This window comes from Eublepharis macularius, chromosome 1 (assembly GCF_028583425.1).
Source record: "Eublepharis macularius isolate TG4126 chromosome 1, MPM_Emac_v1.0, whole genome shotgun sequence".
NCBI lineage: Eukaryota > Metazoa > Chordata > Lepidosauria > Squamata > Eublepharidae > Eublepharis > Eublepharis macularius.
In genome coordinates this window covers 44159345-44303523 of record NC_072790.1, presented here as the reverse complement: position 1 = coordinate 44303523, position 144179 = coordinate 44159345, and the positions used below count along the sequence as shown (strand labels likewise).

The following is a 144179-nucleotide window of genomic DNA, read 5'->3' as shown; positions in this document are numbered from 1 at the left end:
TGCCCGTGTGACGACGGCCCATGAGAAGGAAGTGGGAGATCTGCAGTGGGTGAGAGGAATTAGCCAAAACCACTTTTATTTATTTTGTTTAAAATATTTTTACATCTCACTTTTCTCCTGTTCAAGGGGACTCACCCCCGCCTTTCCATTTGTAGAAATCCACTGTGGGATCCAACCCCTTGTATGTGTATGTAAATGTGTGTACGTCGAAAGATAGCAAATAGAAATTCTCTAGTATTGTCAATGTATGTGTCTGCAATGTGAGAGCTTATGTAACTAGTGGACAGTAGCACTGTAACCATGAGAAAAAAATCCTGGCTAGTGCCCAGAGACCCAAACTGTTTAAGAGCGCTAAACAACCATTTTGCTTTAAAAGATGTCCAATCCTAGGTTGAAATTTCCACATCTTAGCAGCTCTCTGATCTGTTAACATCTACAGAGTTAAGCACAGATGTCAAACTTGATGTTTTTCGCACCAAGTGCAAGAGACGGTCAGGAAATTAATTTCCCCAATGTGCATAATGACAAAATAAAGTTCTTCTGATCTCTCATGTTCCTGTTCAGCATTTCCACAGCAACTATCCCAGCAGAAGAGGAAAAGCAAGGCAAATAACAATTACATACCTTACTAGGCTTCTATTTCTGCCAGTCCTTCTGGGGGGTCAGTGCTGTCAAAGTTGGGGTTAAAATACGTTGTGTTCATTTGCCTCTGGAAACATTGCTATTGAATATTTGTAAATATACATAGAATGTTCTCCAACTGGCCTCTATTTGACATCTGATAATATTGCATTGTTTTATATCTGACTTCAATTTTTGATCTTTGACACGAGTTGATAGTTGACCAGTAACCACTTTCATTATTTGACATGCCTTCTCTCAATATCCTTGCAATAGTCTGCAGCCAAACTAAACTGGAATATGCTGTTCTATATAGAAAGGGCTGGCTTTTTGTGCTCCTTCACTCCTTCGGAACCAAAATAATTACATTTCAAATGCTGAGCTCAGAAATAAAAAGCAGAATTTCAAATTAGAGCAAATTTCTTTTAAAAAAATACTTTCAATTCTATATGATCAAAACCTTAGCTAAAAAGATAAGCGTGCACATTAGATTAATTATTATCTGCCCTGGAGCATGCCAATGGAAAGAACAAATGAACAAACTAACAGTGTAATCCTAAGTAGAGTTACTCCTGTCTAAGCCCATTGAAATCAATAGGCCTAGACTGGTGTAACTCTGCTCAGGATAGTACTGTATGCAATGTTACTTGTCAAACCATTTTCTTCTTCCCAAGGTCTGCTGAAAATTCTTTCAGAGACCTCCAGTCCTCAGGACTAGAGTTCTCAGGGTTCCCTGTGGAGACGAAATAATTACTTTACATGTGACTGCAGGGTTTCCAACTCGGGTGTGGGAAGTTCCTGGAAATATAGGGGTGGGGGGCTTGGGGAAGTAGAGGTTGGGGGGAGGAGGAAGCGCAGTCCTCCAGAGCTGCCCAGGGGAAGTGATCTCTGTAGCCTGGAGATCACTTGTGATTCTGAGAGAACTTCAGACCCCAGCTGGAGAACGGCCAGTGTTGTATCACACTGAACCAAGACCTGGGATACTGGGATTCAAATACTGTGCCAGGGGAATCTGAGGCAGATCCCCTCTCTCAGCATAACCTAGTTCATAGGTTTCTTGTGAGGATAAAATGTGGGTGGCCAAAATGCCTGCCTGCTGCATCCTTGGAGGAAGGGAGGGGTAAAAATAGATACGCCCTAGATCTTGGAGGCAAGATTGCCTGCCCAGTGTTGGCAACTGGTGGATGGTTTACACTTCTGGCGTAAACCTGGAAGTGACATCATCGTGTTAGAGCACAGCAATATTCTTGGATGTTCCCAGAACCCTAGAGCATCACATTGATGTGATGACATCATTTCCAGGTTTGTGCTGGACGTGGCATCATGCCATGAGCTATTTCACACACCCCAGTACTCTTCTCTCTGACAGAAGACAACTGGGGAAGGAGGTTTCCTGTTATAGTGGGGGACCTGGACACCCTGCTTGTATTACTTCTAGATGCCGGTTGACCATGTCTGGCTGAGGGCTTCAGCTTTTAAAGTCTTAAACTCCACCCTCCTCACAAAAACTAACTACTGACCCAACCCTTAACAAGCACCCTTGTCTCAAGAAATGCCAGTGACTTACAAAGCAACGTTGTCCTCTTATTAGAAAGCACAGCCTTAATTCTGGTAGAATAATCCAGCAGATCACCGGATACACAACACAATAGATGTAGCTAGGATCATTGGGAGACTGAGGGCCAAGCTACAAGTGACAAATGACACTTGAACGGCAAGTGTATTTCTCCCTGTTCACTTGCCCTCCACTCAATCCACTTGCCATTCAAGTGTCATTCGTCACTTGTAGCTTGGCCCTGAGAGCCAAGCTACAAGTGATGAATGACACTTGCCTGGCAAGTGAACAGACTCACGTGTATTCCTCCCTGTTCACTTGCTCTCCGCTTGATCAAGTGGAGAGCAAGTGAATGGCAAGTGAACAGGGAGGAATACACGTGAGTCTGTTCACTTGCCAGGCAAGTGTCATTCGTCACTTGTAGCTTGGCTCTGAGGGAAGCATCAGTTAGATTTTTATGCCTCGCAAAGAGGCATAGCTTTCTTTTCAGTGCCTTTTCCTAAAAGCATTTTGTTACAAGAATTCATTTTGGATGAGGCATTTACATTCATTATGTGCAATACTTCTGATACAGCTGTCATAACAAACTCTTTCCTGTTTATTTTGCTGGTAGCAGGCCCTAGGGAAAGTTTTAATCTTATATTAGTTTTATAAGATTTTATCCCACTCTTTCGCCAAGAAGCTCAGGAGGACAGGGTTCGTTCTCACCATTTGATCCTCACAATAACTCTGAGATTAGTTAGGCTGAGATAAATGATTGGCCCGAGGTCACGTCTGCTGACCTTTGAGGTGGAGTGGAGATTTCAACCAGGGGCTCACCAGTTCCATTGTATCTTAATCATTACACCAAATTATCTCTCAGATCTCACCAAAGATGATCCTTTTTGAGGCAGAAGATCAGAATGGCATTTAAATATCAAACTAAACGAGTACCATTCAACAAAACCTTCATGATTTTGAGATGTTCAACAGCTACGAACCATACTGAATGAAGGGAGCCTCTCTACATAAAGACAGCAGGCCTCTGAACACCTGTGCTGGGAGATAGCAGCAGCGGAAGGCCTTGGCCTATTTGTTTGACCCTCTAAGGCTACTGGGTGAGAAAGGATGCTGGACTAGTTTACAGAATTTTTCAGACATTACACCTACATGAACTGGGAGCCTTATAACCACACTAAGATCTAGGGTTGCCAGCCTCCAGGTAGCGGCTGGAGATCTCCCAGAATTACAACTGGTCTCCAGGCCACAGAGATCAGTTCCCCTGGAGAAAATGGCTACTTTGGGGGGTGGACTCGATGGAATTATGCCATGCCAAGGTCCTTTCCCTGCCCCAAACTCCACTTTCTCCAGGTTTCACCCCCCAGATCTCCAGGAATTTCCCAACTTGGAGCTGGCAAACCTACTAAGATCCCTCCAATATGTGGACTCCCCATGTCCTCCGAATAGGGACAATGGCCATGTTTTGCATGTGCACACAGCTTCCGCATGCATGAACTGACCGATGGATATTTCAAGGTTCTGGTTTGCATGTACCGAAGCACTATGCATGTGCAAAATAGGTGTGTTGCCCCTATTCAGACAACATGCCAACCATGCCTACGGGGAGCATCACAAGAACATACTCCCAATATGAAGGGTGATGAGACAAAGCCCTGAGGCGGTAACAATATTGCTCCATCTGAGACTATAGGTGGTTGATTCCAGCTCTGAATGTTCCTTTAAAAAACCCCTCCATGTAGATAGAACTAGCACCCCTTGGTCCTTCACTTGTAGGGTGTTTTGAGTACAAAGTAGCATTTTAAAATGTGACCCTGCGTGCTCCTCCACCTGTAGTCTCAAGCAGTGCAGTCTGTTTTACCGTAACCTATCTCTGCTACCTCATCCACCTGCCTGTTTGAACCAGGTCTTAAAACCGGAATGTTGGTTCAGCAGATGTATTTTAAGATTCCTTCCTAAAAAGAAGACATATGAATGAAGGATATTTCTAAATGAGAGAAGTGAGTGACATGCAGGCTCCATTGCATCCAACAGGAAGCAAAGCAACATAGAGTTTTGGAGTCCTTTGGAAGTTACTCATTGTAGTAGCTGTAGGTAAGCCAGTGGTTAGAGTAGTGCAGTGGTTAGAGTATCACAATAGGACTTGGGAGGTCTGGGTTCAAATCCCCACTCAGCCTTGGCCTAGTCACTACCGACCTCACAGGTTGTTGTGAGGCTAAAGTAGGAGAAGGGAGAACCATATACATCACCCAGAGTTCCTCACAGGAAAGGATAACAATGCACTAGATATTGTCTCTTGTCTGTTCTTCAAAACTTGCTAAACCCTCTGCCTCAGTGAGGATAGTTTTAGGTGGATAGCTGTGTCGGCCTGCAGTAGAACAGCAGGATTTGTGGCACCTTAGAGACCAACAAGATTTTCAGAGTGTAAGCTTTTGAGAGTCAGAGCTCCCTTCTTCAGACACGAGTAGGGATGGAGATCCCTGAATGAACGAACAAGATACGTGATGCAGCTTGCCTGAGTATGATACAACTCCTTGATCTGTCACATCATTCCTGGGTTCACTGATCTCTGTCCCAATTCCACTATTTTAAATAAGGATAATATACTAAGGAAGAACTGTCTTTTTTAAAAAATTTTTTTTATTGGAATTAGAAATATTTTGTCATTTATAACAATCAAATTACTTTAATATTCCAGTTCTAACCCCCTCCCTTCCCCCCCCCCCCGTTTGTTGACTTCCAACAGTTTTCCAACCCTTTGTCTATTCTTCCCCTACTCATTTCAACTTATTTTGTCAATTAAACATATACTTTCACACTCTTCTAAGCTAGTCTATTATAACACAGTGCTAAGTCAATTTCCCTTCACTTATCAACTAACTAATACATTCCTGGCATGTTATTCAATAGTAATAATACTGGTAATATTCTCAATATCCTGTACTCTAACTTATTCATTCTAATGTCATCAATATGGGACAAACAATTTATCCCTCCCTATACATAACTTGAGTACTCATAAGTGATGAATACATTTATAAGTCAACCAATTTAACTTATACTCTATATGTTACTCTTTACTTCCTCTTATATCTCTTATATCTCTTATCTTTATAACATACAGTCAATCAATTTGACTCATATTCTACACATTTCTAAATATACCTATAAACACAATATACATTCGACATAAGTCAATCAATTTGACCCATGTTCTGCACATTTCTAAATATCGCTATAACCAAAAATACCTTCAGCATAAGTCAATCAATTTAACCTATATTCTATATGCTACTTCTCATTCCCCCCCTTCTTGTATTCATGAATTTTAATTCTGTTAATTCTCAATTACACCCCTATCTGCCAGCAACATAATTAATTAATTAATTTCTATTCTTATATATCACATAATAACTATTACTTAATACTGTATAGAATAATCAAATAGAATAATTGCTTAGTAATTCTTCTTTAACTCTCCTCCCCCCGGTATAGTCACTTCTCTCTTCTTTTGTTTTTCTTCAATAATTTTCAAACTGCCACAGTTCTCCTCCCACCTCCCATTTTTTCACCAAATATTGTTTCAGCTTCTCCCAATCTGTGTTAAACTGTCCTGGATCAAGGTCTCTTAGTTTTCTTGTCAGTTTATCCATCTCCGCCATGTACAGCAATTTGTGAATCCAGTCCTCGATAGTTGGCACTTCTTGTACTTTCCACTTTTGCGCATACAAAAGTCTAGCCGCTGCTGTCATGTAAAAAAGCAATGTCCTATGTTGTGCTGGAATATCTTCCATTCCCAAGTTCAGTAGCAGGAGTTCTGGGTTCTTATTAACTTGAAACTGTAAAATCTCACTTATTACTCTTATTATTTCCCCCCAGTACTGCCTGACTACCTCACAAGTCCACCACATATGGTACAAAGATCCTTCATGCTTTTTACATTTCCAGAATTTATTAGACGTGTTCACATTCCCTAGCGCAATTTTCTTTGGTGTCAGGTACCAACGATAGATCATTTTATAGACATTCTCTTTAATGTTAGTGCATGTCGTAATCTTCAAAGTATTTTTCCACAAATATTCCCACACCTCCATTGTTATTTCTTTATTAAAATTTATAGCCCACTTCACCATTTGCACCTTAACTACCTCTTCCTCAGTATACCATTTTAACAACACTTTATAGACCTTTGAAATTTCCTTTTTGTCTTCTTGTAAAATTACTTCCTCCAAGTCCGAGTTCTCCATTCTTATCCCTCCCTTGGCACAATCCGATTTATAAAGGTCTCTGAGCTGTCTATATTGAAACCAGTCATAGTTTGGAGACAACTCTTCTTGCGTCTTTATTCTTAATTTAGAAAATTCTATTCGTGTTATCTCCTTATACGTTAAACACTGTTGGAAGGAAGAACTGTCAATGGATGTTAAGATGAAGAGGACCAAGGGCTTCGAACACATTGTTAAAGCTACTATTAGTACAGTGGTAGCAGTGGGTAAATCCACTGCCGGCGCCAGGGTCTCTGGCACCTGCGGTAACCCCCCTGCGCATGCTGTGCGTGCGCGCGCCACGGACTGCACGATGACGTCATCGCGCGATGACATCGCGCAGCGCAAGCCGGGGCATTCGCCGGCAGATGTCTGGGGTGGCAGGCGGAGGCTGCTCCACACTCCACACGTTGCCCCGGCAGTGGCTTGTGGCTGCTGTGCCTGGCTGGGGGCGTGTGGTGGCGGCAGGGGCACGGGGCTGGCTGGCTGCAGCAGCTGTGGGCCAGCCACGCCAGCTCCGTGGCACGCGCCTCCGCCCCCGACACCCCCTCCGGTGCCTCTCCAGGGCCCTCGCGCCTGAGGCCACCGCCTACCTGGCCTCTATGGGCGCGCCGGCCCTGGGTAAATCCTAAGAGGAGAGAGGGAATTGCTTGATAAAGCTAGAGATATAGACTCCTCATTGTGGTCTGGCAGCTTCAGACCAAGGCCAAATGAGGAAATCCCTCATTCTCAGTAGTAAAAACCAAGGCATAAGGCCATGTTTTACCACAGACCTATCCTCCATTAATCTGTCTAATCCATTTTTAAAACCATCTATGCTAAAAGCCATCTCTAGTTTATATTATTTGTGTTATTTATAGCCTGCCTTTCCTACTGAGACTCAAGACAGTGAATTCCAGAATTTAATTACTCATTGTCTGATGAACTCCCATGCTAACACAAATTACAACTTATATCCATGGCAATTTTTCCACCTAAGAACCGAATGCAACCATCATGTCTGATTAGGGTTGCCTGTTTTGGATTGGGATATTCCTGGAGATTTTGGGGGTGCAGCCTGGAGAAGGCAGGATTTGGGAAGAGGAGGGGCCTCAGCTGGGTATAATGTCGTAGAGTTCACCATGCAAACAGCCATTTTCTCCAGTGGAACTGATTGCTGTAGCCTAGAGATCCGTTGTAATTCTGGGAGATTTCTGACTCCAGCCACCACTTGCAGGCTGGCAACCCTATATCTGAGTGAATGTGGATGTGTTCTTACAATTTCTGCTACTGCCTTTAGGGAGCAATCCTAAGCAAGTCTAGTCAGAAGTAAATCTTCTTTTATTCAATAGAGTTTACTCCCAGGAAAGTGTTCTTAGAACTGCATTCTAAATCTGCAAATAAGAGAACAGCTCCCAAATAAGGAGATGGCAGAGGTCCACATGCACATCTAAGGCCGATGCATTCCATATAGCTTGGTGAAGGTTTGAAAATTCCTCATTGACACATTACAACATGCGATAGAAGACACACTTATATAGCTACATTTCTTCACTTCTAGTAATATGTGAAACATCTCTTCAGGTAGGCTAAATCCTAATCTGTATTCAGCATGTCAATTCTGCAAAGTCTTACATAGGATGGTTGTTGTGGGTTTTCCGGGCTGTATTGCCGTGGTCTTGGCATTGTAGTTCCTGACGTTTCGCCAGCAGCTGTGGCTGGCATCTTCAGAGGTGTAGCACCAAAAGACAAAGATCTCTCAGTGTCACAGTGTGGAAAAGAGAAGAGATGTAGGTAATTTGTATCTACTCAGGAGGGGTGGGGTTGAGCTGAGTCATCCTGTAAGAGTTTTCCAGGGTGTGGAATGCTAATGGCGGGAGGCCTTCACTGTATCCTGAGGAGGTTCTTTTGCATATGGATTGGTACTTGATGTGCTAATCTTCTCTGCAGGGCTATTGTCAGGGATAGAATGTTTTGTTTGCCTGGTGTTTTTCAGAACTGGCAACCATGCTCGGTTCATTCTTAAGGTTTCTTCTTTCCTGTTGAAGTTTTGCTTATGCTTGTGAATTTCAATGGCTTCCCTGTGCAGTCTGACAAAGTAGTTGGAAGTGTTGTCCAGTATTTTGGTGTCCTGGAATAAGATACTGTGCCCTGTTTGAGTTAGGCTATGTTCAGCCACTGCTGATTTTTCAGGTTGTCCAAGTCTGCAGTGTCTTTCATGTTCTTTTATTCTTGTCTGGATGCTACGCTTTGTGGTCCCGATGTAAACTTGTCCACAGCTGCAGGGTATACGGTATACTCCTGCAGAGGTTAGAGGGTCTCTACTGTCTTTTGCTGATCGTAGCATCTGTTGTATTTTTCGGGTGGGTCTGAATACTGCTTGAAGGTTATGCTTTTTCATAAGCTTTCCCATCTGATCAGTAATTCCTTTGATATATGGCAAAAACACTTTTCCTGTGGGAGACTGTTTTTCTTTGGTTGTTTGATTCATCCTGGGTTTGATTGCTCTTCGGATTTCATTTCTGGAGTAGCCATTTGCCTGAAGTGCGTGGTTTAGATGATTCATTTCCTCATTGAGAAAGTGCGGCTCACATATCCGTCTTGCACGATCCACTAATGTTTTCATTATGCCTCTTTTCTGTCGGGGATGGTGATTGGAGTTTTTGTGTAGGTACCGATCAGTGTGAGTTGGTTTCCTGTAGACCTTGTGACCTAACTGAAAGTTTGCTTTGCGGATGACCAAGGTATCCAGATGTATCCAGAGATGTATTACCTACATCTCTTCTCTTTTCCACACTGTGACACTGAGAGATCTTTGTCTTTTGGTGCTACACCTCTGAAGATGCCAGCCACAGCTGCTGGCGAAACGTCAGGAACTACAATGCCAAGACCACGGCAATACAGCCCGGAAAACCCACAACAACCATCGTTCTCCGGCCGTGAAAGCCTTCGACAATACATCTTACATAGGAATTCAGTTGTCTCTGGGTGGTTTTGGAAGTCAGTGACAGCATCCAAGAAACCTGCATGAGTTGCATTTGACAGACCCAAGAAACTGAAAATCAGCTGCAGTCTGTTGAAAGAAAACCATGAATTTGGTAGAATCTGAAATTGGCAGCAATCTGAGGTGGTATTATCTGTTTACAGAGACATACGAAACTCACGAATGTCATTGTGAAATCTTGTATCCTACGTTAATTGATCTGGAAAGATTTAACACCAGTGATTCCATATTCATGTTTATGTAGATTTAGAATCCCCATTAGGATCATATAGATGTCACTACACTGAGATTCCTTCTGAATCAGTCCCAGTATGGTGAAGTTGATATCATCAGGAGATCCTTGGAAAGCTAAAAATCTTCAGGATATGACTAGTATGAGATCACACGATGTAGGAGTATTTCAGAACAAAATGCTTAACGTGTAAGTAGAATCGAAGGAAGTCACACACACCTATGTTGGCTTTTCCATGTCAAGCATGAATGCAAGGCTCAGGGCCAAGCTACAAGTGACAAATGACACTTGAACAGCAAGTGTATTTCTCCCTGTTCACTTGCCCTCCGCTCAATCCACTTGCCATTCAAGTGTCATTTGTCACTTGTAGCTTGGCTCTCAGTCTTTAGAATGCGAGGCCTAATAACATTCAGAAGCAAAATCTGAAACAGTGCGCATCCTACTTCTAATTGAAGTACAATAAAGACTTACTGAACTGTCCATAGAAAGATTTACTGGATATTCATTTAAAATCTAAAACTGAAATCACCAAGGAAGGCTTTCTAAATATTCATTATGGTTCTCTGGATCACAGTCACTCCATCAAGGTTATGCAGCATTAAATATTCATAAAATGAAGTCCTAAGGAAAAAAAATCTAATTGCAAATAAGAGCTACTGAGGTAGATTGCATTATTTATAATGCCATTTGTTAAACTAAGATGATGGGGCGATGAAAGACATTAAGTGGACTAATATTAAGGCAATCTGAGCACAAAATTATGATTTGGGGGGCCTTTTTTAAAAACAGAGTTTATTAAATGGTGAAAAAAGCAGAGTGTGTTTTGTTATGGAAGCTCATTTGATTTAGTTTTCATTCTCTGTTAAAGCATGTGTGTCTACATAACAACATAGACTGAAAAACAGGAGATAATTCACATGTAATAATATGGTAATGGCTATGCAGAGGCCATCTGGAACAACACTTAAAGGCAACTGATGAGAACATAAAAGGGAACACGTATAACAGAAAAACACTTCAATAGGTCACTGACAGTGTAATCCTAAACACAGGAATATCCGTTGAAGCCAGTGGTCTTAGAAGAGCATAACACTGTTTAGGATTACAAAGTAAATTGATCCTGAAATAATCCAGTGTTTTGGTAGGGGTGATAACAGCAATCCTGAAGATGGTTTTGTTTTGTCTATTTTATTTATTTTACTTCATTTATACTCTACCTTTCTCCCCAGCGGGGACCCAAAGCTTACATCTTTCTCCTCTCCTCTATTTTTGCCTCATAACAAATCCTGCAAGATAGATTAGGCTGAGTGTGTATGACTGGCCCAAGGTCAGCCAGTGAGCTTCCAAAGAGCAAGGAATCAAACCTGGGTCACCCAGATCCTCGTCCATTACTCTACCCACCACTACAACACACCGTCTCTATGAACGCAGGTTGGGTTTAGTAACCAGGTAACTGCTTAAAAACTATCTACGTTGCCCAATAATCATACAGAGATATGACCATACAGATTAATAGATCAGAAGTACCACCTCTCCACTGCTCAATAAACTCGGGAGACATAGTAACACAATATTTCATAACATGGATAGTTACGGAGTACTCATTACCTATAATGCTTTGTGTATCCATAATTCACACCATAAAATGTTCCACAGGGATATTTAGAAGGGAACAACTACTTAGAATGACACTGTTAATGTTGTTTGTCTAAACAATAGTTCGTGATGCCTCTCGGACCCATAGATGTTCACCAAATTTTACTTCAGTGGGTGTGTAAGACACCAGTGATAAGTAGCTGGGCACCATGTGTTAGCCACATCAGTCTTTGTATCAGGGCTTTTTTTCTGGGAAAAGAGGTGGTGGAACTCAGTGGGTTGCCCTAGGAGAAAATGGTCACATGGCTGGTGGCCCTGCCCCCTGATCTCCAGACAGAGGGGAGTTTAGATTGCCCTCTGCGCTGCAGCATAACACATGGCCACCAGCCATGTGACCATTTTCAAAAGGTTCCGGAACTCTGTTCCACCACGTTCCAGCTGGAAAAAAGCCCTGCTTTGTATCCAAAACTACAATAACAGACTGAAAATGGGTAACTTGTCTAGACTATAAGCCTCTGTCTCTCTTCCAAGCCTGCAGGAGTCAGTTTCTTCGTGGATGAGTTCTGGAATTTTGTACAGGCTCGTAGGGCATACTCATGCTTGCCTATGAATCATTCTCCAAAAACTATGCAATCACATGCTTTAGCAAGTAGGTGATTAGTTCACTGGATGGGAGGATGTTATTAACATTCACCTCCTCTGTCCACTAGCATATTGTAATCAGGGGTCCTGGCCAGAAAGTGCATTTCAGACTCCAGTAACCTATATAACCTTCATAAAACACCCCCTTTAGCAATCAAAGCATCATTTTCTCAGTGAGGATTGCAGTGCCATATTTCTCCAGTATTCCTTTCTTCTAGCCTCTCCTTCTTTTTAACTGAATAAGCGGGGGGGGGGGGGGGAGATTATGGGTACAATCCAGCCAATGTTTTAAAAACATTTTAAGATCCAATTAATTTCAGTGGGAAAGACTTATGTACATGGTTAAATCTTGTTGAAATCCAAATGATTAAAAAGTAATTATCTTTGACAAGATCATAACCAGAATATACACTCTAAGGGAAACAACTGATCCAATTCTGGGGCGCAGATTCAAAGGAAGTCTTAGAAGAATTTCTGAAAGGACCATAATATGATAAAAAAATTTAAGGTTCCTTTCAAAACTGCATGAGATATTTTAACTTGGGATCTGCAGGACTTTTAACAATGTGCGATCAGACTCAAAATGTGCTGCTCCGGAAATCAATGCACAGTTCCCAAAGAGCACATTTTTTCAGTTCCTGGGTTTGAGTGAGGCAAAAGTTGTGTTAGTAAATCTAAAACATTCATGACTCGTAATAGTCATGCTTTATTTAGTTCAGTTCATGTCTTGCTTTCCAGTTGCAAGCAGCAAACTGACCATTCAGCAAGCCGTCCAGAGTATCAAGAGGGATATGTGTGCATTGATGGGGAGGGCAATGGTAGCAGGAAACGCTGAGAACTGCCATGGAAGTGATCGGATGAAGAACTTGCCTACATGTAATTAAAGGAGCTGAGAAAGGTACATTGACCCGGCAATCATGTTACTTATTGAAATTTGCAGCTTGCCTACTAACAATATGGAAAGCAAAGCGAATACAGGCTCCTCTAGGACCACAGGCCATAACCACCAGGGCTACATTGGCACTGTTCCCCAGCTTTTGGAAAATAAAGGGAACCATTCTAGGATGCAGGAGTTCCTTTCCTGGCAGGTCTTGTGAAGTTTTCAAGGTTATGAAAGGTCAGTGAAGCGCATAGAAATAAAATGCACACGTATGTTTTAGTGGTATGTGCCATGCACATGAATTGCAATAGTATACTATTGTGCATATCCAGTGCATAGTTTTAAGAAACAGCCTACTTCCTTTGAGGTAAACACTTAGATCCTTGCCGTGTTTAGTGCCCTCCTCCCAGGGCCTATGCTGTAATGGCCCAACCTGCAGTAGTGGCTATGGGAACTCCCTCCTTTCCAAACAACAGTTGTTTAACAACTTGAACGATGGTTGCACAAAATGACCGCATACTCTCATGTGAAAGGCATTCCCAGTCTTGGACAGAGAGCCTTAAAAGGTATCTCTTACCCTTCCAACTGGTTGATGGAAGCAGTCTCTTGCTGTCCTCCATGACCATATCTTAAAACTATGCATCAGCTACAGATTAATGGCCCTGCATGCGTAGATTTCCAGAATTATCAACATAGGAAAAAACCCAAGATGTTTAAAGCAACCCCCAGCTCTTTGAAATGGTTTTTGAGAATAGCTGGATTCAATATGACAACAAGCACATTTGTTAATCTAGATGAGCTAGCTCCAAGATGAGAGCTGCAACGCCAACTTACCATGTCTGTGTTTTGCAGTGCCTACACGTTTTCCGTTATCTACATTCCTATATACCATCCATATCCTCATCAGATAGCTCTGGCTGCACTTCTCAAAATACTTGTGTCAACCAATGACAATTTAATGTCTTGCACAAGTATTGAAATTCTGGAGTATTTGAATGAATGAAGGGTAGGTAAAGGTAGGCCCCTGTGCAAGCACCAAGTCATTACTGACCCATGGGGGGACATCACATCACGACATTTTCTTGGCAGACTTTTTACGGGGTGGTTTGCCATTGCCTTCCCCAGTCATCTACACTTTACCCCCAGGAAACTGGGTACTCATTTTACCAACCTCGGAAGGGTGGAAGGCTGAGTCAACCTTGAGCTGGCTACTTGAACCTGGCTTCCGCCAGGATCAAACTCATGTCATGAGCAGAGCTTGAACTGCAGTACTGCAGCTTACCACTCTGCGCCACGGGGCTCTTGTGAAGGGTATTTGAATGAAGGGTATTTGAATGAAAAGTTGAATGAAAAGTTGTGTGAATGAAAGTTCAAAATGATGTCATTTTCTGGTATGACAGAGGAGCTGCAGGTCATGCTGAAGATAGAGTAATTAAAAATCACCTCCAAGCTAGTGATTTTTAATGAATTTGCCTTCAGCGTGACCCATAGCTCCTGCAGCATGACAGGGGAGTGTGTACTTGTTTCTCTCTCTGCCATGCCTCTCCCCTCCCAGGGGAGCCAGGTGAGCAGGGCTAGGGGGCAGCAAGTGGCGATAGGAGTGGGAGCCTGATTTAGAGGAGGGCACGATCCCAAAAAAATTACTGATCAAGTTGATCGGGGATCAGTGCCAGCGACAACCCCAAATCACCGGTCCACACCGGTCATCTCCTGTTTCTGATCCGTGGATCGGGGATCAGGGAGGCCAAAGCGGAGGGGCGCCCCGCTGTTCCCAGCTATGTGGGAAGGTGGGTGGTGGCAGCGGCCGCCAGGTCCGGCGGGCATGGGGAGGCGGCGATGAGCTGCCTCCCCTCAGGGAGGGGACATTCTCTCACACACACACACTAAGAGCAGGGGGGGGAGTTTTTAACCCAGCGATGAGCCGCCTCCCCTCAGGGAGGGGACGTTCACACACACACACACACACACACACACACACACACACACACACACACACACACACACACACACACACACACACACACACACACACACACACACTTAGAACAGAAGGGGGGGAGTTTTTAACCCATCCCTGCCTCTCCAAATAGAGAGAGAGAGACATCCCGTCAACATGTTTCAGCCAGCTTTTAAAAAAAAGCAGGGACAGAATCCTCCATTCCTCCCCACCCAATTTTAAAAGCAAACAGCCAGTCTTCCAAAAGCATATTTTAAACACACACACAGAGCCATGAATGAGGTTTCCCCACAAAATACAGTGTTTTAAAAGCAGGTAAGAACAGAGAGTGACAGACAGAAAAACAGCCATTCCTCCTACAAAGCCCCGTTTTTTTAAAAAGCAAAAAACGTTTGAAGTGCCCATGGCTACAGAACACCCCCTTCCCCCTCCCTCCCCTGGCTGTCTTCCAACTGGTGAGTGCGTTGCTGCTCCGTGGTTGAACGGAAGCCCTGCTGATCAAGGCAAGCTGGGCTTCCATTTGAGTTTCCAGGGTGACAGAAGGAGGGCAAACTCAGCTCAGGCATTCACCTGGCTCTGTTGCCAGGGGAATAGATTACTGGTGCTGGAGTGACTGGATCTCCGATCAGATACTGATCGCTCCGATCAAGCCCCGATGAAGCCCCCCCCTCCGGAATGCTGGATCGGTCGCCGTGGACGGCACCGATCTGCCGGATCCCGATCGCGCGAACACCATTATCGTGGGTATTTTTCTATCGTAATGCCGATCGTGCCCATCTCTAGCCTGATTTGGCCACCTGGAGTTATATCAAGACTAGACTACTGTAATGCACTGTATACTACTGTAATGCACTCTCAGAATCAACTCAGAGACTCCAGCTGGTGCAGAACACAGGTAACAAGACAGGACAGTAACAAAACAGTTCTGAATGTTACTTGGGTAAAGGGTTAGGAGCTGTGGTTTATACTACTGCATACATCTTGTACCACCACCTGTTGCTGTAAGTAGGATCCTACTATGTGATTTTTACAACTTTTAATATTTCATGTTAATACTTATGCTTTGCTTCAGTTCTGTTTCAGATTTCTGTTTATTCCTGATTTCTATAATCCAAATCTATTGTACTGTTTATTGGCTGTCCCATCATGTTGATTGTATAGCTTACTTTGTGTAATCCATTTTGAGTCCCAGTAAGAAAGGCAGGCTATAAATAATATGAATAAATAAAATAAAATACACAGGAATTATCTAATGCTGTAGAGATTGTATTACGTGAAAGCCCCCGCTTTTGAGTGGGTGAAACCTCATCTTAAAAAGTATTTGACTCATTTCAAAAGAGAAAATATGTCATAGCAAGTTCTTTTTTCAAAGCTCCCTACGCTTTCCGATTTTTCCACTAGGAAAATGGAGGCGGGGGGGAAAGCCTCACCGATTTTTTTTCTTAAAAAGTCACACACACTCCTGCAATTTTTCACACATCTCAGGGCCAAACTAAATGTGAGTCTATATGTGGGTCTGGGACCGGTTTCTGGACCTGATGCACTTTTGCTCCAGCCTTTTGCCTTTATTCAGGAATACACCTGTGACCTGTCTCCAACCCATATTCAGAGAGATGGTCTCATAACATACAAAGAGTCTCATCAGTCAGGAGGGGAAACATCTCATTTTATAAGGCATAAACATGGGTTTCAGCTTGGAGCCCCCTGGACTACTTGACGTCCATCTTCTCTCCCTTCTTGGGCCCTGAAAACAGTAGGGAGTTTTGAAGGGAACAGGTTTGAAGCTCTGGCTATGAGATTTGAGGTGGCCTAATTTAAGGTCATCTGGGTTTCATGCAAAGCTCCGGCGCAAGCTTCATTAGCACCACAGCTGGCTATAATGTTTTGCTGTGTTTATTTTGTTTTTTTCCCCAAGTGTGCTTCATAGTACTTATTTTATATACAGTTCTATAAATAGTCTGCAAAGCTAGAAGATATTTTGAGGTCACTGAGGAAAGGCTGTTTTCAAAACATTTTTCCAACATGTCAACTTTGCAGATGAAATATGGAAATTCCAGTATAATTTTCTACGTGTGTCGGATGATGTTGTTCTCCAGTGTTTCTGTTGAGAATACAGGCGCTTTTAAAAACAATTGAAAGCAACATTTATTTCCGATTTGGAGTCTTATGTAGCCCCAAGCTCAAACAAATGCTGTGTTTTTTATCCCAGATATTCCCCTCTGCTGTGACAGTTGGTGAAAAACTATTTTTTAAAAAATTAATAGCTGGTATTTGGGGTTATGGGAGAATTCTGAGTTTTTCATAAGGACCCCATAAAGACCATGATATGTAGGGACTGTTTTTTGTGAAAGAGTATTCAAAGTCATCACGTCTTTGAAGAATGTGCGTCCCATGACCTACCTGTTCGCGAACGCTGAACCGGGCCGGTATGTGTCAAATTTTGGTCCATTTTTCAGTCCATGCCCACCTCTAGGCATAAGAGACTGGTGGTCCTTCAGGTATGTTGGTCTCAAATCATATAGGACTTTAAAAGTTAACATCAGCACCTTGAATTGTGCCAAGAAACATATTGGGAGCCAGCGTAGATAGGCCAAGACTAGAGTGATACGATTCCTCATTGAACCATTCCTGACAAAACAGCCTTGGCGTGAATGTTGGAGTTCCCCAGGGACAACCAGCCTAGGGGGCCACAATACCACCCCTGAGACCCCCTATGTCAGTTCATATAGGGACACTATTAGGCAGTGGGGTGGGCAGTATATCAACAGAATCCCAATCCTATCTCTCATAGTCTTAACATTAGATACACAACCTCGAAACTGGAAGTGCCCTGGGCGAAGTACCATGCTTAGGGGATACTGATAGACTACAGCAGCTCCTGAGAGGATTGTGGGAGTCTGCTTCTGTTATTATTAACATTATTTTATTTAGTATATTCTTTTGAAGCTTTCTTTACTAACTTGTTTGAGGGACCAAGAAGTTCTGAGAAATAATGCATTAGCACAATCCCACAGTCTTTAAACAAATGGGCAAGTGGAAAAATCCTCTCCAATCATCTTTCCTCAGCCTTTCTTCTTGCATTTCTGCTGAGAATGCAGTTAAAAAACCCTTCTTATGCAATTTCAAGGCTTTTCTTCACCTTGTCATCCTTAGTTTCCATGAGCAGGAACATGTTGTATGAGCAGGATATCCCAACACAAGGGGGTCTCAAATATATAATTTTTATAAAATTATACAACATTTTTTTAGAACTGAGATTGTGTATTTTATTGATGTTTTTTGCTAGTCCTGATGAAATTACAATACATGATTTCTGTTTTGGGAATTTTGGGGGGGGACAACACAATGTTACACATTCCATCTATGGAAACAGATTTGATCCCCATAAGACTATTCTAAATTTAAATGAAATCCCAAGAGTGTTTTGAATTTAAATTTAAAAGAAATCCCCCCCCAAAGATTTTGGCTACCTATATTAGAGACATTTGAAACAATGATAAAGTTTGGAAATATAAAAAGGTTGTTTTCCACCTTTATTTTAGAAATACGTTAAAATAAAGTATACGTATTCAAATACACAAATACTTTTTTCTAAAGAAAATTATGAGCATGAGTCCTAGATCTGGGGGGGGGGGGTCACTTGGAGAACAGGTTGCGGCAGGGGCTGATTTGGTAAAAACCAGCCCCCACTCTAGCATTGGGGGCCAATTTTTACCCAATCGGATTTTCCTACAACCCCACACTTCTGCGCCACGAATGATGTCATTCCCGGTGCAATGCAGAAGCGATCCAAAGTGTGCTCTGAGGGGGTTTCAATCTGTTCCCATGCCTTTCTCCCTGCTGGCCAGGTGAGTAGTGGCAGAGGGTGGAGGCTGGGAGCGGGGGATCCCCCACCTCTATTGAGGGAATGGGATTCCTACCACTGCTGCATATGACGGTGGCTCCCTCCACTCAATTAATGATACTGTGTGGGGAGCTGGGCAAGCCTCCACCATAGTAGTGGCAAAGCTTGGGTTGGGTAGGGTTAACAGCTGCTACTGCTGCAAAGCTTAGTGGTGGGCTGGGAGGGGTAGCTGCCACCATATGAAGCTAGAAGGGGGCAAAGCTGAGAGATGGGGGGGGGGGAGGCCACTGTAGCAAAGCTAGAGTACACGTGGAAAACTGCAGCAGGGAAGAGCTGTTTCCACTGCCAAGGCGGCAGCAGCAGAATGGCAGGGCTACCAGACACCTGGTAGAGTAGCTGCCACTGTTGAGGGTGGTATCTGTTCTGGGCTCAATGCTGCCTCCATGCTGCCTCCAGCGATGACGGGGGAGGCAGGGAGCCAAGCATGGCTCCCTGTAATCCTCCTCATGATTCTTTCAGGTCCCCCTCTTGTTATCGTTGCCATCATCAACATCATTAATCATCATCATCATCAGTAATTGTAACACTTTAGTTTTAAAAGGGCCAGATTTTTGGTCATGAATTGTGGGTATCTCATTCAAAACCTGGTGCAATGAGGAGACCACCAATGCAGAGTCAAAGCAGAGAAGAAAAAAATGATGGGGCACTGGGGATTTTTAAATTATTATTATGTTTCACTCAAAGGTCTTTGCACCATCATTTTTTCTTCTCTACTTTGTCGATTCAAATCCTGAATAGTACTTAAGCAAACAGCTTTTATTGAAAAGTGGAAAAACAATGAATTTGCAATGAAAGGTTTAAGCAAAACAGTGTGAATAATAAAATATCCTGAGCAGTCCCAAAGCCAGGGTTAAAAATGTGAGAAGTCTCTTTGCTTTATGGGTGCTGACTCACAAACTAGGTCTTCTTCAACTCTTGGTGAAGTATTGCTTCTTCACAAACTCTGAGAGAACCACAAGTGACAAAAGGCACAGATTGGACACTTGTCTGCTTCCCTCAAGTTTTGATGGGAAATGTAGGCAGCTTGGCGGAATGTTGGACAAGTGACAGTTGAAAAGTCCATTGGACAGCAGTTAGAGAGCCAAGCTGCGAGACTAGGATGCCTACATTTCCCATCAAAACTTGAGGGAAGCAGACAAGTGTCCAATCTGTGCCTTTTGTCACTTGTGGTTCTGCTCTGAGAAGCCGCTTTTCCTCACAGTCACAGCAGGAGAAGTCCTAAAAACTCTCAGGATCAAATACCCACAACAGAAGATGTACACTCTTCTGCCAACAGTCTTTCTTCATCTCCACATGCTTTTTTCCTCAAGGAACTTCTTTATTAGAAATAGGATTTCCATCTTCCTGTTGGAAATACAAAGTCTTGTGTACAGAGAAGGCAGAAGACACAGAAAACCTGCAAGGGGCAGGTAGATAGATGGCAGTTAGACAGATGGCAGAGTGGGATCCTTCTTTCCTCCTCTCTTCTATCTTTCTTGCATGTCTCCAGATTGGTATTCTTAGGCTGCTTCCTGCTTCTTCCCTGAAGTCCCTCCTCCTTTTTTACTGAGGTAGTTAATATCTATTCTGTCTCTCTGTCAAAGTTGTAGTTCCTGAACAAACTTTCTTCATTCACTCCTTAATCAGACTCAAGATCATTCCTAAGATATACCAGAGCCTCCACTTCAAACTGGGAGTAGGACATCTCCCACCCTCAGCTCATGTGGCCCAACACTGTTCAGCTGGATGATGCCTGGCAAGATGAGAGGGAGAGGCACAATCAGCATCCACAGAGCAATGACATTGTTTCCAGCATGAGCTGGAAGTGATACCATCATGTAGGGCAACACTCTAGCATTCACCCCAAACTCTATGGCTAAAGCATAATGTTTTAAGCAAATGTTAAAGCGCCACCCTGGCACAATGATGATGGTTGCCCCTCCCTCACAATCCAGAAGTCTTCACCTCCCGCATCTCCTGCTTTCCCCCTTTCTTGCTCTTGAAGTCCACCTCCCCTCCTTCTGCTCTGTTGCTAGACAACCACTCACCCCACATCGCTGAAGAAATCATCTCCCTCTAGAGGGCAGTGCTTCCAGGGCCGATAAAAATGCATCACATAAACATGAAAACACGTCACAAACCTTTTAATAATAAATGTCTTGCAAGGTTACATAATAATAATATTTTAAAAACCCAACAACAATAATAAAAGAGTAGATCTATGAACAATGCTCTTGGTGGATGTATCTCACAGGTATGAAGGATTACTAAAAATGTGATCTGTGTGAATTAGATCCTTAATTTTCAACCATTCCATGGATGGTAGAATTTCACGACTATTTATTGCTCTCAAGAAAGAAGGATATCAAAATATAAAAATAGAACAAAATCAGACATACATGAACAATTTTCCAAAGTGCTTGAGAACATTTAGGTTTTTGCACTCAGGGCTGACTGAGCGCTCCCATCTTTCTTTCAGAAAGGAGAACTGAGCATTGTATTTATTTAATGGAAGTCTAATGAACCGATGCTACTCGAGTCGCAGATGCCTCAGTTTTGAAATATGACAGGATATTATCCTTGACTTTATTTTTTAAAAAAGAAATCCTTTGAAGGAAACATGAGAAACCCACATATTGCACTATGACTTCATTGGTGGTTAGTTAGCTCTCTTTTCTTTTCATTCCTTGATCCCTTAACACTGTTATTTAGGGATCTTTGGGAAAAAAAGAATGTTAAATATTTCCAGATTCATGTATTTTGATTTAAGTGGACTGTTCATTGGGCTAGATCTCTATTATTTGCTGGAAAATCTATTAGTGCTTTCCCATGTATACCATCATTTGTGGCGTATCAGCGGCCATTTGCATGGACCAAAATGGGAAAGGCCTCTCTGGATTGTGTCTTAAAAATAATTGCCAGGAGGGCCAATGAAACGTTTATTTAATCTTGACCCATACTTCCTATTATGCCCATACACTGGGGGAAGGCTCTGTCAATTTCATCTCCCCTTCTGGGAGGCGAAGATGAAATTAACAAACCCTCAGAGAAGGGATCTCTGCCAACGTTGTCTTTTTAAACTACGCTTCCCAGCTAACATTGTGTCTCCCTACACTTGAGCATCCCCATGTAAGATGCCTCGTATAGAGAGACTCTGAGAGAGTGAGAAAGTCAACACAGTTGGACACCTTTATGTGTTTGTCTTTCTGAGTAAGGAAGGGTCCATTTATTTATAAAGTGGTTCTTCCATGTGAGGGTGCACATATGACTGCCAAAATCAGTACAGTTGTGGCATATCGAACAAGTGGTGCCACTTTCTTGCACATCACAACATCCATGTTCTCTGCTCACAAATGGAGGCTCCAGTTTTGTGCAAAATCCTAGCCCGGTCATGAACACACTGGTAGTTCTAAAAGTATGGGTCTCATGGGCTGTATGAACTGGCCATCAATCGTATGAACCACCTTATCCCAATCAAGTGAAACAGACTGCTGTTTCTTTGCCAAGCCTCATTCCCCATTGGCTTCCCCAATGATGGATGATGGTCATTGCCTCTGGAATCAAAACTTGATGGGCTACTATGGACACTTGGATGTTCCCATTTGGGACTTGTAGTATCTGTGTGCCCCTTCATACTGATTCCTTACAGCACTCAGGACAAGGACTACCATAGTACAGGATGTGTGTTTCTACTACGTTTAGTCAGTGTTCTCTTAACTTGTTAAAGGCATTGCAATTGCTCAAAGTATCTAACATCCAGGAGCCCTTGACTTATCCCCTATCACAATTTCTTTCCCCACAAAAACTTGTTTCTTCTTATCTTCCTTAGTGCTATTCATGCACATTCATATTGGATTAAAGTTAACAACAACAACATCATTCATGTAACCATGCTGCTGCTAGGCTGCCCGTTGGGACTTACGGTGGTGTCATACTGAAATTAGTGGTAATCACAGTAGTACTTCCACAAACCACCAGCAGTTGTACTGTATGGTTTTTGTGTAACATGTGCAGTTGAAGCTATGTGGCTTGGAATAAATGGACTATTTCTACACACAAAAATAAAACCACGCAGAAATTACCTATGTGCTGAAGGTAAAATGTAGATGACCTATTAGTGCTATATGATTAACTCTCATCTCCAGTTCACATGTGCAATAGTTATCACAAGCAGGCATTCTAGAAGTCTTCCGAGTGGCCATCAAATGTGCATGCTAGCTGAGAATTCTGAGATTTCAACCTGAGATCTCAAGAATGAGCCCCAAAACCCGAGTCGTAGGGTTCAACCCTGATTCCTGGCAGCCCGAGCTGCTGTAGAATCAGCCTAATTATCTTCCTTTTAAATATAATCTTCTCCCTTCTACAAAATCAAATTACAGTAGCAATAGCTGTTGTTGAAACACATTTATCTGCCTTGTACTGATCACCAAGATCAGTATTGTCTAGCCAGTTTGGTGTAGTGGTTAAGAGTGGCAGGACTCTAATCTGGAGAGCCAGGTTTGATTCCCCCTTCCTCCACTTGAAGCCAGCTTGGTGACCTTGGGTCAGTCACAGCCCCCACCAATCTCACAAGGTGATTGTTGTGAGAATAATAACTGTTCTGAGTGGACATTGAGTTGTCCTGAAGGGTGGTATATAAATCAAATATTATGTTATTATCTGAGTGATAGCAGCTCTTCAGGGTCTCAGAGGTCTTTCATATTGCCCTCCTGGCTGATCTTTTTAACGGCAGATACAAGGGATTGAACCTGGGACCTTGTGCATCCAAGGGGGATGTCCTGCCGCTGAGCCATAGTCCTTCCCTTTCCCACTCCATCCAGTGGTTTCATTCTCACCATCTTGCTTGGCATCAATCAATCCAGTTGCTTACTGCAAATTGATTGACTAAGGCCTCCTGAAGCAGACAATGAATTGGTGATCTGAACCATTGAGTCATTATTGTTCACCAGCTGAGGTCAAGTGCTGTGGATATTTGCAAGATAACATCCATCACTTTATCCACCCCCGCTCCATTTTTAGCTGCTGTCATTGCTATCCACTGGGTTGGCTACAACATTTTTACCTTTACTTTACTTAAGGCATTTCCTTTTACGGCCTTAAATGGATTATTAACGGAGCAGAAGTAGATTAATGTTGGGACGTTATTGCCAACTGGAGAGGTCTCCGTAACACAAGAGGCAGTTATCATTTGAGGACATTAATGCCTCTGCAATACGTCCAGCTCTTGGCTTGTGTTCACCAAACCCTTGAATAGTTCTTCCATACAAAGGATCGTTTCATTGCAAATTATTAATGTTAGCTGGCTTTCTAAAATGAATAGTGCTTTAGCAAAGTCAGCTATTTGATGAAATAAATTATCATCTGATGGGAAAAGATGGTGGTGCTTGAAGAGTTCTTTAAAAAAATCTTATGATTGATACATTGTGAATTTATTAATTTATGAACAAGTTGTAAGGGCTTGCAGATTTGGAGTTTAATTTCCCCAGTTGTAGAAGGTTATGGAAAGTCAGATGTCAAAGAAGATGCCAGTATATCTGGTCAAAAGTTAATGAGGCTTGAAATTCAGTAGCTGACAATAAGTACCTCCAACACAAACATCATATTTTTGCTGCAATATATTGCTTTTATTAACATCAGTAGCTGAAGTGGGAAAGCAGTGTTGGTTTTCATTTGGAATGGCTGAAAGATCACTCTACATCATTTGTTTGTCTGTTCAGCACTTTTCTCTTTGTGTGTGTGTTTTAATGTTGTTCTTCAAGGATATCACACAAATACATCAGAATTGCTGGAAAAATAAAGCAAGCAGGGAGCAAATCTATTCTTGAACTGTAAATAAAAGTTGTAAAACAAAGTTCAATTGGATGCTGATTGTTTTTTTACAATACTTATGTAAAAACCAGTGCCGTAGTTTGGGTTCTTTTTGTTTTAAAAGATGCTGGTACATAGCTAACAATGGTTGACTGGCCATTGAACTTACAGGGAAATTTTTTGGTGGGCCATTGGTGGTCAGAAGCAAGCACAGCTAAGTGCCAGCAACTCTGTCAGCACATCAGCACACATCTTTTCTCATAGCTGGCCACCAGAATTGCCTCTGTACTAGATGTAGCATTTTGAGGTACCCGAAATGTCCAGCAAGCTTTGCATCATGGCATTGTTGTAATATTTCTTTTACTTCATAATGAACTTGTCCATCTAACTCCCAACAGACATGTTGGGAGTTAGGAGTTTTTCGTAAAAAGTAAGGCTGTTCCCTCATAGCCTTGCACTATTTTAAAAGGAGAAGCTCCTGTAAAGCTATGTATTGAGTTGTTATATGCATATTCGGCAAAATCAAGAAAATCAAGTCCTTTGTGCGAAACTCGGTACCCCAAAAAATCTAGTTCCTCTTTGTGAAATTCACATTTAGACAATTTTACCGGCAGTTTGTGGTTCTTTAAAGTGGTCAGCACCTTCCTGACCAATTCAACATGAGATTCTTTATCCGGGGAATAAATCAACATGTCATCAAGGTAAACAACCACTCCTTTGAACAGGTATTCATGCAATACTTCATTAATTAAGTTCATGAAGACCCCTGGAGCCCCTTGCAATCCGAATGGCATCACGAGATATTCGAATTGCCCCAGGGGGGTACTGAATACAGTTTTTCATTCATCCCCCTCATTCTCACTCTGAAGTAAGCATCTTTTAAGTCCAGCTTCAAGAAAATTTGTCCTTGCACCACCACACTGAGCAGGTCTTTAATCAAAGGGAGGGGGTACGCATTGGACATAGACAGCATTTATTCCACGATAGTCCATACACAGCCTTAGCCCCCCATCCTTCTTTTTGCGGAACAATACAGGCGCAGCATGGGGGGAGCTGGCAGGGTGGATGAATCCTTGCGCTAAGTTTTAATCAATGAACGCTCGTAGTTCCTCTCTTTCTGCTGGACTCAAAGAGTACAATTTCCCCTTAGGAAAGTTAATCAAGTTTCCCCAGGAAGTTAATCAATAGCACAGTCCGTGGCTCTATGAGGGGGAAGTTCATCCGCTTCTTTTTCATCAAACACTTGTTTTAAATCCCAGTATTCGAGGGGAATGGCTTTTTCCTCCTCGGTGGTTAACAACACAGTTTCTAAAGGGGAAGGTGCTTCCTGGCCCCATCTCTGAGTCCACACACGTCTCACACACTGTTGTCCTTTAAAATACACTTCTCCAGTGGACCATTTGATAAATGGGTCATGGTCCCAAAGCCAACGGCTCCCCATCACTAGGGGGTATTTGGCTACATCACTGACTACATACATTTGATTTTCCCAATGGTTTTCTATGCCCGTCGGGGTGGGTTTAGTTCTATAACCAGCTGGATTCATACTGGAACCGTCCATTTACTCAAACACTATGGGGTCTTTGAGTTCTACCACGTTCAACCCTAATCATGTGACCAGGGCTGGTGATATTAAGTCCCGAGTGCATCCTGAATCTATTAACACTTGCACTCGCACATGGGTCCCCTTTTTCGGGTTAAGTAGAGTTACTGACATAAACAGGAGGGCCCCTTTTTCTCTCAACTCTTGTGGTTTCGACTCTCCTGGGACCTGCCGTGGGGCCTTTTTTACAGCAGGGCGTTCTCGTTTCCCGAAGGCAGGGTGAGGCTCTCCTCTGCTTCTCAGGGTGTGGGTTCTTCGGCATCTCCAGGACCCTTGTTAGCTTCCAAGCCAGTCTCAGACCTCCCACGTTTTGGTGGCAATTTTTGGCCAGGCGGTTTAGTGGGCCCCGATGGCTTTGGCGCACTGTGGCCCCTTCCCACGGGGGCTGGCCGTGCAGGGCATTGAGTGGCAAAATGTCCAACGCCCCCACATTGTCCTTGTCTCCAGCATAAATTTCTCTCAGTTCCTAGTACGGGAATGCTGCGAGTCGGTATGACATTACACAACTTTGTAAATACATAACTATATGTAATTTTTATTTAGAATAAGGGTTCCACATTTAGCCTTGGACACTTCATATTGCAGATTGTTTATATTCTGGCCTTACCACCACAAGGAGCCAGAAAGGATTCTTATTTGTATTAAGTATTTTGATTGTATCTTGTCGCTCAAAGTAATGGTGCCATCACTCTCTATAAGATGAAGTCTAAGTGAACCGTTTGTAATAATCTTTTTGATCTTTTGATTAATTTTGTTCTGTAAACAGTTTAGGAATAAAGTATTTAGGCATAAGGATAAGGTAGCTCAGTACGCACCAGACCCCGAGAACCTCATGTGTCTGAGTTTTGTGTAACAATAAAACTCATATTTCTCTGTATCACTGTGGCTGGTGTCTTGGATTATATTTGGGTAAGTGGTAGAAGGGAAATTTATAATTGGCAGCAGAGTACTATTAAAAAAATCCCCTGTCACATTGGAGGGTAGACTCTATGGCATTATACCCCACTGAGTCCTTCCACTCCCCAAACTCTCCCCTCCAAGGGCTGCAATCCCAATTCTCCAGGAATTTCCCAATCTAGAGTTGGTAACCCCACATAAGTGCCACCAGAATGCGGGAGGAAGCAATGAGCAAGCAATGAGAATGTACATTGGTGGTATTGTTGAGTTTAGTGGTCCTTTCTAGGGATCCCAAGTCCCCCAGTGGAGGTGGGGAATTCCCACACCCACCTTCTGCCCCCTGCTACTTGGCTGGTGTGTGTGTGTGGGGGGGAGGGGTAAAGGCAGGGAATAGGAATCTTGGGTGCGCTCCTGGGGCAATGCGATGACATCACTCCTGTAAGTGATGTCATTGCACTGCCCTGGGAGCGCTCCCAAGCTTCACTGCATGCCAATTTGGGTTGAGGCCCAAATTGGCCTGTGGCGAAGTGCAGGAACACTCCCAGCCCCTGCGCAATGACATCACAAGGCTTTAATATGGGCAAGAAAAATTAAAAAGGAAGCTGTGGTTACTGCAGCTCCACATGAGCTTATTAAACTGCTCCTGTTTAAAACCATACTGCCTCTTCTTCCAGATGCCTAGCATTAAAGACACAACACCATGTAAAAGTTATGTTTGTACAGATACTAGGTGCCTGTAGGATTTTCTACAGAAGGAAGTTATGATCGATGACTCCTTCACTTAAAAGAGGTTCTATATCATAATTTTTCTGTGTTTAGGTAGACAATGAGTAGCACTGATCTGCCCATCTCTCTTCCCAAAATGAGATCTGTGGAAAGTACCTGATAAGCGTGACACCATTTTCCTTTCTATTTTTTACGTTTCACAAGCAGGAACCCACAAGGACTTACAAGAAACATCTCATCCCCCCTCCCCCACTCACTATTTCCTCTTTCTGTCACTGAAAGCCCCCATAGCCTCTCCTCTTTTCTTGATTCCTTCTCTCCTTCCCACTCACCAGCCAACCTGGTATCAAATAACCTGGAAAACTATGGCCCTGTTGAGCAGTGCCAGTTGCCAAGCCTGGACCAGTAGCATATAGGGGAACCTGCAAGGATCTCATTTCCCCTGTATCACTTTCCCCACACCATTTCCTCTTTCCCTCCTCTTGGCAACCCACATATCCTCACCTTTCCCTGCTTCCTTCTCTCCTGCCCACTTACCAGCTAAACTAACTTTATCTGCCCCCTCCCGATTTCAGCTTTCCCTCTTTCCCTCACACTGGCAGCCTCTGCCTGGGAAAACTCTGTGTGGTGCCAGCCACTGGACAGGGCCCAGTTGTGCAGTGGCAGCTGCTGGGCTGGGCCCAGTTGTGTAGTGAGGAACCTGCAAGGACTTGTGGGGGTCACTTCACTTTCTCCTTTATCCACTTCACCACATTGTATCTTCTTTTCCTCATCCGGGCAGCTTCCATTATCTCACCTTTCCTTGCTTCCTTTTCCCCTTCACTCCAGATTTAAGTATCCTGAGATGCGGCTGGATTGAGTATTAGATGTATCGATTGCTTCTGTGACAGAACGGTGTCATTCAGTTTTACTTTGTTCTCTTTTCAGCCTCATACAAAGGTCTTATGAAGCCATTTAGATGGGTGAAAGACTCTAATCTGCAAATCTGGTTTCGGAAAAGAAAAGAAAACCCCGGCATTAACAAACAAACTAGGCGTTTTTTTAGGGTTGCTGAGTTTCCTGCAGCTTGGAGTGATCGATTGCAGTTTTGGTTCCTGCTTGCTTGATGGCTGTGGAATAAATCTGGAAGAAGGCAATTTCTCTTGAATGGTGAAAGCAGTGTTGGATATCCTGGAGTGCCGCATCCTAAACAACTGTATAATTATACAGATTTGTATGTGTGTTTGTTTCTCTCTCTCTGTGTATGGAAGCTTTTGTGTGGACAGAAAAAGGTATATAGACTGCTTTATTTCTTTAAAAAACCTTGATAATTTTTGAACTGAATTAGGATCGCCCCCCAAATCTTTATCTGGTACTGTTAAGGACATGCAAAGAACATTGAGGTGTCTGTTATGCCCAGTGCTGACGGTACACAAGTCATGGGAAGCCAACTTCCAGGTGAAGCTTGGAGATCTCCCAGAATTATGGCCATTTCCACACATCCTTAAAGGGACGGCCCACACACCAAACACGGGCAGCTTTCCCCCTTCGCTCCACACATCTCCACGGGAAAGTGCGTTCTCAGGAAAGGCGTCAAAAAAAAAAAGAAACAAAACAGCCTGCTACCATTTTGAAATTGGAGGCGTGTGGAGTGAAGGGGGAAAGTGCCAGCATTCGGTGAGTGGGCCATCCCTTTAAGGATGTGTGGAGATGGCCCATAAGTGATCTCCAGACTACAGAGAATAATTCTCCTGGAGATAATGGCTGCTTTGGAGGGTGAACTCTATGGAACTGTATCCTCTATCCTTTCCCTCAAAACTTGCCCTCCATAAGCCCCACCACCAAATCTTTAGGAATTTCCCACCCTGGAGATGGCAAACCTACACAAAACTGAATGGGCCCACATGTGATTATAAGTGCATGAAAGTCTGATACACATATAAGAGCACCATCTGGGCTAAGCTGGCACCAGTATGCAGATGACAATCAGCTCTGTTTCTGACAGGTACCAAGGAGACTGTGGAAACTATGTACCAATGCCTGGAGGCAAAGGATGATGGTTAAAAAAGGGAAACTTAATTCTAACATTATGGAGGTGCTACTGGTTCAAAGGTTTATCCCAGGAAATGGGATATCTCCTGTTCTGGATGAGGTTGCACCCCCCCAAAGGAGCACGTTGATAGCTTGGGGGTGCTGCTGAACCTGGGCCTCCTATTAGATAACCAAGTAGAAGAGGTGTCTTGGTATGCCCTTTACCAGCATCTACTGGGGAGCCAGCTGCAGCCTTTCATGTGGGGAGGGGGGTGGGGTCTGGAACATCTTCCTATTGTGGTGCATGCTTTGGTAACATCTAGATTAGACTACTGCAATGCACTCTATGCGGGGCTGCCTTTGAAGACTGCCCAGAAGCTACAGTTGGTATAGAATGATGCAGTCAGAATGCTGACTGGAGTGGGTTGCAGGGTACACATCACTCCAGCCTTGTTCCATCTCCACTGGCTCCCAATTCACTTCCAGGCTCAATTCAAGGTGTTGGTATTGACCTTTAAAGCCCTATACACCCCAAACTATGTCAGGGAACCCCCAGGGAATCACAACTGAGCCAAAGTGCCATTGAGGTAATACATCAGGCTTTTCAACATGTGTAAGATTAGGCTTCCAACCTAATTCAAAGAGCACATGATTTTAACATTAAGATGTGTTTCCTCTCCCTTGGATCAAGTGGATCCTTTTTACAGGGATTATAAATCAGAAATTAACTGAAGGTAACCGATGTATCAACTGTGGTGGCTTTTTGCGGCTGACTGTGCATATATGCTGGTGCTTGTAGTTTTCTTCATGGTATTTTACTGTTTGATTTCATAGGGAGCTGCCTCTAACTTATTGTGGAGAGGTGGGATATACATATTTTAAATAAATAAGATGATCTGTGACTCTCTATTTTCTGGAATCTGCTGTATCTCTATTATTAACTTGTACCTATTATGCCTCTAGGGGTGACTTATAAAATTGTTGATAGTGTGTGTGATGATTCTCATTCTTTAGAAGTTTCATTCTCTGGTGTAGGATGAGTCTTATCTCTAGTGCACAGGTCAGCCTGAACATAAACATTAAGGATCCGTATAGTACATAGTTTGCTGTTTCACATGCTGTAGTTGCTGGTTTTCATTTGCAGCTGTTATTATGGTTTTTAAGCATAAGAACACCCTCTTTGCTTTTAAATCACTGCAGGATGGATCGCTGCAAGGTAAATTAATAAATCATACAATAGGTGAGCAAGAGCATCCAGCAATACAAAAATCAAGTTGGGGATCACACAATCCTGGTGGAAAAGCAAGAGCGTTACACAACACTGTCCTCATTTTAATCTGTATAATGTTTGCAGGGTACACATCCACTAAAAAGTGAGGTAGATTAAAATGTAGCACCAGTCTGGGTGTGATAAATAGCTTTAAGTAATATCAGAAAGATACTTCCACATTGCGTAAAAAGAAATGAGAAAAGTAGACAGGCAACACTGTTAAGTAGTACAGCAATCCTGTTGGACTTTAAAGGGGTCCAGATTCATTCTTTTTAAGTGGAACCTGGTCTGCCATCTTATCACCAATGCAATGTGTTTACATCTAATACATTCTATGCTTTCCTTGTGTTGGTGTTTATTAAGAGAAGTTTAAGCTGAATATCCTGTGACATGTTAGTCTGACGATAAGTCTTATTGATTCCCAACTTCTGTTTAAGCCTGCGGGAATCCATCTCAGATGTTTCGCTAATGAGTTAGGAACCACAGACTTCACCATTATGTTGCCTTACATATTATCTGTTGCTTTTAAGTGTGTACTCCTATCTACTACCTGTGCTTCATGTTGTTTAATGTCAGTCCTATAACTGATTATGTTCTGTTTCAGCAATTCTTCAACCCCGTATTGGATCCTTGCTAATACTATGTCTTTGTAAACTTGTATTCATTTAACCTATGACATTGTTTATGGAAATGTTCTTGACACTGTATGGAAATACCTGCCCTTGTCCTTACCACTAATTGTACTAATCTCACACTATGTAATCCTCCTCGAGTCTCAGTGAGAAAGGCGGACTATAAATGACATAAATGAATAAATAAACAAACAAATAAATCTTGGCAATAATGTTTCATTTCAGGTGGATGAGCTCCCCCCCCCCCCCCCCGCACCCTCAGTTAAGGGAAGAAAAAAAGCTTCTTTCTTGATATTCGCTTGTAAGCGAGGCTGACCAAAGCAAATTTTGAAACTAGTAGCTTGTTTCCAGGAGAAAAAACAAGTGAAATTAAGCCTTTTAGATTTAAAAATATCTCTTTTATGTTGAGTTTCTTTAACCCAAAGCAAATAGATCACTCCGAACTGCTCCACTAGTGGTCGCAATTTGCACTAGAGCAAGGAGCTTTTCCCTGATGCAAGAGACCCTTAAGGACCCACCCTTTCACATTTCCATTTAAACCCAGTTCTTATCCATTGCTGCCCTGACTCCATGTAAAGCGATGTGGGGATGACAGTTTCAAACAGCATTTATGTCTGTTTGTGAACTGTATGTGAATTACTGTGGCCATTTCAAAGAGTGTTGCTTTTTCTGGTGGCACTGCACATTTGTTTTTTAAACCGTTCGAACTTCAGCATCAGTGCACTATATGGTGATATGATACTGTACCATACGGGTGACACCACATTCACTGCTCTAGTGCTATAGTGTTAATAGCAAAAATCACTATCCATTCAAAAAAAGAGTAGGGGGGGACACACACTGGAAATGGGCAGGAAAATTAAAAAGGCGTCACTGGCAGAAGCTCTGCACACTTTTCGAACAGTGAACCGCAGTGAATCAGAAGCACACAGAACACTTAAGAACAGGAGGGAGAGGCTTTCCAAAATTGTCTCACCTCGCATTGCAAACAGGACACAAGCAGCTTTTTGTGAAAAGGTAAAATAAATCGATTAGCAACGGGCAGCCAAACCATTTGAGTCTGAAACACCAAAGGAGTTAGCCGTGTTAGTCTGTAGTAGCAAAATGGCAAAGAGTCCAGTAGCACCTTTAAGACTAACCAACTTTACTATAGCATAAGCTTTCGAGAACCACAGCTCTCTTTGTCAGACACATCTGACAAAGAGAGCTGTGGTTCTCGAAAGCTTATGCTACAGTACAGTTGGTTAGTCTTAAAGGTTCTACTGGACTCCTTGCCATTTTGAAACACTCAAAAAATCCACTAGCAACCAGCAGCCAAAATGGCTGTGTGAAAAGGGCCCAAGAGATAAAGAGCCTCCAGCGTCAGGACTCTCGAGAAGGCACCATGCACTGGAGGGAAGGTCCACTACAATTTATTTATATATATATATATATTTATTTATATATTATCCCAGGGACCCAAAATGGTTTATAACATTCTCCTCTCCTCCATTGTAATCTCATAATGATTATTTCATGCAATTGTTTAGGCTGAGAAAGAGTGTCTGGTCCAAGGTCACTCAGAGCGGGACCACAAGTGACGCCTGACACAGGTTGGACACTTGCCAGCTTCCCTCAAGTTTTGATGGGAAATGTAGGCAGCTTGGCGGAATGTTGGACAAGTGACAGTTGAAAAGTCCATTGGACAGCAGTCAGAGAGTCAAGCTGCAAGACCAGGACGCCTACATTTCCCATCAAAACTTGAGGGAAGCTGACTAGTGTCCAACCTGTGTCAGGCGTCACTTGTGGTCCCGCTCTCAGTGAGCCTCCATAGCAAAGTAAGAATTCGAACCAGGGTCTCCCATATCCTAGTTTAACACCATGCTGGCTTTCTGGGTCTGTGGGTCCTGGTGTATGATAGTTGCTAATCAAACAAGAAAAAATTAAACAGGAATTTTATGTATGCTGTAGCATAGTGGTTAAGTGGTTGGGCTGTAAATCAGCACTCTGCTGGTTTGATTCCCACTGCTGCCGTGAGCTCTACAGGTGGCCTTGGGTCCTCTCAGCACCAGTTCCCCAGCTGTATTGCTGGGATAATAACACTGACTTTGTTCACCTCTCTGAGTGGGCACTAATCTGCTAAGAAAGATGATATATAAAGTACACTGTTGTTGTTGCTATTTTGATGTAAAATAAATTTGCAGAAAAATTCTCCAGTGGATTCTCTCTACTCCATTTTATACCTAACTACAAATTTCAATTTTCTTAATTTAGTTATTTATCTCTATTTTCATATATAGTTGAATTTAGAGGTTTGGGTGGGGGAAAACATGAAAGTAATATAGAATATAGTATTATTGTCCCTGAAGTTAATCACAAAGATTCAGTATTTTTTAAATGTCTCCACATAGATTTTCAAAACAGAAATTTTTCCATTTCCAAAACTCAGCACCTGAATTTCAGATGGCCCCATGGCGCAGAGTGGTATGCTGCAGTACTGCAGCCCAAGCTCTGCTCACAACCAGGTTCAGGTAGCCGGCTCAAGGTTGACTCAGCCTTCCATCCTTCCGAGGTCAGTAAAATGAGTACCCAGTTTCCTGGGGGTAAAGTGTAGATGACTGGGGAAGGCAATGGCAAACCACCCTGTAACAAAAAGTCTGCCAAGAAAATGTTGTGATGCAACGTCCTCCCATGGGTCAGTAATGACTTGGTGCTTGAACACGGGACTACCTTTATCTTTACTTTTCACCACCACCACAGAATTACACATCCATTGTGTTTGCACTTTTTCACCAAACAAAATGCACAGCAGAAGGATTTTAATGCATAAATGTCAGTCCATTCTATTATATCTTAATTGGTTTGTGGATGCTGCTACTTCGTTGTTGTTATTTTGAGCTATTATTCTTCCCTAATATTGATTTAGACAATATTCCTTGAGGTTTGATTTCTTTTGTATGTCAATATCCAGCCTCCAGTAAAAAACTTCTGCCCTTGTGCAATTTACTTGGTGAGCCTCAGCAAATATTCTATCACAGCCGTGAAGAAGTGTGGGTGATCCCAGCCCTAGAACAGAAAGAATATGATGAACTGTGTTGTTAAGAGTGTGACCTTGAGGGTTCTTTCCCTTCCAGTAACCAGCCTGTGTGTGGGAGAAAGAGATAGTCAAGGTGCTGAGATGAATAACGTGCGTCTGTAAGTCAAAGAAAATGAATCAATCAACTTGCCACACAGGATCCACTCCTAGCTAGGAGAAGAAACGTGACAGGGAGGGCAGGGGACAGCCATCAAAAGGCATGGCTCAAAAGGGCAGAAGGGTATTTTTCAGAGGAAGGCATAGCACCCAAGCCCTACACAACATCACATGGCCGAGAAGAGCCCAGGGTGTGATAGGGCAGCTTTAGCCATCTAGGAACATGGAGAGCTTCTCAGTAGCTCCATTGATGAGACTGAAGTCAGGAAAGCTTCCAGGGTGGAAAATTCCTAGAGATTTGGGGCTAGGGATGCCAGACCTCCCAGTATAGCAGGAGGTCTCCTGGCTTCCTGTCTTGGACTCTGGCAGAAAGAAATGTGGGCAAGAGGAAGCAACTGCTTACATAACTTAGGGTTTTGCTATAATAATAACAACAACAATAATAATATTCGATCAGGGTATTCTGTTGATGGCAAGCTGTTAAGTTGTTTTCCTTGCCATATCCATATCTTAATGAAAACAACAACAACAACAACAACAACAACATTCCCTTCAGGACAACTTAATGCCCACTCAGAGCGGTTTACAAAGTATGTTATTATTACCCCACAACAATCACCCTGTGAGGTGGGTGGGGCTGAGAGAACTGTGATTCGCCCAAGGTCACCCAGCTGGCTTTGTTGAGGAGTGGGGAATCAAACCCCGCTCTCCAGATTAGAGTCCCGTGCTCTTAACCACTACACCAAACTGGCTCACTGAAACTGGCAAACTGAAACGACCCAGAGAGGGTTGCCAAATCCCCTTGACCTCCTGGTGGTGGTGGTTAGACATGGGCATGATCCAAAAAATAATCCCGATTTAGCTGATCATGATTCTGCGGCGGCGCCGAACCCAGGTACCCAAACCTCACCGATCAAGTCCCGTTTCTGATACAGAATTGGGAATCGGGAATCGGGAAGGCCGACGCGGGAGGGCGCCCCGCGGTTTCCAGCGCTAAAGGAATGGTGGGTGAGGATGATGGCGGCTGCCGGGCCCAGCAGGCCTGTGGAGGTGGCAGCAAGCCGCCTCCCCTCAGGGGGCGGGTGTGTGTGTGTCTGTCCCCATGGGAGTGTGCTGGTACTGTCACGGGGGGGGGGGACCAGAGGAGATAGCTCCCTATTCCCTAATTCCCTATCCGCTGAAGCCCAAAGCTAAAGCTCCTTCTCTCTCTCTCTTGCGCTTTCTCTCTCCAAAAGCGGCAAGCGAGAGCTCGCCTCTGTCCCACTCCACCCGCAAGCGGAAAGTGAAACTTTGTTGCGCAGCACATGGCTATTTATAAAGCATGGGTCTGCTACGCAGGAGGGCTGTGTTTGGCCATAAGAGCTGCCTCTCAGGCTTTGCAGGGTTGAGATTCGAGTGCCCATGGCTACAGAAGAACACCCCCTTCCCCCACCCTCCCCTCTCTTCTCCCAAATCGACGAGACGGGTGCACGCGTTTCTGGCTGCTCCATGGTTGGAAGGAAGCCCTGCTGATCAAAGAAAGCTGGGCTTCCATTTGCGTTTCCAGGGCAACAGAAGGAGGGCAAACAGCTCCGGCATTCCCCAGGCTCTGTTTCCACGGGGCTCCATTCCCTCGGGAACAGATGGCTGGCGCCAGACTGTCTGCAGACTGCAATCCCGAATGTAAACCGATCGATCCGATCGAGACCCAATAAAGCACCCCACCCGAACGCTGAACCGGGAGCCATGGACGGAACCGATCAGCCCTGTCCCGATGGCGCAAACACCAAAATCGGGGCAATTTTCAGTCCGTAATTCCGATCGTGCCCATGTCTAGTGGTGGTGTGTGTGTGTTGCCTTGGTGGTCATCTTGCATGCATGTGAAGTGTGGGCACGTTCCTGGGAGGTGCAATGACATCACTCATTGCACTCATGGGGAGTGTGCCTGCTGTGTGCCGGCCTGGGAGAACCCATTGTATTTTTTCCCACAATGGGCTTTTTGTCTAGTAGATTATATTCTTCCATGACATGCAAAAAAGTTCAATGGCATCCAGGTTGAATGTGGGGGATTGGAGAGTCTGTGGAGTGTCCTTTGAGGAAGGGCATTTGGTAAAAACGGAGTTCCTACAAAAACGGTCTTGTCATCAAAGTGGCCTGACAGAACAAAGTGTTTGCTCGTTTCAAAGGGCATGAACCAAGACAATGTGTTATTTAAGGCTGGTATGTAAGAGCTGAGAACAGCATAATTTTGGTTCTGCTTCAGTCATTGCAAACGCCTCTAAGGAATTCCTTCTCTTGAAATTACTGGTGGTCTGTGTGTAAATCAATGGTTTACAATTCAAGAAATGGGAAATGGGAAGCATTGATTTAGTTAATAATTTATATATTGAATCAGCAGCAGTGAAACAAAACTCGATGAATGTAAAAGCTCAGATGTAAATATAAGCAGGGCTTTTTTTCAGCAGGAACGCGGTGGAATGGAGTTCCGGAACCTCTTGAAAATGGTCACATGGCTGGTGGCCCTGCCCCCTGATCTCCAGACAGAGGAGAGTTGAGATTGGCCTCCGCACTGCCAAGCGCCAAGCGGTGCGGAGGGCAATCTAAACTCCCCTCTGTCTGGAGATGATCACCTTGCAGATACTCAAACTGCTCCTAGTCCTATACGTTGCTTATTAGATGTATCATCCTACTGGTGGCATTGGATTTAAACTGTGTAATCTGCCTTGAGTGTCAGTGAGAAAGGTGGACTATAAATAACTAGAGATGGGCACGATTCGCATTACGATTGAAAAACCCCCCACGATAATGGCGATCGCGTGATCGTGACCCGGCAGATCGTGATTGTCCACGGCCAACGATCCAGTGATCAGGAGAGGCCTGGATCGGGGATCCAGACACTCAGGCGCCAACAAACTATTCCCCTGGCAATGGAGCCAGGGGAAAGCCTGAGCTCTGTTTGCCCTCCTTCTGTCATCCTGGAAACCTGAATGGAAGCCCAGCTTTCCTTTATCAGCAGGGCTTCCTTCCAACCACGGAGCAGCAAAGCAGTCACAAGTTGGGAGAAGACAGCCAGGGGAGAGAGGGGGAAGGGGGTGTTCTGTAGCCATGGGCACTCCAATCTCATCCCTGCAAACCATGATAGGCAGCTCTGACGGCCAAACACAGACCTCCTGTGTTGCTGAATGGGGCCTGAGGGGAGGTGGCTCATCGCCGCCTCCCCGTGCCCGCCAGGCCCGGCGGCCGCTGCCACCACCCACCTTCCCACATAGCTGGGAATAGCAGCGCAGCCCGCTTTGGCCTCCATGATCCACGATCTACGGATCGGGAACGGGAGATGCTCGGTGTGGATTGTTAATTCGGGATCGTTGCCAACGCTGATCCACGATCAGCTGGATCGTTAATTTTTTTGGATCGTGCCCATCTCTATAAATAACATCAATCAATCAGTAAAATGTTCTCCAAATCTCCATCCTTTCCCCCCTCTTTCTCTGTCTTCAAACATGGTTTGAGAAGGCTTTTCATAGAATGTTATTTTTATGGGAAGCATTTGTGCCAGAGTTTTATGAGCATATAACTATATAAACAATGCTTCATTATTCACATTTATGCTGAGGCTTTTATGGTTAACATTATAAAAGTACATACTTGCATTGTCACACTTTGTCTACGCTAAAGTATGGACCTCTTTAAACAATGCAGTGCCTGGGAATTTTATTTCCTGCAATAATCTGCTCCTGTGCCCCAAATAGCAAAGTTTTTAGCAAGTTAAGTAGAAGAAAAAACATTCTTTCACCAAGAAGCCTCAGAGAATGCATCCTTTCTCCTCTGGCTTCTTTGACTAAGAGAACTGTGATTCTCGAAAGCTTATGCTACAATAAAGTTGGTTAGTCTTAAAGGTGCTACTGGACTCTTTTTGATTTTACTATTTTGCTTGCGTACTTCAGCGCCATTCCATTGATACTGCAAACGTAATGGCATGCCACTGGCTGAACAAGTACGTCTGTAGGGTTTTTCTTTAATCGCGTAATCAGTAGCCGGTCTCAGCACTTCATTACGCGGGGTCTCATGCAGCACCACTTGAAGATGTTCTTTCAGGCTCACTGTAAATTAATGGTCACACGGCTGGTGCAACGGCAATAAAACCAACCAATGCCAAATCATTGCGTTTTAAAGCACCATCAGTCTGAACAATTATATTTTTAAAGGCCACCTGGGTATGAGGGTTATTGAGATAGGTGATATAAAGAAACAGAAGGATGGTCCTTGGAGTTTCTTGGAGGAAATGGATGCAGCTGTGATCTGGAGCCCATTAGTATCACACGTCAATACAATGACGCTCATAAAACAGAACGGGAGCGTTGCTGTGAAGGTGTTGCAAGACTATCAACAATGAATATTACGCAGATAACAATTTTAGGGCAGAGGTCTGCAGGCATTTATAATCAGAGCCAAATTACATCAAAATTCAGAGCAAGTGATTGACAGAGTCCCAGTAAGGAAGCCGCATTGTATAACAGAAATTACACAGTTTAACATTACTGTTGATTGACATAAGGTTTCTGCAGCCCAAACACTGGTTGTTGAGAATCCTTTATTAGGAAATAGCACACACAAGGTCTCGGAATAAGTAATAATGTTACCCAGGGCCACCCTGTGCAGTTATTTTGGGGCAATGGCATAAATTAGCACATGATTCGTTCTCAGATTACTGGCATCTGTTCACCTCTAGCATTTCAGGGCAAGGTCCCTTCAAAACGACCTTAAGATAAAAAGGTCATTTTCTTTTTCAAAGAGCCATATTTGGTTTCACACTGAGCCATATTTTGGTTCTAGATCCATAGGCAGCAGACTCCTCTTTAAAGCTTTAAAAGTGAACATCCAGATGCAGATGAAGCCCAATTTACACAATGTGCTGTTAGGGTTGCCTGATGGGGTCCAGAAGAACATCGGATTCCAGGAGAGGGTGTAGGTGGAACTTACTTTTTATTTATACTAGCGCAAGCTTTGTTATGCTTCTGTCATGGCACAGTGATGTCACTACTGGAAGTGATGTCATCGAGCCTCCCCCATTTCCAAGTGGGTGGGTAGGCTGGCCACTTCCCTAATGCTCAAGAAGCTGATTGGGTGGGCAGGGCAGGCAAGCAATGCAGCAGCATGTAAGCAGGAGGGAGGGGGAGGACATGAAAGTGGTACCAGCAGGGCTTTTTTTCAGCTGGAACGTGATGGAACGGAGTTCCAGCACCTCTTGAAAATGGTCACATGGCCGGTGGCCCCGCCCCCTGATCTCCAGACAGAGGGGAGTTTAGATTGCACTCCGTGCTATGGCATGGAGGGGAATTGAAACTCCCATCTGTCTGGAGATCTGGGGGTGGGGCCACTGGCCATGTGACCATTTTCGCCAAGGGCAGTTTAAACTTTAAAAAATTCCCCGCGTTTCCAGCTGACCCAAAGTGACATCATTGTGTTGTCCTGAGTTCTACAACCTCTTTTCCCAGAAAAAAAGCCCTGGGTACCAGGTATCTGGTATTTTAATTGTTTCTCCTGGTCAGTTCTGAAAAAAAAAAATGGACTGTTTGGGTGAAAAATGGACACCTGGCAACCCTATGTGCTGTTCACCAGAGGAACTGATGTCTGCAGTTTGGATATCAGTTGTAATTGCAGAAGAACTCCAGGCCCTACCTGGAGCTTGGTAACCATAACCTTGACTCCTTCAGGTGTCTCCTAGGCCTAGGGAAGGATGTCAAAGTATGATGGTAGTGTGATCCTTTAGGTTTGTCTTGGCTGGAGCAGGAAATAGACTTTTTTAAAGGGGTCAGGCTATGTGGTAAAGGGGTAGCTAGATTTAATTCTCCCACCCTGATCAAAGGCAGGATGGGGTTGCCTAATGGGATTTTAGTGTAAGTAGCTGTAAACTCCCTTTTAACAGCTTGTATACAGGTTTGACTTAGGCTCATGTACAGCCTTTGCTTATTGCTTTACCTGTCAAAACTTTAAAAAAACACCCAATCATTTAGTACAATAGCAAAATCTGTCTTCTTCACTAAGCAGCTTCCCCGTTAGCCTAATACTATGTATACTTCTTGTTGCAGGAACACCTTTCATTTCTATATGCATCTCCTTCTAGTGGTGAAAATAGCTTTATTGCTTAAACAGTGAAACAAAAACCAAAGCTTACAAACTGGCAAAAATTATTCATGGTAATAACCCAGCCAGTCGGGAAACTGTGGATCGATCTGTTCTCGCTAGATGACTGAAAAGAAACTATCCATCTTTCCACGGAGACATGCCTCACAACCAGAAATCAAGTGCGTGTATTATGCAGCTGGTATGAAAATTCCTAAGAGTGGTTTGCTTCAATAAATGGGATGACACAAAAATATCTATCAGAAATAAAATACTTTGGCGCGTTGCTAACATTTATATTACTGTAGTTTAATAGAAAATATAGTTCAAGGATCAGTTTTGAGGCTAGAATATTAGGAAAACTCTGAAACCTTAAATTGTTTGTTTACTGTTGGCTCTTGGAATTTCAGTTCTACTCTGTGGGTAGGAGGGCATTTCCCTTCTGTATTTCCTGTGTCCTTCTCCAGCACTTTGTAGAAGGTCGGAAAGAAAGAAAAGGAGAGTGTCAGTCATTCAACCAATGGCCCAACTTGTCCTCACTGTGAGATAATGGCAGGACAATATATAAGGACCACCTACTGGGGGCAGCAGGTAGGGTGTAAAGCAGGGCTTTTTTTCTGGGGAAAAAGGTGGTAGAAGTCAGTGGGTTGCCCTCAGAGAAAATGGTCACATGGCTGGTGGCCCCGCCCCCTGATCTCCAGACAGAGGGGAGTTTAGATTGCCCTCTGCGCCGCTGAGGAGCAGAGGTCAATCTAAACTCCCCTCTGTCTGGAGATCAGGGGGCAGGGCCACCAGCCATGTGACCATTTTCAAGAGGTTCCGGAACTCCGTTCCCCCGCATTCCCCCTGAAAAAAAGCCCTGGTGTAAAGTGATCTGTCTTAGAGCGGAACTACAAGTGACAAAAGGCACAGATTGGACACTTGTCAGCTTCCCTCAAGTTTTGATGGGAAATGTAGGCAGCTTGGCGGAATGTTGGACAAGTGACAGTTGAAAAGTCCATTGGACAGCAGTCAGAGAGCCAAGCTGCGAGACTAGGATGCCTACATTTCCCATCAAAACTTGAGGGAAGCTGACAAGTGTTCAATCCGTGCCTTTTGTCACTTGTAGTTCCGCTCTTACTTCCTTGTTCCAGAACTAATTTAACAGCTAACAGTGGGTTGTATGGGAGAAGCACAGTTTTCCAACTGCAACCTGCAATGGACGCTCTGTAGATCTTTGCTTTCTGATTCTTCTTATGACCAGTTAGCTTAGCTGACGAGAAATCTCAACTGTTCTGACATTTTGTTCACACATTTTGGGGAGATTCTGTGTGATAGTGGACCAGGGCCAAATTAAAGACTTTGGGAAAGAAATGGCAAAGACCAGTGTTCCCAGGAATATTGGGGACTAGTTAGTTGATGAAGTGACTATTTTGTACAACAGCTAGAGCAACTGAACGGAATAGTGAAAAACATTATGATAAAATAGATCAGAGGTATATGACAATGCAATCCTAAACACACTCGTGTGTTTCACAGTGATTTCAGTGGGTGCAGAATAGGATTGCCAGTTCCCCAGTGAGGGTGGAACGTGGTGGTGGGGGGGAAGCATGTTCCCATGTGCTCTGGAGTGCTCTCACATGCACCCATGTAGTGCCAGGACTTATGTCATTCCTGGCATGACATGGAAGTAATGGGTCATGCCAGGGAGCAATTAAGTGAAAATTGTCCCCTCAATTTCACTCAATCAGCCGCTGGCACGACTCATTACTTCGGCGTAGCATCAGGAATAACATTATTCCTGGTGTGATGCAGGGTGCTCTACAGTGCATACTTTGTGCATGCTTGTTAGTTCCCCCCTGTGCGACTCCTCTCCCTGCATCCCCCCCCATTTGCCCCCCCCAGCAACCCTAAAATAGAAGGGCATTTTAAGAATGGAATGCAAAATATTAAGAAAAATAAGTTGAATGAAAATTAGAAAATGGTAATTGTAAATTTGCTGAGGAGCATTTGGCCCACAAATAAGTTATCAGGCAAGGCCTGGCAACCAGCAGGATTTGGGGGCGGGGGGAGCTGTTGGCTATGATGTGACATCACTTCTGGGGAAAAACAGAAGTAATGTCGCACCTCTCTAGAAATCATCGGAAACTATATGGTAATATCATAGAGTTACCAGTGATTCCTAGAGAAGTGTGACATCATGTCCAGGGCTCTGGACCACCCTTCTGGACAGATTAGTGCCCACTTAGAGCGGTGAATTTAGGGCCAAGCTACAAGTGGCAAATGACACTTGAACGGCAAGTGAACAGACTCACGTGTATTCCTCCCTGTTCACTTGCGCTCCACTCGATCACTACATGATCACTACATGATTGTAGCTTGGCTCTCAGTCGGTGTTATTATTTTCCCCACAATACAGCTGGGGACCTAGGGCTGAGAGGAGTGACTTTCCCAAGCCCACCTGTAGAGCTCATGGCATTCGTGACATGAGATTCAAACCAGCAGAGTGCTGACTCACAACCACTCAACCAGTACACTACAGTAGGTATAAGAAAAACTAAAAGAAATGCTACATTAAATATGAGGCAGCGTGCTTTAAAGAACAGATTTTGCCTTGTGATTCTAGTTCCATTTGAAGGCCCCAGTTTATAGAAGTATATGTCATATATTCACATTATGAATTACAGTGAGGGGCTCTGAAGTATTTGGCTTGTTGGGAAAACCCCTGGTTTCCCTCCAGTTTGCTCTGGCTTAAATTCAACTTAGTTATTGCTTTATTTAGTCACTTATAGATATTCAATAAAGATCTAAATGTTCATGTATGTTAAGCAGCTGCCGTAACACACTTCAGTAATTTAATTTTACACTAGTGACATTCATGTGTGTAAAGTAGGGAGACCTCCCCCTTTACAGTACCTGCTGGCCCACTGATGGCTGCAGGGTGTGTGTGTGTTAAATAGCTCTATGCCAGTGGAGTGACATTCTTTCTGATTAATATCCAGAAGTGACATCACGCCACTCTAGGATTTAGACAAAACTCTATGGATTTGTTTAAATCCTAGTGTATCACCTCATTGTCACTCTAGCATCAATTTCCTCTGTTCCTACACCTTTTGGTTCCTAGCCACTGGCTAGCAAGACTAGATTAAGGGAACTGGCTTTCTTTGCTTTCAGTGGATGTAATTTTAGCCATGAATATAGATGGCTTTGAGAGGCAATTAGACATATCCATGGAGGATAGGTTCATGCTGACTAAAGGGAACTCCATATGCAGAGGCAGTAAAGTGCTGAATTCTAGAGCTAGGAGGCAGTGACAAGGGAAGGCTTTGGCCTCTCTGCCATTTGTTGGCCCTCCAGGGCCATTGATTGGCTGCTGTATGGAACACGATACTGGACTCGATGGATCACTGGTCTAATCCAAGATGGCTGCTCTTATGCTTCTAAAAAAAGTGGATTCTGACACAGACTGGATTAAGAACTCACTAATACGAAGAATATGGATTCCTTTTACAGTCTTTGTTTTAACTGGTCCCCTTGGGAGTGACCATGAAGTTCTGTTTGTTTGATGGTTTTTTTCCACCTGGAAATACTGCTTTTAATCTCCTTCTCAACTATCCTGTCCAATCAGGCTTGAAGAAACTGAGTTATGTAATCAGATAGCCATTATTGTAAAGATCTGACTCCACTGCAGTTGCTTGAGTGGGCTGAATCTGTTGGTCGAACCACTCGGCGGCCTTTTACAGCCAGTGATTAATGACTGTAGCACTTTTACAGACTTTAGGCTGAAGCATTTGGGATTGCTGTGCAGCGGCTGAGGTTTTTTTCTGTTAGAGGCGATATTTATTGTTTTCCTTACTCAGTGAAGCAGCACTCAGGAATTGATTTTAATAGGTTAAAAATAAAATTTGCAGTTTCAAAGTCATCGTGCTGTTCCCGCAGAAGTGGATTCTACCATCCAATTTTAACTCGGCTGCTTTGGTTCTATAGATTTTGTGCTTTGTTATCAGTTGGCAATGTCTCTGAAGCCTGACTTTAGCAGACAAATTACATCTTGATGAATGTGGTAACAAACGAGCCGTGGCCTAGCCTTTTTAAGGGCCCCATGTTGTCAAAAGTCACTAGAATTTAAAGTACCTGTACCTGATTAGAACTTTGTGATGGACTGAAAATTTATTCTTTTACAGTTCTCTAATGATCATTTATCTTGCTTTATGTAAGATCAAACGTTTGGCTGCCTTTACATTCAGTCTCAGCATTTGCTCATCTAGCTCAGTACTGTTTGGCAGTGGTCTCTCCTGGGCCTCTGATAGTTATTTTTCCTAGCAATGTTACATGCTTATGGCCTATTATGTTTCTCCCAGGAATAGGGGTGCTATTCCCCCACCCAGGGCAGGGGATTTCCTGCTCCCACCCGTCCCCCCACCCCACGCCCAATTACTTGGCTGGCGCCCCTGCGCCCACAGTGGCCTAAATCACATTCCTCAGCGGGCCCACTTTGGGCTGAATTGGACCCGTTGGGGAGCATAGGGAGAACTTTTGACATGCCCTTTGACCCGCATGATGACCTCACTTCCTGGAAGTGATGTCATCACACAAGCTGGGAGCAAAGAGAAAATCCATGGAGGCAGCAGGGGAAGAGCCAGGCTCCCAATCTCCACCAGGGGAGACAAGGCACCTGGCAACCCTACCCAGGAAGGTCCAGTGATTGAGTCAATAGAAGTGGTCTGAGAGTACTATGCTTCCCAGATATGCAGGACCAGTGTGCACATGGGCAAAGGGGCCTTAGAACTTTATTTATTTATTTATTTATTCAATTTATATACCGCCCATCCCAGGGGCTCTGGGCGGTGAACAGTTAAAATTGATAAAAACAAAACTAAAATCAATATACAAATAATAAAACAAATTAACAAGGTGCAGTGGTGGGGAGAACCTTCCCCACCCCAAAGGTGGGAGGCCGACATGGCACCGCCCCCTTCAATCACCAAACGCCTGGCGGAACAGCTCTGTCTTACAGGCCCGGCGGAACGATAATATGTCCCGCTGGGCCCGGGTTTCCATTGACAGAGCGTTCCACCAGGCTGGGGCCAGGACTGAAAAAGCCCTGGCCCTGGTTGAAGCGAGGCGGGCTTCCTTAGGGCCGGGGACCACAAGTAAATATTTATTCGCTGATCGGAGCGATCTCCGGGGAACGTACAGGGAGAGGCGGTCCCGAAGATATGCCGGTCCCAACCCACTCAGGGCTTTAAAGGTAAGAACCAACACTTTGAACCTGATTCGGAATTCAACTGGAAGCCAGTGCAGCTGGCGCAGGACAGGTGTGATGTGTGACTGGTAAGGTATACCAGTCAGGACCCGTGCCGCCGCATTCTGGACCAGTTGTAGTTTCCGGATCAGGCCCAGGGGTAGCCCAGCGTAGAGTGAGTTACAGTAATCTAGCCTGGAGGTGACCGTTGCATGGATCACTGTAGCCAGGTCCTGGGGCGTCAGGTAGGGGGCAAGTTGCCTGATCTGACGAAGATGGAAAAATGCAGACTTGGCAACCGCCGTGACCTGGGCCTCCATCGATAGGGAGGCATCCAGGAGCACACCCAGACTCTTTACCACTGGCAAAGTTGCCAGTGGTGTCCCATCGAGGGCAGGGAGCTGGATCCCAACATCTGGCAGCCCCCGTCCCAGCTGCAGGACCTCCGTCTTCACTGGGTTCAATTTCAGCCTGCTCTGTTTCAACCATGCCGTCACAGCCTCCAAAGCTCTGGCCAGATTGTCTGGGGCCGTGTCTGGCCGGCCGTCCATCAACAGAAAAAGTTGGGTGTCATCCGCGTATTGATGACAACCCAGCCCAAACCTCCGCACCAACTGGGCGAGGGGGCGCATATAGATGTTAAATAACATTGGGGAGAGTATCGCCCCTTGGGGAACCCCGCACACCAAAGGGTGACGGGCCGATAGATCTCCCCCGAGCGCCACCCTCTGTCCCCGACCCTGGAGAAAGGAGACCAGCCACTGTAAGACTGTCCCCCTAATCCCCACGTCGGCAAGGCGGCTGGCCAACAAATCATAGTCAACCGTGTCAAACGCTGCTGTGAGATCAAGTAACACAAGCAGCGCTGACCCGCCTCGGTCCAGATGCCTGCGAAGGTCGTCTGTGAGGGCAACCAAGGCTGTCTCCGTCCCATGGCCAGGACGGAAGCCAGACTGGAATGGGTCCAGGACTAGAGCATCATTCAGGAATTCCTGCAGTTGTACCGCCACCGCCCGCTCAATCACCTTGCCCAGGAACGGGAGGTTCGACACTGGGCGGTAACTGGACGGGTCAGTGGGGTCCAAAGATGGTTTTTTCAGGAGGGGCCGCACTACCGCCTCCTTTAACACTCCTGGAAAAACCCCAGAGCTCAGGGAGATGTTAACAATGGCCTCCAGATGGTCCCGTAGCCCCTCCGAGCTGGCCTTCACCAGCCAGGATGGGCAGGGGTCCAGAGGACAGGTGGTTGGCCTCATCCCCTGCAGGATCCTGTCCACATCGTCCTGAGAGAGCAGGCTGAAATGGTCTAATACGGACCCAGAAGACGGCCAAGGGGTCTCCAGTTCCCTTACTGTATCAACAGTGGGTGGCAGGCCACGGCGAAGGGACAAGATTTTACCCGCAAAATAGCTCGCAAAAGCCTCGCAGCCAATAGTTGAATTAAGAATTTGGTGGTCTCCCTGAGAGAGGGAGACCAAGGACCGAACTGTTTGAAATAATTGAGCCGGGCGTGAGCTAGCGGATGCAATGGAAGCAGCAAAGAAATCCCTCTTTGCTGCTTTCACTGCCACCTCATAGGCTTTCATAAACGTCCTATAAGATGTTCTTGCCTCTTCGTCGCGCCCCCGCCTCCACACTCGCTCTAGTCGTCTCAGAGACCGCTTCATCTGGCGAAGCTCCTCGGTAAACCAAGGAGCTACCCGTTTGCGGGCTCGGAGAGGACGGCAGGGGGCAATAGCGTCGATGGCTTCGGAAAGACGGCCATGCCAATCATCCACCAGCTCATCTAACGTACTGCCAGGGGGCATCGGATCCCGCAGAGCCGCCTGGAAACCAATTGGATCCATAAGCCTCCGCGGGCGAGCGTAAATCCGCTCACCGCCCACCCGGGAAAGGAGCGGCATGCTCAGACGAGCCTTCAGAACAAAGTGATCTGACCATGGCACTGCATCATAGGCATCCAAGACCACCATCATCCCTGCCCCAAAAATCAAATCCAGCGTGTGACCTGCTTGATGTGTGGGAGCCGAAACAAACTGGGAGAGTCCTAGGGCCGCCATGGAGGACACCAGGTCAATGGCCTGCATGGAGGCATCGTCGTCAGCATGGACGTTGAAATCCCCGAGAACCAAAAGTTTCGGGAATTCCAAGGCCCAGCTGGCCACCGCCTCCAAGAGACCAGACAGGGAAGATGCAGGTGCAGTAGGCGGTCCACCCTGCACTGTTTTCCCAGCCTGAAAACACCCTGAGTGCCACTATTTTCCATGCTGGGGGTTCTAGATGTACCAAAAGGCAACACATTATCAGCAAGCAGCAGCTCCCTAGGTCCATTTCAGTTTGGAAACATGGCATTTAGGGAGGGGGGATTTAAGCTCCCTCTCTCATAGTTCATGGTCCCAGTCTTTTTAAATGGTAGAAATGCCGGTTGTGGGCTTTGGGTGGGCATTCCCCCATCCCCAGTCTGGGGCCAGCAGGAGAGCGGTGGATGGAGATGGAAATGATGTTGAGCTACATGTTACTATCACAGTAACCTTTACACACACACCCAAAAATTCTTAAGAGAAGATGAGCGAGAAGTTCAAGAATGCTAGATAAAACAGGGTTAACATACCTGTAACTTATGTTCATCGAGTTCTTCTGTGCTGACACACATGGGGACTGCGCAGGCGCAGGCCAGCCGCCGGAGAATTTTCTAGAGCTTCTATGGCTCCGAAGGGGCCGTCTGTCGCGTGCCTCAGCGACCGTTTTCCCGCCCAAACGGTCACGTGATCCTCCAGCGACCAACGGCCCCTTCCCTCAGTTCTCCTTTGCCGCCGCTTGACCAATACACTTCAGCCATAACACCTTAAAGACACCAATTTCCGTTACAGCCATCACCTTGTCGTGCATTGGAATTCACAGCGGGGTAGGAGGGAGGGTTGTGTGTCAGCACAGAAGAACTCGATGAACATAAGTTACAGGTATGTTAACCCTGTTTTCATCTTCGTTCTTCTGTGCCTCCACACATGGGAGTGTACCAAGCTTCACGCAATAAGGAAGGCGGGGTGAAGTCCAACACAATTTTATTGAACAACAAGAACAACAACAAACAGATATGCATATATACATCCCTGTAAATTGTGTAGTGGTACATAAGTACTCAATATGTACACATATATACACCCCAATATACATATATACACTCTATCACTCAAGGGTACCTAGCAGGTACGCCAAGAAAATTTTTTCCCAAGACTCCCTCAGGAAAAAAGGGAGTGCAGGACAGCCTTGGCCACTGACACATCCTGTTCGACATTTACATCTATGGCATAATGCCTGACAAAGGTATCTGCAGAGGACCACGTGGCCGCTTTGCAAATGTTAGCCAGGGGCACACCCCTGAGCAGCGCCGAGGAGGATGCCTGGGACCGCGTAGAATGGGCCCTGACATGAAGCGGGCAAGCTAACCCTGCCAGGGAATAGGCCTTGGCAATGGCCGCTACAATCCACCTAGACAGGGTCTGTGAAGAAGCCCTGTTACCCTTGTCCTTGGCCCCAAAGCACACAAACAGGTGAGGGCTCGACCGGAATCCTTTCGTCCTATCCAGATAATAGGCTATGGCCCTCTTCAAGTCTAGGGAATGGAGGGCCTTTTCCCCCTTAGAGGAAGGGTGAGGAAAAAATGCAGGTAAGGAAATATCCTGTGAGAGGTGGAAAGCGGACACCACCTTGGGCAGAAAACCCAGGCAGGGACGCAGGACCACCTTGTTGGGATGAAACACAAGGAAAGGAGGGTCAGACCGCAGCGCAGACAGCTCACTGACCCTTCTGGCCGACGTCACAGCCACAAAGAATGCCACCTTGTAAGACAAGACATCCAAGGGGCAGGTAGCCATAGGTTCAAATGGGGGCAACATTAGACGTGAAAGCACCAGGGACAGCAACCACTGAGGCACTGGCGTCGACACAGGTGGGTAAAGGTTGAACATGCCCTTAAGGAACTGGCGGGATTGTGGGTGAGAAAACACCGTAACACCCTCAACTCGGGTGTGAACAGCAGATATAGCTGCCAGGCGGACCTTGAGGGTGGAAACCTTCAAGCCCAAGCCCTGCAAGTGGCACAAGTACTCGAATACAACCCCTAAAGGGCTGCTGTCAGGCACCACTCCTTTAGCAAGTGCCCAAAGTTCAAACCTGCGCCACTTGGCCGCATAAGCGCGCCTAGTGGATGGTCGACGGGCGTTCAGGAGGACCCTCTGTACTTCGTCAGTAAAAACTACAGGGGAGGAACGATCCGCCAAGCCGTCAGGTGCAGCTTCCTGGGATCGTGGTGGACTAGGCTCCCGTTCAGGAGAAGGTCTTGCCGAGGGGGCAGACTGACATATGTCCGCTGGGACATCTGCAGGAGCTTCGGGAACCAAACCTGCCGTGGCCAAAAGGGGGCCACCAGGATGCAGTCCGTCCCGTCCTCCTCTACCTTGCACAGGACCCTGGGGATCAAGGGGAATGGAGGAAACGTAGTGCAAGCCCTGCGTCCACGTAAACTGGAAGGCATCCCCAATAGAGAGCGGGTCGCTCCCTGCCCTGGAACAGAACGTGTGGGCCTTGGTGGTTGCCGCAGTGGCGAACACGTCTATCACTGGATGACCCCACATCTGAAAGATCGGCCCAATGCACTCTACGTTCAGTTCCCACTCGTGGTCCAGCAAAGGGACCCTGCTGAGGCCATCTGCTCGGGCATTGTCTGACCCAGCCACGTGTATAGCACGGAGCGACACGCCGTTCCTGATAGCCCACTGCCAAGTGAGCGTGGCTTCCCGGCACAGGGCCATGGACACTGTGCCCCCCTGCTGATTCATGTAGTACATGGCAGTCGTGTTGTCCGTCTGCACCAACACCTGACGATTTCTCAGCAGTGCTGTAAGGGACACAAGTGCGAAACGAATGGCTCTTAGTTCAAGCACATTGATATGGAGGGTCTTTTCCCTCTCAGACCAGACATCTTGCACAGACACATCACCACAGTAAGCCCCCCATCCCAACAGAGAGGCATCAGTGGTAACCGTGACGTCATGGTGCTGATACCCAAAGGGAGCCCCTTTAAACAAGTTGTCATCAGACAGCCACCAGTCCAAGGAGGAGAGGATGACCCTCGGGATAGAGAATTTGAGGGACGGAGGGTGCAGCAGAGCATCGTACCTCCGCACAAACCAGTTCTGGAGAGGGCGCATACGCAGCCTAGCAAAGGGCACCACAGAGGTGGCCGCTGCCATATGCCCTAGTAAGCACTGGATAGTGCGCACAGACTGGAAACGGTTCCTTTTAAACATGGACACCAGACCCCTTAGGGACCGAGCCCTCTCCAAGGGGAGCAGAGCCTTACCCTCCACAGAGTCTAATAGTGCACCAATGTATGACACCTTGCAGTTGGGCACCAGTTTGGATTTTTCAAAGTTCACCAGGAGCCCCAGGCGTTGGCAAGTGCTAAGTACCAAGCCAATGTCCTGCACCAGCCTAGACTCCGATTCAGCCACGATGAGCCAGTCATCGAGGTACGGAAAGATGGTACAGCCTTCTTCCCGCAGGAAGGAAACCACAGGGGCCACACATTTCGTGAACACTCGTGGGGCAGTGGACAGGCCAAAGGGGAGCACCCTATACCGGAAAACCCTTTGCCGGTGAACGAAGCTCAGGTATTTCCTGTGCTCCTCCCGTATTCCCACGTGAAAATATGCGTCCTTCAAGTCAAGGACCGCAAACCAATCCCCTTGCTTCAGTAAGGCGATCACAGCCGCCAATGTAACCATCTTGAACTTGGTCACCTTGAGGAAGGCATTAAGGCCCCTCAGATCTAAAATGGGACGTAAGCCCCCATCCTTCTTGGGGACCAGGAAGAACCTAGAGAAGAACCCCTTTACAGAGTCCTCATAGGGCAATTCTTCCACAGCACCCTTGGCCAAGAGCGACACAATCTCCGCATCCAGCTCGGCCATAGTATTATTGACAGCTGTCAGGGGTGAACTGCACCTAGGCAGCTCAACGAACTCCAGCCCGTATCCCATTTCAACAATTGTTAAGACCCATGAGTCAGATGTTATTGACTCCCACTCAGAGAGGAGTGGACTCAGTCTGTCCGAGAAGTTCGGGGATACGGCTGGCGCGACCCGTCAGTACTGCCTCCCGGCGCCCTGCTGATCTCTCTGCTGGGCCGGTGGCTGCGACGGACGAGGTTTAAAAGGCCTTCGCCTCCTCTGTTGCTGTGCAGGAGGGTATGACCGCTGTTGGTAAGCAGGATACTGGTGGTAGCCCGGCCGCTGCTGCTGGTATCTGCCCTGGAAGTGGTAAGGGCCGGACTGGGGAGCATACCGTGGCCTGGAGGTGGGCTTGTCCGCAGGAGCCAGCCCCAAGGACCGCGCCGTCTGCCGGTCCTCCTTCTTTTTCTTCAGGGTCTCGTCGGTCGATTTGGAGAACAGCGAGTCCCCTTCAAATGGCATGCTCTCCACCCTGGAACGCACCTCTTGGGACAGGGCCGTAGACCGCAACCAGGAGTGGCGCCTGAGGACCACCGCCGAAGCCATTCCCCGAGCAGCAGTGTCAGCAGCGTGGCTCCCAGCATTCATCTGCTGCTTAGACAGCCTGACAGCCTCTGTCTGCAACAGGGAGACGACAGCCTTCTGCTCAGGTGGGAGGTCTCGAGTGTAGGATGCCAACTTCTCCCAGAGGTAGAGCTGGTAACCAGCCATGATGGTCTGGTAGTTGGCGATCCTCAGGCCCAACGAAGCCACCGTATACTGGCGCCTGCCAAGCGCATCAAGCTTCCTGCTTTCTTTATCGGCCGGCACAGATGTGTGGCCCGACTGCTTGGGGTTGAATTCCTCGGTAACAAGAGAGGAAGGTGGAGGGTGCTTCACCAACGCCTGCCAGGTGCCCTGTTTGATTTTATACAGCTGCTCTATTCGCTTGGGCGTCGGAGGCTGGTCACAGGGCACCTTCCACACCCTATCCACGATTTCCTCAATACCCTCAAGCATGGGGAAACCGAGGTACGCTGGGTTGTCCCCGTAAATCCTCTTGAGGAGCTTGTCCTTGGTTTGGGGGGCCGCCGAGGAGATGTCCATCTCTAAGGCCTGAGCCATTCGTGCCATCTGGTCAGAGTAAATCCGTAGGTCTTCATACGGTGAACCAGTAGCAGGCACCACATCATCAGCGGGCGATGGCTCAGACCAGGACTCCGACTGGTAGTCCCCCAGGCTTTCGACGTCCCCCTCGTCGGAACCGAGCTGGGATCCCTCACCGTGGACCGGAGGTGGAAACCATGCCTGTGATGTTGAAGGCCTCGGCTCCGATGCGGAGAAACCCGTAGGCGCCCCTTCCCACTGACAGTGGTACGACGGGGGAAGGTAGGAGGCCTGGCGATGTCGGGACGCAGTGGACAGGACGGATCGGACACTGTCTCCGGACCGACGCCTCTCGCGACCGACAGCAGGGGTAGATCGACTCCGATGCGGAGACGGGCTCGGTTCCAACCTCGGCGAACGATGGGCGGGAGATGGCCGACTCAGATGTGGCCGTGGGCTTGGCTCCGGTCCCGAGGAAAACTCTGCCCGAACAGTCTCGAACGCCATCGGATCCGGCACCGGTTTGGAGATCTCCTCTGGTTCAGGGGAACCCAGATGAGGGGAAGGCGTGTGCGGGAGCACGATGACCTCCTCCTGCGGAGCGGGACGCGTGGACCGGCGATGCTTGGTCTTCTTCTTCTTTTTAGCTGGTTCCGAAGAAGAAGACCTCGGAACCGACGCACTCCTCGACTTCGAAGGGGACCTCTGCTTCGACCTCTTCGCCTTGATCGGGATCGAACCGGTCGTCGGTTCCGACCGGGGACTCGGTACCAGGATCCTCGGTTCCGAAGCTGGTCTCGGATCCGACCTGGTAGACGACGCGCTCCGGGGCAGCCGCGCTGGAGAGGCCGCTCTCAACGCCGAGGCACTCGGGGGACGTGGTTTCGGTCTCGACCCCGTGGAGGCCACTGAGCCAGCTCTTGATTGCCGTTCGGCAGAGGGGCTAGGGCCGGCCTTGGGCGGAGGTAACGGGGCGCCTTCAGACATAACCTTCTGCCACAGCGAGGAATTTAGTTGGGCCTTGCGATCCTGCCGGGCCTTGTTGGTGAAACCCTGGCAGATCCTACAGGCCGACACATTGTGGGTCTCCCCCAAGCAAAAAAGGCACAGATCATGGCCATCAGATTTGGCCATCTTAGTGTGGCATTGCAGGCAATGCTTGAAGAGAGCCGTAGAGGCCATCTTCAGGGGCACGCGAGAGAAGGGTCAAAACAGTCCGAGTCGTATTACCAAGTCCACGTCGAAGTCCAAAGCGAGATCCGAAGAATAGTCGAGGTCAGAAGTCCTAAGTCAAAAAAGCCAAGATCAATCAGTCAGAAGAAAGGCACGAAGCACAAAGCACAGAGCACATGCTCACGTTCTCTCCAAGCGGCGGCAAGAAGAGAACTGAGGGAAGGGGCCGTTGGTCGCTGGAGGATCACGTGACCGTTTGGGCAGGAAAACGGTCGCTGAGGCACGCGACAGACGGCCCCTTCGGAGCCATAGAAGCTCTAGAAAATTCTCCGGCGGCTGGCCTGCGCCTGCGCAGTCCCCATGTGTGGAGGCACAGAAGAACGAAGATGAACATAAAGCTGGTCAAATATGGCTAATCAACTTTAGCCCACTTCCCCAGTGCAGGGCAAATAGCGAAAGAAAGAAAGAAAGAAAGAAAGAAAGAAAGAAAGAAAGAAAGAAAGAAAGAAAGAAAGAAAGAAAGAAAGAAAGAAAGAAAGAAAGAAAGAAAGAAAGAAAGAAAGAAAGAAACGCTCTCTAAAGTTCATACTCTGGAAATCTACTTGGTCTCTAAGGTGCTACTGGACCCGAATCTTGCTCTTTGGAAATTATGTCAATTTAAAAGAGAGAAGCTCTCAAATCAGTCAACATCCTCGAAGGGAAGATTTTGTACCAGCAGGAGGAGGCCTTATTCCGACAGTTTGAGGATATGAATTATAACCCTGTAAAATAAATATTGAGCATCAGTAGATATGGTGATATAACAATATCTGGTATAGATGCAAGAGGCCTCCTGACTGTAGATTACAATAGCATATCATCATCATCATCATCATCATCATCATCATCATCATCATCATCATCATCATCATCATCATCATCATTTCAATTTATAAACCACCCATCCTCAGGGGCATAATTGAAATGGATTTTCTAGAAGATAAATTTGCAGAGATGACACATTTCTTGCAACAGATTAAGTTCTGTTTACCCTTTCTTTTGCTTGGAAAAAAATTATGATCAGTCTAGAAGCTCCCCCGCTCCTCTCTTTCATTTATGGTGTGTTAAGCAATAAAATCTGCCGCCTTCTGAGTCACATTGCTGGTCTACAGAGTCTATTGCTCTTGAATGTTAGCAGTTGTCCTTCATACTCTCTAGCAGAGGTCCAGTCCTACTCTATAAGACCATAGCCCTGTTCACAAGCTTTTGGATCCTTCATTAAAATCAAATGGTAACCAAAATGGAACTTTGGGGCGGGGGGCGCAAGAAATATAACAAATCAAATTAAAGTCATAGTGAAATTGGCCGGTCATGCTGAGGTGTCTTCCCTTTTTTTCAAAACAGACCTTGATTATTGGGTCCTGCATATGATTAGAATCTGGGTTGCTGAGAGGTGTGGAGTAGGGGTACAACATTTCAGTGGCCCTGGTCATCCTTGGAGAATATGGAGCCACATGATTTTTTTTCGCATGATCTTTAAGTTGGATCTGGGTAATTTGCCTGGAGGGTTGTGAGATCATTGTAGTGTTAGTTGTAAGGTGAACCAGGTGAGGAAGTATCAGACCTGGAGTTTGTTCAATCACCTGCATCTGAACCTTGGATTATCAATTGAGCCATGAATGGTGCTGAAATGATGTTGTTGAGTAGTTTGGTTAAGAGGAATCGCCCAATTTCTCTGCCCGATTTCTCTCCAAAATCCAACAATTTATTTTCATTTCCCTTTTTAAAAGAAACCCTTCGAGAGCTGAGGTTACAAAAGAGTATATAGAGGTATACAAAAAACAAACAAACCAAAGTTAAATCAAAGAGAAATAATTTCTTTGAAAGAGAAAAAGAGAATAAGAGGAATCAATGACTATATCTTTAAAAAAGGTGATTTTCTACTCCCCATAACTTCTTCTATTGTGGAGCAAAAGTGTGAGCCCTTCCCTTCAACTGTCCATGTTACTATCCAGTGTGAACTGGATGTTTCATAGAAATGCCCTGTTGTATGTAGGTTCTCCTATAAATGAAAAAAAAAACATGGGGGAGAGTGGGGCAAACCAATGGAGGGCCCAGTGCATGCCTGCATGGTAGAAGGAATGAAGTCAAACTTGACCGCCACCATGCTCTTTTAGCAACACCCCCATTGAATGTATGACCTTTGACTGTATGATATGGTATAGCATGACCACACTTCTGCAGCCCCATCCTATCCATGTTGTTCACTTGAAAGTAAGTCCCACTGTGCTCAATGAGGCCTGCTTTTACATGTGTAAGCAATTTTAAGTTGTCAATATAATGTTTGTGATGGATGTACTCTTTGATTCTAGCAGAATTCTAGAAGATCGTGTTCAGGGTCTTCCCAGGTTTTCTGCTGGACTACTACACCAGGAGATACTCTTGCGAGTACAACCAGGGAGTACTTTTGCTATATGCCTTTTTGGATCTTTAGACATTAAAACTGTCAGTTGTTCTAATGGACTGAAAGGTTCGATCGGTCGGGTTGCCAGCTTTGTTACCAGCTCCTGTGGCCCTTGAGCTACATTCATTACCAGCTGATAAGGTTTATCTCCATGACATGAAAGGCTTCCCTGCTGATTTCTGAAGATCCAGCTGTTCAAAGTCAAGAGCAGGCTAGGCTGCCTTTTTCTTATCAGTTGACAACTGTACTTTGGTGTCTTACTTCTCAGTTCCCAGAGCACCAAGCCCCAATAGTTTTCTCTGTGGAAAGAGATGCTGTTAAATTATTTTTTTCTAATACTTTTACAAGCAGATACGATGCATGTCTACTTGAAAGTAAGTCACACTGAATTCAGTAGGATTTACTCCCAAGCAAACATGCATAGGATTGTAGCCTTAGATGTATGTCCACAAACCATTTTGCACGAACCATTTTGTATTAACAATTTTGGACTAAGATTTTGTGTTGCTTTTCCAGAGGTTTTTTTGTGTGTGTTTTCATTTGTTACTTTGTTAAGATTGCTATGTTATCAGCTCATTGTAAGTTGAAACTTGACATGACTAACATTAGAATTTTGCTTTGAGTGGCTCAGAGGCTTTTTTAATTTTAGTGGAGACAGTCAACGTTTAAGGAGTAGAAAATCAATTCATTCTTTCTCAGGGCTGGAGAGAAAAAAGCTATGAATACTTAACAATTATCTTTTAATTTAATTGGAGCTCTTAAACTAGAATGTGACCTAGCTCTTTTCCTCTAAGTATGAATTACCTATGTAATTAATGACCGCTGATTTGACAAGCTGATGCGTAAATGTTGGCAATTTTAGTTGGAGATCTTTTGTTTGTTTGTGTAGCTGGCATCAGGGTGCAGCCTGCAATGTCTTTATTTTGGGAAGCAAGCCAATCTGAAGATACGAGATGACAAGGCTTTGTCATAAATTGCACAAAGCAAGAATGTTTCTCATCCTGCATGGGAGTAAAAGCAAAGCAAATTAAGAGACTTAGCTAGCCTGTATATCACATTTCCTGCTGATGCAGCCTTTAAATGGCTAAGTTATTGACCCCTGAAAAATGGGTCTGTATAATGGAAATGCTGACAGACTGTAAACCAAAAGTGTTCTGTGAGGTGGTGCAGACTATAATTATGGGTACATAAATACTCTCCTCCTATTACCTTGCGAGAGCAAAAGAAAACAAACTGTCATCCCTGCATAGCCAATGAATTATCTTGGTGAAAGGTACCAGCAGACTCTTGAATTTTGTATTGCACTACCTCCATTCAACACTGAATATTCTTCAAGTATGTTCTTGTTGAAATTATTTTATAAATAGTTAATTGACAAGTGTAAACAAAATATTACACTCCAGGCATGCTTTCAAACAGGCTAAATTTTCTTTATAAAAATGAAAAATAGGTGTGTATTTCATAGTAAGTATAGGGCTATCCTAAGTATGGTTAGACCCTTCTATGCCAAGTGACTAAAATGGTCTTAGAGGGTGTGACTCTACTTAGGATGGCAGTGTACATCATCGAGCCAATTCTGATAAAGTTTTTTCCAGATTGGTTCTTTTTTGCCGTTCAGAGAGGAGGGCAGAGGGCGAAGACCCATTCTGGGATATATTTTGAAAAGTATTTTTGTTTCATCAAGTTGCAGCTGACTTATGATGATGCTGTAGGGTTTTCAAGACAAGAGATGAACAGAGGTGGTATGTCATTGCCTGCCTCTGCATAGCAACCCTAGACTTCCTTGCTGGTCTTCCATCCAAATGATGACCAGACAAACCCTGATGAGACCATCCAAGTCAAGACATATAAAAAGGCAACAAAAAATTGTCCATGAGCCCAAGTCCGTAGTTCACATGAGCAATTAATGGTTATAAGTTCTGTACATACTCGTTTGTATCTAAAGATGCATGCAGCCAGTTCATAAGATCTTGGATGGAATGCACGTTCAAATGTTCATATGCACATCAATGCACATGGAAGGTTGCTTATGATTGTGGCGTTCTCTTACCAGATTGTGGGCAGATGCATTTTAAGAACATGTGCTAGGGATATCTTAATTGCTTCTCTAAATAAGTGAGGTTTGATCCCGCACTCCTCCGCTTGGAGCCAGCTGGGTGACCTTGGGTCAGTCACAGCTTCTCGGAGGTCTCTCAGCCTCACCCACCTCTCAGGGTGATTGTTGTGGGGATAATAATAACATACTTTCTAAACCACTCTAAGTGGGTGTTGTTGTCCTGAAGGGCGGTATATAAATTGAATGTTATTATTATGTCCTGGAGTCATGAATAATTACTGTCCTTCCCCTGCCCTGATGAAGTCGAGAAGACTCCTGGAAGACTGGGAGGGACTATGACTCAGTGGCAGAGTGGCCGTTTCCACACACGTTGAATAATGCACTTTCAATGCACTTTAGTTATCCTTTAGAAGTGGATTTTTTGTTCCACACATGGAAAATCAGTTATAAATGTTCACTAAAGCGTATTGAAAGTGGATTATCCAACGTGTGTGGAAGCAGCCAGTATCTGCTTGGCATGTAAAAGGTTCCAGCTTCCATGCCCATCATCTCCAATTGAAAAGTGGTAAGTGAAGTGAAAGACCCCTGCTTAAGACCCTGGTTAGCTGCTGCCAGTCTGAACGGACAATTCTGACCATGATGAACCAATAATTTGATTCGGTATAACGCAGCTTCAAAACTTTATTAGCTGCTTTGATTGCAGTTATCTTTGTGACCTATTCTCAGTAAATCTCTCTCTTAGTTTAATGCTACCCAGCTCTCTTTACAAGGTTTAATTTCCCATTTTATGTTTTTCACTCATCTGAGAAACAACCAATTTGGGATCCTGGGCTGCGTCACAAACTCACAATGCAACCTATCCAATCAGATTGGGTCACATGATGGCATCTCTACGGACACAGGACCTGAATGTGATGTGAATTAAGATGCAGATTCAACCAGTGCACTACCTTTGGAAACATGCTTCAGGTGAAGATCATTGCTTCCCGGTCTGCTTAGGCTGTTTGAAGTCACACACTACTTAGCAGTATGTATTGACAATTCATAGGCCAAGTTTTTTTTTTTTTTTAATTGCGTGGATTTTACATAGCAATGTTATCTGGATTTTTATTTGGAGGGACATTCAAAATGTTTGCACAATTGCCATAGCGCTATTGATACAAGACTATATGAAGGGTTAGGAACCCAGACAAGGTGATGAGGCCAGATTGCCGACTGGAGTGGGTCATAGGGACTATTTCAGACTTGTTCCATCTGTACTGGCTGCCAATTTGCTTCCAGGTAGGCCTAATTCCAAGAGCCAAAAAAAATATGGTTCACTCTGACCCTCCCTTAAGCAGAACAGCTTTTATAGCGATGATGACATAAAAACATCGGTGTAATTAATTATAATTATGACTGGTTCACAGTTATGTCACAGTTAGAAATTTTAGTGCGCATGTCACTTTTTAATATGCAAAGTCAGCTTCTGTTGTATTGTGCATGTGTGACCCCTATGGAAGAAGCCACTGTCTGAGTATGTTACCTTTTAAGAATCCCTTTCTGCCTGAACACACACAATGCTAGCTTGTACCGTTATCTCTGAGACAGAGCTCTGAATTCTAGCTTTAAGCACTCCATGTGACTAAACACAGCCTCTCAAAATAACTATGCAATTGTTAATTGCCTATAGCGGACACATAACCAAGAAATCATTCCTTGTATTAGGTCTATCAGCATTCATTTGTTAATTATTATTACCTGAGCTTGGCTGTGGTATCACCAGGGAGATTAATCTTTCTATATCATTGTCTTCTGCCAGTGGGTGAAGACTTTTCTGTTTTGTTTCATGCTCCCTCACTCTTATTAGCCTTCCTCTCTGTTAGTGTGTTTATATGTTTTATGTATCTTTGTATTTTAAAATCTTTTAAAATGTTTTAATGTCCACTGCCTTGGACCCTGAACTGGGTAAAAAGACAACACAGAAAAGTTTAAAATAAATAAACAAGTGCAGTTTACAATTACACCTGGAGCAACCATAGGAATAACACAATTTAAGTACTAAGCCAGGGGTTCTTAACTTTACCCCATTACTGCCTTCACAGGACAAGGCATGACTGGAATATATTTTATATAAATATTCCTACCAATCATGGTGGCTCAAACAAAATTAGGGAAAAAAGCAAAACACCCCAGCTCACAGGTAACAGAAATACAAAAGCAGATTAAGAAAATCTCAGCTATACATTCCCTCAAAATAATACCCACTGTATGAAATTAACTGCAAGATGCCTACCCCAAAAAAGAGCAAGCAGCACTTTAAAGTCCAAATAGAATTCCAGGGTATAAACTTTTGAGAGTCAGAGCTCCCTTTGCCAGATATCAGATATTGGTATCTGATAAAGGATGCTCTGACTCTCGAAAGCTCATACTTTGCAAATCTAGTTAGTCTTTAAGGTGCTCCTGGACCCAAATCTTGCTCTTCTACTAGAGACCAGCACAGCCATCCACCTCAAACTACTCAAAAAAGAACAGCTTCACTTTTCTTATGGAAGCTGGAGAGGATGAGCAAGTGAAACAGATACAAACCATGTGGGATTTAAGCAATTTAGGAACAAACACAGTTCATAGAACTATGTGGTATTTTATTGTAAGTTACTCTGTTTCACTGTTCAATTGATTAATGCACTTAATCAGTCTTGTAAGAAAATCTGTATCAATAATTTCAAGAAAAACAATACCTTTTTGTGTTTGTTGAAATTATTAACTGAGATTCTGCCAGGAATTTTTGATGTACTTAATTAAATCATGCCATATTTGAGATGTTAAATATCTGATTCATGGGTAATACTCAAAGGAAATAAAAATGATTTCTGAAACGGAGCAACAGAATGGAGAAGTAAGAATGATAGAAACAAAACAAATCCCTCAGTCTCATACTCGCTAAAATAAGGTTTTCATGAGATAAAATTAAACCAGTACTTTAAAGAGTAGTTTAGGAGTGTTCAAACAAATATGTGGTGATATGGAGATCTAGCCAGAAGTACAAAAGAGGATAAATAATTGATCTCGGTGTCAGATAACAGTCAGGAAGAAGTAATAATTCTGAAAATAAATTAAGAGTATGGAATCAATAGAAGGGAATGTAATACTTTCATAAGAGAAAGACTGACATGCTTCAAAGTAGTTCTGGGAGTATAATTGAACATGATTTGCATATAGAATTAGATTAGGAAAAATAATATTTTGAGAGCGATTCCAGAAGGTATTTAAGATTATATAGCCACATGTATGAAGTGTTTCACTACATCAAATAGCATTTTGCATGGTCCCTTGTGGATCATGAAAACAGCACAAAAGAGCCAGCCATAGACAAGGTTTGCAGAAAAAAAATTAACTTTTGTAAATGAAAGCAACCCTCTCCCCCAAAATCCTTTTCAAGTGTACAGATGAGAACTGAAAACACTTCAGGAAGCATCGTGTGTTGACAGCAGCTGAGAGGCAGTCAAAGAAGAGATTAGCCTGCTTGTACCTCTGAGAACTTACCTTAGCAAGAAAGATTTTGAGGGGTAAGATTTCCAAATTGAGGGGTGGGATTTCCCTCACCCCAGTCTCTGTATGAATGAAGTGGCTGGCCACTGTCATCCACAGTCCCCCCTCCCATACAGTCAAAAGTTTACTTTTTATATTAATCTAAACAAAAAACTGTACTGTTGAGAGCCTAAATATGCCTCAGAAGCATGGAATGTTGAGAGCAGCTGGGAGTCAGTTAAAGGTAAAGGGACGAGGGGTGGCAATTGGCCGGCTGAGACCCGACAGCCAAATCCTCCTAAGCCGCCAAGCTTCAAACTCTGGGTCAAGTGGTTGTATTGCTGTCACTTGGTTTGACCAAGATATGATGGCCTCTTTCCAGTCCTGCATCCCAGAAATGGAATCACCTCCTTCTAGAGCATGTACAGTGCTTAGTGTAATGGCTGTAGAGCTCTTTTGCCTCCTCAGATGTTTTCCTGAAATTGTGCATGTGCTGTAGAAAAGCTTCAGTGCTTGACTATTGAGTTTTTTTTTAAAAAAGACACATAGGGTATAATACAGTTCCTCAGTCCTCAACCTCCAATCTTCGTTGTTCATCTAATATCTAATCCCTGTGTGCAACTGTGGAGGATACAGAGTTCTCTTTCATATTTTGCTTACCATATTGGGGGACTGTCCTCTTCTCCTGTGAATTGTTACATTGGGGGAAGGACTATAGCTTATTAGGAGTCTTCTCTGTGTTATCACTGTTTTTTCAACATACCTTGGGATTTGCCAATAGCTAAAATTTTGTAACTGTGCCAGAAGGTCGCTACATCAATCTGATAAAAACTTTATTGGCCAAGTCGAGACAGTCAAATTAAGTGCTACCTAAACTTGTATGCTTGACAGACAGCATCAAGTGACCTTCACTGGTAAGCCATCGGAAAATTTAATCTTCAGTACAGAGTTTGGAATAACTTTTTTCTGTGTAAGAAAGGGACTTTGGATAAGGGTGAAAAAAAAGATTTCTGGTGATTCATCATACATCATTTGGTAACTTGTAACAAACAGGAAAGAATTAAGGGCCCAATGATCTCCTTGAATATTAGACTGCTTTTGTGTAATGGTTATTCTCTGTTTATTTCACTTTTCTAGGGGGTAAATATTTCAAAGTGACTGGCCAGAAAGAGTACAGTTGCCAATAGCCTGGAGAAAAATGTCCTGTCTCTTTAATAGATCCTTAATGGGATGTTATTTACCAGGTGTTTTTATTTACCTCCATGCCATGAAAAACTTCACCTGTCCATTTCCACATATGAAGCCTCCATTAAAGACAAAGGACAATTTCCTCCCCCCAGGCTGTTGGCAACCCTATGAAAGAGTTTAAGCAGTTACTCTTGATGCACTTGTGGTTCTACTTAGCAATAAAACTAACAACTGAAAAATATGTGGTCATGGCAGAAATTACAATGGTTAAATTTTGCACAATAAGCTCTGTTCCTAGAAATACAATTTACAATGAGGGAGAAAAGAGGTACTAGAAGGAATAACTATTTTTCTCTGAAATCACCTTCTGATGATATACTGATGGTTTCCCTGGAGAACCGTCATTGCTTTTTAATCTTGCTGCATGATTGTCACTACTGGAAAGTGTGAATGCATCACGCACCTAAAGCTACTTTCCAAGAAGTTTGTTGCCCACCCTATTTCCCCCCTTTTCCAGTTTCTCCCTGCAGAGTTTTCTGTCCATAAGTTATTTTGAGGGGGGGGGGGGGGCTACTTCCAAGTCACAGTCTTGTAATTGGCCCATTAAACAGTTGGTCTAATCTTGCACAGATCTGATATCATTGGTGATTTATTTGCACAATTTCAAATTTAGCTGTATACAGAAGGCATGTGAAGAAGGCCGTTTGTCTAATGTTCCTCACAGATCTCATTCCTTAAGAAGTCTCCTCTAGAGGCATTCACATTTTTGACAGTCCTCTCCTAGCAGAGCTTGCATGGGATGAGGGATACAGATTGATGATACAAGAAGTGGAGTGTATACCTTGAAGTGTCTTGCCAGCATCCTCAGGGTGTGATGATTGAAATGTATCCATGTGAACATGACAAGGAAAACTTTTGGAACATTTGGAGCTGCTGCCATTTATGTGGGTGAGATGAAACAACTATTATTTTATCTGCAAAGTGCTGCAGGAATTACCATTTCATCCCAGAAGCTCAGTAGCCCTATGCAATGACATGTACTACACTACCATCTGATTCTTTACATGTACTACTGAGGTGTCAGCGACCTGCTGGCTTTCCTTATGTGATTTGAAGCTTTTCTCCTCTGGAGCTGCAAAGACGGTCTTATCCTGAAGTCTCTCAGTATATTCTGGCTTCTTCCACAACCACCAAAAATGAATGAGGCGTATCAGAGGCCCAATCTGCTAACTTGCATTATTCCCTTGTGATTTTTCCTCTCACAAACATTTCCATCATGCTCTTTTGAACTGTAACTTAATGTCTTTGAAAAACTTATTACTATTTCATTTTGGCTCCTGCTTTGCTTTATGGGAAATCTTTTCTATTCTGACTTCTGGAGTACCTTTTCTTCCTTTTATGCCATAATAAATGTCTTTCCCCCTTTCACTTAAACTGTCTGATCTGTTGAACTAAACTTCAATGAACGTGGATACTTCCTCATTGTTTCCTTTTCTTCAATCACATTCATGTCTTTCATCTCATGTTAAGGTCTTTCTCTTTATTTTTTTAGTTGCTTCTCTCCTAAATTGGACATGGATTTTTTCTGCAGCTGGTTTTTCTTTCTTTCCTTATCTTCTTCTTAGCTGTACAAGGTTTTCATCCTTTTGTAGTTCTTGTCCCTCCATTATTCTCAGTATATATAATTTTTCTTCATATTTTTGTCTCTTTTAATGCCTGTCACCTATTCCACAGTGTATTTGTGTGTGATGTATGCATTTTTTCTCCTCAGAAATGGCTCTTCTCTGGTCTCTAATGGTTTGAGTTTGTGTGCGCGCATGGAGGGGGGGATTTCTGCCTGATTCCTTCCCTTTTTCCTGCAGCTGTTTGTCCTCTAGGGCCCCCAGCCCTTATATCATCATCTTACGGATTCATGGCTGAATAGAGGGAAGGGGGAGGGATGATCCACCTCTACGTATCCCTTGTGTTGGTACTTCATAAGATCCAATCCATTGTGAACATTTTAATTATTCTTCACAAGCCATCTTGAGTGAATTTTGTACAAAAACAGCACATAACTACAGTAACAATAAGCAAAATGTTGATTTATTTCTTTAACAGTGCCATATTTATTTAAATAAGGTTAACAAACCAAATATGGTTCTCAAGTTATCTTTAAAATTGTCTATTTTAGACATGGAACGTACACATATGTAATGCATGGTTTCCCTAGTTGCACGGTTGTCATTCAACAGTTAACTTCTAGACTACTTTCCAGAATTCTTTATGGCTGCTGGTGATGCTATTGTTTATCTCCACTGAGAAGGAACTGAGACTATTCACTTGGATCACATAGCCTACCAAATGCTTATTTGTTGTTTAGATTAGCCTTAATAAAGGTGGATAACATGAAAAGTGACAAATGCATGAGAGAGAACCTCTTGTTCAGGTCTGTCAAGTACCATTATACACGCATAGTTAGGCTTCCACATGCACGTCCCACTGGGTAAGGAACTGCATGTGCAAACACTGCATGCGTGGGTCTCCACTCCAACAGCTGAAAAGGAACCTTTCAAAATAGTTAGTCATGTCATCCTTCCCTGCCATAAAGCAGATCAATGTGATTTCAGCTATTTAGAAATAGCTTGACACGCAACTCAAAACTGTGTGTGTGGCTCCTATAGATCACAACGTCTTTCTCAGTTACTTCAACCTTGAGTCTAAGGAACGTACTGTTCAATATTGTGCTTAGAAAGGGATGTCTGCATAATTATTTTATGCAGTGCTAGGATGTTTTCCTTCCTGCACATGACTGCAAAAGAGAAAGTGGATTGGATCCTACCACTCTGGTCAGCTAAATATGGAGTCTTCTTCTTCCAGAGGAAGAATCTGTTTTACTGGAGAAGGGTTCCTTGGGCCAGAGCTGACCAGAGTGGCAGGATCCAAACGATCTTCTTTTTTTTTTTTCTTCAAGGATGCTATTTTAACATTGGTTAGCCAACATGAACTTCGTTTCTTCAAGCCTTCCCCCTATATTTTAGGAAGCTATTCTATCCAGTGCGGTATATATACATATATATATATATATATATATATATATATATATATAAAGGATGAAGGCCTTGTAAAGATCAGAGAAAACAGGGCAGTTATTCATTCTGTTTAAATCTTATTCCTCATTTACACTTGGAAAGTAGCCTGCCAGCTTGAGGCCTGCCTTAGAGAAAGGATTCAAATTACTTCAGTTTTTTATAGTTTGGGATGAGACATAAATTACTTTTCCTTCCATGTTTATTCCTCCCAGTATTGACCTTAATAGGGCTTCCTACTATTTCAGACCTCGCACTCGCTATGCATACCAATATGGGCATACACGTTTCCCTATGATTAAGCCACTGAGCTGTGGCAGAGAGGGCAAAAGTTGTAATTGCTGATTTCCTGGGCCTGCGCACAATGCTTGCACGCACTGCAAATCCAGAACTGATATTCCGTGATGGGCCTTCCTGTGGCAATGCAGGTGGGAACCTTTCCTTCTCCCCTGTTGAACACAAGGAAGAAACACAATTATTATTTTAAAAGGCATCTACATGATAGGAGAGCCTTGTCTACTGCAAATGTAACAAACAGGTTTATTCAAAAGGGTTATTTCAGTTGAGGGCAGCGTTGCCAATAGGCCTGGAGAAAAATGTCCGGTGCCTTTAACAGAGGCTTACCTTGCAATCCTAAGCAGAGTCACACCTTTGTAAGCCCATGGACTTAGAAGGGTGTAAACCTGCTTAGGGATTCCTCCGTTATTGTGTCAAATGGGCTTTTCATAACGTGGACATAAATAGTATCACCTCATAACCAAGCAGCTGGCAAGCCTAGGTGAGAATCAAGGACACTTTATCAGTATGTAACAGATCTAACATCCATCAAGAAATTAAAACTGAATTGTAGGGCATAACAGCTATTTTTAGCAGCACTTCAACACTTAGGTGCAGCAGATAAACTCTTAAGATTCTATCATAATCACGGCAAGAATAAAGCAGAAAGCTTACTCTTCTAGAAGACCATCCAAGTCGGACTTCTTGCTATCTTTAGGACAATGTTTAGTGAATATCTGCAGCGCAAGGTCTTCATACTGCTCCCTTTGTTCTGAGCTCAGAGTTTCTAAAGATTCAAGTTTTACAAAAGCTTTTGAACAGGTACCAAATGCTCTGTTGGCACAAGCACAGACAGCCAACAGAGAGTAGATCTCTACTGCAGGAATAATGTCTTCATAATCCCGCAGATGAAGAGCTGTTAAACAGAGAACAACATGATTATAACATGATAACATTCTACATAACATTGCCCTCCTACTCTTGATTTACATCAGCCAGAGGTGTACATCAACCAAGTAATACTGTTTTGACCACCTAAACCTTTTTGGTGCACCCAAATGTGTTTTGGCATTGTGGATTTATGTTAGTGCAGCTCTGACGTTATGGCAGTAGAACTGGATTTGTAAACTTGCATTTATATACCCTATGTCGTTGTTTATTGAAACGTCCTTGATACTGACTGTGTTAATCTCACACTATGTAATCCACCTTGAGTGTCAGGGAGAAAGGTGAATTATGAATGAATGAATGAATATATAAACAGGTGCTGCCTCACCAGCATGAGGGTTAAAGCATGAACAGCATCAGGCCAAGGAAGGACTGGGGCTCACTCAGAATCTTATGTTCCTTTATGCTTGGTCCCAGCCCCACAACAAAGCTGCTAATCATGTGGCAGCCAACCACCCATTGCTGAAGCTCCCTGCCTCCTCCTGTTTCCGACGGCTGCTTCTAGGCTCAGCACGAGTCTAGCAAGGGAGCATAAGAGCCTGTACTGAGCCAAGGAGAAGTACCTATTCTCTAGCCTCTCTCCTGATCTCAGTGCAGGAGGAAAGGGGATTAAGCTGTGCCACCAGGAACTAGGAAAAAACTGAGCCCCCAGCTGCTCTGCCAGCATATCAGGGTCATGACTTGGAGCCAGCCAATGATGGCAGAAGTTTTGTAGTCAATAACAAGTATGCCCATCATCTCCTCCTATGCCTCCAACAACTGGAAGTGAATCAAGCCCCAGTGGTACTGTCTGCACCCCAGAGGCCTGCCTTGAACCTGAACAGTAGCTGCATGGATCTGGGAGGCAATGATGGGGACAAGCCATGCCTGTAGTCTCCTCCTCCGCTGCTGGTATCTTGGAACAAACCAATCCCTTAATTGTGTGGTCTCAATCAACCTCTTGGGTCACTTGAGCAGAGAACTGGCTCTGCTTATTTTAATCTTTATGAGTGAGTATGGACTAAACTTTTGGAAAATCCCACATATTCCATGATGTGTCTTTCTTCTATTGGCTCTTGTGGCTTGCACAGTTATGGAATTGGAATGGGAGGTACATCACTGCTGCAACTCAAGATTTCTTGGTTGTGGGGTTCAAACCACCATTTCCTACATCAGTAAGCTTGCTTGACAAGGGAGCTCTTGGGGGGGGGGGTTCTTCATGGTCCATACATGCATCCTTCCTCTTAAGCAGACCATAGAACTGGCCATTTGCTATGATGGTCATGTATGTCCTTCCTCCTGTGTTTCCCGCTGTGGTTGACTGAAGGTTGGCTACATTTGTGCTGCCAGGGCATTCAAAGCTCTGTCCGTAGTTGCAGGGGTCATGCACACACAATGGTGTGCTCTGAGGAGATACGCACTGCAAGTAAGACACAGTTATGGAAGCATTCTGCCATAGTTGTGTCTGACTGGTTCCTTTCATGTATGACTGATGTGAATGGGGCACAACTGGTGGCAACGTATTGTTCAACTCAAGTTAACTGAGTTGCTGTGGTTGCTGTGAGTGTCTGCCACTATTGATATTATTGATAAGATTCTCAAAGAATATTTGGCCGTGAGCCCAAAGATCTATGGCAGGGCTCAATATTATTTTTCTGCCAACATTGCTCTTGGGAATGCATAGGATCCCAACTATTATGATGCTACTGCAGTCATATTAGCTGCTACAACAGTAATAGTAGGACCACTGGATAAGCGTGACTAGTAGGCAGCATAATTGTCTGAGAGAAGCACAAGTTCTGTTTTGATCCATTAAAAAAATTCCTTGCACCTAGTCACCACGATCCAAACTAATGGGAGCAGTTCAATGCATGCAAAAAAGAAGGTGTGCATGGAGCTGTGTTTTTCCATTGATGTGAGTGGGAATATCTTTGAGGAAGCTCCTGTGTACACCACAGCACAAGGCTGGAGCCAGGCTGAACGGGTTCCAGAATTGCATCAACTGTGCTGAAATGGGCCATGTCCACTGAAATAGACTTATCCCAAAGTAAGAGCTTTGATGGACATTCGGGGGCTTCAACGGGGTTCTCATTATGCAGAGAGTGCTCCCTGTCGCAGAGAAGAAAACAGCCCTTGCAAGCTCCCGTGTTCTCACATCTGAGCCCTGCAGTAGATCATCTTTGGGATCGTGGCCAAATATCCTTTGTGAATCTTTCTGGAGGCACATTGCGAAACTGAATACATTTGCGTAAGACCTGAATGTTGAACACAGATGAAAACTGCAGCCTGAGTTGTCTGGACACAGCGGACAATGAATCTGAAGACAAAATAGACAACAGGAACAAGAACGAAGCCTACCTGTCTTCATGGCTGTATCTACATAGCCTTCATAGAGTTGTCTTTGGGCAAGAATAAAAAAATGGTACGCCTCGGCTCCTCGCCAAGCATTATCAATTAGGCGACTGTCTGAAGAAAGAACATCTTCCTCAAGCAAACCAGCTAATGCAGAAGTAGCCTGAAAACAAAAATACCGCAAAGCGAAGGAAGCCTAAATGCAAAGCCTTTTTTTTTGTATTCTGAGTACCTGTCTCTTTTCTTCAGTAAGAACTTTAGTCCTCTGCCCCAATGTATGAATTTCATACATAGTAATTACAAGTCGTGATACATTTTTTCAGCTATGAAGTCATTTATATAGCAGCAAAGTGTACACTATGGGGAAAGTTTTCAAAAGCAAGTAAATTAGTTATAAATATTCACTTGCAAGATGGTGGTGGAGAGTACCTTCAAGTCAGAGTTGACTTACGGCGACCCCTGGTGGGGTTTTCATGGCAAGAGACTAACAGGTTTGCCATTGCCTGCTTCTGCAACGCTGGTCTTCACGGGAGGTTTCCCATCCAATTACTAACCAAGGCTGACCCTACTTAGCTTCTGAGATGTGACAAGATCAGGTTCACCTGAGCTATCCAGGTCAGGGCCCACTTGTGAGCTATATGTATAATAAAAGTGATCACATTTACTTGGCCCTGAGACTCAGATACACAGATTATCTTCCCCGTTTATGTCAATAATGGGAGGGGGGGCACTGTACATTCAAGTACTATCAAGGAGCTTGAGACGCTCCACGCAAAATCCTGCTCTTTCCCTCAGCTAATTAACATTTCTAAATGAGATATACATTAAGCAATGCTCTATGTGAATTCTGAAGAGCTGTGAACATTGTGTGTGCAGGCACCAGTGAAGCTTCTGTCCAAGGCTCTAAAAATCCACTGCTGCATTCAACATTCCTGGAAAACTATTTTCTAAATCAATCTATCTAATTCAGAACAGTGGGCCTAGAATGTCAATCAAAAATCCGTACAATAAGGCCATGCTCAGATAGGTCGGCTATTTCTGCAAACCTGGGGAAACCAGGTCTGCAGAAAAATATAAAAACTGGAGGGAAAAGACCAGGTGACTTAAAAATCCCAGAAGTTAAAAAAATAAAAGAGATATTGTGATGGTATGTTGAGATCATGGGCCCTGCCAGGCAACATCCAAGATGCATTGGCAGGGGGGAGGGCAGGACTGTCAGGACGGAAAAGAAGAAAGTGGTAGGGGGAGGTGGGTGTTGAGGACTGGCAATGCTTGGGCTGCGGCTGCTGCTCTTCCTTCCTTCCTCCACTCCAGTCCCCTACCCACCATCTCTTCCTCCTCCTTGCCACCAGGAGGGTTAGAGGTGGATGGCTGAGAGATCTGGGTACTGAGCATGGTGGTGTTTAGGCTGCAAGGGAGCCCAGGCACAATTAAGCTTACTCCAAGTCCAAATGTTGCTGGTGCTCACCCCCATCTCCCAGCAAAGCCCTCTTCCTTCCCCTGGTGCTGCCAACTGATCTTTGGGGATGTTGAGAGCTTGACAAAGTTTGGTCTGGGAAGGAGTCTACAACTGCCCAGGCTCTGCTCCTCTCCTCTGAACCTCAGATTCATAAATTTTGAGCCGTGGAAAATATTTATTCCACTGGTGTTCAATGCTTGACTCCTCTGGTTGCTCTAGACTTTACTTCCTGGCAGCAGCAGGGGAACTTCCTCGTGAGTTTCCTGTGGGTCCACGCTTGTAAGATTCTAAACAGCATGTTCTAGGGGAAAGTGATGAAATACAATCACCAATTTTACATGCACATTGTTGTATCGCCAACTTGTAAAAGGAAGCCTTGCTTTTATGTCAGGGAATCAGCAAGCATTTCAGTACTATACCTCTGAAGTCTTCCCTTTTGTCTTTCCCTTCTGTGTGTTTTTCATTTGTTCATGATACTGTTCAACAAGTAAAGCTGACATAACATACAGTTTTTTAACTCGTAAAGGTTTGGTCCTCTTTTTAGCTTCATCATCTGCAATCTTTTAAAGATAAACATCTTTTAAAAAATTGTATTCCTAAAAAGTTCAGCAGGGAGAGTCTATATGCTCATAAAAGGAATGCAACAAAAGATGCAGTCATGTTACATGTGAGTTAATCTCGCAACAAATTGTCTTGCAATTAATTTCCTTGAAACCAGAAAACAAACTGGAATATAATATAATTTGAGGAAGAGGGTGGAAAGGCCAGACACAGCTTCTACAGTAATGTAGGGGAGCAACTGCTAATTTAAAAAGGCATGAATATGTACTTACTTATGTGCATGGGAACACTCATCTGTGCATATATTCTGAGAAATATACATTCATATATTCTGAGAAATGCATATATTTATCCCCAGGAGGAGAATCAAGATGTACCGTCACAGAAAACAAAACTACGAACTCTAATGCAGTACCAACTTCTAAGTGTTGTGTATTACCAAACGTATCATAGAAATCTTCTATAATTTTCACAGGTTTCCCTGTCACTGCACAACATGCCAGCACAACTAAATTTCTGTTGTTCTGGATGAGAGCTTGAGTATGCTTGGATTCAACCTAGCAACTGGATCCTTAGCTGGTGTCTGTTGCTCAAGGTGCTTTGTACCACTCCCTATTGATATAGCAGCTAGGCTACTTTTGGCACAGGAATGGGGCTGGATCCAGCACAAGGACCATGTGATGTTTGCGCAAGGATCCTTGGTTTTTCCGGTTCTCCCCTTCCTCCCCTAGCAGGCATTTTTGACTCCAGGAAAGTTTATTCTCCAGGTTACATCACCCCTGTGCATTAACAGCAATGTGCGTCAGGAAGCTGCAGTGGGGATGGAGAAGGAGGCAAAATCACTCCCTTCTGCTTCTTCTATCAGTGGAGCTCTGCTCATACAAGAGTCTGGAATGGGGATCTTATGGTACATCTCCATTAAACTAACTAACCCACTGAGGCCTTTTCTATGGCCCGCAGTATTTAGAATAGGTGCCTAATGTGGTGCTTGTAGGTACTATTGTGCCTGCCAGCATCTTTTATGGTACCCACCAAGTGTTTTTAGAAAGTGGGTGGGACTAGCGGGGCTTTTGCAAAGCATGGCTTCTGACTGGCCAGTGGAGATTTTATTGGCTGTGCAGATTTTTAAAAATATTGCTTTGGTAGAAGTTGCCTCCATAGCACAAGGATCTTCACTGTGTGACTGAAGGTAAGCTGTAGGAGCCATTTTGTGGCTGGCTCTGCCTCCTGCAGCAGCCGTTCTGTGGCTTTTTGTTGCTGCGCCCACCACGGTGTGAGAATTCCAAATGTGCCTGCAGGCTCAAAAGGCCGGGAACCCCTGCTTTAGAAGTTAAGCAGCTGTTTATCTAAGACAGGATTATTTCTGTAGTGTTACCCTGCTTACAAAGCTTACTCTCTATGCAACTTTTCTTGGCACCTATATTATCATTGTTTAGGCACTAGGTGCATGGTGTTAATTTGTGGTTTTAACTTCTAAATCTGGACTTGCTTCTGATATATAGATTGGGTTTTGTTATGGACACTAACACCCCCCCCTCTGGACTTGTTTTATTGTTTGTATTATATTAGTGCATTGCAAAATAATACAATAATGTAATCATAAACAATAACAGTACCTTGAACATCAGCTTAGCAGCATCAAAGAAATAGTTGGCTTTATAATACAGCTTAACAGCATCAAGAGGTTTGTTCTTTTCCAGTAAATAAGATCCATATCTCGCTAACAGGGAACCAATCTCTTTCATATTGTGTTGCTTAGCCAGTTCAACAGCTTTCCTCCACTAGGGAAAAAGGCAGCAATCATTAATATTACACACAAGTCTGAAAATACACTATGGGACAGAAGACTGAAACTTAAGTGCTCTGTTGCTGAAACGTGTATTTATTTGTTTGTTTCAAACATTTATATCTGTCAAGAAACTGGCTTCTCTTAGTCCATTTGGCTTTTCAAAACTTTGATTCAGGCTTTTGGGCCTGGTTAGGCCACAGAAAGAGAAATCTCTAGAAATTAACTGAGCTCTGAGCTAGCAGTTCTCAGAGACGTAAGAGGGCCATAGGAGCAGATGAGATCATGGGTTCAGAGCCATAGACTAGGATGGGACACTCTCTACTGCATTTCATCTAATTAGTGCAAGGGACACAGGTAGGGCAAAGTTGCTCTGACTGTGAACATGTCTGAGCTGCAGAAAGGTCATGTCCTAGTAACTAGGTCATGTCCAAATAACACCCCTGATTGGTTAAGCAGGATCAGGCCACACTGCGGGAAATATGGCATAAAGCAAGGGTCCTCATTCTATTCAGTGCGCTGTTTGTTGTCTCTAGATACTAGCCACTTACATGCCTTCTTGAGCTCTGGACCTGACAACCAGCTTAGGTGTCAGTTCTAACTAAGCCTTCTGTTCCAGGACTTGGACTTTTGCTGGACTGTGTGGTTTGACCTGTGTGGTTTGACCTCTCCTGACCTGACCTCTGTGTTAGGGAACCAAAGCTGGTACAGCATTTAGGTTAGATGTTTTCTTTCCTGTTTTGTACAATATTTATATTTGTAATCTTTTGCAAGATTTTGAATAAGTTTTATCAATTATGCTTCTTTAGTGCCCCTCTTCTTAAAAGTATGGAAATACCTACTATGAGAGCCCAGGTGATGTGGTTATTATCAGACACAAATGATTCCGTTACCTTTTCCATGGCAAAATATATAGGGGCAATACTTAAATGTCAGAGAAATAATATTAAGGTTTTCCCATTTAAATTTAAATGTGTAGTGTGTAATTCTGCTTAAGGCGATATTTGTAAGAGCAGTACCAGATAGATACTTCTCTGGTGTTATTTGGGGTTTGGAGCTTCAATCTAAACCCCATACCTTGGCCTAATTTGGCTACAGCTACCAAGTAACTGTTTTTGTGGAACTCAGCCTGCAGGCGTCCTACCTTGCAGGGCTGACCTTGTTTAACACCCAGCACAGCTGGAGACTTTGTTCCTTGGTCTATAAGCTGAGGGTTAGTCAAGAGCGACTGGTGGTAAGACTTTCATCCCCGTCCCCATATTGTGTTTTTGCTCCTGACCCCCAATCTGGCCTCCTTGTGGATTCGAAGGGCTGCAACGGCATCTAAGCCAGATGACTTTTGAGGAGGCTTGAGAGGAGCATGGGCTCAAGGTTTCAGGGCCACCAGTACATGCCACTTCGTGGTAATATACTGAGATCCAATACCTAGCAAGTCATCCCCCACCAAAGCTCCATGTAGCAATCTGTCTTGTTGAAGGATGGCACTGGACTGGAAAGCATTAAGGCCACTGAAGGATCCTTTAAATGAACTCCTCCTGGGAACATTCTGGGCTCATGGAGACAGGAAGGCCTTACTAGTAGTAACTTGGACAGCAAGCAAACTCTGTCTTCTTTGTTGGGAATAATATATGATTGCCATTGAGCAAGACAACCCAATGCTTGTATCTTTGTAATTGGGATTGAGGTCCCTGTGTCAGAAACCAAAGCATGACACTGAAATATGCATGACTTGGTATGTTATATTTTTTGGTATGTTACATAACAATGTATAAATAGAAGGGGCTCACTTCTAAACGTACTCTACCTTTTCAGGTCTCAAACTCCATGCTACTTTCTTGTTCCCCCCACCTCAAAATATCATTCAAGCTTCTCATATCAGTTACCACTGAACAAATTCATATTTTACTTTTCATTTTTAACAATTATAAATGTCTAGGAACCTTGAGCAACAGGCCGTTTAAAGCTCTCATGTCCATTTCACACATTATACAGAGACTAACCTAAACTGGCCCTCAAATATAACCTTATAAGGAATGGCAGACAACCTTCTTGATGGATTAGTAGCACTCACGTTTAAAACCGTGTGAAGGCAAATGCTTAAAAATATTGGGTTTATAGCTAAGAATAATACTTATTCAGTACTCAAAGCAGAAGAAGGTGCAAGCAGCTGGGTAGCAGAAATCCCTAGAGTACTAAACAGAAGTTATTAAACAACAGCTCTCCAGGGGAAAAAATTATATTGAGCAGAGCCACAAAAAGTACATATGGTCAAGGTCCCAGTACAGCACCTTCTGCACTTGGCTTATAGATGTACCTGATTGAGATGCACACAGCAATCAACTGCATCCTTTGGTTTGTTACATTTGAGAAAGGCTGTGACAGCTTGTTCACACATGCCAACGGTAACAAACTTATGGGCTATATCCTGCAAGAAAAAACTATGATTAAATTCTAGAAAAGTAGCCTTTATAGTTTGTATGCAATTTGAATTATCCAAAAAATCCTTTGGAAACTGAAATACTAAAAAAATTACTTTGGTGCACATTCTGCAGCTGGGCTGACACCAGCATATGAGGTAGGTACAACTGCCAGGGCCCACCGTGGCTGACTCCCGCATCCATATACCTCTCCTACCTCCTGTCTGTATGCATTCCCTGTTCATTTGCTTGAAAGAGCTCCACCACCCATGCTTCCAGTTTCCTAGCATAAAGGGTGAAGTGCATGCTGGTGATGCCCACTGGTGGCACTCCAAGCGACCACAGCAGCAGCACTACCAGCTGCACGCACCAGCCAGTGCTGTCAGGGAAAGGCATGAATGTGGTGCAGGCAGCTGTGAGTGCAGGTAGTGAGGGCCTGTGAGTGGATGGGGGGGACATACAGGTGGGATGCAGTCAGGTGGGGGGGATATACAGGTGGGTAGAAAGGAAAGCCGGGCCGGGGGGGGCTGATGAAAGACAGACGGGGGCCTTTGGCATTGTCTGCCCACCCCCTCTCCAAACCTGGATTCAGCATCGTTTCTGTAGGCTACAGCTCACTCTGTCAGATGCCTAACTCTATCACATGCTGGATACAGTTTTTTCCATAACACCAGCACAAATTCTAATGTAATTAACATCTCCGTATTTTATTACAAATATTTTGACATATTCTGAAAATGTCAGTGGTTCCCCCACCCCTGTTTTTGCCTCTCATCCCGTCCTTTTTTACTTACTCTTGGCATTTCTCCCCTTAGAATTAAGGTACTCAATGTTAGATAATTTAACATTCAGAAAATGGTTGGGAGAGAACATAGCTGACATCTTTTCTCCAAAAGGCAATATACAATGAGAAGGACATTATACAGAGATGTTTATACTGTCATTTTCTTTTAAGCCTACAAAATAGCTTATAACGAGTAACATGCAGGATTTGATAACCTAGTCTGACAAGCTTTCCCTTCCAACATGAGGAACACCTCTGGGCTATCACTTGCTGCTGAATTTGATGGCGTTTAGATTCTCACTAATAGCCAAGATGAAAAAATGTTATTTCGACAAAGCAATACTTAGGAAGCTCATCAGCAAGCAGTTTTATACTTACAGAAAGCAACTTGTTGTTTTCTGGAAGTGAATTAGCCAAATCCTCCAGGCCTTGATAGTCTTCTAACATATAGTAACATTCAGCCAAACGTTCCTGGTTTCTGCCTTGCACATAATATTGAACTGCATTTGCCCTGAAAGGGAAAGAAGAACCCACAAGACCTCTGTCAATCTATTAATATGGCTGTCTTGTTAGAGGCACAGTGTTCAACACATATAACCGTAAGACATAGTCAATTTATGCATATGTAGGTGCTGCAACACAACATATAACATTATTTATTTTGAAAAGGTTACGTTGCACTAGCAACAAGTGGAAATAGCTGTATGAATTGGATGCTTTGGTTACTGAAGTGGAATTGTGCTTTCTGTTCTTCAAAATAAATAAAGTAATAAAACTTCAAAATTATTAATTAGAAAAAAATTATTAATTAGAGAACTTAACATGAAACAATGTTAACCTTCAGTTTCCATTTTATGGATTAGGCAAAATTCAACAGAATGAGGTGTGTACGAGGAAGCAGCTGCAGCCATTTAAGACCTCTAGCTCTGGACGTACCATTTCTGTCTATCAGCAAAGTAGTCTCCAACTGCATTATGGGCTTGTTCCAGAAGGTTGTCATCTGCATGTCCTGAGCCAGTTTTCAAAAGCTGCAGCACTCGAAAACCATCTCCAAGTTTGATCCGTAAACTAATTGCAAGATCTCTGCAAACGTTACAAGTACACACAAAGGTCACTTCTACGAGTTGTTATAAAAATGTGTCCTAAAGTTTGCCCAGAGGTAAAGAACATAGAAAATGAGGATGCACAGTGGCTGAGGGACTGAGATGTGAACCAGGAAGTTCACCTGGTTCACCTTGAGCATGAAGCCATTAAAGCTGCAATACTGACAGTGTAATCCTAAGAAGGGTTACTCCAGTCTAAGCCCATTGATTTCAATTGGCTTAGACTGGAGTAACTCTTCTTAGGATTGCACTATTAGCCTACTACTTACTAGTAAGTAAGCACAGCCTCATCAGATCAGCAATAAAAGTCTCCCTTACACACGGCATTTGTAAATATTCCTGAGATGATGCATGTTCTTCGAGGGTCTAGAAGAATGAAAGGCATCATAATTGTAAATAAGTTTGCTTCTTCTACATTTAAATCTTTTGGCCTATTCTTTGCCAGCTCCTTTGCCTGATGGACTTTTTGCTGTTCGTCACCAACAAAATACAAATTTGGTTTGGCCTGGTGCTCACACTCCTCTTATCTACCCCCTCAGAATGAACAGTTCTCTTCATTGCCAGTTGTGCTACTCTGCACCTGGGTGATTCTTCTATCCATCCAAGTGTATCATGGACCATTTACCTTCGGTCCATGTCCAAATACATCCTTTCGGCTTCTTCGAATCTACCAAAGTAAGCTGCCACTTCTGCTTGCTTCATGGCTTCGCTCTTTAGGTTACCAAGGCGCTTCACAAACTTAATACCTTGGTAATCTTTGTAGCGCACAAATGCTTGTTCTGCAGTTTGAAGATCTAGCTTCTGGAGAGCTGCTTCAGCCAGCAAACGCCTACATATCATAATACAGATGTTTTAGTTAGAAAGCACAATTACATTGGGCTCAAACGATCTCATTTCATTGATCCCATTACAGAACAGCATGGTTAGCTTAGCTCCAATTCCTACGGTTTGCAAATGATTCTGTTCTCTTAAAATGGATGCCACTGAAGGTCCTGCAGAAAGACCAACTACATAATGAAACCAGAATTGAAATATACTGGGCTAAAACATTTCGGTTGATCACTCAAACTTTGGTCCAGCTTTTGTGATGCCACAGAATGTTCACTGATAAAATAACTGTTCCATGGAAAGGGGTCAGTGATAGGAACAATTTAGCTTCTGAAATGGAAATGAAAAATCTACTTCAATATAACACAGAAACAGAACACATTAAAATGTGTATGTCAAAACAGATTCAGAATTTTGGAAAAGTGATATAACATTCCAAAAGTGGGAAAAATTTATGGATGAGGTGTATAAAATTTACTACAAACCAAACATTAAGAGAAAACTGGTACAAGATGTTTTATTGGTGGTATATAACTCCAAAAGATATAGCAAAAATGGATAAGAAATACAGAGGGTTGTGCTGGAAGTATAAAGAAGTAGAAGGCACCTTTTACCACATGTGGTGGACATGCAAAAAACCAAAAAAAATTGGAAAGAAATATATTGGGAGATTCAAAAGATCTTAAAAACGGGTTTTGCAATGAAACCAGAGATGATGCTGTTGGGAATAATGCCAGATAGTATTGAGAAAATACTACATGAATCTTTGAGGTATATGCTAACAGCAGCAAGAGTAGTAATGGCAAGTAAATGGAAAGACGAAGAATGCCCAATCAGAGAAAACTGGAAAGATAAAATGACAGAATATGCAGCAATGGTAAAATTAATGAATTATATAAATTGAAGACCTATCAGAGAATTCAAAAAGAAATGGGAAAATTACTTTGCCTATTGAAGATAAGATGAGAAATAAAAGATAGGAATTAATAATGTAAATAATGTAAATTTGGATAGGAGCTCAGATTGACAGAGGTTATTGAAATATTGATTATTTTAAGTCTTAAATGTTCCGTAATGGAAACATATATTATTTAAATAATATATAATATAGGGCTGGATCGAGGGGGGGCAGGGGGGGTAGTCTGCCCCTGGCGCCACCAAAGAGGGGGTGCCGGGCGCAGCCGCCAGGAGCAAGCCGGTGGCAGCGTGGGCAGCTGAGCGGCCGCCCATACCATTTGCCTGCCCTGCAGGACAGGGAGCACATGGCAAGCTGGCCGCCCCCTCAGCCGGGCAGGCGAATGGCACAGAGGGCTGGGAGGCTGCCCACGCCACTCGCCTGCCCCGCTGAGTGGGCGGCCAGCTTGCCGCGCGCTCTCTGTCCTGCTGGGCAAGCGAGTGGCATGGAGGGCTGGGAGGCCGCCCGTGCCACTTGCTTGCCCAGCAGGACAGGGAGCGCGTGGCAAGCCGGCCGCCCCCTCAGCAGGGCAGGCGAGTGGTGCGGGCGGTTTCCCAGCCACCGGTGCTACCGCCGCTCCGCTGGTGGCACGCCCGCCCTGCATGACGACGTCACAAAGTGACGTCATTACACAACACCGGGAGTGCGTGCACGTGGGCGGCCAGATTTGGGTTGTCCTGGGCACCAGAACCCAAGATCCGGCCCTGATATAATATATATTATTTAATTTGATTAGTATAGTATAGTTAGTATAGTAGAGATCATGGTGTGTTCTATGCTATTGGTTTGGAAGTAGGAGGGGTACAATGGCAAATATAATTAAATACTTTATAGTAATATTTTTGGTGTTTGGTTTCATAGTGAGACATAGTGGAAGAGAGAGGAAATGTCTCTGAGAATGGTTGTTGAGGGCTTGAACATGATATTCAAATGATTTATGATGACTGTGCTATCAATAATCTGTGTAAAGGGTATCCGAATCTTCCCTTAGTGTAATGGGTATTTCTGTTTTTCCTTATTTTTTTTCTGTATCCCCGTTGTTGTTTAGAAAATAAAAAAATATAAAAAAAGAAAAATCCATTTGGCTGGGAGGAAAACTTTAGATGTGACCTAAAGAACAGAAAGTTGTGCAGGAGATTGAGATGACTGAGATTGAGAGCTGGGAAACAAGTCCAACACATAGCTCTGAAACAAGGAACCCAGAGTAAAGTTGCTAAAAGAGTGCAGAGTAGATGAGAAGTGGAGTGGCAAACACCCAAGAAGAGTTAAAATTCAACAAGACCTGAATACTCTGGAGAATTGGGCGGCTGGGAACAGGATGCAATTCAACATAGATAAGTGCACAGTATTACATCTAGGCCACAAAAATGTGAAGCACAATTACAGGATGGAGGATACACTTCTGGGTAGTAGTGTATGCAAAAGAGATCTTGGAGTAAGAGTGGACTGTAAACTAAATATGAGAAGTCAGTGTGATGTAGTGGCAAAAACAGGCAAACTCAGTCTCGAGTTGTATCAAAAGGGCCATTGCATCGAAATCGCAGGAGGTCATAGTCCCTCTCTATACTGCTTTGGTCAGGCTGCACCTGGAGTACTGTGTGCAGTTCTGGAGGCCTCACTTCAAAAAGGATGTGGACAAAATTGAGAGGGTGCAGAAGAGAGCGATGAGAATAATCAGGGGTCTGGAGACTGAGCCCTACGAGGAAAGGCTGAGGGCCTTGGGAATGTTTAGTTTGGAGAAGAGGAGACTGAGGGGGGACAAGATTGCTCTCTTTAAATATTTGAAAGGCTGTCATTTGGAGGAGGGCAAGGAGCTGTTCCAGTTGGCAGCAGAGGGTAGGACCCGAAGCAACGGGTTTAAATTACATGCAGAAAGGTACTGGCAGGATATTAGGAAAAACTTTTTCACGATCAAATTAGTTCAAAGGTGGAATCAGCTGCTTAGGGAGGTGGTGAGCTCCCCTTCACTGGCAGTTTTCAAGAAGAGGCTGGATGAATATTTGCCAGGGATCTTTTAGGCTCATCCTGCATTGGGTAGGGGGTTGGACTAGAAGGTCTGAATGGCCCCTTCCAGCTCTGTGATTCTGAATTAGTCAGCAATAATCTCAGGGAAGAATGGTAGAGATGTTAGGAAGTAGCTGGCACACGGTGTAGAAGGGATTAACTGTGTTCATACTAGACAGAGTACTACTTCCCATTAGTAAGCCTCTTGACACTAAGTTTGATTCAGAATTAAGAGATTGACATAAGCAGTAGCATTTCTTGGAGGTTGCTGGTATGCCAGGTTTCTGCAGATGGAAAGATTTCCCCCTGCAAGGTGGTGTCCCATTTGATCAAAGGAAATTGTTCTGACTGGTTGATGCATAAACTAGAACAAAGGACTCATAAATTTTGGTATGAGACGGAGAAGTTTTGTAAAGAGAGGAAATGGCGCACTCCCCAGGGTCCCCAACCTCACGGCAGTTTCACGGCTCTGGGCACTTTCAGATTAAATGAAAACGACCCATCTGTGTCAAGTGGGTAAGAATGGAGATGGGGAGAATTTTGTAAACTACTTTTTGTCCCTGTTGGGGAACAAAGTTGGGGGCAGAAACAAAGTAAATAAATAAATAAAGGGTTCTAGAATTATTTTAAAGAAGTATTTCTCTGAAAACTGTACATGATGTACGGTCCTCTGACGGCAGTTTTATGACCACAGCTTCTTACACATAAACTTTTGTCAAATATTTAATTAAACTTTCAGAAATGCAGCATTTTAGTGGCAGCACTTTAAATTACTATTGAATAAAGTCACCACCAAGCCAGGACTATTTTTCTAGGCAATAGGTATTGATTCATAGCTAAAAGAAATTGTTAATTAATTCAGAAAAACTGTATACAACTATAATCCATGGAAGCATATGAAGCCAAAAAATATGAGATCTTTACCAAAGCCTTGGATGTGGGTTGTTTTCTATGAACTGAGAAGACTCTTCAATCCCTACTCCTTCAATAAATGCTCGACTATCTCGAAGGGATCGGATCTCAAAATTAATGATGAAGTCCTTATTAGGATGTTCAGGGTTCTATAAAATATGCAAAAATCATTTTAGCTACTGCACGTTTCTGTTCAAAAGTGTATCTGCACTGCTGTGCAAACTGCACAGATGGTATATTCTTACAAGCGAAAAAACCTATTTACCTTCAATATTTCATCCAATAAAATGGATTTAATTTCCAAATCTTCGAAGTTGCAAATGTATCCAGATGTTTGAATAGGTTCCTTAAAATGTATATCAAATGATTAGTGAAGCAAAATTATCAACATAATAATCAAATTTAAAATATCATATGATGACATTTGGGTTTTCCTGTATCTCCCCAATTAAGGACAAGAGCTCCATCTGAGCAGAAAGCGGGCAATATCTGTGCTGATTTGTCCTTCCCATGGCAGTCCTGTGTGCTGAACAGATTGTCACTTTGGAAGGTCCCTCAATGTTCAATACATATGAAGGCCATTAGTGGGAAGAGAAGGCCTGAAAAGCTTACATACAAAATGTAAAACTAACAGCCCTTTGGAGCCTGGCCTAATGTCTTCGCTGTGCTTTTAGAATAAACTTCTTGATAAAGATTTTGTAGTTACAATGAAATGTAGCAAAATTGAAAAGAGTCCAGTAGCACCTTTAAGACTAACCAACTTTACTGTAGCATAAGCTTTCGAGAATCACAGTTCTCTTCGTCAGATGCATGGAGGGTAAGAAGGAACTGGTCAGATAATGAAATGTAGATGCAACAAGAATATACCTCCCTAATATCTATAATGCCTGTTCATAAATCATGTATTTTGGGGGGAAAAGCTAATTGGGTTGGATCTCGACTAAAATTTCTGCTAACAGAACCCATTTCCATTAGCAGAATAGGACTTTCCTGCCTTTTCTGCTACAGCCCACCTGAAGGGGGCTGAAATGCTGCTGCTGGGGAACATGGGGGCCCTCAAGAATGGCAGGAGACGGTCTGCAAAATCATATATTCCCTTCCGTTAATAGAGTATTTAAGAAGGTCTTAAGCAGATTCTTTCTTGATTTACCAAAATAGACAGCCATTGACTTCATTTTAAGGCAAACTTCGTACGAATACAATTACTAACCAATTATTAATCAGATAATTTACCTTGCTGAACTGGCTTATTCTTCCACTTAGGCTTATATCCACCACTCTCTTGACCCCTTACAACTGATTCTTAGGTAGTTATCTTAAGTATTCTTACATAGTCCTGTGCTCTACCCATATTTGGGAAATATGACCTCTATGGCTTCCAGGTCTTTTCAGGGTGCTTCAATGCACATTATTATGATTTTTTCATCTGTAATTTCAACGGTCAAAGAGCATGTCCTGCCATTTCTATCAGGAAAAGCTCAACTGATTGTGACTCTTTTAATGTAAAAAGATGCTTAAGGGGACACATGACAGAGGCGTATAAAATTATGAAACACATAATTAATATTCACAAGATCTCACAGCTCCTGTCTTAGATAGCATTAAAGAAAGGATTAGACACATTGATGGAGTCTGGATAAGTTTACTGTTGGCAGTGAGTTGAATGGAGCCTGCATGCAGAAAGGCCGTTCACTTTAGCATACCAGGCGCTTAGGATTCACAACATGGGGACAGCCATCATGTTCTTTGCTTACAAGTGAGTTTCCAAAGGAACTTGCCTACCCACTCTTAGAGTGAATTTTGCTACGATGCAGCAAGATAATTCTTATACTTTTATATAGTTTTCAGGAGTAACCTGGAGGGCGAAAGGCAAATCAATTTAAGCTTCTTAAAGCTTATCACCCATTTATGTTGTACATCCCTGATGAGACATGCTCAAACCTAGGGGTGTGCCATCCAAGTTCAGAAACTGGCAAAATAGCCAGATTTATGCCAATCTGGCATGATCCAGCTATGCTGGTTCCCCAGGATGAACTCCAGCTCCAATCCAGGCAGCTGGACTCTGCTGGGCCTAATTATCCAGCCATAAGCAGCCACTGCAGTCGCAGCAGAGGTAGAGCAATTTGGAGCCCAGTGGCAGCAAGAGGGCAGCAGCATGAATGGAGCCCATCTCCGCACCGCTTCAGGAGAGCAGAGCGAGGCAGGTGGGATGGGGGATGAGGTAACAGTGGATTCCCAAACCATTCCAGCCCCGCCCTTCCCCCCGCCCATGCTCCAAAAGAGCCCTTTAAGTTGCTGCCACTGGCCACCTGGGGCTTGACAAGTTTGACAAGCTCCCCTCCCTTGCTTCAGTAAAGGGATTCTCCATTGGCATTTCTGGTTGGACAATAGGATTCTCAGATTCAAAACTGGGTTCCCTTGCTGTATTTTGGTTCTGTTGGGGTTTGTCGCTTAATCTTGCGAGGGACTTTCAATGTTGAACCAGAGTCCCAATTAAGGGGCAGGGTGGCAAGCTGAGGAGTTTAGAAATGTTTAGAAATGTTTCTCCATAGGAAACAAGGGAAGGTGGCTGGAGGCAGCTTGTTCACGTTCCAATAGAATTGGACCCCAGGATCCAATCCTCCTGAAATCTGAGGGGTCTTCAGTGGATATCAGGAGTAGGTTCCCCAGAAATTTGGTGGAGTTTGCTTAAAAAATGCTCCCCCAGCCCTCTTGGACATTTCCCCCCATAAGGAATAATGGCCCGATGAATCTGGGATTCTCTAAACCAGATCAGAGAATCTGACCAGGTTTTCAGGAATATCAATTTTTTTGGTATCCCTGAAACCTGAATCTAGATCACCCAGATTTTTTTTTTGTTTACACCTCTATTCAAACCTAGCTGCAAGGATAATTATTTTTAAAAGGATATATGTTCCCAAAATGACAGCATCACCACCTACTTTATTTACTGCCTGTTCCCAGTGATATTTGGGGGGGAGGGTGGGGGAGAATGGCAACACAATTTCTGCCTCTGATTACAATAATGGCTGTTAGTCATTGCTCATTGCTTTACCTCAGGATCCAGGTTTCTGAATACGTACATTCTTGTCTTCTCCATCATGGCAAATAAGTCTGGGTTATCCTTGGCCCATTTCATATCCCAAACATCTTTGCGTTCCAGTTTGAGTTGTTCACCTATTACATTTTGCCCTTTACTGTCGACTATTCGTGCATCCAAATCAAAGAAAGTCAGCACTCCTAAGACATCTATGATAGCAAGCCGACTAAAAACAGAATTGGAGAAAAGGTAGAAGAAAGTAGGGGGAAAAAGAACAATACTTTAGTTCTTGCCCACCAAGTCTTTCTTGAAAATGTCCCCTTGCCCCAACATTCACCTTATTTCAGTGAAGGCAAATTTGAGAAACCATGCTTGTTAAGGTAATGTGTAGTCTGGGAGACCCAGGTTCGAATCCCCTCTCCACCATGGAAGCTTGCTAGCTGACCTTGGATCAGTCACACACTCAAACTAATGTACTTCCTTTCCTTTCCTGATACAGCTCTTTTGGCCACAGCCTTCCGCCTAATCCCACATTAAAAAAAAAAAAAGGGGGGGAATCTCATTCCAATCACAAACGTTTTTAAAATCTATGCTGGTTTGCTAAAAGGTAAGATTCCAGTGACCTGGTAATGTAATGTATCCCCCAGAGCCACGGTCATTTCCGACATTAAACTGACCAACTCGTATGGAGCACAGAGTCTCCTGCAGTTCAGCCCCTCTTTGCACCTGTGCAGTTGGGAGAATCCTCTAAGTGACATCTGACAGAATGCACTGCTGGCTTTTCTGCCTTCATCCTTTTCACAAGGCACTGCAAGCATTGATTGCAATATTAGCTGAGTTTATCAGCAGACCCTGAAGGCATGACGACAGTACAATCCTATGAAGAGTTATTATTCTAGTCTAAGCCAACAGAAATCAATGGGATCAGTTTAAGCAACTCTGCATGGGACTGCATTGTTAGACACCTAAGTAATAAGTTTCAACTAAAAAATCTTAACTATTTTTTCATTTTACTATGTGCCCTTTAAAATTGCAGGTAGAGGTTACAGATGAATGGGTGGTGGTGCTGGATGTGACAAATCCATTTAATCATGAGAAAAAACAGTGCTACTGGGTAAACTGAGTCCATCCATTCCTCAGTCATGACCAATGAGCAGCACATGAAGTGAAGCAGCAGGTGTTCAAGCATAACCAACTGCAATGCATATGAAATCACTGTACATACTTAGTTTGCAACCCAGAGATCCATCACCCTTGTAGATATTGTGCTGGTATGCTAACAAGGCATGTCTAGCTACATTGTACAGGTTGCAGCACAATTTAAATCAGACACTGAGCCTATGGAAAGTTGCACAGGGAAGCTCTTTGCCTTACCACATTAAACCTTGCCCTACTAAAAATGAGAAGCTATTTTACAGCCAAATTTCTCTCTTACCTGGAGTTGCAATTCAAAGACAGTTGATAGGGCAGACAGTTTAGGCTATATGTCTGAATGAAGCCAACGTTGGGAAGACTGTATCTCTGAACAGTGCCAGATTCCCGTCCCTAAAGAAATACAGATTTTGCTTACTGAGGCAATATCTTCCTAACAGAAACCTTCTAATAATCTTACTGTATGTATTACATGAAGGAAAAAAAATTCTGGATAGAGGACAACCAGAACACACTGGGTAAGAAACGAGTATCACTCATGAATCAGTGATTGCCCCTCTTGGCTTCCACCATCATTTGCCTCTGTGCTGATGAATCATACATTTTTATTTCTAACTGAGCTGTCCCTCCTTCAGGCTCTTGTGGTACCAACAGAATTAAAAGGACCATGAAGGAGCCATGCTGTATTACCTCCAGTGTGTCTCTTACAGAAAACAGAATATTGTCCCAGAGACCCCTGCAGTGTTACAGGAAACTCCTTCTAGATCTATTGCTAAAACTACGCTTGAAGTAGCACAAAGTTGTACTGTAGTGTCATCTTTAGGGCAATCGCCTACTTCCTGATAGGAGGGGCTCCTGGAGAATAAGCAGACAGTATTGTGTTGTCAAAAACAATTTTGCTATCCAGGGAAGGGGACCAGCTACTGTACTTTGCCACCCGCTGCTCACTCAGTTACTCCCCTGGGTGACTGAACAACTAGAAGGAGACAATGCTGAGGCTGTTTTCTTGTCTGGGTGGAAAGAGAAGACCCACCTAGCACAGCAGCTATGATCCTGAAGGAGCCCAACAGCTGCAACTACCCCAAAGGGAGAGGGGAGGCAGCAGCTGATTCTGAGGCCAGTTGAAGGCCGCATGCACTATGGTGGACCTTGGGACACACCCCCCCCCCCAACTCCCCGGTGGATTCCTATTGCCACTTAACTCCTGCAACACCAGCTTTCCACGATTCTTAAAGTTACCAATTTCCAGTTTGGTACTCACAATAATAAGGGTCTTATCAGATGCTGTTATTGCACAAATTGGATCCTTTGTTCCCTGTAACCATTTAAATGACATTAGTTTAATCCCTAGAGTCAGAATTTATTTTCAGAAATAGAGCAAAACAATGCATTTTTTTTTAAAAGAACAAATTTGGCCTCACGCATTTTTAAACTAGAAAAATCTAAGCTTTTATCGAAAGATTGGTATAATGTAGTAGTTAAAATTACAACTCACCTGAAGGGCTTTAGCATAGTCAAGTATTCCATCTGCTGCTCCAGAAGAAGTGTCATCTACATGGCAAATCCTGAAGAAAAGCACTCACATTATTAAAAAAAGGCAAATTTGCACACAAAACTGGATCAGGCTGGGGGTGTATATGTCCAAATATCTAACATACCGGGACAAAGATTTTGTCGTATTGCAAAAACAAAGAGATGGGTTATGAAGGACCTAGATTTTTTAAACAGCTATTAGACTGCGGTAAGTGTGGCAATAACAGTGAATTGGTAACAGAGAGGTGTAGAATAACAGTGAAAGGTAACAGAGAGGTGTAGAAATTCAGTTAATAGTGCAGCAGCATTGATATGCTGAATGATAGGTAGTGGTTCAGTCCCTCCCCCCTCCATGGGATGTAGGCAAAAAATAAAGTTCTAGATGAAAGAAAAACTAATAGAGGCGGAGCCTTGCTAGCTGTTCAAATAAAACTAGAGGTTTACATTTTGAGAATGTTGACTACAAATGACATTCATTGTCATTATCTAAAAAGGGAAGTCAGGAGGAAAAATTAGTAGGAGTTCAACTGGCTATATGAGGTGATACGAAAATGGTCAGAATGTAAGTTGTGTGAATTTTTCTGATCATTTACTTTAATAACTCTCCTGGGTCATAAATCAAATTTCAGAGAGAGAATAATAAGAGGTGAATGCTGCGCACAGGAAAAGGAGTTTTGAAACAAGAAAACAAACCTCTCTCTGCCTTCTTTTCTAGTCCGTGTGACTTGGTTAATCTCCATTGCTGTCAGCTTCTTGGCGACACGATATTGCCAGATATAAAATGCTTCCTTCGAAGCCACTATCACTTGAGTTTTGGTCATAGTAACAAACAGCGGTGCTAATACAAAATACAGATAAGAAATAAAATTTGAATAGGCCCACCGGATGCTTGGTACAAGATACGAAATATTTTTTTTTTAAATTTTTATTGGAATTAGAAATATTTTGTCATTTATAACAATCAAATTACTTTAATATTCCAGTTCTAACCCCCTCCCTCCCCCCCCCGTTTGTTGACTTCCAACAGTTTTCCAACCCTTTGTCTATTCTTCCCCTACTCATTTCAACTTATTTTGTCAATTAAACATATACTTTCACACTCTTCTAAGCTAGTCTATTATAACACAGTGCTAAGTCAATTTCCCTTCACTTATCAACTAACTAATACATTCCTGGCATGTTATTCAATAGTAATAATACTGGTAATATTCTCAATATCCTGTACTCTAACTTATTCATTCTAATGTCATCAATATGGGACAAACAATTTATCCCTCCCTATAACCTGAGTACTCATAAGTGATGAATACATTTATAAGTCAACCAATTTAACTTATACTCTATATGTTACTCTTTACTTCCTCTTATATCTCTTATCTTTATAACAAAGTCAATCAATTTGACTCGTGTTCTACACATTTCTAAATATACCTATAAACACAATATACATTCGACATAAGTCAATCAATTTAACCCATGTTCTGCACATTTCTAAATATCGCTATAACCAAAAATACCTTCAGCATAAGTCAATCAATTTAACCTATATTCTATATGCTACTTCTCATTCCCCCCCTTCTTGTATTCATGAATTTTAATTCTGTTAATTCTCAATTACACCCCTATCTGCCAGCAACATAATTAATTAATTAATTTCTACTCTTATATATCACATAATAACTATTACTTAATACTGTATAGAATAATCAAATAGAATAATTGCTTAGTAATTCTTCTTTAACTCTCCTCCCCCCGGTATAGTCACTTCTCTCTTCTTTTGTTTTTCTTCAATAATTTTCAAACTGCCACAGTTCTCCTCCCACCTCCCATTTTTTCACCAAATATTGTTTCAACTTCTCCCAATCTGTGTTAAACTGTCCTGGATCAAGGTCTCTTAGTTTTCTTGTCAGTTTATCCATCTCCGCCATGTACAGCAATTTGTGAATCCAGTCCTCGATAGTTGGCACTTCTTGTACTTTCCACTTTTGCGCATACAAAAGTCTAGCCGCTGCTGTCATGTAAAAAAGCAATGTCCTATGTTGTGCTGGAATATCTTCCATTCCCAAGTTCAGTAGCAGGAGTTCTGGGTTCTTATTAACTTGAAACTGTAAAATCTCACTTATTACTCTTATTATTTCCCCCCAGTACTGCCTGGCTACCTCACAAGTCCACCACATATGGTACAAAGATCCTTCATGCTTTTTACATTTCCAGCATTTATTAGACGTGTTCACATTCCCTAGCGCAATTTTCTTTGGTGTCAGGTACCAACGATAGATCATTTTATAGACATTCTCTTTAATGTTAGTGCATGTCGTAATCTTCAAAGTATTTTTCCACAAATATTCCCACGCCTCCATTGTTATTTCTTTATTAAAATTTATAGCCCACTTCACCATTTGCACCTTAACTACCTCTTCTTCAGTATACCATTTTAACAACACTTTATAGACCTTTGAAATTTCCTTTTTGTCTTCTTGTAAAATTACTTCCTCCAAGTCCGAGTTCTCCATTCTTATCCCTCCCTTGGCACAATCCGATTTATAAAGGTCTCTGAGCTGTCTATATTGAAACCAGTCATAATTTGGAGACAACTCTTCTTGCGTCTTTATTCTTAATTTAGAAAATTCTATTCGTGTTATCTCCTTATACGTTAAACACTGTTGTTCATTATCGACAGTTCTCGGATCTATCGCTTCATAAGGAACCACCCAGGAGGGAATTCCTTCTTGTAGGTAATCTCTGTACTTTTTCCATATTGTGAAGAGGCTTCTCCGAATGTAATGGTGTAAAAACATAGAGTCCGCTTTTACTTTATCATACCATAAGTATGCATGCCATCCAAATATTTTTTGTATCCCTCTAAGGCCAGCAATTTGCGATTTTTAAGCATCATCCAGTCCTTCAGCCAAACCAAGCAGATTGCCTCATAGTAAAGTCTTAGGTTGGGCAGTTGCATTCCGCCTCTCTCTTTCGCGTCCTGTAACACTTTCATTTTCACTCGAGGCTTTTTGCCTGCCCAAACAAAGTCCGATATCTTTCTCTGCCATTTCTCAAACTGCTTAGAATCCCGAATAACTGGTATTGTCTGTAACAAAAACATCACTCTTGGCAGCACATTCATCTTGACTGCTGCAATTCTTCCCAACCATGACAAATTCAATCTATTCCATTTAATCAAGTCTCGTTCTATTTGAGTCCACAATTTCTCATAATTGTTCTTAAATAGATCTATATTCTTTGCAGTCAGTTCAATTCCCAAATATTTCACCTTATTTGTTACTTAACAGTCTGTTATTTCCATAAGTTGCTGTTGTTTTTGTTTAGTCATATTTTTACACAGTATCTTTGACTTCTTTTTGTTTACAAAAAAACCTGCCAAATCTCCAAATTCTGTGATTTTTTCTATTACCCTTGGCATGTTTTCAATTGGATCTTCCACAATTAACATTATATCGTCTGCAAATGCTCTGACCTTATAGGAAAAGTCTTTTATCTTTATTCCACGGATTGCATTATCTTCTCGGATCTGTATCATCAAAATTTCCAAAACCATTATAAACAACAGTGGAGACAACGGGCAACCTTGTCTTGTACCTTTGCCTATAGTCAATTTCTTAGTCACCTCGTCATTCACCACAATTGCTGCACTCTGGTCTCTGTAGATTTCTTTTACTGCTCTGATAAATCTTTCTCCCAACTGTAGCTGTTCCATAGTGGCGAACATAAAATCCCAGTTCAAATTGTCAAATGCTTTTTCAGCGTCCACAAAGAAGAACCCAACCTCCTTATCACAACGCCTATCATAATATTCAATAGCATTTATAACTGTCCTTAAATTGTCTCTGATTTGTCTATTCGGTAAAAAACCAGCTTGTTCTTCCCCAATAACTTCGGATAGCCATCCCTTTACTCTTTCCGCTAAGATCTTCGCAAAGATCTTATAGTCATTGTTAAGTAAGGAAATAGGTCTGTAATTTTTGACGTTAGTCAAGTCCTGTCCTTCTTTAGGGATCAATGATATATTAGCTTCACTCCAAGTATCTGGAATTCTTTGGTCTCTCATAACACCATTGATCACTTCTTTTAGGAATGACACCAGTTCATTGACCATTACCTTATAAAATTTAGCTGTGAGTCCATCAGGCCCTGGCGCCTTACCCAGATTTGTTGACTGTATTGCCTTCCTTATCTCTTCCTCTGTCACTTCACTATTCAATTTATTTCTCCAATCTTCCGAGATCACTGGGAGCCTCATTTTCCCCAGATATGTCGCTATTGAATCTTTATTCACCTCTTTTTTATTATACAATTTAGCGTAAAATTTGTAGAAGGCTCTACTAATGGCAGTCTGTTCCAGATATACTTTATTATCCTCACATATTTTATTTATTGTCTTCTTCTCCTTTCTCTTCTTCAATTGCCATGCCAAATATTTCCCAGGTTTATTTGCTCCTTCAAACGACTTTTGATTCATTCTCTTCAGATTCCATTCCAGTTCTTTATTATTCATTGCTGTCAACTGTTCTTGTAAAATTTTAATGTCTTGGTAAACTTTCTTCTTCCCTGGTCTTTTCTTTAGTAGTATTTCTTTGGCTTTTATTTTCTCTGTAATCTCCTGTCTCTTCTCCTCTTGTTTTTTTCCTGGCTCTTCCGTTTAAGTCCATTAGTATGCCTCTAATTACTGCCTTATAGGTATCCCATACCTTGTTGGTTGGTACTTCTCGATTCATGTTGTATTGTATGAAGAACTTAGTTTCCGTTCTCAACATCTCCAAGTTTTCTCCCTCTTGCAACAAGTCCTCATTTATTCTCCATCCTTTCCTCTTAGTTCTTTTCCCAAACTTCCACATAATTGGATTGTGATCTGAGCCTACCATAGGCATTATTTCCACCTCTTTAGTCCATAACACTAAGTCCTTTGAGGCCCAGATCATGTCGATTCGTGATAAAGTAGAGTGTCTTGCGGAGATAAATGTGAATTGTCTGCCCTTGGGATTCTGTATTCTCCATACATCTTCCAAAGTTTCCTGCTGCATTAATGCAAAAAAAGTTTTTGGTAGTAGTCCTCTTTTCTTTTGTGCAGTTGCTGATTTCTTGTCCTGCTCCAAATTTGTAACTCCATTGAAGTCTCCTGCAAGAATTATCTGGTCGTAAGAAAGTTCATCTAATTGCTTCCTCAAATCCTCAAAGAAGCTTTCTTTTGCTCCATTAGGTGCATAGATTCCAATCACCAGCACTTTCTTTAAATTCCATGTACATTCCACCGCTAAAAATCTGGCTTCTGGATCCTTAAACACTAACTTTGGCTGCAGCTCCTCTCTAATATACAAGACCACTCCCCTTTTTTTCTTTTTTGTGGCCGCTGCAAAATGAGTGCCCAATTTGCTCAGTTTTAGATATTTTACATCCTGTTTTCTAATATGAGTCTCTTGTAAACAAACAATATCACATTTCTGTTTTAATAGCCAGTGAAAAGTACTTTTTCTCTTATTGGGTGAATTAAGTCCATTTACATTACAAGATATAACCTTACATTCCATATTCATAGCCTTGTTGCTGGTAAGTCCTTTTCATTGTCCCTCATAAACTTTTCCATTTCAAATTCAGATCTGATGCGCTTTTTCACTCCTCCAAACTCAAATGCCAGTCCTTCCGGTAATTCCCATCTATACCTTATTTTCATGTCCTTCAAAATTTGGACTAAGGCTTTATATTTTTTCCGATCAAGCAACACCGATCTAGGTAACTCCTTCATAATAATCACCGTCTTGCCATCAACCTCCAATGGGTCTTGGAATTGCTTGCTCACAATCATTTCTTTCATATTTCTGGTTGTAAATTGCACAATCACGTCTCTTGGTAACTTCCTCTGGGTCGCAAATCTTGAGTTTATACGATACACCACATCTAGGATAGCCACGATTTCTTCTTCTTCCTTCCCCAGGTATCCAGCTAACACTTCAGCAACTTGCTCTTGAGCTGTCTTTCCCTCCATTTCCGGCAAACCGCGAAACCTTAGCTGCTTTTCCATATACTTGCTCTCCGCAATAGCCATTCTGCCCCTCATCGTCCTCATATCTGTCTGTTGCGTGTCTGAGAGATTCTCCATCGCCTTCTCCACCACGTTAACTTTTTGCTGTGTTGCTTCCATTCCCTTTTTCATTTCTGCCAATTCACTTTTAACTGTCTCTTTAACTTCTTTGATCTCTTTCACCAGCTCCTGCTGGACCTTTAACATTTCCGAAAATCTTTTGTCTAAATTTTCCATAGCCGTCTGCCGCTCTTTTTTCGACATCGTGGGGCTTGACTTGCCTCGCTCCCACGAATCTGCTCGTTTCCTTAACTCCGTGGCGCTTGGCTAAGTGTCCCTTTAATTTAATTTAATTCAAATGTCCCGGTTTCAAAAGGAAAAAAAAAGCACTTACAAAATCCAAAATGCCGGGCGTCTTTTCTCTATGGTTTTTCTATATTTTTGTAATCCAATATGGCATACTTCCTCTTCTGCTGAAGCCCGTGCCCTTCCCTCTTCAAAGATGGCGATTGCCCTCTTCCTGTCTGCCTTAGGGCCGTCTCTCTCCAGCAGCTCTATCACAATTACGTACTTCCTGTTTCCCGTCTCCTCACAGCAGCTCTCGCGATGGTAGAAGCTTTCTCACAGTCTATTATCTCCTCACAACCACAGGTATGAACAACAATCCTCCAATTTCTCTAATTACTTCTTTTAGCTTAGTCCTTTTACTAATCTTTTTCTTGCCGAGTCTTCCTCTACTTTTAATCAAACTGTTGCAGTTTAAAAGTCCCCTTTAATGCTTCTTTACTTTAGGTAATTCGTCCCGTTTCAAGAGATAGTGATCTTTACCTTTTCAAACGTCTTTCTGGGTTGTAATCACTGCTTCAAACTCAGGTTCTCTTTCACCTTCTTTCCTCCTGTTGATGCTTGGGCATGTAGATCTTATGCCAGCCGTCACTGGCCCCAGAACTGCCGCAGAGATATAGGCCGACCTGTCTTAGGGTGGGACCTCAAGGGACGGGGGAGAGTCCGTTGCGCAGAACCCCCCCTCGCCCGAGATCAACGCGCCCTGAGGTACTTGAGCGTTCAAAGCCTGTTCTCCGCCTGAGAACAGGGGACCGCGGGCTTGTTTGCCCCCGCCGGTCACTAAAAACGGCAGCCCGGTCAGCTCTGCTCCCAGAGCTGTGTTAGACCTCCATGGATCCCAAACAGGAAGTCGGTACAAGATACGAAATAGATGGTGTGGTGCAGAGACTCGATTGGTGTGCATATTCCTTTGCATTTGTATCAGGCAACTCCATTTTATGAACAGGAAGCTTTAGCAAGCAAGGGGACTCAGGCATCAGGGCTCTCAGACATGTGACCAAGCACTTGAGCAGCGGCTTCCCTCTCATGCTGAATGATAAAATGGAGAAGGCAAAATGTTGTAAGCTGCTTTGGATCCCCAGTGGGGAGAAAAGTTGGATATCACTGAAGTAAAACAAAATAAAATTTGAAATGGGCAGTACAATCCTAAGTAGGAGGGCCAAAAGCTCTCAGGGAGCCAACTACAAGTTACACCAGCGTATTCTGGACTTACACTGGTGTAATCCCACCTATGACAGTGCCTGGCTATGGTGCCACTCTGCTACAGCTCTCTGCCAGTGCCCAGCCGTGGCGGCTTGGCGTGGGCATGTGCGGCGTAAGTTCCTGCACTGGTGGCTAGGGGGCAGGCTGAAGTTGGGGCACAACTTAGTTGGCTCTCTACACCATTTTGGGCCTGGGAATGCCCCTCACAATGGTAGAAAGTTATGCCACAAAAAATGGCAGTGTAGCCCATAGCCTCCCATTGTATGGGAAAATTCCCTCACCTCCCCTGTGCCTGGCCTCACCAAGGTGGCCCGGCAGACCACAGGATGCTGACTACCACGGGGACCAATCTGCTTGCACCCCTTCAGTGGCTGAGCTCCCCTCTCCATACCCAATCAGCTCCCTGGGCACACTACATAACCTCACCTGGGGCACCCGTGACCCCATGTAAGTAGGGATGCAGCCGGAAGCACTGCCCAACATCCCCCTGTGGGGACTTAAGAGTGCGAGGTGGGAGAGGATGCTTGTGGTGGTGGGGCAAGAGTGGGCAGGTGATACTTTAAGAAATTTGGGGCTTGCTTCACACTGACATATGCGAGAGTCCAGAGTGTCTGACTAACAAGCACTAGCCAAGTTCCCTTGAGGTTACCCATCTCCTCAGTCCTAGCTCGGGAGGGATGAGGGTGTACTGACAGGTTAGAAAGAGTTGGGGAGGCAGCTTCCCTGGCTTATTCATTCACACTGTCCTCCCCTCTCCCTTCACCTGCACCCCCAGACACCAGCCTCCACAGTTGAGGCTTGCAGGGGGGCGGGGGCTGCCAGTGAGCAAGCGTGGCCCACGCTTGTCACAGAGGCAGTCGCCCAGGATGCCACGCCCAACACAGCTGTTTCAGGGGGGGCTTCAAGCAACCCATGTTGGGGTTCCGTTCAGACTCCCTTCTGCTAGTCTTCTCCCTTGGGCAGAGAAGAGATCATGGCTGTAGGTTGGGGTGATTGGGTGCTTAATCTTGTTACTCCTATGTAATGTCAGGTGTACAACCCTATGACTATCTTCACAGGATCAGAACTCCAAGCTGCCATGGGAACAGCCAGATGCAGATGAGGAACATTTTCTTGCCAGAGGGGCATCCCTCATCTCGTTGTTGGCAGCACCTGTGACAATGGAGTCGCCGCCTCTGGCCATGGACACTCTCCCAGGACATGGTGGATCTAGCCGTGGCCTTTGCAAGGTCAGGCTCCTCCCCTCCCCAGCCTGTTTTCTTTACAGGCTGGTCACAACCTGTCAGGGAGACTGAGGAGCACAGTTGTTTAGCTGACACTTGTTTTAATATGTGTAATATTTATGGCAGGATCAACTAACCAACCTGTATGGAATACTGAGATTGGAAATTAAGTGAGAATTCTGTTTTCATCCAACTATACCAGCTCTGCTGCTAGAAGCAGGCAGTATGTTAAATAGCTTAAATAATTTCAAATGCCTCCTACTTAAAGAAGCAAATATTATCCTATGATGAATCTGCAGACATTAAAATTAATGAATTGGATTCCCCAGGAAAGCTTACCCAAATTGAAAGAATGGATCTTTCCCTGCTTCCCCCTTCTCCCAGTAGACTGCTGCCTGTCCTCAAAATCCTTTGAGAGTTACCATAGTACTGAGGTCTACAATGAGGAGGAGGAACTAGGCAAAAAAATTTGCTTCTCTTCTCTCTTCTGCTCAAAGCTTAGTCCCCAATAAAGAGACCCACAGGAACAGTTTGGAATGTGGCATAGGGTGCCACATGGGTGCAAATCGCCTCCCATTTTTGAGTCAGCAAAAGCAAACTCTTCTGTTTGTGTTTCTGCAGGCTTGGATCCACCTGACTGACAATTAAAAGTTTGTCTATTATGCCAAAATCTATAGTAGTTTGAACAGTCATAACTGAAAACAAGGAGCAATAAAATTATGAATATTTTCTTACCAATGTCAATATATTTTGGATCCAAAGGAGTACCAATGGAATTGCAGAGAATCAGTACATACTATAGAAAAACAAAAAGAAAATACTGCTTTTAAAAATGAAAATCCAACATGCTCCTCAGAGATCAGGAACTTAATTTATAAAAATTACACAAGTAACACTGCTAGAGATTTATTATCAAAATAATGTAATAGCACTTCATCTTGTTTAGGAGAAGAAAAGAGTAGAATTCATGTTTCATTATAAGAAAAACAACTACTTTTCCACAAAATTAAGTTTTACTGTTTATATAAGAACAACAGAAACACTTTAGTTTATAACCAAGAATAATTCTACAAAGCACTATCAAACGTTTTCATTTGTGGTGAGCTAAATAATAGGGAAAAGTCTTGGCAAAGGCAGAATGTAGTACAACTATTAAAGCAGCAAGGGAGGAGCTGCAGCTTAGTGGTAGAGCACCGGCTTTGAATAATGACATTTCCATCAAAAGATCAGATAGCAGGTGACGTGAAATATTGGTTGCTAGTCAGAGTAGAGACATGATGGGGCTAAATGGATCAACCGACTGGCTCATTATAGAGCAGCTGCATGAGAATTCATATGTTCAAATCATACGTGGACTGTCAGAAGGCAATAATTTCATTCAAACATTTTCTATTTTGTAGGACCCTCAAACAACAAGGTCTTTGTGTTATACTCAGCACTCACAAAAATGTTAGTAAACTGGTCTTTCAAATTCTCATGTATTACATGAACAGTCCCCACTAAACCCTTTGTGTAAAAAAACCTATTAAGAAACTTGTGTTGCAGATTCTTGTCCCTGGAACAATATGAGGGAGCACACCTCTCTCCCTAATGATCTTCATGGAGGGACCATACCCCACATCCTTTAAAAAAGACATTATTACTCTTGCTTGACTTGGTTGAAATTATTAGGTACGCAATCGGCTTCAGATTAGGCTCTTATCCAGCATTACTAGAACACATTGTCTAAGTATATCCTGCACTCAGAACCAACAACCAATATTTTGTACAGCCGATAAACTGGCTCAAAATCGAGTACAACACCTGACCAACCTTTGCCATGTTAACTAAGCATGCATAGTTTCTGCACAGATAGCAGCCCAGCTTAAACGAGACTCTGGTTCCATACAAAGTGACATGGCCAAGTGCTTTCACTCTGCCAGTGTCCTGCACCACCTTGGGGAGGCAGTTCCCTAGTTTAGGGGCAGCTGCCAATAAGGTCCTTACAAAGGTTGTCACTAAAAGCAGTTTTGAAAGAACTGGGCCGTCTTGGATAGCTGCAGATGTTTCTCCAGAATCCATTTGCTCTGAGCCAGCAATCAAAGATAAAGTTTGCCCATTTCTCAAACCAAAGCTAACAAGCCATTCAGCTTGAGGCAAAGTAGTAAATGGTGTAGATAGGAGACGGCAAGGTACACTTGTTATTTTGAAGGATATAAAGGTTTGGATCCAAAGATTTACTTTTACTCGTGTTCAGTTGTTCTACCTCCCCTTCCACTCTCCTCCACTGTCAGTCATCCACACATCCCCTAAATCATCAGAAAAAAAGTTTGGGGAGGGGGAATGAATAATCCCTCTCCCACCCATTCAGGTCCAAGTGGAAGTGTCTGCAATCCTCACAAAAGGATCTTTAGACTTGAAGCCAAAAAGTGCATTTATTTATATTCCTTCTCACTATTAAAATTACTGTTCTATTAGAGCTGCCCAGACTGGAAAGGAAAATTCCAAATATTATACTTAGTTGAAACACGCGTTCGTACCAAATATATGCAGGTAACACATACCATATGCTAAAAGGACTTAAAGCAGAATTTAAAGCATAGCTTTACCATTGTACCAACAGATTCAGTCTCATGCTCCTCCTTTGCAAGCATTGCACAAAAGATATGGGAAATAACTGAATTAGTTCAGAATTGGCTAACTGAATTACTTAATTACAATAGTGAAAATTCATGCATTTTAAAGTTAGATATATAAAGGAACTGTTGCTTCCATAAAGAACGGTAGCCAACATACAAAAAAGCATTTACCTAGGAAATATAATTTCCAGAGACATATTTTTCAGTGTCATTACATTACTGTAAGAACCTGCTGGAAAATCTTTTCTAGAGGTATTTACTTTGAAAACCAAAACAGCATTGTTCTCAGGATATTCTTTAAGTCTAGAAATTTATGCAAATTTGCTTGATGATATCATTCAGAGAGAAAAGGCAAGATTTATACTAAAAATAAAGCAAATTCAAACAATGTGCCTTTTATCACAATTGTCAACAAAAATAGGATGAATTAATTTAAACCCATAGAAGATTTTTTAAAACATATTTGTTCTTCATCTAACTTCCAGGCAGCTTTCAATGATAGCTGTTCTCTGCCAGAAGAATGTTACACACACAGTTCTCTAAATCTTTGACAAATGTGCATTTCTTAGGCCTATTCAGGTAGAAAACAGTCCAGTTTCTAATTTTCTAATTTAAAACACTTCATGTAGGGCTGAAAGATAATCAATTATACCTGTGGTTGACTTTCATCAGCTTTTGTTGCCAAAATGCAGAAGTCCCCACAAGTTGTTATGGAGATCAGACTCTTGACATATTTCAAATACTTTTCATTGTTCTTTGTGTCCCAGAAGACCACACAATATTCTGCACGATTAGGTCGGACGTATGCGTAAACCACTGTATTAGAGCAGTAACCCCACTATCAATAAAGAAAATATTATTTTTTCAGTAGGCTACAGTAAGATGTAGAAAGTACATTCACTCAACAGTCAAATACTGTTTCCATCAAATGAAATGTTATTGGAAAAATATAACTGAGCTAGCTAAACATGCTGAAGGTTTCAGATACTCTGTTTAAAGGTAATTAAAGAGCAAGTAACTACCTCATCTTGGATAGCCAGCCACCTCACTTTAAAAGTTTCTTATCTCTGGAAAATGCTAACAAAATATTGTTTGTGATGTTTATGAACTGGGTTAAGATCACGAATCACACTTTCTGGCACAGAAAGTTACAGAAACAAGCCAATTACAAAATTCTTTCAGTATAGGAATCAGCCACATGGTCATTAAAAATAGTTTACAGGAGAAAACGGCCATGCCAAACACAGAGCAAAAGAGAAAAAAAGGGGGGGGGGGAATGAGAAAAAATAGTTTTATTCTATTATCCATCCCTACATATTTCACTTATGCTTTTTCATAGGGATCTAAAAGCATATAAATGTGCTTTAACTATGTTTTAAAATCATTTTAATGAGAATACATTCATTCTTGGTTTTATTATATGATTACATGCTGAAGAAGCGTAGGTGAAATGTGTATGGGCTGATTTTCCTGATTTTGCAAAAGAAAAAAAAATGCTTTATATTTGTACAGCTTTTGCACATGGGAACATTAGTAATGTTCCCATGTGCAAAAGCAGGACAGGTATCAGCAACATTTTGGTCCCTAAAACTTAAGAGGACCGTCACAGTGGCATCCAAATCTATTGGAATAGTAAGGTCTTCTTATATTGGAGCATGGAGAATCCACATAGAGCAAATCTCCGTTCTGTGTATACCACACCACTCTTCCAGCACAATACACTATCTTTCCAGCACTGTGATTACAGGAGTTTCTTCTTATAAGTAGCTCAGATTGCCAGGGACATCCATTTCTTCCATTATGTTCAACATTGAGTGATTCCGCACAGGTTGGATAATGCACTTCCAGTCCTCTTTATAGATCATTTGGAACAGATTTTTTCGTGTGCGGAACAAAAAATCCACCTCAAACGATTGATAAAGTGCATTGAAAGTGCATTATCCAACCTGTGCGGAATCAGCCATTCAGAAGAGGGCATAAAACTAAGCTCACTTCTTGTACAGTAAAGATTAAAAAACCATCATGCAAACCACAGATAACTTAAAAGTGCTTAAGAACCATGTGTTTTGAGTTATGTGAATGATAAGAGGATACCAGGCATTTTATATCTGTAACTGGCTTCCATCCAGTAATCCCCAATAAACAACACATTGCTATTTTCTGTGGACAGACTAGTGACCTGCTTGATCAAAAGGAACTCAGCAAAAGAAATTGTCATAAACAGTGTAGCTAATGAATGTATATGTTGTCTCAAATGATATACAAAAGGCTGTATTTTACGTATAGAAGGAAAGAGCGACTTAAGTATTATCCAGAGATGCTGGGAACGCTAAATTTGGTATAACAGATGCTTAACAGGAAGAAACAACAGATTTTTTGAAAGTTTTGACCTGTTAGGCTGTTAGGATTTTTATGGATTCTTCATATCTCCAAATGCTTTGGCTATATTTTTAGAAAATGAATCAAGTAATGTAACTATTGTAGGGGGGGGGGGGTCTCAGATGCTTCGCCAATGAGTTAGGGACCATAGACTTCACCACTAAGTTGCCTTGCATATTATCTGTTGCTTTGAATATGTACTCCTATATACTACTTGTGCTTCATGTTGTCTAATGTCAGTCCTAGAATTGATTATGTTCTGTTTCAGCAGTTCTTCAACTCTGCATTGAATCCTCGCTAATGCTATGTCTTTGTAAAATCCTATGACATTGTTTATGGAAATGCCCTTGTCACTGTATGGAAATGTCCTAGATACTGATTGTGCTAGTCTCACACTATGTAATCCACCTTGAGTCTCAGTGAGAAAGGCGGACTATAAATGACATAAATAAAAAAAATAATATTTTTAAAGGAACACACAATTTTCTGCTAGTATCAGGGATGCAAGGCACACTGCAAAATATAGAAATTATATGATTTCTGTCCAGAAGCATGACACTCAACATCAGGTAAAGAAGACAGGGATGGAAAAATAGTTAGGGATATCAAGTAGTAGGAATGGGTAGGGAGAATCAGGTGGTGGTGCACAAACAGAATAGCCAAGATATTAATGGTTCAATAAAGCTCTGGCGAAGCAAGATTTGTGTGGGCTAAATATGGGGGCAGCTTCAAAATGCCAGCAATTATGCTTTTAGTTTTCCAAAGAAAGCAGTGTTATATGAACACCTACCTTATAGTCTGGCCGAATATTTGCGAAATAAATAGACGAATCAACCGCTATGCCAATTTTCAGGCCTCCTCCTTCCCAAGAGAGAGATGACATCTGTTTGCCTGGAACCCTCAGTGTTCGCAAATGCTGAAAAGATGCCACCCATTAGCTGATCAGTAATTTTTAAAAACGGGAAATAAATTATTTCATATGGTGCATTAAATAGATTTTGTATGATTGGAATAAAGGAAATGGTAAGTGAGCACAAGAAGGTATATATGCCTTTTTGACAGTGAAACAAGATGGGGGAGGACTCTTTTATGATCCTTCTCTATTAATAGAACTTGAGTCCCCTAATAATTTTCTGCATTCATAGACAGTGGCTGGCAACTACCAAATCCTTTATAAGAATCTTCTGCTTCTAATGAGTTTGGGATTGCCAGATTTTGTCTTCAACACCATCTCAAGATCCTAGGTGAACTAATAGAAAACATTCTACTACTATGGTGAGAAAGTACCTGGTTGAGGAAGTGGAGAGACCTCTTCCTTATGGACATAAATAAAGAAATATTGTTGGTATAAGCTAATATACTGGAATGGAAAAGCTCTTTGCTTCTCACTTAAGAGCATTTTAACAAAGCAACATCGTTGTATTTGATACAGTTCATAAAATACCACAGAATAAAAATATTCATCATTATGAGTGGTGAGGACAGCTAATCTTACTTATAAAATGAGCAGGGTGCTGCAAGAATATAACCTTACCATAAAAATAAGGAACATGCTTCTTACTGGCTGGTAGCCATAATACTCACAATACTGCTAATCATTATAAAAATGATCACCGAGTATAATTTACAGCAGTGGTTTTCAAAGTTCATACATTCAGGGTATCCTTTCAGCACTGACTTGTCTGCCAAGAACCCCATGTACACGGCAGTGGGGCTTAGAACAACACTCAACGCTATCCTATGTATCCTATGCATATCCTATGTATCCTATGCATATTATGGGAGAAGGCTGGAAGAAGGAGGCTGTCAGAGAAGCCTGTCCATGATTAAATGACCCCTTAAAAGCTTCTGCCGAACCCAGGCTTCCCCTGATGCACCTTGAAATTGTCTGGTTCTGGAAGGGCCACTTCCCCTATATGAACATGTGCACCACTTCACATTCTCTCTGTCTCTTTCAGATATTTCAGTCTGGACACAACTTGGGTTCACTCTTTTACAGCAGCAGATTCAGCCACCTGGAAGAAGTGAGGAAGATTGGTGCTTGGACCCAGTTCCACAGGGTGGGTGGTGGATTTTATTTGGAGATGATGGGGGTGCTGTTAATGACACTTGACAGTTTGTATAAATTTTTATTTTAATGTCTGGTTGCTAGTTTTAATAATAATAATAACATTCGATTTATATACCATCCTTCAGGACAACTTAATGTCCACTCAGAGCGGTTTACAAAGTATATCATTATTATCCCCACAACAAAACACCCTGTGAGATGGGTGGGGCTGAGAGAGCTCCAGAGAGCTGTGACTAGCCCAAGGTCACCCAGCTGGCTTCAAGTGGAGGAGTGGAGAATCAAACCTGGCTCTCCAGATTAGAGTCCCATGCTCTTAACCACTACACCAAACTGGTTTTGTAAACTATTTTGTTCGCTGTCTTACAGAAAGAAAGGTGGAATAAAAGTGTTTAAAAACATAAATATAGCATTAAATAGGATAGGAAAACAAGAGGGGTTTTTTGTACCTCACCAAATGGAGTATAGAACTGCACAAGGTTTACATCTTTATCTTGAGCAGCTATCTTCTGGAAGCCAGCAACAGCCAGCACATTCCCACAGTGGTTCCACTGGATACACACAACGTTCATGGAGGTGTCGATTAAAATAGGATCTAGTCATTATGAATTTTAAAGAAAAAGTAATATAAGGAGAAAACAAAGAAATGTGAATGAAGAATGACTCCCACTGGACTCCAAGCAACTCAATTCATAGCAGGTTTGTTTTTTAAAGAGGTTTTATAAACAAGTTCTTCTTACTTTGGTCATTTTCATGTCTCATTATTTGGCATCTTCCATTGTCAAAGCAAATAGCAAGGCAAGGACAATCTGGCTCAACGTAGCCCTCTGTGCCAGGGTACCACTGTATTCCAGCAATGCTGAATGCTCCTGTTACGTTTACCAAACAGTTCATTTTCATTTTCATCTAAAATAATAATTTAATATACATATAGACACAATGAGCCCAATATAGCTAGCAAACTTAAATCTAAATAAATATAACAATTTTTTAAAGCAGGCTCAGAAACTCAGCCCAGTCTTAATGCACATTTACTCAAAAACATGCACGAAACTGGAATAAATTCTGAGTTGCGTCGCAAAACTGCACTATAAAAGAGGCAATGTCAGGTGAAACATTTATATTTACACCAAGCTAGTATTTGAAAAGAGAAGCACATGGGAGTTTTCTACTGATATGAAACGCAGTTTTTAAAAAAGAATCCTAAGAAGTAATAGACTATGGTTGCAACCCCAAAATAAATTAAATCACAGTACTTGCATTAAATCCAATTTAACACCACTGATTTTAGTTAAATCAGCTACACTGGTTGATGTTATTTGTGCCTCTATATTTCTGCTCCATTACACACTGTAATACAGAAATGTTTTCAATCTCTACGGTAGGGGCAGACTAATTTTAAGCACTGTCAAAAAACTAAGCAGCAATGCATTTATGAAGCAGGGTTGTTAGACAGGCAGAAATGTTTAAGAAAATACTCCTGACTGTAAGTGTAACTGAGTAATGAATCCATCCACCAAGTAATAGCTAAAGGGAATACATTTCTCATACCCTGAACTTACCATAAAAGTCCCTTGATTATCATAAATGTGTATTTCTCCATTTGCCATTCCAAACAGCAGAGTTTTGCTGTCTGGAGACCATGCAACATGGCTAAGTTGTGTACCTTTTAAATCCTTTCCCCAAATACGATTCCCTGTGAACAGAAAATACATTCAACACACCCTGCAACTAGAAATAAAATTTAAAATACTGCAGGAGTGCTACTAGAAAGTTGAAAATCTTCATGATGGCTACCAAAGGCATTTTAACGCATCCATTTGAGCCCCCTGCTTTCTCATCAATCTAGAATCAAAATTCAGGTGCCAATTACAAGCACAACTGTGTGATGCTTGACAAAAAGTGAACTCTTTAATGGGACCTCTAATTGGCTCACAACATAAAGCAAGATTCTGCACATGCATAGAAAATGGTGTTCACTGAAATACATTTCTGTTCTAATCACAAAGAGTGCCTGGGCCCATGCCAGCCAGAGCTGAACAGGGCCCTGCAACCCTAAAGGGGCAAAGATGCAGCAGCAGTGCAAGCAAGGCGCCAGAAGCACCCCCCAGGCCGATCCTTCCACCTAGCTGTCGCAGAGCTCGGTGCGCAAGGGGGCGAAGAGCCAGCAGCGGTGCGAACAGGCACCAAAAACTCCACACCAGGATGCTCGTTCCAGCTTGGAGACTGCAAGATCCAGGCCCGTTCACACTGCTAGGCAACAGCCAAGTGCTGAGGGGCAGGGGCCAGCTCCCCTGACCAGGGCTTGCAACGGATATGCACGGCCTATACCTCCCAGGCCCTCCGCGTTTCCCCACCCCTCACTGCAACATGGCGGCCACCATGCCTTCCCTGCTCTGCTCCCCTGCACGGCCCACAACCTGGGCCCCCAGGTGAGTCTGGGGGGGTCAGTGTCTCTAATCACAAAGAGCTCACCAAAGCCTATGCAAGTGCTCCCAAAGCCTAATATCATAATTTCAAATGCTGAGCATTTACTGTTCCTTAATCAGTTCTTTCTCAGAAACAACAATGGATTCCTTATTCTCAAGTGAACTTAAGTTCATTTTATTAACTTTCATACGAAGGTGTAAAAATATAAATGTTTTAAAATGCAGTGCATAAAACACATTCAATTTCTCTCTGGTAAGATACGGCCAAGTGAAGATAGGATTTGCAAACTGTAATAGAAGTTCATCAGCTCTGGTCTAAGGGAAATATTCTTTCTAGAGAGCTTTAATTCTACCACAAATTAATATAGCTCACTGCTAGGTCCTGATGCAATGTCTGAGAATCATCATTCAGTGTAAGAGCACTAAGTGCACAACTTATCCAAACCCCCAAGATACTGCAAAGCATTCAGGTGATACCTTACCATCCACAGAACCCACAATTACAGCACCATCTTCATATACAATGCAAATTTTTTGTCCATCAGCATTCCAGCTCATGCTTCGGACAACAGATTTATTTCTATTGTTAATCATCTCCTCGTACCAAGCACCTGAAGTCAAAAAACAAAAATTTCAGCCATATTTTTAACACTATTCTTCATCTGAACTACCATTATGAGAACTAAAACAAAACTAGAGTTGGTTGTTGTGGATTTTCCGGGCTGTACGCAAGTATGCAACAACCATCGTTCTCCGGCCGTGAAAGCCTTCAACAATACATAAAACTAGAGTTATTTGAGAAAACAGTTTTTAACTCATTCCAACTCCCCCTCCTCTTCTCTCTTTCTTGACCACCTATGTGCTCTCATTTGTGATCATTTTCTGGGATGATTGTGGTAACAACCATTTAAGAACAGACTATCTTGTCACATAGCACTGGCCTGGAATAAACTGAGATAAGAAGACCGTCTGCAAGCCTACATTTCTAAGGGAGAAAATAGTGCAGCAGCAAGAGTATGTATTTCCTGTTGTTTTTAAACACTATCCCTGAAATAGCTCTTGAAGGAGGTCACCGCCACTATGTATATAAACTATGACAGTTATATAATGGTAGTTAAAAATTATAAAGAATATCTATACTCTGACAAACTCAAAGCTTCTGTGTAGACCTCATTCTAAGCCACTTGTCATGGGAAGAAATATGAAACAGGTGTGTTTTCCCACCCTTGCAACAGTTCCTAATCAGTGTAGTGACACAGAATATTCATGAACATTCTAAGTGCTTGAGATAAACTGTCAACACTAGAGCCTAAAGGCAAAAGAAGACATAAGCTGTCAATGGGAAGTGGTGTTAAAGCTGAAGAGAAATTAGAGTAAACTTTATAATGCATATTTGTGCTATGTGCTGTCAAGTCACTTCCGACCTATGGTGACCCTATGAATGAAAGACCTCCAAAATGTCCTATAGTTTTTACAAAAATAGTATTTGGAGTTTTGTAAACAGCAAATAAAATCGGAAGAAACACTTTATAGTTCTCAAAAACATGTAAGTTTCAAGATGAGATAACCAATCTTGGAGGAGTTACCTACCTTTATAAAGCATCCACACAATGATGAGTCCATTCTGATCACTAGTAGTTAATTTCTGAAACTGTTCATTCCAAGTTACTACCTGCACAGAACCTAAAATGTACAGATTATTATACTGTTGCGTCACAACAGTAAAATTAATTCCGTTATGCTTCCCACATTTGATGGGGTTCAGCTGATCTTTACACACCCAAGATCTCAGCTGCAATAAGGAAGAGGTGAGGGGATAGGTTGTCAACTCTGAGATAGGAAATTCCTGGAGATCTGAGGTACAGCCTGAGGAGGATGGGGTTTGGGGAGAGGAGGGACCTCAGTGGTGTATAATGTCACAGAGTCCACCCTCCAAAGCAGCCACTTTCTCCAGAGGAACTGATCTTCTGTCATCGGGAGATCAGCTGCAATTCTGGGATATCTCTGGCCCCCACCTGGAAGTTGGCACCCTATGCAAGGGGAGAAAGTTGAATTGGAACTAGCAGTGGAAAGGGGGAAGCCAGACCCAAGCTTATGTGGGGGGAGAGCTGGAGGAAGCTCGAGTTGGCATCAGAGGGGGAGGAGGAAAATAGAGCCACAGAGAGCAGTGTAGGGGGGAGAATGGGATTTCCCCTCTCCTGAGTGTTCTTGCAGTTTCCCCTCTTGTACATTTGCCTAGATACACAACAACATCAACATTTGAATTATACACCGCCCTTCAGGACAGCTTAATGCCAGACTCAGAGTGGTTTACAAAGTGTGTTATTATTATCCTCAAGACAATCACCCTGTGAGGTAGGTGGGGCTGAGAGAGCTCTGAGAGAGCTGTGTCTGACCCAAGGTCACCCAGCTGGCTTCAAGTGGAGGAGGGGGGAATCAAACTCAGTTCTCCAGACTAGAGTCCTGCCACTCTTAACCACTACACCAAACCGGCTCTCTTCACATTCACACATACTGTACACTGTAACTTCATAACAGATAAAATTTTCACAGCAAGTATATTTCAGTGTTTAATAGTGCTTGTGGTTTTCAGTGTTTTCTTTCAAAACTACCTCAGCCATCATAAAAACGATATTTATTGGGTCTTGTCTAGTTTGTAGATATGTTTTTACTTTCATTAGTATATAGCTATATACCATTATTCACCAGTTTTACTCTATGAGTATTTTTTCTATTAAATGATTTACTGAATTTTGATTTGAAACAATGTACAGTCAAAACAACTAATAATAGCTATAATTTGTCAACACCCTCCCTCACACCCAAATTTAAAAATGACTACTCGGTTTCCAGTAAGTATAATCATTTATAGTGAATATGTGTCCAAGTTGTTCATTCATCATGTATCCATAAAGAAAAACAGGAATACACCCATGGGGAAAAGGAAAAAAACCCAGAAAAGAAACAAATCCCAGTGTCTAAAGAGTTATATCATTCATACATTTTAAAGCAAAGCATTTAAAAAATAGATTCCATATCTTTCAAATGTTTGCAAATCTTTTCTTTTATAAGACATTAGAAGCCAAATTTACTATTTCCAGCATTCAGGCTCGGATCTTCAGGTAGGGTTTTGCTTCCCAAGCTCATGGTACTAGACATTTGACAACACTTGCAGCTCACGCTTCTAACCAAATTTAAAATTACATGTCATCATAGAATTCATCTTTTAGCTAGATGTCTACTCAATTTCAGCTCTGCTACTGGGTTTTGGAAGATGCATATGACCTTACCTAAGATTACAGTTTTCCCTGTATAACTAATGGAAGAAGAAGCACAAAGTTTAGACTGAGGAATAATTTGAGTTCAGAAATTGCTGTGCAATTGAAACTCCACACTGAAACTAGGCACTCAGAGAAGTATTATCATTATGATTTGTTCTTAACACTGATATAACAAAACACTCTCTTACACATTCATTGGTACCCCTGGGCTCTTATTAAATTGTAAATTTTTGTAAATTCAGATTGCGGGAAATTTAGTAAAAGTGAGGCTCATCTCACACACATGTTATGACTCTCTAAGATCCTGGTAAAATTTTGTTCCAAGTTAGTTAAGCAGATTAATTTTACAAAGAAATCTTCTTCTACATAAAATTAATAGTAATTGGCTATAATCCAAATGTATGGAAACTGACTGCCTCTCAGCACACTTGGTTCCAGCAAATAATACTAGATAAATAGTGCCTCTTACCACTGTGACCTTCAAGTGTCTGATTCATTGAGAGATTACTTGGTGTTGCAAGTCCCTTTGATTTGGTACCATCTAAAATTGAAAAAAAAACTTTAAAGAACATAATTTTTTAAAAAAACTTTTTTTTAATTTAATTTTTAAAGTACTAGACCAAATCTCATACATAATAGAGATCAAAATATGACAATAGGGGCAGATCTACACATAAGAATCTAGAAAAGTTTTCTGAATATTTTAAAACAAATTCATACACTTATTCATACAAATATTCAGAAATCTTCTGATGCTGTACATTCAAATATTGTTGAGGTTGTACAGTCCTCAGTCCATTGAATTATGGAAGGTGGGTATTTATCTCTCCGGTTTTTTAATATAAGTTCTTTGGCTACAATAACGGTACAAAGGGTCCACTTTCGTTGACCATTGGTTAGGCCCAACGACAGAGGCAAATAGTTTAAAACAGTACTTAAAGATCTGCAAAAATCATTGAGTATTGTAATACAAAATTATTTGACTAATAACTTCCTCAAAAAAGGCCAAATAACTGGACATGCCCAAAGCCTGTGCTTAAGAGACTTGTCCTGTAAGTTACAATACTAACATTCAGATACTGTACGTTAATCCTTTATAAAGAAGGCACTGGGGCTTCCAATTTACCCATATTACCTATAACTGCTAGATAAGTTGTAACTTAAGATCCACAGAAGCAAAATAGATATAAAGTTTAAGGCCATATCCCATTGCTTGGCAAGATTGGGTGACCTAGTTCCTTATTCTGTCAATTCCTGAGACCCTACATATCATATTTGTTAACCTACATCAAGTATTTTTTAAAAATATTATAGGTTTTAATTACTACATTGATTCAAAGAAAGTTTCCAGAAGTGGGGAAGACTCTGAAACACTCAATGCTGCAGAGCCATATTTAAATACCAATATATGTTGCAGTTGTAAATGCTGCCATTCAGCAAAATGACAAAAACTCGTTAATTGATGCAGAGTAAAAACCCACCTATCCGTACAAACCTTACATAAAATAGATTTCCTCCAAATTTTTAGTTCTGAATTGGTCCATAATGCTGATCTAGCACGTGAAACGGGTCAAATAGATACTGTTCTGACATTATGCGCCATAGTACGATCCATTTTATCATGAATAGGCTCTAATATGCTCCACTTAAAGAGAGGCACCAGACAAGAAGATGAATAGCCCAACTGAGAGGAGCAGTCTCAATAATTAGTACAAGTTCACAAGTATGCCTGATGACATAAACTAAAATCATTAAATGAAAGTTGCATTCTCTTTAAAGAAATGCCTAACATTTAAAAAACTTTATTTAAACAATCTCAGTATTTTCCAATTGTACATTTTATTATATACAGTAGACCCTCGCCATTTCCAGGGGACACATTCTTAGGATACATTCTTGGCATCACCGTGAACGGCAAAATCCATGCCTACTGGCGGCAGCTTTATATTAGAAAAGCAGAATCATGGAAGATAGGTCTTATCAGTGGCTACTAGCCATGGTGACTAACAGGAGCCTTCACATTCAGAGGCAGTAAGCCTCTGAATACCAGTGCCAGGAGACAACATCAAAGGAAGGCCTTGGCCTCCATGCTCCGTTGTTGGCCCTCCAGAGGAACTGGCTGGCTACTGTGAGACAGGATGCTGGACTAATTGTATTCAGCAGGGCTCTTGTTATGTTCTTTCTTAGAAAACCAAATTTATTAACTGTGACACAAATAACTTAAAGATGTTAATGAATTATTGTAACTTGAACAATTTTACTGTATCAATTTTTAAAACAGTGAAATTAATATAAAAATAAAAATATCAACTAATTTAAAAAATCAGATTTTAAAAGCAACTGTGTCAAGTTGACAGCCGGTCAATTCTTCCTGTTTAGACATATCCCATTCATAGCAGACGTCAGGAGCAGAAGCTTTGCTATGCTATGTCTGCCCTGACTGCTGCAGAGTTAGGGGCAAAAGGGACCATGAAAAAAGAAAACTGACACATAAACAATTGCGGTTTTGGGTTCATGGAATAGTTGACTAGTCAGTTAAAGGATTCTCGACTGAATGGCCAACTGGCAGCATTTAGCTGTATATCAGGTCAGCAAACCAATTTCACATAAGATGGCAATTAATTTGCACTGGTTGCAAGTGTTCCGAGACCTGCTATTAGAAATATATATTATTTACCTGTTTTTGTCTCTAACTGTAAAACTTTGAGTAAACCATCTTCACCACCACAGGCTATAAAACCCTGGTCTTTGCTCCACGAAATGCATCTTAATCTCACATTACCAGGAATTGCAATCTGAAAGAAACACATTTTTAAAGAAAACAAGAACAAAATTAAAGTTAAATTGGAAATACTTGCCCTGACCTGGACAGTTCAGGTGAGCCTTATCTCAGAAGCTAAGCAGGGTTGGCCATGGTTAGTAACTGGTTGGGAGATCTCCAATGAAGTCCAGGGTTGCAGAGGCATGCAATGGCAAACCTCCTCTGTTAGTCTCTTGCCATGAAAACCCTTGCCATGAAAGGTTGCTGTAAGGATGTGGTCAAAATTGAGAGGGTGCAAAAGAGAGCGATGAGAATGATCAGGGGTCTGGAGACTGAGCCCTACGAGGAAAGGCTGAGGGCCTTGGGAATGTTTAGTTTGGAGGAGATTGATGGGGGACATGATTGCTCTCTTTAAATATTTGAAAGGCTGTCATTTGGAGGAGGGCAAGGAGCTGTTCCAGTTGGCAGCAGAGGGTAGGTCTCGAAGCAATGGGCTTAAATTACATGCAGAAAGGTACCGGCTGGATATTAGGAAAAACTTTTCACGGTCAGAGTAGTTCAAAGGTAGAATCAGTTGCCTAGGGAGGTGGTGAGCTCCCCTTCACTGGGAGTTTTCAAGAAGAGGCTGGATGAATATTTGTCAGGGATGCTTTAGGCTCATCCTGCATTGGGCAGGGGGTTGGACTAGAAAGTCTGTATGGCCCCTTCCAACTCTGTGATTCTGTGAAGTCAGCTATGACGAGGGCACTCTCCACCATGGAAATACATAAGTTTTAAGGAAGAAGGAAATCTAATACAATAAATATGTAAGTGTAACGTTGAAAAAGCATCTTGCTGCAGCTCAATTATTATCAGGACCTAGGTGGAACATACATATCAGACCCATTCTGCAGTCACTCCACTGGCTACCCATCAGTTACTAGGCTCAATCCAAGATTTTGGCTATCATGTACAACACCTTTCATGGACATGTTCCTTCATATCCATGGGGCTGCCTCTCTCCTTATGCTCTACCGCTTCATTCATCTGAACAGGGCCTTTTACAAATGGGCAAAATCAACACACACATTCTCTGTTGTGGCCCTCATCTTGTGAAAAAGCCTGCCTAATGAGGTTAGGAAGGATCCGCCTCTCTTGAGTTTCTGCAAACAATGCTAAATTGAATTATTCAGGAGGGCTTTTTTACACAGGTAGGGCTGTACTATAAGGAAATGGTTCAGAAAGATGCCCTGGAAAATGGATAGGCAATGTAGACCATACTACTGCATACTGTCTGTTGCTGTAAGTATGTATTATGTAACTTCTGCATCATTTAACAGGTCACATTTAATTGCTTATGCTTTGTTTCAGCATTGTTTTAGCTCTGGATCAGACTTCTGCTAGTTTTCAAATTTTACAATATCCAAACCCTAGGTTTTGTTTATCGGATGTCCCAACTGTAGTTTACTATGTAATCCCTCATGAGTCTCAGTGAGAAAGGTGGGTTATATATAATATAAATAAATACAATAAAAATTCTTAGTCAATGGGCTTAGAAAGGTATAGGATTAGAATGCATCTGCTAGGCAAGCATTTTATTTCAGTGTAATTTGTGATTGGTCTCTTTTTCTTGGTCAAACTTGAATTTTACATGATTGTTTTCTTTTGCCCTGTATTTCCTGCACTTTATAACCCTTGATACAGCTTTTGCATCTTCCCATACAGGCGACCTACATAAAATAGCTAGCTGCCTAGTGAGGTTCATGAGAAGAAGCCAGCTCTTGTCCAGAAAAGCTACTGAAGCAGGAACAAAATGTTGGTTTGATGTCACAAGACTCCTGTGTGTTTCTCTCTGTTTAAGGGGAAAGGCTCAGGTTGCCATCCTAACACTGACTGAAGGATGCAAGTCCCATGCAACAAAGTGAGCATCTCCTTTGAGTAAACAAACATGCATAGACGAAAGGGGGTGGCCAGAGGCTGTGTTCTGAAGTGGCTCCTCTTGGTTTTTCAAAACCGCGCGCCTGAAAAATCAAGTTTTGAAAATCTCTTGAAACACGGGACGTCCCGCACACGTGTGCACGAACAATACAAGGATTGCGCTGTCCGGGTTCCCTCCCCTTTCTCCCCGCAACGCCTACCGCGCGTTCGGACTAAGCCGTCCTCACCTTTTTGCTCAGGTAAATAAACATCCTGCTCTCGAGATGCTTTTGTTTGGCCTCCGACAGATCTAAAAACAGCCTCCACACTTCAAGAGGCCGTTGGCCCTCGTTTCCATGGCAACTAGTCCCAGCTTCCTTGGTAACCACAGTCCACAGGAAGAAGAATTCGGAAGCGAATGGCTTTGCTTCCAATTAGGGCGGAAGTTGCCCGTCCTTCCCTAGCTCTCACTCTCTCATATGCGCGACTGTGCGCAGGCGCAAATAGAGGTACCTTGTAAAGCGAAGGCTAGGGTTGTGTTCTTTGGCTGGCGTTTTTCCTATTTAGAAGGGCAAACAAACATTCCTTTAATGCTTTTTCTCGGGTGGTTCCCTACACCATTGTAGATTTTTTTCCCTTAGAAGTTTTGGACTTCGGCTACTGTTACTGTTAGAAATTGGAGGAGAGAGCTACCGTCCTGCAGATTGTTTCGCGTTAAATACAGGGTTTATGTTTATTTTATGAGTAAGCGTTACGGTTTCTGCAGAGGGGAAAATAGGCAGAATTGGAACTTAGCATAGGCGTAGCGTGCAGAGGGAGGGGGAAAGGGGGGCAGCCACTGGCGGAAAATTTTTGAGGGGGCGCCTGGTCCAGCCCCCCCCCCCCCCTCGGAAAGCTCCTTTGCCGCTGCCGCCTGCTCGAAACTTGGCCGACGCTGCTGGGCACCCTGACAGGCGGGGAAGCAAGCAGGAAGGCGGGCCGCCTCGCTGCTCGCCTTCCCGCCCCTTTGCCGGCACTGCAGGGCTCCTCGGTGGTGCGGAAGGCGGTGGGGAGGCAAGCGGGAAAGGGGGCTGTCTTGTCGCCCGCCTTCCCACCACTTCGCGGGGAAGCAGAGAGGCGGGGAAGCGGGGAGACGAGCAGGAAGACAGGCCTCTTTGCTGCTCGCCTTCCCGCCCCTTTTTCGGCGCTGCCGGGTGCCCGGGCAGTGCGGAAGGCGGTGGTGAGGCGAGCGGGCTGCCTCGCCACTCGCCTTGCACCCCGACAGGCAGGGAAGCCGGGAGGTAAGCAGGAAGGTGGGCGGCCTTGCCGCTCACCTTCCCGACCCTTTCCGGCGCTGCTGGGCGCCCCGGCGGTGCGGAGGCGAGCGGGTAAGCGGGCTGCCTTGCCGCTCGCCTTCCTGCCGGTTGGCCCGCGATGCAGAAGGCGATGGGGAGGTGAGCGGGGAAGCGGGCTGACTTGCTGCTCGCCATATTGCCCCTTTGCCACGGCGGTGTGGGAGGTGAGTGGGGAAGCGGAGTGCCTTGCCTCTCTCTTTCCCACTACTTCTCCTGGTGGTGCGGAAGGCAGTGGGGAGGCAAGCGGGGAAGCAGGCTGACTTGCCACTCGCCATCTTGCCCCTTTGCTGGCGCTGCCAGGTGCCCCGACAGGTGGGAAGGCAGGCCGCCTCTCTGCTCACATTCCCTCCCTTTTGCTGGTGGTGCCGGGCGCCCCAGCGGTGGGGAGGCGAGGGGGGAAGGCCCATGCGATGATGTCACTGAAGTGACGTCATCACACAAGGCTGGAGCGCACACACTTTGCGCTCACCTGGTGGGGGAGGAAACCCGCCTCCTGCCCAGTCGGCTGTAGACCAAGCTACTTCACTGGAACTTAGTCCAGGGTTTCACTTCACCTCCTTCTCTGGGTGAGAGAGGTGTTTTTTTTTATATCTCACTGTTTTATTTATTGATTTATTTGTTACATTTGTAGACTACTGTTCCTCATTTATACCGTTATTATAGAAGGGAGCTTTGACTTGAAAACTCATACCCTGGAAATGTTGATGGCCTCTGGTGCCACTGGACTCAACTCCTACTGTTTTACTCCAGACCAACATCACTACCTACCTGAAAATATAGTTTATGGTTGCTGAGCACTGGCAGGTGATCTTAAGACAGCAGCAGAAATAAACTATACTGTATGTGATAATCTATATTTTAAAATAACTATATATATATATTTCAGTGTATCAGGGGCTCTCTTAAAAGCAGTGGCTCCCAACCCTTTACAGTAAATAATTAGCTGACTGAATGGTTTATTTCCTCAACACAGTTGAATTTTACAGAATTAAATTTCACTTTATACTTCCTGAATTTCATGGCCCATTTACCTGCTCTTTACCCCCTTCCAAACCTCCTACATAAAATACCAAATGCCTGCATAGTGAGGCTCCACAAAAAGCATCTGAAAAGTGGGCTCTAGTTGGTGAAAGTGTCTGCTGGAATCGGGTTTTCTTTGTCACCAGGCTACCTTTCCAGCAAAAACCATAGCCTCTCCTTGTCTTCTTACTGTAGTTGCTTTATTTCACAAAACCTTATGTTAGAATAAAAACGTGTTAGTCTTTAAGGTGCATATATACACACAAAAGAGAAACATGGTCACCACCGCAATTCATCCATTCCATTCCTTTCATTCTTATATCCATACACTTTCTTTCCACAGGGAACTCAAAGTGGCTTATATCGTTCTCCTCCATTTTACCCTCACGGCAACCCTATGAGTTAGGTTAGGCTGAGAGGGTGTGACTGGCCCAACGACATCCAGTCAGCTTCTATGACAGAGTGGGGATTTGAAAATCCTATAAAAAGCTACTATGCCTTTCACAGCTGCATGATAGCAATTCAACGGGGGTAGTCCTCCCTCCAAAGAATCACTGTTCTGGCTTAACCCATTCCTCAGCACTATGAGAAGAAAATGGAATGTCTGCCACTCTGTATTCCTCCTGTGGCCCTTGGCCCTCTCCTTCCTATTCCTTCCTTACTCTGCCTAGCCACAGTATTCTCCCCTCTCCCGACATCCATCCACTCTCCCTGTACCTTGCTCAGCAGCACCCTTCATTTTATGAACCTTTCCCAGCTGCTTCAAAGCCTGGGTTAAACCAAATTACCCGCCAATCAATTGCCTTGAGTGAGTCAATATAAGAGGTTGACCTCCCATTATCTCATCATGACTCAGGAAGAAACTTACCAATGCTGGTTAAAATGCTGTTTGGAGAAGATGATGTAAGTAAATGGACACAGACCTTTTCATTTGTGCAGTTCTTTGTTTATGGTATACATTGTATTAGTGTTAACATGTTATAGGCAACAGGAATGGCTTGATAAAGCAATACACCGCGAAACGGGCTGTCTAAATTGCTAGCGCACCTGTTGCCAACAGCCCGGGAGCTTCCCTATTGACTTTCTGGCTCCCGTCGGACCCTCTTCACCCTTCATTGGCAGGTTTGCCTGCAAGAAAGAAGAAACAACCCGTTGGAACCGTACATTTTGAAAGACGAACTTTGTATTTATATGCATGTTATTATACATGTGTTGTATGGACTGTATTCCATGCATTGGGGCTACATGCGTGCAGATGGATAGTCCCTAGTATTTTTGGAGTATATATTGGAATACTTACCTTGCACTTTTTGCACTCATTGCATTGGCACTTCCATTAAAATTGCATTATTGTTACTGTCAGGTTTCTGTAGACCATTTGGTCCTTGTTTGGCAATATTAAACCGAACTGCGACAGGATCAGATTGTGACTGGGTGGCAGAAGGGCAAGTTGACAGAACTGCCGCTCCTGTTGAGCAGCAACAATTTAAAATTAAAGTTAGGAGTGTGGTATGAATGAATGATTCTTTATTACAGCACTTAGCCAGTACATAGGAGTGTGGTAGTTTTGTTTTCATTACGATCACAATGTGCATCAAAAGTAAAACCACAGTTGTTTCACCCTGGTTTGATGAATTAACTGCCCGACGGGCAAAAATATCTCGAAGTTACTTCCTGTAGTCGTATATAAATTGCCCTAGAAAGTCTGAGAGATTTTTGCTGAACATTTTTATGTTGCCTCTCCAGGAATGTGCTCAAGGTGTCTTACAAAATAATAAAACAAATTTTTAAAAAACAATTAAAACCCCAGCCTGGCATAAAAACATAGATGGCTCAGTGAGCCCCATTCTATATTGTAAGCTAAAAAATGGCAGAATGAAAATCTTGTGTCTTGCTTGTTACGTAACAACTTGTGCCAGTGTACATTGTTTCTGAATTTGGTGGTCATATAATAGGAATAGCATTGCTCAAAGCAAATTACAACATTTCAGATGTTTGCCCACAAGTTGAAAAACACAAATTTTATTTCCAAATAGATGCTTTTTTGTTCTAACGAACCGAATGGGTGAAACCAGTATATGCGATTATAAACAATCTATGCAGCCAGTAGATAAATGCCTAGGCTATTGAGGTATCCTTGGCCAACTACTAAATTGCTTATTCTTGTTGATGCCAAGTTTCTTTGTATTCTTCTTGGTATAGCACTTCCGTCTTTCCTATTTAGTGCTTAATTAGAAGTGTCTTAGCAGTATAAGCTTGCCTTGCTGAAGTTCCTTCATTGTAGAAACAATGGAATCGCTGACTCGGATTAAGAGTTGGGAAAAGTTCTTTAAACACAATTTGCTGATTTCCAAAGGAGCATAATGTGAACTATAGTACAAAAGTTCTTACATCTCTCCCTGCCCTTGAGCTAATATAACGGATAACATTTCCATTAAAATTAATCCTAAAACTCATTAACACCTAATGTTCTGAAATATCTTCAGATACTTTCATTTAAATAGATTAATGGGCCAGGTACTCTGTTCAGTGTTTCTATCTTGTACACGAGAAAAGCGAAAAGTGAAATACTGCTTCAGGAAATCTAAAGACGTGCTATTTTACCACCTTGGCAGAAAATTAATATAATGACAACTTGTTTCCTTTGCATGTTTAAAAGAAGTGCCCTTAATGGTCCAGAGTAATTTTTAAACCACATTGTCACATAAATTTAGATTGCTGTAAAGTATTATTTATAAAGCACCTAAAATCACTAGATTAAGCAGTAAAAGATGACAAAGCTACATGATATAATTCTCAGGAGTTTATCATTAAGGTTGGATTTACCAATAAGATTAAGTACATCTCTAGGGCCTCAAATCTTCAAGGCTTGAACGTTTTGAAAGGGAGAAGAGAGGGATTGTGTCAAATTCACAACATGCAAATTCAGAACACCCTTACTTGGATCTATCTGCTTTTCTGCCAGCATTAGAGAGGTTAAGGACTTTTTGGCTACACCCCAGTAAAGGGATCTCAACAGGGCAGAAATTGGTCTATAGATAAGTCCCTTATGTCCACCACTCAAAACAGACAATGCTGATCTGATTGAACCAACAGTCAGATTCAGGCCGTCGTCACACGGGCCCTTATTTTGTCAGTTTTGCACTAGAAATCGTTTCTTCTGTTATTGTTATTAGAATGGATTCTCCCATCTTTTGACGACTGCTTGTGCTTCTAGTCAGTCACATTAAAAGGGAAAAGCGCAATTCGACGGTCAGTCAAAGTGCCTCCAGAAACGGGGCCCTAAAAATCCGGCCCCCTTTTTAACCCCCCCCCCAAATGCAAGCTTAATTTTTATCCTTTAGTAAAGTAATCTTACAGAGCTACACTGGAGCGTGTGTGTGAATCTATTCTCATTATTTCCAATGCGCAATCTTTGCACAATCTCTGCTATATTTTCCTACAAATAAAAGACCACCAAAACATCTGTCATTAACAGCCTTGCTTAGATCTTGCATACTGGGGGCTATGGCTTCCTTTATTGAGTCAAGTCTTAAACGCTGCTTCCTCGCCTGCCATGAGAGCTTGCCTCACCCTGGGCCCCAGCCACGCTGCTAGCAGTCAGGTGCCAACCAGGGAAAATCTTCAGCGAGCCTGACTAGGCATCCCCTGGCCAGTCCCCGCCTGGAGCCTTCCACAGGCTGGTTGCCAAGCTTGCCCTCGCTACCGGGCAGCGTGCTAGTAAGCCCTTGCTGTGCCCAACCGGCAATCATGTCTCCAGGCAGCCAGGAGACCCGGAGGAATTGCCCGCTTTGGGGAGCCATTTCAAAGAAGCGAGCTGACCACGTACACAGTGAGAGAACTCCGCTCTCCTCCGCATATCTTGACACCTATCCAGAATGGAGATTGAGCACCAGTCAGCCAGAGAAATCAACAAGCGCACATCAAAGCAACCTCTGCACTCCAGACTTGATGGCACCAGGATGAGCGCTGTGAATGTGCAAACTGCCTGGACCTCCTTCCTTCCCCCGTCCCCTCTCCCAAAAGGTGTCATGATATCAATCAGACTTCAAACAGTGTCCAATCAAGGCTATTCCGATAGCCCCAAATCCTTTGATTTAAGTCGTGAGAACCACTGAACAGGGCGCCAGCCCCCCGGATGCTTTGAAAGTATATAAGCTAGCCCCTCAAACCATAGGGCGCGCGCCATTCTTATCCCAGCCCCCTTGCTGTCTCTCCATGGTTCTGGTGCTGGCACTGGACCACGTCGCTGCTAGAGCTCTGATCCACCTCAGGATTGTAAGTATGCCCTTGTCGTAGTGGGGTTCCTGCTCATGCAACCATCTCTAATTTTCCTACTCTGTATTTCTTAGCTCTTGTGTGTAACCTTGTATGTTTGTGTAAGTTTAGACATACACCACACCATTAGTAAATACACGTTATTGATTGAATAATTATAGTCTGCCTTCTTATCACATGAGTTTCCAAAGAAAGGACCTTGGTATAGCTGGCTAGATCCGCGCTAAACTTAGTTCTGGACTGCTAAGCTAATTCCCCATCCAAATAAAAGGCAGTTCCAGTAACATCAGTCTCCTGATTTCTTGGGTGTTCTGTCCTGTTTTCTTGATTCCTAAGCCAAGGAATAGAAAATCTTGAACCATTTCAATTTTGTCCTTGTCAGCCTTAAAACTGTGTAATTCTTTGGTAGTCATTCATTACTTTTGTCTTCTTGATGTTCCGCTGTAATCCTGTTTTGCCACTTTCTTTAACCTACATCAGTAGCAATTTCAAGTCTTCACTATTTTCTGCCAGTATTGTGGTGTTCTCTGCATATCCCAGATCGCTAATGTTCTTTCCACCAATTTTCACTCCACCTTCTAGAGCTAAATCAGCTTTTCTTGTGATATATTCTGTGTATAGGTTGAACATGCAACCTTTGCCAACTGGAAACCATTCTGTTTCCCTATAGCCTCTTGTTCAGAGTACAGGTTGTGCAACAAAACTATCAGATATTGTGGCACACTCATTTCTTTTACTACCACCCACAGCTTTTCATGATCCACACAGTTGAACACTTTCCTATGATCTATAAACCACAGGCCAATTTTCTTCTGAAATTCACTAGTAAACTCTATTATCCATCACAAATGTGCATTATAGTGCCTCTTCCTCCAGGGCCATTTCCACACTACTCACCTTCATCTGGAACGGGGCGCAATGTTGCAAAAAAACCGCAGAAGATAGCGTTTTCTCGTGCGAGTTTTGCGCGACATAGCACAAGACTTGCGCGAGAAGATGCTATCTTCCGCGTTTTTTTCACGATGTTGCACCCTGTTCCGGATGAAGGTACGTAGTGTGGAAACGGCCCTTCTTGAACATTTGGCATTTCTTGTTCCATATATGGTAAGTATCTTTTTTGTAAAATTTTGAGTAACACTTTGCTTGCATGGGAAATTAAGTCTGATTTCAGTTTTTGAAAAATACTCTTATTACCTGAAGGATAGTACAAAGGCAAAGGTAAACAGGTGATGCTTTTATTACAGTACTGTATATCCGCCCCTTCTTTCCACCCTTTCTTTTTGCCTGGGAAGATATCAGGACAGAAAGGGGACTCCAAAGACAGCTGTGGTTGCTGTGAGGTACAGAAAACGCGATTGCATTTACCTGTAACTGTTGTTCATTGAGTGGTCTTCTGTGCAGGCATGCATGGACTGTGTATATGCAGGCCAGCCACATAAACAATAACAAAGATAACAGTCACAATAAGATTGAGAAATTTAAACAGTATGCTATCAAACACTGTAAAGACGTAAATGCATGTTAATGTACTGATGGATCAGCATATCCTTGAATAACAAAATATACTTTCAAAAAGCTCCCTGAAGGAAAATAATAAACACATTGAACACGTTGAAAACCACCCAGTACCCAGAGTCACAGGCATAGACCTGCCCATGTGAATAGGCCTGCAGTGTGCCCTGCAATGCTGCTCCCATGCAAACAGGCCGTGGTCATAGGCCGGTCTTCCTCATGGGCAAGGATGAGCTGCCCCAGGTTTCGCCCAAGGCTGTACAACTGTGATGCTATCCCTACCTCCCAAGCCAGCTGAGTGGGATCCTGGCTGTGGCTGTAGAGCTTGTGGCAGATGAAACAAGCTGGTGAATGTCATTGGGAGTAGCACAAATGCTTTTTCCTGGGGCTCCAGCACAAGTGCTTGGAGGAGGTCAATAATGAGGCTATAGGCTGATATTTGGGCCTTTATAGAGTCTTCCAAGGCGAGGGTGGGCTACCTTGCATTGTGGCTGAGCCTGCAAGAGTCTCTCCATTCTCCACTTCCCAGAATAGCTTGGTGATGTTTGGCTGTGGCCGCAACTTTTCCACTGTTGTCTTGATAACTTGATTTTCACAGTGCTGCTGGCCCAGTCTACACCACTTTGTCTCTCAGCCTCTCTGTGATGCTGAGCATGAGGTGGGTGGGGGGTCACCCAAACAAACCCCATGGGTGCTGCTCTTGATTGGGGTGCTGCTGCTTTCTCTAGAGGTGGCACCTCCAGAGGTGGTGTTAGGCTCAGCTCCTCTTTGGGGAAGGCGATTTCTTCCAGTCCTGTAAGGTAAAATGTCTTGGCCTGTGAAGACCTGCAGGAGATCTGTGTGGTGATGCAAAGAGCTTTCTGGCACTTTGTAAGCCCTGTGGCAAACTCTTAAGGATGAGGAAAGTGGGCACAAATAAATGTCCTTCGGGGAGTGAGTTTCACAGTATTGGGGAGATAGTTAATGATGTAAGTTCTCATCTGACAGTAGGATAGACAGTTTTGATTGCTTTTTTTCCGGCAGGGCTCCTGAGTCTAATAGAAAGGAAAGATAACTCACCAGTTTCCTCAAAGGAAAAGAAAGTTAAATTCCAAATCTCCATGGTTCAAATGTTTATACATTAAAGTAGAAAGCACCAGAGAGAGAGACTTCACTGCAAAGGTGGAGACAGTGGGGGATAGAGATTTTAAAAATATCAAGGAAATATTTTAATAAGTGGGTACAAAAACCATTTGAATTATCAATCAAATCATGAGATGCTGAGATAGTAGCCATGCGAACCTTAACAGAGGTTACAGCCAGTCCCAAATCCCTTAAATGCAAAAGGTAGTTTAGAGTAGAGGACCACCACAACAAAGAAGATTCAGGTGACAAACCCTTCAAGGAGACCCAACCCACAAACCTATTCCAAAGGAAGAAGCCAGTTTAGCCCAAATATGAAAGCAATATCCAATAGACCTTGCAAAACTGGAAAGGATATTTGACCAGACACGTAAGAGTATAGGACTCAAAGAATCGAATGCAAGGGCTTTCTGAACAAATAGTATCTAGTTCCATAGACTTGGCCATTCAAATCATTTGTTCAGAGTAGGCTCCATAGGTGAAACGGGCCATATCTCCAACTGCTTCATCCAGAGACAGATCCAAAGGAACATCCCGACTGAGCTCTGAATGAGGTGAGAGGAGCTGGTAGGAGCTGGGGCAGGCACTTGAGAGAAGAATGTTGAAGCAGGCACAAGTGTAGAAACTGGATTGGTGCTGAGAGACATGGTAGCACCAAAGGGCTTGGAGGGTACATAATAGGCTGTTGCTTGGATCTCTCTTGTGGGGTATACATAGGTGATGGCATTGGAACAAAGAAGTGGCAGGTTACCAGAGGAGGGTCCCAAAATAATGGAATCAAGGGCTGAATATCTGGGGTGGAACCAACTGATGCTACAATGAATTGCACTTCCTTACTTGAGGTGGAGGAAAGGTGGGTAGGTCACTGTCACACTCACCCTTGGATGATGGTAGAGGACTGTGGAGAACGTGGTAGTGGATGCTGCTGTTCTCGAACAGCCTGATTGGAACCAGCAGTAGCAGCTCTGACAGACGTGAAGGGTGATGCCAGTGTTCAGGAAAAGTTTCTGGACTGATACTTGGACTGAGATTTCTTGAGAGGTGGTTGTGACAAGCTCCTAAGAACTTATGCAGCCCTGAGCCAGGAGTAACTAGATGGATCTGACAGCTGAGCCAAGGGCATTGACACAACTGAGAGTATACGGGCCCTTTTCTTGGTGTTTAGGGTACTTTGGAGAGTGGGTTCCAGGCTCCGATAAAACATTCTCCCAAAGATCTTTCTTCAAGTGAGAGGCTCTTTTGTTATGAGCCTAGGTCATAAGCAACACAGGCCCCAACACTGTGTGTTTCTCCCAGGCAAAGGGAGACACAAATTATGTTCATCTATCTGGGTCATTTTGGTGCCATTCTCAGTGCACTTCTTGAACATTGCCATTGAAGAAAAATAGAAATAGAAAGAAAGAAAATTTGAGAAGACTAAGTGAAAAGAAGAAAGCGGAGAAAGAAATAGTTCTTTCTCCATGGTGGTGGAAGGACTGAGGGAAGGAGTACTCTTTCCCGTTCATGTGCCACTTTCGGTGGAAAGAGCTGGTGCAATGAGAGGGACAGCACTCCTCCTGTTTCAGAAAGTGCTGGAAGGCCCTAGATCTCTGTGTTGAAAGCAATTGCGCAGTTGGATTTCTACTTGTCATGAATTGACTGAAAGAACAGACTTCTTTTCTACAATCAAGTAAAAATACTACTGCTTCAGTTCTTTCTAGAGCCAAGCTACAAGTGATGCCTGACACAGGTTGGACACTTGTCAGCTTCCCTCAAGTTTTGATGGGAAATGTAGGCGTCCTGGTCTTGCAGCTTGGTTCTCCAACTGCTGTCCAATGGACTTTTCAACTGTCACTTGTCCAACATTCCACCAAGCTGCCTACATTTCCCATCAAAACTTGAGGGAAGCTGACAAGTGTCCAACCTGTGTCAGGCATCACTTGTAGTTTGGCTCCTAGTCTCATCCATCATGAGTGATTCACTACAGCCATTTCAGTTCTTCTTAGAAATGTGTGTATGTGTTTGTTTAAGTAAGACAACATTTTACTTTGCTGCGGTGTACAAGTTAATGCACCAGTAAAGACATACAGCTGTTGACCATTGAGCTTAATGCTCCAAAGCCCTTGGAGATTTGTTATTCATATTGAGTTGTGATCTGAAAATGAAATGTAGCAGATTTCCTCCCCCTTCCATCTGCTTGCTGAAAAGCATATTAAAGTGAGTGCTTGGAACTGTGTAATTAAATCTACAAGTTTGTGTACAGTGTTTTCATGGCATGGTGCCTTGAAATTTCCTGCATATTTATTTATGTTTACAGGACCTTCACACTTGAGATGGCTTCTTACTTGCACGATAATAGCAGTCTGTAGCTGAGAAGTCCCAGGAGAACTGTGCCACAGCTGGAAATAGATATTACTGACACTGGGGGCAATAGTATGTGATATAACTTGGGGCAGATTGTTAGGATTCTGCATAATCTTGACCCATATGGATTTTTTAAAACCCTACCCTTTCCATCGGGTTCCAGAAAGGGCCAACACATTTACTGGGTCTGGCCAATGCAATGAGATAATTTGCCCCTGCAAAAAACCTTTGTGGACTATAGTCCATGAGCCAAGCTACAAGTGACACCTGACACAGGTTGGACACTTGTCAGCTTCCCTCAAGTTATGATGGGAAATGTAGGCATCCTGGTCTTGCAGCTTGTCTCTTGATTTAATTGAAATTTACAGAGCGGCAGTCTATGGGAGGGAGAACATGAGGTTGGGAGTGTAGGCATTAGACTCTCGCTGGGTGCCCCCTTCCCCTCCGCTGGGTGTGTATGCAGGGTTTCTGTAAACTTCCAATTAAATGGAGAGCCAAGCTGTAAGACCAGGACGCCTACATTTCCCATCAAAACTTGAGGGAAGCTGACAAGTGTCCAACCTGTGTCAGGCATCACTTGTAGCTTGGCTCCATGTGCAATGCATTAGGCTGAGGGGGCGGGTGGGTCATCGGCTTGGCAGGTGGGTCAGCTGATGCTCAGATCTGTGCCCTATGCCTTTGCTCCTTGAGCTGTAATCTCAATAAAGTTGTGGCCTTCTTTACCTTCAGCACTGTGTCTGTGTGTTTTTGTCACCGTGCCCTGTCCCCGCTCACCTCTCCCACTCAGCACTCGCCTGCAAAAGAGAAGGAATTGGTGTAAACTAAGACAGGGACATTGTATAGGAGGATTGCATTCCTTGAATGAGCATCTCATCCTGAAACAGGTTTGTGCATATTCCACATATTCTGTTTTACTCAATTGTTACTGGTCATGTAGTACACAATTTAAGGAACAATTTAAGGAACAATTTAAGGAACAATTTAAGAAAATTATTGAGACTTTTGGGGAGAGCTACAGAGTTAAATAGGAAGTGTTTAAGAGTTCTAAATCACACACACAACAGAATAGATACTGAAAGGAGAAAAGTGGGGTCTTCAGGTAACACTTAAAGAGGTCAGAATTAAGGCATAAACTGGTTTGCCATAAAGTACACTCTGTTTTAAGAAGCAATTGGAAGTAACAAGAAAGTGTTACTTTTAATTTATTTTATAGCTTTCAATGCACAAGAAAAACATTGCAGTCAAACTGTACTTAGGCATCGAGTCATTAGTTCTAACTATTTAATCTTCATTTATTTTCTTCTAATGAATGGCTCCCTTCCTATCCTCACAGAACCATCTCATTACCAGTTCCCTCTTTCCATTTTGTTATTTTTCTCTCTCTCCTATCTTTGCTCCTTCTGTATTAACTCAAGCAAGTTGTGAGTCATTTCCTCTTACTGAGGATTTTGTATACCTTTCCAAGGATGGGTATAGCAGTAGTACTCACTCCATGCATATTCACAGTTCCCATCGACTAACAATGTGAGAAACACACTCAATAACATATAATCGTAATTTTACTCTTTTCATTACCAGAGTACCCTGAGCATATAAAATTGTTTCCACCACTGTTGAATCTTAGAGCGGAACTACAAGTGACAAAAGGCACAGGTTGGACCCTTGTCAGCTTCCCTCAAGTTTTGATGGGAAATGTAGGCATCCTAGTCTTGCAGCTTGGCTCTCAGGCTGCTGTCCAATGGACTTTTCAACTGTCACTTGTCCAACATTCCGCCAAGCTGCCTACATTTCCCATCAAAACTTGAGGGAAGCTGACAAGTGTCCAACCTGTGCCTTTTGTCACTTGTAGTTCTGCACTTAGTCAACCTTTGTGCCTTTGGAATAAGGAGGACGTCTTGCATAACTGTACAAGCTTTTGAGTTCTCCAGAACTCTATTGGTCTGGATGTTAAAAATCAGCGTCTCTATATTAAAGGTTCTCTGTAGTAAAGTTTTTGCTTTAGTTGTTCTGGAGAAGAAGAGTTAAAACATCTCTCTGTGCTAAGTTTTCTAATTGCAAAGAGTTTTGTTTTAAGAGTTGCAATCAACACTGGTGTACCCTGTTCTACCATCTTATTCAGCTGCATATGTTGACTGAGACTCATACACAAAACCACGACATCTTCTCAATCAAGGATAAGTTATCTTGTGTTTTAAAAAATAATACTCTTATATCTTGGGCTTATAGTTGTGATGAAATTATCCCAATGACTAAAGAAGTTGTCCACCAGGAACATGGGGTTGGTGCCATGGGGAACAGTGCTTAGAAAAGCCACAGGCAGCATGTCAAAGAGCTACATGTGGCTCTGAAGCCACTGAGCATCAGAGGAGGACTCTTAACACCAAAGGAAAGCACCATTGTTCGCAGAACAGCTTGACAGGGTCCAGCCTGATTCTTCTCAATAAGGTGAAACCAAACCTTCAAGATCTACCCGAGAATCTTTTCTCTTGTAAGGAAATCAGTATGTTACCACTTAATTTACACTTTAGCTGCAGAGTTAATAGATGCTGAACAAAGATTACTAAAGGCACGTGCTTGACATTTCTTAAGATACTTTCCCCCTTGTACAATTGAGTTGTAAATGTCCTGAGAGGTGACAGATAATTTACTGATAACAACAGTTTATTTCAACTGAGTAAAATGAATGGGTCCATTTTGCCAAGGGCACCTTAATACTATATAGATCAAGCTGACTGAGGTAAATAATACAGAAATGCTGATCTAGGGAATTTTGTACATTGTATATATAAACCAGAACTTTCTTTGAAAATGGGAAGAAATCAGCATACGCAAATCCAAATGAAATGTAGACAGTACATTATGAAGTACTGAATTTACTGAGAAAAGGAAGAAGAAAAACTTCTAAGAAGCAGATGTCTAGAATTAGCTTGATTGATGCCTCCATACTGCACTCAATCTCTGCAGAGATATCAGTTATCATATCCTCATCATAAGACTTGTGCACACTTGACTTTGCCTACCAAAATTCCTTTCCTTTTTGGAGCTCCTATGATCAAATGGACTTGAGTAATGACTTAATAGAATAATAAATTGTTAAAGGAAAATATGCAATACAGAAATTTAGCAACCAACAAGGTTATATTTGGATCACTATCTAGCATCAGATAGGAAAGAGTCTCCCCCTGAGAATTATTAATCGGAGCACAAGTTAAAAGAGGTAAAATCCAACGATTCCTAAAAACAATAAAAAAGGACATTCTAGTATTTTATGAGATAAAGTGTCATTGTTAAGCTGACCATAAGAACAAAGGTGATCTGAGTATAGAAAATGATAAAATCTGCCATTCAGTACTTCAGAGGTGTTAGCATTCAACTGAGCCAGGTCAAATGCCCATTAAATTTCTCATGTAGAATGGTAAGATACCAAGAGGTACCGAGCAAACTCTTCAAGCGTGGATCACTGTACTCTTACGCCTACCAAAATTCTTAGTTATACGGCAGGCTAGGATTGCCAAGCGTTCCCTTTCCTATTCGTGTGATTCTACTTAGCCTGCTAAGATCAGACATTCTCCTTCCTAGCTACGCTGTCAAAGTGAACCTGTAACAGTACGTTCCCCGTACTGTTACAAAGCTCACAAAGCTGATGCCTGCTGTCACAGACAGAATGTTACAGAGGGTGGGGACAGCAGTGAGAAGGGAGAACAGGGCAAAATCCCCTCCACCAATGAAAGTTCTGCTGGTTCCCAATACTCTGCTAGCTGAAGAGGAAGGCAAGGGTAACTCAGAGCCAAGCTACAAGCGATGAATGACACTTGAATGGCAAGTGAACTGATTCACGTGTATTCTTCCCTGTTCACTTGCGCTCCACTTGAGCTCCACTTGATCACTACGTGGAGCTCAAGAGAACAGGGAGGAATACACACGAGTCTGTTCACTTGCCATTCAAGTGTGATTCGTCACGTGTAGCTTGGCCCATAGTTCCTTCTCCTCGTTGCAGCTCCTCATGCACCAAGGCATTTTGTCCCAAAAGAATCTGCTTCTTTTATTGCCCTTGTCTGCACGTTTTGTACGATCCAATCTAATCAGCTGTTTGACTACACAAAGGCAGCTGAGGAACTTTCATTCTTTGCCAAGGTCATTCTTTGATCCCATCGTTATTTATGCACCATCCTGAATAGAAATTCCAATTACAAAAAAAAGGCTGACATTTTTCCATTGTATGTAATTTACAAATATAGCCATCCTTGTGATGGAAGCTGCAGCCATTAGTTTCATCACGCTTTTGAATAGTGTGCTTGAGTTTTCTTTGTCGCCTTTTTTAATGCGCTTGAAGGGAGCTGATCTGAGAAAAATTGTTCCTCCGTGAGATGCTGGAAGAGTACCCTTATGTTCTGTGGGGAAAAAAAAAAGATTAGTTCAAATCATAAAGAAAAATATCCTGCAGATGAGTATCTCCTCTTGTTTCATATGATGTACGATCCAAATGAGAAATAGCGAGGTAAGGAGTGTGAAATGATGCATTAATTGGGTTCTCAACTACAAGTTAAGTCTTGTTTCACCCTTTTTAAATGGGATCAGGGTGAGCGAAAGACAATCATGCTGTCAGCTAGAAGGGGAGAATGAAATAATCTGAGCAAAGATATAGGGAATTACTAAGGGTGTCAGACAAAAAGAATGCAAAGAATGAAATAATCACAGGTAATGTTTTTACTGAGCCAATTGTAATGTGAACTATCTCAAGTATTCAAACCTAGCATCAGTTTTTGTTATTTTTTTAAAATTCTCCCGTCCCCCAGCCATCCACAAGCATCAAGCTTTCAAAGATGTTAATATTAGAAATAGCCCAGAGAGAACCTGAACTTTTGCCCCCAACTCAGGTACAAGGTACAGAATGGCAAAAGAGATCAGCATTACCTCATGGCAGGTAGTTATTCCAGTTCAGCTTTAAACTCAGTTATATTCTCCTTCTTCATGACTATGGTAAATGGCAGTACATTTATTTAACTGAAGTGTATTTTATTTTCTTCACAACAGAAAAGATCTTATATTTTTCTCTACTGCTTAGCTTCAGAGCTAACATGTGGCGAAAGTCTTTGACAAGATGGCAAGAGAATTATTAAAACGATGAATTTGTCAGCATCTTGCTTTTAAAACTACCTTTGTAAAGCAAAGCAAAAAAGAGGGCTCCTCTGAGTCTGGAAAGCTACCCAGTGAACAAGAAAAACCTCGGAGGTACACTAAAGATAAATTGAATATTTTTTTAAAAAATGTGCGAAGTGCCAAAGTGCTAATGTACATCATCCAATAAATATTATATATAAATATCCAATAATTACATACACACATATATATACACAAATTCAATCAAAAGTCCAACCAGTATAGCTTCACCACAGGGTGGTTACTTGAAACCTCCAGAGATGCAGTTCACAATGAATCAATCCTTTTGTTGTTGTTCTCTTGTAAATTGTGTTGGTTTCTGTGTGGAGTCTTTCCAGGAGACAACGTGGTCTAATGGTTATAGTTGGAAGCAGGGATCATTTCGTAGAAAAAGAGCTGCAGGAACTCATTAGGATAACTCATTAGCATAACAGATTTTCATATGCCACACACCCCTGACATCACCTATCCTGGCTGTTTTGGACCCAATCCTGGCCTTTCAGGACCGAAATTGGGCCCAAAATGGCAAAAAGGGGCTGAAAATGGCCGAAAAAGGGGGCCCAAAATGGTCAGCATCAGGCCGCTGCTGAGTGGGAGAGTGATCCACCATCCGTCAGAGGCCCGATCCTGGCCATTTTGGGACCAATCCTGGCTGTTTTAGGCCCGATCCTGGACATTTTGGGCCAAATCCAGGCCGAAACGGGCCCAAAATGACCAAAAATCAGGTGGGCGGGGCCACCTGACATGTGACCTCTTTGGAGAACTATCGGAACTGCGTTCCTGCGCGTTCCCCCTCAAAATGAGCCCTGGTTGGAAGCCAAAAATGTGGCTGAAGAGACCACGTTGTCTCCTGGAAAGACTCCACACAGAAACCAGCACGGTAACTGACGGGGTAGCCAATGGAGAGACTGCAGGATGGGAGTGATGTTCATGCTCCTGCTCACTCCTGATAACATTCGAGCGACAGCATTTTGCACCAACAGAAGCTTCCTAGTTAATTTAGACAGGAGGCCTTTGTATAGTGCATTACAATAGTCAAGTCTTCATGTTACTATGGCCTGACTGGCCATGTCAAAGTAGGAAGTCAGTTCTCCAGGCTACAATGAGGTTGCAGAAAGCATTCTTTTGTGGCTGCCTTAACTTGCTTTTCTAGTATAACCCCTAGGCTCTTAATCGAGTCTGCAAGGGTCAGACGAACTCCATCGAAAATAGGGAGCATATTTTACCGTTGCCAGCACAAAAAAATGTGTATCATTCTCCTGTAAGAGCATCAAGATGTCCTTTTGGGCACATACCTCACAATGTCTTGATAAAATCAATATATGGGATCTAAAACCATTAATGTTTTCCAGTTTTAATCAATGTTTTCAGCCACTAGAATTTTGTGTAAAATTTATTCTGCAGTTCAGATGGCAAATTAGTCTAATCTTGCTTCTTAAAATGGATATTAAGCACTAGATGGACTTTCTGCTAAGAATTTTTTTTTTAATCTAGAAGAATCTCAAAGTGCATAATAATTGGGCACTCCATCCTACATTTGATGGGGGTTTGTTCGTTAGTTTGCTTTCAGGGCAGTTGCCAGAAATGCAAAGCACATTTTCTCCCTTGAATAAATTCTTAAAGCTGCCCACCAGAGCTGAATAGATAGCTTTAGTACAGGACTGTACCACCTGGCTTCACCAGACTCGATCCTCGGAACTGCGAAAACTTACTGGATTCTGCCCCTGTCCCATCCCAAAGATTTGGGTAACATGCCTAAACCCGCAGAAAATCAGCTGTGCCCCTGGGACCAGCTCTGGGCACCGTCCCAAGGCTCTGCTCATTGTTGGATGTCTCATGCTACTTGATTGCATTGACTTAAACAATGTAATCTGCTTTGAGTTTCAGCAAAAAAAGGCGAGCTATAAATAAATATAAATAATGGCCATAATGTATTCCTGTTCAGTTCAATAGGGAGGAATTTTAGGCCTAAAATGGGAATGGGTCAGATTTTATGGTTCAAGTTGCTTAGAAGGTAGTAAATAACCCAAAAAATTATACTGCAGGAAAGCCAAGTTGTGACGTGAAAGATTGACCGAAGCCCGAGTGCCAAGCCTCTATTACTGGAAATGTTATTGGATCTTAAATATTCAAGCTGCACTTAAAGGCCTCTCATTAGTTCCACGCTGGATTTAAAGTCCATTTCATGGAACACACCATAGGTAGCAATCCATCAAGAACTGCAGCGACTGTAATTCGTTCACATGCCTCTTCAGCAGGTCTTTCCCCTAAAGCCCCATTAAAAGGAACTGAGGCTGCACTGTAATAGTAGTTAAATCCTATGGACATCAGTCTTTATCCCCTGAAGAGCACCATGATGTTTGTTAACACGCAGGTGTTATTAAAATGTCGCATATACGTGTCCTGTGCTTCTTAAAGAGGCACCATTTGGGGAAGAATGACAGAGCAGCACAGTGGTTAGAGTGCTGGATTGGGCTCTGGAAGACTCAGATCTGAATCCCCATGCTGCTGTGGAAGTTTGCTCAGTGACCTTGGCCCAGTCAAACACTGTCAGCCTAACCTACCTTACAGAGTTGTTGTGAGAATAAAATGAAGGAGAAGAGAACAATGTAAGCTGCTTTTGGGCCCCATTAGGGAGAAAGGTGGGGTATAAAAGAAGTAAAAAAACAACGCCGTGGCCCGCTGTAGGATACAAACCAGAACAGTTTCCGCCTGGAGATCCTGCCATAAAGGGTTTGAGGCAGAAAAGGAGAGGATGCAACTATTGTGGCGGATTCCGCACATGTTGGATAATGCACTTTCAATGCACTTTATCAATTGTTTGAGGTGGATTTTTTGTTCCGCACACAAAAAAATCTGTTCCAAATGATCCATAAAGAGGATTGGAAGTACATTATCCAACGTGTGCGGAATCAGCCTGTGTTTCCTCCTATTCCATTCCTCCACCATTTTCTTTATCTCCCTCTCCTCTTGATAGCTCCATGGTAGGTGAGAGAGGAGGGGAAATGAACTACTGATCAATGAAAGAATGAGCTGGGGAAAGCAGCCGCTGCATATGCCAATAGCAATCTCTTATGTTGCAAGGTCTCTGTGGCCATATGGGGGTTTCTAACAAACCCCAAACAACACTGTTGAGGCTTTAGTGCCTTGGTGTCAGCTGGTGTAAAGGAAGAGACTAAAAAAGATCGGTAGATAAGTGGAAGGAAGGAAACTGGTGGAAAGGAAGAGGAGTGGTGGGAGGGAATGTTGAAAACCAGGCAACCCCGAAAGGGTAGAGAGGCGGTGGGGGGTATGAAGGAAGCAAGCAAGCAAGCAGGGAAAAGGGAGAGGATGGGGCTTCCACGGGAGGAAAAGCTGAAGATTGTGGGAAAGGGAATCAGGAGAGAGGAATGTAATTTCCCCCGTGAGTCCACACCTTATAAAATATAATGATGGTTTTAGAGACACACATATCATGCATTGATCTTATTATATTGATATAATGGCATGCATTTGATAATGGTAACTGTATATTTAAAAATCAGTTCCATAAACTATATTTTAAAACATATGGTGTGGTCTAAACGTACACGATGAAAACGATTTATTTATAGAAGTTACCAGAAGTTTGACAATACTTGGTGGAACAATTCAGATGATGGTGGGCAAGGTATATTTCTGGGCGACAGAATGGAACCTGTATAATTGCTGTCATAAAATGTAAATATCTTGGAGAAATCCTATATTCATTTTCCTGCAGGCATCATAAGGTTCGAGGCTCTGTCAAATATGCTTTCACATCTGCCCAAGCCTGTAGCAACCCAGCTATAAAAGCAATTAGCAGAGGAAGAAAGGCATCTCTCAGACTCTAAATAATGCAAAGTGCCAAATTACCTTACAGCGTTCCCTCTGTTCTATTACATGGTTTGAAATGAAGAAAGCTTCTCATGAATTTTCATGCAAACTAGTAGGTTCTTTTCAGACTCTTCTAAATGCATATCCTGGTTCCGGTTCTGCATCTGAAGCAAAAGTGGGTTTAGCTTATTCCCCCCCCCCCTCTTGCAGAGATAGGAAATAGAGATGGGCATGGTCCGCGTAACGGACCTAATTTCGTCACGAACTTAGCCAGTTCGTCCTTTGCGAACATACGGGCCGTGGGCATGTGTTTTTCTCACGAAACCGCCGAACATTGGGGCTTTCTGTCCATGTGTCCGTTGGCCCGTCATGCCAGGATTCCCGCTCAAACAATTTCCTCGGCAGTGGTGTGGAGCCACCTTCCCCGTTTGGAACACACCAATCTTAGCCCAGGAAACCTTGGTTGGCAGCTCTGTCAGCCAAACAGAGATCACCAGCCTTTCTGCATAAAAGACAACGCGTGCGAAGCTCCGCTCCATTTTGCTGGCGAGTTAGCTTAGCAACTGCTTGCTGAGAGGAAGGGTTTTTTTTTTTGAGAGCGCAGCTTGTGCCTTGGGGCTTTGGGGCTTCAGTTGCAAGAGAGCTTACTCTTTTCTCCATTCCTGTTTAATTTTTTCTCCTCCTTTCTATTCTAGTTTTCTTGAGAGCACTTTTTAAAAAATCCTTTTACCGCACTATCGGGTTACTCTGTTTTCTTTCTGAGTTTTTTGAGTCCTTGGGTTCTTCTCGGGCTTAATCCCCCCCCAATCTCTTCCTTTTTTCTGGGTTGCCAGTGGGTTCTATTGTGCTCTGACACCACCCACTCACAGACCCACAGTGGGTGCAAGGCAGCTTTGGGCATTGTCTGCCTGAGTTCTTGCCTTCTTTCTCCCACGTTCTTTCTTGGCTGCTGATGAGATGCAAGCGGAGGGAGAGTGCTATTAGGCTCTGTGAAACACCCACTCTCTGATGACCAGCAGCAGGTTTTGGGGAGCTCTGTCTGCTTCACTTCTTTCTAAGCCTTTTTCACTGCCTAAATAGTGGGTGACTTGGGGGGATATTTCCAGCCTGGCTTTTGAGGTGCAGGGGGAAGACTGCTACTGGCCTCTGTGAAACACCCACCCTAGAACCACTGGCAGCAGGTTTTGGGGGGCTCTGTCTGCTTCACTTCTTTCAAAGCCTTTTTCACTCACTAAATAGTGGATTTGTATTTGTATATTGACGAAACAGTGTAAGGCACATGATGACTGAGCTTTACAAACATATATTATCCTCCTCCCGACGACAAGCCCTGTCCCTGGCACCTTCTAAGTACCTCCTCTTTTTCTTGATATGATTTGTATGCTGACAAAACAGTCTAAGGCACATGATGAGCTTCCTTGATGGACTGTATCACGTTCGGTGAAGTGGGTTTCGTCGGCAACCATCCTGCTCTTGTGAGCGCAAGGGCCCCTCTGAGGGTCAATCCCCAAAGTCCAGTGAGAAGTAGGACAGTGGCCCAGGACATACCACGTCACTAAGATGAGACTCGTTGTCCACTGCCCAAAGAGGCTCCCTCTGAACAGGGTAGCATAAGTTTCCTTCCCTCAAGGTGTGGAAGACATCCTTTCCATCCCTCCCGTGCCTTCCATTCCAGCAAGGGGCCTTTGAATTGCTACATGATCCTGTTGCGGAGTTGGCTTTCACTCAAGTACATCCATTCATTTCCCATCATGGAGAGTTGGTCTCCCCGCCCCCGGGGAGGGCATCTCTTGTTGATGCAGCCCCATGTAGGTGGGTTTTGTGGGCAGCCACCTCTCCTGGACAGGAGCACAAGTCTCTCTCCTTCCCCCAAGGGTGGGTAAGGGTCAGTCAGAATAGGGGAGGGGAAGTTGTTGTTTATCTCTTTGGAAAAGTGATAATCGAGGAGCGTTACATGAGAACCTTTGGTGGGGAAAGTCGACTGAAGTGAAAATCTGTGGGAAAACCAAGGCCTTTTCTGACCCGGCCTTTTCTTGAACCGGGCCTGGTCTGTTAAAAGTTCGTGGACTGTGGTCCGTGGAAGCCCACGAACCCTGAACCGGTGGTCCATAGGCAAATGCTGGTCCTTGCCCATCTCTAATAGGAAATGTAGGCGCCTCTCCGTTTGGCTTACTCCTTAGCCATTTTCACTTCCTGGAAATTCTTAGTTTCGGTCCAAGTGATAAGAAAAAGGGAATATCCCAAGGTGCTTATAATAAGTACCTTAAATATAATTTTGCTTTAAAATATGTAGCACATTTTGAGCTTCTGCAGGCCATCCTCTAAAAATGATACTACAGTACACACACTTTTACATTACAATATAATTTTTTACAATGTTTATATTCCACCTGTTCCCAAAGGCTCAAGGTGGATATAATATAAAATGTTCATATCATTCATTACTTGAAAACTGTACAACATAGAGAAGATACTGTTTGATCACACTGATGTTGCAGGATCAGCTTCACAACGATAGGAAGAGTTAACCTTGAAGGATCAAAAAGCAACATTGCAATGTACACTTGGCAGCCACAAGCCAGTTATTCCTTTAAATTTTTTTTTAAAAAAAATTATTTGAAAAGAAAAAATACAAACAGCAATAGAAGTGCACAGAAACTTATACAAGATACAGAATACTAAGTTTGAACTACAACAGAAAAGTATATTCAAAATATGTGGTAACACAGCTAAATTACAAAATGTTTCTCCTCTCCCTCTTAATTTTCATATTAATAATCTTTAATCAGTCATCTATTTCATATTTTATATTCAACATTTTTAAAGTCTCTATTTTATCATTAATCTATTTGCATAGTAATGATTCTTAATTTTCCTTAATTTTGAGCTACATAATCAAAGAAATCTTTCCATTTTTTCCAAAATTCCGATATTCATCTGTTATGCATATAGGAAGTTAGTTTAGCCATCGATGCATATTTGTACACTTTATCCATCCACTTAGACATAACTGGGCAAGATTCTGTCTTCCATTTTGCTGCATATAGTACTCTTGCAGCTGTCTCTGTATACTTGAAAAATTTACCATGTTCTTTTGTAATATTACTCACTAGAATATTTAATAGCATATTTTTGGGATTTAGCTCAAACTGAAGCTTGAAAATATTTTGCATCTCTTCATATATTTTTATCCAATATCTTTATGCCTTCTTACACGTCCACCACATATGATAGAATGTTGCGTGCGTGCATTGGCATTTCCAATACTGTCCACTGTAATCCTTATTGATTATTGCAATGTCTTTAGATGTGATATACCATCTGAAGAACATTTTATACCAATTCTCTCTTAACAGTTGACAATCTGTAAATTTAATACTTAAGGATAACTCTCCATATGGAACTGGCCAATGGGGTGTATTGGAGGATAAACCTTAGGTTGGTACCTTCAGAGGCACTGTGTTGTCTGAGGAGGTCACTTCTGTTGCTGTTCATGGCTTGTTTCCTGGCTGCTTTGACTAATCCTGATGTGTTCTTATTCTTGTTCTGTTTTGTGATACTCTCTTGGTTATTCTCCCCCTGTGAAGGGCCAGGCTTCTGTGGGTAGGCATGTTGGAACCGACATACCAAGTTACTGGTGGTTTCCCAAGAGTGATCCTCTGGTCCGAACCCCTTTTAATTAACAAGGTACTAGAGCTGGCCTTACTGCTGGTGGGAGTCAAGGATTTGGACCACCTTGTACTCCTCATGCCCATTGACCTGGACGGGAGGTGGAGGAGTCATTGGTGGCCTCAGAGGATGTGGGGGCAGAACTGGAACAAGGAGGGAGAGGTGGAACACTGGGTGGATGCAAAGCTAGGGAAGTAGTTACAGCCGGTAGGCCACGGGGTTGATCTGAACGATATGGCAAATGGGCTGATGAATTGGGCTTTAAGCTTTCTGGAGGGACATTGACTCCAGGTGTGTTGAGTGGAGAGCCAGATCTGGTCCCCCACTGCCAAAGGCTTGCCGTTTGGTGTTTATGGTCGGCTGTCTCCTTGTAGGCCTCTTTGGCTTGTTGCAGTTGTTCTCGCAAGATTCTCTGGAGGGCTTGAAGCTTGTGTACGAGTTTGTTGGCCATAGGGACACTCAAGGGCAGGATGGCTGGTGGGAAGAACCAGGGGTGATAGCCATGATTGGCCATGAATAGCATCTTATGCATCGAGATATGTGTGGCATTATTGTAGGCTGATTTGGCCAACAGAAGTAAGGTTGGTTGTTGTGGGTTTTCCGGGCTGTATTGTCGTGGTCTTGGCATTGTAGTTCCTGACGTTTCGCCAGCAGCTGTGGCTGGCATCTTCAGAGGTGTAGCACCAAAAGACTGGTGCTACACCTCTGAAGATGCCAGCCACAGCTGCTGGCGAAACGTCAGGAACTACAATGCCAAGACCACGGCAATACAGCCCGGAAAACCCACAACAACCATTGTTCTCCGGCCATGAAAGCCTTCGACAATACATAGAAGTAAGTTTGTTCAGTTGTTCTGCTGGTGGTTTGTGTAACAGCATAGGTACTGCTTGAGTGTCATGTTGGTCCGCTTGGTCTGGCCATCGAACGGGATGGTGCACTGATGACAAGTGGGCCTGTGCCTAGAAGTGAGCGAAGGGTTTGCCAGAATCTGGAGGTGAACTGGAATCTAGATGCTCTGGCAGTCCATGCAGATGGAAAATGTGTTCTAGGTAGAGCCAAGAAGTTTCTTGTGCTGTGGGGTGTCCCGGATGGGGAATGAAATGAGCCATCTTGATGAGGAGGTCCATGCTGGGGAGGGCAGCAGTCTGCTGCTGGAGGGTTCAATACACCTAAGAGGAAACATCATAGGTACAAAAGTAGCTAATACTAAGGGCCAAGCCCTCCTCTGACAATACTTCAAACAACCAGTAGCAAATAAATATTGCAAAAGGTTGCAAAGATAAGTAATTACTATTCCATAAAGTGCCATAAGTCAAGTAAATTCAAATTCACTTGAAGTGCTAGTGTGCCATAAATACATTATATGCCTGCCCCACCATCATCCTATACATGTAAATCAATAGGGACCCATACAATCAACATTCATAAACAATGGTGTTCCCATGATCAAGTTAACAAGATATTCTTTTTTCTTTTGCAGGAAGCACAAGGAACCCGTGCTTGCATATTGTCATATCCTGCACTGCTGGGCATTGACCTAGTATATCAGAACAAGTCTCATACCTGGCATCACACTTCCTACAGCTACAATTGTCCTGCCTTTCTCTTTCAAGAAATCCCCTTGTAGGCAGGACTTCAGAGCATAGTTTTAGTGCAGTTATATAATGGTGTTCTGAAAATTCCATTTTATGCTGGATCCAAGCATAACTTATTTGATCATGCTTTAACACTGAATAATGAATGAGCCCAATCTTTGTCTCTAAATCCCTATAGTCTATTAGAATAATTCCCTGTCTTCTTTTTCCTTATCCACCTATTCACTCCTCTCTGTTCCTGATCTTCTTCCAGCTTCCATGTGTTTTACAAGTTCAACATGCTGACTTGGTTTAAGGGGAGCATTATTAGTTCTATCAATCTCCCCTTTTATTTTGTCCATTGCAGCTACTTTCCAAATTTCCCTCCAAGAGTTCAGTTTGACTCCTAGATATTTCTCCTCTAGTCCAGGCTCAAGCATATGAAGGATGTGACCATTAATCTTCAATTCTAGACAATTGTTAATAACACAGGACCCATTACTTGGACTAATAAATTAGCATGACATTTCTTTGCTTGGACTTTCAGACCTGATGTCCTACAAAAGGCTCTTACTAATTGTAAATTCTTATCCATAGATGCCCAATTGCTGCTCAGCATTGCAAGACCATCAGTAAAAGCTAACGAAAAAAATAAGTTTATTCTCAACTTAATTGAGAATACCTTGTAGTAAATCAAACTCATTTCAATGTTGATCAGGATTGGCAATATGGGATTTCATTGCTTTACTCCCACCGTAGGGTTTTTTTTTTTCCTGTAGAAGTGTGCATAACAAAATTCCTGAGCTGAAGATATACACGGAAATCACTATTTTGAATTATAACCTTGATTTTTGGGAATGGTAACATAAATCCAAGATGCTTGGGAATTACAAAAACCTTTTCCATAAAAAAAATCAGTGCTTTTTCCCATGTTCTGGTGCTTACCAGCCATGCAGCGTGAGCACGTTTTTCTTTGCGTATGCTGATTTCCTGGATAACGACATTTCTCCCTTCCAATCAGATCCTTGTAAGGGAGGAGCACAAAAGTACTCCCAGCCAATCACAAGCTGCAGAGAACCTCCTTTTCCTTTCCCCCTCCTTTATGGAGATTTCCCTCTGGAAGTAGAAAGCTTGGAGGAACAAGTGGTCATAGAATTGGAAGGCTTTGTTCAATTAGATTGAAACTTGGGCAATCACTAGTGGACAGACAAAAGTCATTCCCCTGCAATTTTGGTGTTCTTTGGTTGAAAAGGCAGCTCCCCAGTCCTTCTCCCCCCACCGAAGTCCCCCATGGGGAATAATAGCTGATCTTCTGCTTGCTCATTCTTCTACCCTCCCTTGTGGGGGTGGAGGCTTTTTCTTCTGAAAGTAGAAAGCATGGAGGAACCAGTGCCCAAAGAATTGGAACAGCTTAGTCCAATTCAGTTGAAATATGGATGATGTTTAGTGGACAGGCTATAGTTCCTTCCCTGCAATTTTGGTGTCATTTGGTTGAAAAATAGCCTCTCTAGACCCCTGAACTCCCCCATAAGGAATAATGGAAAAGCTGCTGATCTCCTTTTTTACTTTGTTAAACAAACAGACCACAACAAAGAGACATGGGAAATGGAGAGTTTTCAGTGGAAAGGTAATTTTAAAAAAATTGGCAGTTTGTCGCTGTAAGAGTAGAAAAATGAAATGAATGCAGATGGTTTTTTTTTTTTTTGCTAATGACTGTTCAGAGCTCTCCTGCTAGGCTGCCTCAATTTAGGAATCAGTACAGAGAGAAGTGTGGCTGCATAGAGAGGGACCTACTTTGGGGGTCTGTAAAATCAACCCCCTTTGTTCAATCTGCTTGAAACTTTAGCAGGTCTTTAGATTAGAGGAACTGTTTTACGCAAATATGGTGCCATCAGCTTTACAAACATCAGCCCCAGAACCCTGTATTCATTCCTATGGAAAATAATGGTCCTAAAGAAAAAACAGAGATTTGACTCCCAAACTGGTAATATCCTACTGAAAAATAAGCAATCATGGTAACCACCTTTCTCTGAAGTCTGGATCAGAAATTATAATAAAAATTTTCACGGTGCATACCCCTATTCTCCTCAGCCAATAACAGTGTGAATAGCACCTGATTCTTCAGTCAACCTGACCATAGTTTCGTCTAGTCTCCTGTTCCTAAGTAGAGATGAGCACGAACCGAACTATGAACCAAAATTAAGCACGAACCCAGCCAGTTTGTGGTTCATGAACCACGGTTCGTCAGGTCCCATTTCTGACAAACCGCCATGAACTTTTAGGCTGGTTCATTTGTTTCATTTTTTGGTTCATCACTGCAGACAGCCTGGTGTCAATCAATCAGTTTCCTAGGCAACAGGGGATGGACTTCCTGCAGACCTTCTACTGGCCCGGAAGTGACCTTCTGCTGACCCAGAAGTGATGATTTTCTGACCTGGATGTGACTTTTTCACAAACCAAACGAACCAGTTCATGAACCAGGGGCAGGTTTCTGAAAGTTCGTGGGTCATGGGTCATGAAATTTGATGAACCATGAACCACATGGTTCTTTTTTTTTTCCGGTTCATGCCCATCTCTATTCCTAAGAACTCAACTAATGTGTTCATGAGCAACTGAGTCAAAAGTCTTTGCAATATCTACCCCTAAACTTTTACAATTTTTAAAATGATCCCTCATACCTATTCTCAGGAATTTTAAATTTTCAGAACAGCCTGATGATGTTATAAAACCTCTTTGCCTAGGAATTATGGGACAGGCAGTGTGAAGCCTTGCCATCAGAATCCTCGAGAATAACCTCAGTATTGTAGAACCGAAAGTAAGAGGCCTTCAGTTATCAATGTCTTTGAATTCCTCCTCATCCTCAGTTTTAGGGATAAGAATGTGTCTACAGATTTTCACAGCAGAGGAGATGTTACCTGTGATCAACCATATGTTAAATAAACAGATTAGTTGATTTAGGGAAACCAATGAAATAGTCTCCTCCTTAGCCAACTTGCTCTTTCAGAAGCTGTCCTTTACATGTGTGGTGCGTGACAGGGCTGGATCTGTCTAGAACAGGGCTGGATCGAGGGGGGACGGGGGGGTAGTTTGCCCCTGGTACCGCCAAGGAGGGAGAACCGGATGCAGCTGCCAGCCGCCGGGAGTGTGCGGGTGGCAGTGCAGGTGGCCTCCCAGCCCCCCCGTTCTGCCTTTCGCCTGCCCCGCAGGACAGGGGGTGGCCGGCTTGCTGCGTGCCCTCTGTCCTGTGGGGCAGGCAAAAGGCAGCGCGGGGGGCTGGGAAGCCGCCTGCACCATTCGTCTGCCCTGCAGGACAGGGTGCAGCTGGCTGCCCCCTGTCCTGCGGGACAGGCAAATGGTACGGGTGGCTTCCCAGCCCCCTGAGCTGCCTCTGCCAACTCCACAGCACGCCAGGGCACC

General features: G+C 43.1%; 1 protein-coding gene across 1 annotated transcript; it reads right to left on the bottom strand.

The window, feature by feature from the left end:
• Nucleotides 1–66787: 66787 nt before the first annotated feature.
• Nucleotides 66788–115257, bottom strand: WDR35 (WD repeat domain 35). The gene is made up of 27 exons (XM_054977912.1): nucleotides 115165–115257; nucleotides 112937–113054; nucleotides 110729–110800; nucleotides 108569–108661; nucleotides 107461–107589; nucleotides 106112–106245; nucleotides 105290–105455; nucleotides 104999–105144; nucleotides 103272–103397; nucleotides 100755–100940; nucleotides 98220–98280; nucleotides 89373–89517; nucleotides 88642–88711; nucleotides 88408–88461; nucleotides 87430–87539; nucleotides 86010–86220; nucleotides 83220–83300; nucleotides 82967–83103; nucleotides 78881–79084; nucleotides 78089–78235; nucleotides 77531–77663; nucleotides 76266–76376; nucleotides 73782–73946; nucleotides 72024–72164; nucleotides 70152–70308; nucleotides 67542–67782; nucleotides 66788–67039 (listed from the first exon to the last, which is right to left on the bottom strand). The coding sequence occupies exons 1-27, from the start codon at nucleotides 115186–115188 to the stop codon at nucleotides 66889–66891; spliced, it is 3513 nt and encodes a 1170-aa protein (XP_054833887.1). The 5' UTR covers nucleotides 115189–115257; the 3' UTR covers nucleotides 66788–66888.
• Between the last annotated feature and the right edge of the window lie 28922 nt (nucleotides 115258–144179).

What these genes read in the sequence shown, in the direction of transcription:
- WDR35 (XM_054977912.1), bottom strand. Translation starts at nt 115,188, where the DNA reads ATGTTTATTTACCTGAGCAAAAAG. An exon ending in GACACTTGAAGGTCACAGTG is followed by an intron (nt 108,662 to 110,728) that starts GTAAGAGGCACT and finishes TGTACATTTTAG; the next exon opens with GTTCTGTGCAGGTAGTAACT. An exon ending in ACTATGCTAAAGCCCTTCAG is followed by an intron (nt 88,462 to 88,641) that starts GTGAGTTGTAAT and finishes AAATGGTTACAG; the next exon opens with GGAACAAAGGATCCAATTTG.